Raw genomic sequence first — 144,179 nt, 5'->3', positions numbered from 1 at the left:
AAATTGATTCTTCACTCCAAAGTAGGTCATTATAACAAAGGGTTTAAATCATTTGGTCCTCCCATTTGTGAAATATAGACTTCACTTTAATCTTCTGTGCATTAGTAGCAGCAAAAAAAAGAGGCCCATAATTTGTGAAAAATGAGATTTTTCCCCACCATCAGTCATCTGGACAGATATGTAAGTTATTCACTCCTTTTTCACCCTCTGACTCACACCTGGAAGTCAGAAGGACCAGCGTGCATCCGCAGACAGAGTTTCCTCATTCTGCTCACACTTCCAGGACCAAATTTAGAAACTTAATGAAACATTAGGTCCCCATAGCCAAATTGGGAGGACCCCCTGATTCCTTTCATTCCATTATTTCTCTCAGTCTCCAGTCCTCTTTCTTAGAGCTCTTTATATTTAAGTAACTCTTCTCATTTCTCAAAACTACTGCGTTTACTTTGAAAAGCTCAAACTAAGCTTGTTTTGTAGGTAAAATGTTAGACTGGTCAGAATTTATGTTCTGTTCCCATTTTTGCCCCTGGATTCTTTGGATTTGCTGCTTTACTTTAGAAGGTGAGCTGAACAGATATGGCGGACCTGCTTTAATCCAGGACTGATGTTAAGTGGGGTGGTGATAAAGACAAGACACTACTGTTGAACTCTAAGATCCTAGTCTAGTGGTTACATAATAAGGGCCTTTTGCAATGATCACATTACATTGTAACATCTGTTTCCTTCTCTATCTTCCTCCCTAGACAGGTGGAGGCATCATCTTTGGGCATGGGGGTCCATGGCACATGCTTTCTGTAAATTCCTGCCTCCCAGCACAGGGTGCTTGACACATAACTTCATGTAAACTTTAAGATCTGGTAAGGCCTGGGTTCGAATCCTGATTCTGCTACTTGCCTATTGTGTGCCCCTTGTCTAGTTGCTTCGTCCCTTTGATCTGGATTTGGTTCATCTGTAAATCGAGGTGTGGAAATCTACAGTGCTGTGGGGATTCAAAGAGACAATGAATTTAAAGCACTAGCAACATCTTAGTATTTCACATAGAGGTACACAATTAAAAAACATGGTGGTTAAAAATATGGAGCCATATTGCCTAGATTTGAATTCTAGTTCCCTCACTTCCTAAGAAAGTTACTTAATCTCAATGTATCTCAGTTTCTTCATCTACTGATATAATATGGGTATAATAATGGCACTTAACCTCAGAAGGTGGTGCCTAGATCAGGGTGCCTAGATCAGGGACTTGCACATAGTATGCACTGAATGTTATTTATTAGCAGTAATAAATAACACCTTATACCATTGCTCTGACATCCATCCCATTTTATTTTATTTGCTCTTCTTTTTGGACCTTACAATAATACTATGTGGAAGGGGAAAGACAGCTGTTTCTAAGGATTATTCCCAAATCCCTCCCTGCTCTTTAGAATGTTGTGACTTATGTGAGCAAAGACCCAAAGTCAATTCTCCATATTTTCTTGGGGTCCAAAGGGACGGAAACTGTAATTTTGAAAAACCATGTTCTAGAGCTAATGAAGTAAGACTTCCTATGGCAGAAAAAGTAATTTTTCCCCCTCCCTGGATTAGATCCAATGTTTGTAACAAATATAACTGCTGTAGGCTTTATACTTAAAACAGCAACAACAACTTCTTTGTTTGAAAAATTATATATACATATGTTTAGTTTTCTAAATAACAGCATCACAATATGGTGTGTCAGAAATTACAGTGAGCTCTTGATTTCTTTTCATTGCAAAGAAAAATCTTGCATCACTTAAAACTGCACTCATGTTGGAAACTGGGATTGTTAGATAGAATTTTAATTGTTGATTCTGTCTTCTTAATGTCCCTTATGGAGTTCTATCTTCTTTGTAATGCTCTGAGCAGTCTCTTTCATTAGGGGGCCACATTTGTGCTGGTAAAATAAAGCCTACCTTCAAGTCTACCCTTTCATATAGGAATCAAAATGAGGGTAACATCTGCCTTTCCTGCCAACTTCCTTTCCCCATCAATATATAGCACGTCTGGAGGTTTAAAACAAAGCGATGTTTGAGTTATACAATCACTAAGAGCATGTGAAAAATGTGTGCGCAAGTGAAAAACACTACCCTTTATATGCTCTGCTAACTCTGAAACGTCCAGATGAAATTTGAGCTGAGAACAAGCTGAAGAATTGCAGAACAAGTGGTAATTGTTTTCAGCAAGTCAGAAGGGCTTGAAATCAGTGTACCCTTGACCAACACAATGCCCTGATCCTTAATGGCCAGAGAACCAGGGTTTTCAAAGTGACTTTCCACTTGACTTAGAGTTCCTCATCTCAGGGCTCCCCAGGTGGGTGGGAGTCCTTCAGTGAACATGGGTGGAGTACAGAGAAGGCACTTCTCGAATGTGAACAAGCTACAAAATCAGGCTGATGAAGTTCAATGACTCAGTTTGTGATGGCTTCTCTACAGGCCAAGGCCATGGCAATATGGTTTTTGGACTTGAGCAGTAGTTTGACATGGCAGCTGAGCTCACTGTCTTATAGTTCATAGAGCATTGGAGTGAGAGGGGACTTACATTTCACACATAAGGTAAACTGAGGGCCTCAGGGATGTAACAGCAGGTCTCCCCCACTGTGTTTATTGTTCCTATTTATTGTTTACAGTTGGTCTCTGGCAGGAGCTCAAGGGTCCTCTCTCCTCCTCCCTCTCTGCTTTACTCCTCCTGAGGGTGAGTCAGGATCACCCAGGTTCAATCACTCTATCTCCAGGGAGAAAGAGATGGTAGTGGCCAAGTTCCTAGGACACTAAAGTGTCACAGTGCTAGGAGGGGGACTGCCCTTGCACTTCTCTCTCTTTCTTCTAGGAGCCTGGGGAAATAAAAGGGCCTGTTCCCCCAAAGCCTTCCAGAAATTGCTGTCCAACCTGGGAGAAACCAGACATGGTTGCTTATACCAATTTCCTCCTGTGCAATAAAACCCAGAGAACTCTTATTTATTTGTTGCCTCTGGAAGGGTGTGTGTGTGTGTGTATGCGTGTGTGTATGTGTGTGTGTGTGTGTGTGTGTGTGTGTAGGGGAGGGGAATTGGCACTGTTCCCGGCCTCTCCCCAGCCAGGGCTATATCCAAAGTTTAAGTTTTGGTTCTGGGGAAAGGAGCCATAGCATGCCCTTGATACAGTTTGCTTCTAGACCACCTACAGTGACAGCGGCTAGGCCAAAAGTGTCATCTGTGTATTTGAATCTAGTTCTGAAGAGCTCCACGTTAGGGTCAGGGACCTTAGCCTGTGACCCAACCCCAAGCCAGACCAGCCTCAGCCTCAATGTGAACTCCAGTCCTGGCCGGTGATAAAAATGATAACGTGCTTTGCCTTTGTGCAGGTTTTTTTTTTTTTTTTTCTGTGACCTTGTGGGGAAGGGTGACTGATTGAAGGAGGGTGATAGTAGGTTTGGCCTGTGCAATTATGAGCCTTGTTCTACGTTCTAATTCTCCATCTCGATTCATTAGCATCCCATTTTGGCAATACCTACACTAATCATGCTGCTCAGTCCTTTTGAATTACAACATTAGCAAAATCATATAATACTTGTTATGTGGCAGGTACCATTTTGAAGGGTCATATAATAATTCATTTAATCATCATAACCAACCACTAATGTAGGTGTTGTTATAATTACCATCTTATAATGGAGGACATTAGGGCACAGAGAGGTTGAGTGATTTTTTTTTTTTTTTAAATCACACAGCTGGTAGGTAGTGGAGTTGGGATGAAAACCCAGCTCAATTTTGACTATTAAAAATGCTTTATTAATTGTCAATTTAAAAAGTCCAGAGAATACACATAAACTACATATTTTCAGATTATCTTGAAAGATGGAAAGATCTGGCAATGCTGGGCATCCCTTCTTACTTGTCAACAATTGCCTTCACTGGGTTGTGGTTCCTCTCTTTGGATGTCAGACCCATTTTGCACACACCCTGCCATTACTTGTTGCCTCTCGCACGTGTGATCTTCCTGTCCCTGCCAGCACTTGGATGGGCAACCACTACCTCACTTTATAAATGCGTAAGTAGAGGACTTGAGTGGTGAAATGAAAGCTAATCTGGCTCTTACTTCTGAGTTGCTGTGTGAATATCTTCCCAATCATTTTGACCTTTTGATACGTGATTCCTTGTGTCATAAAGTAGCTACATGTGGCTATAACTTGGACCATCTCCGCCTTAGGTAGTATGGCTTGTTGATGTTACATTGACTCCCTGAGATTGTAATCAGACTGGTAAGATTAGTTCATAGCGAAAGCACGAGATATCAGAGATTTTTGAACCTCTTTATCCTTCATGAAGCCATTTTGTTGCTGTAGCTGATGCCTCGAACCTTGAGCCATCAGGGTGGGCAGGAATGCAGGGGGATCTCCAGAGGGAAAGAGTCCCATCCTCGAGAACGGTGTTGCCACAGTGTCTGTCACTGTTCCCAGCACCCTTCCCGAGATCATCCAGCTTTGGTGATCAATTGGATCCTTACCAGATGATCCCCAGGAAATCCTTTGATTCTTTTGCTGAAACCCATCGCCACTATTCCTAAAGCCCTTGCAAACTTGCATTCCATTTCATCTTTCCCATGTTCTTGCCCATTTCTAAACCCTACATCTTTTCTTTGTGCCCTGCTGGCCTCTGCTACACCACTGAGAGTGGTTTCAATAAGCATATGCTATAAACGCATTACTTATTCATGGCATAATCTGAATTTCCTGATCCCCACTCCCAATTTTTTGTTTTTATTTTGGAATGTTACAGGGAACAAACATTTTGATTACATGATTTGCTTTAGTGCAGTTTGAGTCAAAGTTCTAAGTGTGCCCATCCCCAAGGTAGCATGCATTGTACCCTTTAGGTGTAAATTTACCCATCCCCTCCTCCCCCATCCCACCTACTTGGTTTCTATTGAGTTTTTTATAAAGGGATGGGCATTTTTCTTTGGACCAATTACAAAAATTAACTTGTTTTCTGTGGGAGCTTTTTAGAGTCAGACAGATCTGAGTTTGCTCTCCACTCTCTGCCGCCTTTATAAACGTGTCAAGTTAGTGAAACTTTGTAATTCTGATTTGTAAGGTCTGTAAGATGGGAACAATGGCTATCTTATCGAGTAGCCCTGAGGAATATACAGGGTGTCCCAAAAGTCTCTGTACAAAGGGAAAATTTTGTAATGAATATTTTGTAAATAAAGGTCCATTTAGCTACGATTTCCCATTTTCCCTATGTATGGCGACTTTTGGGACACCATGTGTAAGGAATATAAAGCATCTGCCGCAGTTCCTGGCGCATCAGTGGGGTTCACAGATTTTAGTTCACTGTCTCTATTATGACCTTTTGGAGCTGATGGAGTGTTGTAGCTTATTATAGACTGACAATTTATAGGTTCTGGCAAGAGTTCTCTGGGAAACCAGGAGAGTGGGTGCCTAAGAGGGACAACACATTAGGGCCAGTGTTCCTCCAGCAGTTGGACGCAGGTGCCAGGGTGGGAGAATTCCAAGCAGAGGAAAACAGAGAACAAGATAGAACTTTTACTAGTGGTGAAGAAAAGCAGAAAAAAAACCAACCTTTTTTTTTTTTTTTTTTTTTTTTTACTTGATCTCTCTTCTGAAGGGCACCAACTTACTTTTCAGAGTGGACACTCAATAAATGTTGTTGACTGACAGACCACAGAATGTTACAGAAGGTTTACAGGGCAGGGAATATAATATTAATATCCATGCAGTGTTTTTACGTTTTAATTTTGGTAGAGGAAGGCTGAAGCCTGGGGCAAAAGCTAGTATTTTCATTTGCTTCACCTGAAGTTATATTGGCAGGGGCCCTCAGGGTAAAGAGGAAAGGATTAGGTTTGGGAACGGGAAAGGGTATGAAGGAGTTGTAATAAAATATCTAAGTGCAAGAGCTTGAGGAATAAACACAGATGAATTTCAGTCACAGAAGAGAAGAATACAGCATAAAGATGTTTTGAGGGGAAAAAATACACCCATAGGGTAGGCTTTGCTGAATAAAAGAGAGAATGTGAGAAAAGTAATGAAAAACTTTTAATATCACGGAGCTCCCTAAGAGGTGCACAGATATTGTTGTTTTACGTTGATTGAGGGCCCACCACGTACAGGGCTAGTGTCTGCTTGAAAACCTAATGTATGAAAATATGTTTGAGGGGAAGGGTAAGCCCAGCCTGTGGAGGGAAAGGCGAGTTTTGCTATGGCATGTGGACATGTGCAGAAAATGAGTAAGTGAATGATTATTTGGTTGGTAAGGTCTTAATAAAAAATCACTTGTACATCAGCCAAAGCAAAGTCTGGTATTTACAGCATCGTAATCACGACCTCATCGAAAGCAAACAAGGGAGCAGAGCTCTCAGGAAATGAATTTGCATTTTCCATGGTGGGAATTTAGACTAATTTGTAGTATTAACATACACTGAAAATATCCTCATCTCTTGTTTATCGGAAATTTGTCAAGAAGAACCCCAGTGAAGTTACACATTGACTCTTACAAAATGAATTTATTTGGGGATCCTTTGGCACCGTCTGAACCCTCTTAATGACCTTATCTCTGACATAATTATTAAGGCTAAACTGATAAATACCTGAGGTCAGAAACCACAAGTATATATTTTTTTCTGGTGTCAAACGATACCTGATGATGACAACTGTGAGTTAAACAGGCTGCTGAAATGAAAAAAAAACCCACCAACCCTGCCACGCTGGGATGAATGTTGGTGGATTTTAGCCACACCACTGTCAAAGCCAAGAGATACTACACAACAAGGGATTGCTACAAGAAGAATAAAAGGGCTACTTCAGGAATTCCGAAACTTACACACTCCGCCCCCCACTGCTGGTGCTGACGTTCCTTCTGCATCTCTGATTGGACCCTCTTTTCCCAAGTGGGTATTGGGCTGCTCTAATTGTTACAAAGTTTATATATTTATTTAATTTTGGAAAGATTTGAAATCTACCTATCAGTCCTGTATCTGAGAATATTTCAGAATATGTCTACTTTATAATTTACATATAGTTGAAGATAATTTCATTTTTTTTTTTTTTACTTATAAAAGAAATCCTATTTTCTTCAACTATTTGTTTAATTCTTGTCACCCTTGTATGAGTCAGGGTAGGCTGGGTTTTGCTGTGGTAACGCATAACGCTGTTACCAGCGTTACTCAGGAATCTTGTTGCTTTTACGTAATTCGTAATTCGGGTAGTTTTGCTGCATTTTCAAGGGCTGAGATGTGCAAGGGGAGGCAAAAGTGCTACGGAGTGAAAGAATGAGGTTATGTGTTCCACTGGTGTTAAACTGTATTCTTTTTCTGTTTTCTCTGGATTGAAAGGTTTTGCTGAATATTGATTTTTACATTACTCTCTGATAGCACTATTAGTTTGCGTGTGCATAGTGTGTTGCACTTTTCACGGCCACTGGAGTTTTTTTGCCTTTGCCATTTCCTTTGCCTGAGAGGTTCTTTCCCTAGATAGCCGCAGGGCTCCCTCCCTCACAGTGACTTCCAGTTGGGTCCTCAGATGTCACCTTCTCCGTCAGGCCTACCTCTAGCACTTCATGTGACATGGCAAAACAAACATACAATGCTCTTCAAAATAACTTCTGTTGAACATTTCCCATTCCTGTGCCCATCAGGACTTACTCTGTGTTGTTTTCTATATCTTGCTTATTCTCTGTCCCTTTCCATTTAGAATAGTAAGTTCCAGGAGGGATGGGTTTTTATTTCTTATTTGCTGTTGTATTCTCAGTCCCTGGAACGGTGCCTGGCACGTATAGGTCCTCCACAAAGGTTGAATAAATTCATGTGATTGACTGATGTTCTTGTGGTCTAGTAAGTTGACAAGTGGCAGAAGGGGCCCTTTGCTGAAGTGTTCTTGTTTATTGTGGCCTTAGGAAGGGAGAGGTCCAACCGAGGGCGAGATTCACTTCATGGAGATGTTTGGTCCTAGGTAAGGAGACTCAGCTCCCATGTTTAGCCTGTGGCTGGGACACCTGTGTGGGCTCAGGTCTGGGCATGAGCCATCCCGACAAACCCACCTCCTGTGTCTCCACTGTGTGGATATTACACTCTATCTGTCACCCTTCTTGCCACAGAGACACCTTCATCTTCCCCTACTCTCATTCTTCAGGAAATGTCTAGGCATGGATGTTTTGTAAACTACACTTTACTGAAGACTTCTTAGCTATCCAAGTTGAAAAACAGTGAGATGCCACCACCCATGCAGACAGAGGTGCTGGGGCTTGTCTTAGGTTGCCCAGCTGATGAGACTTGATGCACACAGGTAGAGCTTGAGGCAGGAGTGCACATGGTGAAGATTCTGGTGTCCTCAAAGAAACAATGAGAAACACAACATGGTGGGCATTTTGCCCTACTTGGAAGAGTGGGGGTTGATTTTGTGATGATCATCATTGACCAGGATGTTCAGGCTGACACTCTGAGGAACCATGCTTGTATCATGGGAGTCATTTAATTGGGGAGTGGGCAAGATGAGAGTAGAGAGCTAGGTGGACAGCAAGAGGTAGCACAAGATATTAGTTTCTGGGGCTGCCGTACCACAAATTGGATGGCTTGAAACAGCAGACATTTATTGTCTCACGGTTCTGGAGACAGGAAGGGTGAGGTCAAGATGTCAGCAGGGTTGGTTCCTCCCGAGGCTGTGCAGAGTCTGTTCCCTGCCTCTCCTCTCCCCCGGCCTCTGGTTGTGTGCTGGGATCTTTGCGCCCCTTGGCTTCCGCTGCATCATCCCAATCTTTCTTCACCTTCACTCGGCGTCCTCCCTGTGTGCTTATCTGTGTCCATAGTTCCCCTTTTTATAAGTATACTAGTTATCTTGGATCGGGGCCCACCTGATGCAAGTGTGACCTCATTTTAACTAATTACATCTGCAATGACCTTATTTCCAAATAAGGTCACATTTCTGAGGTCCTAGGGTTAGAACGTCAACATATGGATTTTTTTTGGACACATTTCAAGCTATAACATAAAATCTAGGTAGTTGGTGACATCAGGGTGCTTTAGATGTGGATGAAAGGATTCTCAGCTTCCTTCAGTTCTCAGGCAAAACACACTTAATACACTGATTTATGTGATACTAAATTCCATAGTCTACCACATCCTAAAATATAGTTGTAGAAATTGGTTATTATTTATGCCTCTGAAAATACTTACATAATAATCCATTGCCAAAGCACACAGTTGTCTTTCTCATTGCCATGTTGCATGGCTCAAACCTCTTGATGAAGCTCATATGTCCTTATTAGAGTGAATCCTGCCAACTTTCCGTGTTGCAATTGGCATATTTTGAAGAATAACTTTAAATTGGTGAACATCTTTGTTTTTTCTGCCAGCATCAGAAGCAATAGTCATTCATTTTTTTTTTCATTTATTTATTCATCATTTATATACTCAACAAACATTTACTGAATCCCTGCTATTAAGGGAAGACAAATCAGACCTCACTCCATTGGAGCATCAGGCGGGAGAAGTGAGACACACATGGAAACATTTCAGTAAAGTGCTAGACACTAAGAGAAAAGTCTGGGCAGTTTTCAAGAGGCAAAACTGCTCCCAGTTGCTCTGAAATCTCACTCTACCCTGAATTGGGGGACTCAAAAGTTTTCATAGGAAGTCAGCTGCTGTCTACGCTCTCCTCCCCTCTAGGAATTCCAGAAAACCACAGAGTGAGGATTAGGACTCTTGGTACTACATGGATTTAGAGCTCTCCACATAAGCCTTTGAGCGCTCCTGGGAAATTCTGGTCCAATGAGCAAGAGACTATGATTTCACATATCTGAAAAATTCCTAAATAGAAGACACAATGACAGCTAAGTGAAAATCATGATTCTAACAATGTACATTTAACAAATCCAGGCACAGGGCATCATGAGGCATCATAAGGCCAGATTCACTGACGGCCAAGGATGGCCCTGTAGGGAGTGGAATGTCTAGCTTTTACCCACCCTACTCCTTACTGGGGGCAAATGAAAGAAGGGTGAGGCCTGCTCACAGGGCAGCCCCTGAAGGCAGTGGAAACACAAGGGAGGCAGCACTTTTTTTAAGAGTCATTTTTACAAATGCTAATATTTCCAGGTATGTTCATCTGAAGTCATTACCATCAGTTGGTACTTTAGCTAGCAGTTAATATTTTAGCAGGAATTAACAGAGAGGGCAAGAAAGGGGAACGAGGAGCAAGGAAGGTTCTGACGGTGCTGGTGCTGCTGGGAGAGGTGTCGGAAGGAGAAAAGGGAAGAGGCTGGGGAGAAGGAGATCTCGCTAGATGACATGGAAGGGTTCTGTTTTTTTTTTTTTTTTTTAAATAATCCTGCTTCTCAAAATGTATGTCTTGTCATGGGCTTGCTGAACTTTGGTCTTATGTCTCTCTTTCAGGAAATAGAACAGAAGGACTTTACATAAACTTGAGGGTGGCAATGTAATTTTCCCAACTATTAATATTACCAGAGCACCTGCCTGTTTTATCACTAGGAACTCCAGCATCGTCCTCTCCTGTGAGTTTGTACAAGAGCCACGGAGGCTTGCTCAGTTCAAGGCGTGGGGGTGGAGGACGTGGTGGGTCCTCATCTGACGCCCTCACCTCCTGGTGTGGGAGGAACTGGAGTCTGTTTGGCAAGTCTGTTGTCACCATTGTTTCTTGCTGCCACGTGGTGTCACTGTTAGGGTTGAGTCCTGCACAATCCCACCTGCTAGTCCACCATACCCTGGAGATGTTTCCCTCTCAAAGGCCTGTCTCATTCCTCTGTCTAACAATTATTGTGAAGGAGGTTGGAATATGGGTTATGGGGTTACACTTTTTATTAAGTAAAAGGGAAGAAAGAGCTGAGGGGGTTAGGCCATAATGTATGGTTTCATGGTTAGTACATTTGACACAGAGCAGGCTGCAGGAGGAACAAGTGCTAACAACAGGAGAAACTGCCCCTAATTATCCATGGGGTCAGGTCGGGGCGTGTCTCTGAATTATTCAGCAGGATCACACAGGTGGCTTATATATAAGTGAACCCAAACTCCTGTTGTCCTGTGCAACTGGAATCGTCTATGGGTGGCGTAAGGTGTGGTTGATAACGGGAGCAAGGAGGGAGATTATCTGGGACATAATACCGGTGGAGACAGGGAGTTTGGCCACCCTGTGTATCATCCTATCGTCTGCCCCCTTGGTTTTGATGCACTAAATGACCATTAAAATATGCCCTAAGCACTATTAAGATGTCTCAATCTCTATGTTAGTACCATAACCCAAGGAATAACATGGTACTCTTAGAGGGGGAAACCTGTTTCACTATGAAATGTGCACCCTTGTCTTCACTACCAGCAACCTACTGATCACACCTACTCTCTTTCCTCCTGTTAGTGCTCCTTCTTAGAAAAGGACCTATTAAACAAATTCATAGCAAGGTGTAGATAACTGATAGAACTCAGTATCTTGCCTAATTTAGGGACATCAATTAAAAGCAGTTAGGCCTTTAAGCAAAATAAATCATCTGATTAATTTTGGAATTTTAGGTGGTCATGAGATCACTGTGTTGTGTAAGTTCTTCTCAAGGGAGTTTGGAGAATTGGGCCTTTCTGTAACAGTGTCCTTCAATTTCTCTCCGCTGAGAACCCACAACCAAATCTGCAGCCTAATTTTTCAGGACTGATATTATGAAGATTGGCTGCAAGTCTTTAAAACAATTAAAAAAAAAAAATCTACCATTCAGCACTCATGTTCATTTTGTATAAATCCTGCTCTCACTGTTTCTATTCTTTCCCAAATAATACTTTCAGCATTTGAGGCTCAAATTAAGCAAGTAGAAATGGTTTGGCAGACAAGTTCACTTTGCGTGTAGGTTAAGACTTTGTCTTTCAGATAGAAACACTACTTTCAGGTATGAGCAAGGAAATAGGTTATCACAAAAGGTTATGATCTGCTTTCCACAGGACCTGTACCTATTTTTAGCAGAAACCATACCTAAGACTCTGCATATATATATTTTTACCCCTTACAACAGTTATTTATTTTATATAAATCTTTTTCCATCTTATCTGGCTTCATTTTCTCCTAACTGCTTCTATCCTACTTTTTTTTTTTTTTTTTTTTTTTTTTTTTTCTTGTATTCTCTTTTAAGAGCCTTGACTTTAGGCACTGACCCCAAGGGAATGTCCCGATATGCTGTTCTCTGTGGCTCATATCACTATATTGCAATGAGTTCACAAAGGGCATAAGATGCTCTTTAATGATGCATTTGTGACAACTGTAGTTTCCAGTAGCTGGAAAGTATCAATAAATAGACTGCTTCAGCCATCTGTCAGTGGAATTTTAAAAGAATTATTATGACAATAGTATAGCCAGAGGGGTGATGCTTTATCAGGAGATAAGTGCGAGCCACAAGGCGTGAGGGGAGTCCTGGGCTCCAGGCTGGGTGCTGCCCACGCGCTCGAGGACGAGCATCCTCCGCGGCAGCTGAGTGTTGACCCGGCTGCAGATTCATCGCTGCAATCAGCTGTGCTTTTGTGCTCTGCCTGAGAGTCACTTTGGCCTGTCTGAAGGAGGCAGCTGCTGTAAATTATAAGTGCAGATCCAGGGGATAATTCTTGGCTTTCAGCATGCTGTGAAGGCTTCGGCAATTAATTTCTCCCGTTCTTCTCGCAGCCAAGGATTCTCCACATTATTCATCTCTTTGGGCAAAAGCCATTGGTGGCTTCTGAGTTATTTTCTCATTAGGTTTATGATAGGAATTACCTGATTGTGGATGGCTCGCTCTTGTAGTTCATTTTGCAGATGGATTCTGACTAGGTAAGTTCTCAGCAGTAACTTAATCTGTCTTAAGCTCCCAAGGCATAGAGTTCAGCGCGGTATTTCCATTTGACCTGAAAGTACCAGCTTGGCATTTTCAAATCCAGAGGCACAACGTGCTGATGCTTTAACCTCTCGAAGTGGCTGCTTTCCCCGTGTGCACTTGGCAGGACCCAAGTCGCTTCACTGGAAGGCCAGACCTGGGCTTTTGTTTCCAACCTCTTTCTGATACTTGAATAGGAAGCCAAGAACAAAATAAACAAACAAACAAAAACACCAGTCCTTCCCAGTTGGGAGATTTAACATTTGAACAAAACAGAGTCTAAAAGAGCCCTGGGTCCAGCAAGCCTCAGGGAGAGGATGTGAGAGCTGAGGCTGGGATTCGGTCCCCCTGGGGGCCTAAGTCTCAGGTGCCCACAGAGAATTGGAGGACTGAGCTGGACTCTCTGCAGGCTGCACTTAGCACGGTCCTCCTGATGGTTTATTTGTTTTCGTTTTCGTGTGTAGGGAGGGTTGATAAATTCACGGCACAGATAGTGATTTAGCTCTCGAATTTTCCCTGATTAGGAGTGTTCCCTCTTCCGTTCTTTGCCAGGCCCACACAGCTGCCGCATCCGTAGGCAAAAGAACAGGGAAACCACAGCCTCACGGAAACAGCTGGAGTGCGGTGGGCGTGGTGGGGAAGAGGCTCTGCACTCGGAGGGTCAGTGTTGCCCGAGTCTCGCGAGGCCAGCTTGGAGGTCCTGCGCCCCCTGCACACGGGGGCCAGGGCTTGCCAGCCCCCAGAGAGGAATGCTCAAGAAGTGCTGGCTTGAGGGGCCCCCTGTGAAGTGGGCCAAGTCGATCTTGAGTGTCCTTAGTGGTCTTTGTGGTTAGAAAGTTATGTTACAGTGTATCAGCCACCCTTGGCACACGCCACGGCACAGAGTAGGCACTTCATAAATATAAACGGCTGGTGCTGAGAATCCTTCATTCTGGTGTCCCGGTTTTGCAATTCTACTCACTCCGATTTTCTCCCTTCTTCGGCCTCTGCAGCGAAGTTTCCCTGCTTGCTGCTCCGCTGCTGCTGAAGTCGCCGGCTCATTGGAATGGAATCCGAACTCGTGCTCTCTGAGGTCTAATAGTAGATAATGAATAATTTAATGTGCTCCCCTGGAAAGGTTGTGCTCATTTTAGTAGGTGGCAGGTAACCGGAGACAGAGTAAATAAGGCGGAACTTCCCGTCCATCGCAGGACCCTGTTTTCAGTCAGGAGGGGACGTTTCTGTGATTTTCCCCAGACCACATCCTCTAGTTACCTTCCACTTCCTCTTTGGCATAGTTTCGTTCCTGGATAGAATCACGGACGATCTGAAAAAGGCTGTGAATCCGTGACATGCTGAGGGAGTATCTTTGCATCACAGCACAGGACAAGAGCTGAGGTCTTCCAAATCCCAGCCTGGTCTCAGGCTGTGTTTGGACCCAGAGGGAGAAGGCTCTGGCATTGGGGAACATAGACCGGTTCCCTACATATTTTTCAGAATTTCTTCTGATCAAACAAAATGGGCCTAATGAGTCCTGAAAACAATTTACAGCTCTGACAGCTTCTTTTTTTATGGAAGGGTGGTGTTGAACAGGGAGTCGTAACTGTCGGTTCTTCAGTGGGGGGCAGTGAAGAGGCTGAGCTGCTGGCTAAGGCGACTTGCCCAGGGTCACTCAGCAAGTAGCCAAGCTGCCTCCCCACTCCCGGCCCAGCTTACCATTGTCCTGCAGCCTGTTATCCCAGTGCAAAAGCAGAGCTGCCTTTGAGTCCGTCTCCTTGTTAGGGCTGTGGGGAATGCAGGTGTCAGCAGTCTGGGTTTGCAGAGGCTCGGAAACAATACCAGGTATTTTGTAGCAGGTATGTGCTGAGTGTTCTTCTCTCACTGTCTGCATTTGGGGCATTCAGCATATAATCCTACAATTAGTTCATTAAAAAAAATAAAAACTACTCGCAGGTCACCTTTAAAACAAAGGGAGAAGCAATTTTGAATTTAGCAATTTTTCATTTTTGACATCTAGTACCACCTCAAGCTCTGCAGTTACAAATAATGCTGGTGGGGAACGGGTCCTTTTATGCACACTGGAAGACAGAAGGGTTATACATTATGAATAGAAGAAGGATAAAGGAATTGGCTGTGTAGTGCAAGATATTTTGAGTACATTAATCAGCCCATCTCTTTTAGAGTGCGAATCATTTTTTAAAATAGGTATTAAACAGAATGCAAACAGTTTGTGCAAAGCAAGTCTGCTTGATATTCGATGGACGTGCGAGGGCAAAGGGAAGATGAGAAAACACAGGGAGCAAAGCATTCAAGAGGAAGTTCCTGAGGGTAAAATAAGGCAAAGGAAACAAACAGCGCTTGGAAGAAGCAGCAGGATGGTATTGAGTCCTACTTATATGTCCGCAGTGCTTGGTGTACTGATTCATTTCCTCACTCCACAAGCAGCAATTAGGGCCTACCCTGTGTCAGCCCTGACCTCACAGAGCTCACATTCTAGAGGAGACGACAGACACCTACTCAGTTTCAATAGGACTTGCCGTATGGAAGCAAACACAACGAGGCCACCTCAGGAATGCTTTCCTCTGCAGGTAATAGAAACACTTAATGTGGCATAAATCAATAGAGGTTTATATTTTTCACACAACAAATAGTCTGGCAGCAGGCGGCTGCCCGTGTGGGCTGAATGCCTCGACAGCATGAGGCTGGTGTCTCTGCATTTTCTTGGACCTTCCCCCAATGTCTCAAGATGGCAGCCCTAGCTCCAGGGAGCACGTCCCCTCTTGGGCTGGAGTAGAGGGGGCCCCAGGGGGGACCAACTTGGCTTGTCCATCAAAAGAATCAAAGCTTTTCCACTGACGTCTCATAAACCCCAACTGTGTCAAATGCTGCCCCCTTTCCCCCAGCCTCCTCAGCCGCAAGGGGAACAGAGAAAATGAGAGTGTCGTGCTTCTCAAAGTCCCTCTCCTTCCTTCTGAGACTAGCTCTCTGAACCAGGAGGCTGACAGATAAACGCCATCAATAGGACCCCTTGCTCTTGGGTTTGGTCAATGGGTGGCAGTGGACAGAGGAGGGTGGGAGGGGAACAAGGGTGGATTTGGGGCTGGGGTGTCTGTTCCCCTGACTCCCTCCCTCTGTGGTGGCAGCGGGCTGCACTGGAAGCTTGTCAGGTGTCCTCTCCTCACCCCTTTGAGCCTGGAGATACCCTGCTGTCTCTAGTCCCCACGCTGCAGCATCCATGAGGCTTTCTCCACGGACATTCCTGTGTAAATAGTCTCTTTACAAAGCTCTTACATAACCCTATCTGAATGTACCATCTACTTCCCGTGGGGATCCTGACTGATAAAACAGTGGGGTTGGGAGTAGGAATTCTTTCAGCCAACCAACATTGTCTGCCAGAGGTGCATAATTCCCTGGGTGGGGAGTTGCGGGGTGGGCAAGGGGAGGGTCGAGGGTGTCAGAAAAGGAGCTGATGTTTGAGGTAGATGTCAAAGAATAAGTAGGATTTCACTAGGCAGAAAAGGGGTGGGGGATGGAAGGGGTGTAGAACCTTTTGGCAAGAGGAATTGACGTGTGCAAGACCATGGAGATGTGTGGGAGCCTGGGACAGTTTAGCAATAGTTCTTGGAGAGTGGAGAGAGGCCGTGAAGTGTGGCTAGAGGAACATGTGTCGGAGGGCTAGCCCTCAGAGTTTTATCCTGAGGGAGACGGGGTGCCCATAAATGATTTTAAGAAGGGTGTGTGTGGCTTAAATTGTGCCTTACAAAGATGATTCTGGTGGCACCATGGAGGATTTTCAGGGTGGTTTGAGAAAACATCTGGGAGAAACTTTAGGAAGTTTTGACAATTTTTCTCCCTCAGATAATAAAATCTTGAACTAAGGACAGCTCTCCAGCATGAGTTTCCCTAGCAAAATTACCCACCCAAAGCAGTCACTACACACCCTATTATATCCTGCCACCACAGAGCATTGTAGTATTGTACTATTATATTATTATAACATCATAGAGTAGTTCAATACATTATTGACTTTTCCACTTCTCTGTAAAACTCCATGGGGATAGGGATCATGTCTCAAATATCTTTGTATTCCCAGCGCATAGCATGGGGCCCAACACACAATGAACACTCAATAATTGTTTATTGGGTAGAGTGTAGGGATTAGGATTGTCATCTACTGGTAAAAAGCCATTTTCCATGTGAGATGATTATCCATGATGATGACAGTATAGCTTGATTCTCACATCCTATAGCTGTTCTCTTTCTGATTGAAAGACAGAAAGGAAAAAATGAGGGAAGCAGGGAGGGAAGGAAAGCAGTAAGGCAAGAAGGCAAGGTGTGTAAGTCTGGTTTTCTGAATGATGTGGATGAGAGAGAAGAGCAGTGAGGGGAGCTGAACATGCCAGTGTGTAGAGCTTTGCTGCACACGATACCAAATGTCCCAAACGAAAAGGAGCAGAAGTCAAATTCTGCTTTGGTTCAGTGAAACTAAAGGAGCAAACAGCCAGGTAACAACAATGTGTACCTTAATTGTTTGCACACAGGCTGTGCTATTCCTAATTGCTGCCTAGAAGTCCTTTCTGAAACCACAGGGAAGGAACAAGGCTGCATCTGGCCTTGAGTTGTGTCCAGAAGTCATTTGTACGAATTGCCGTTGCCATCAATTCATGAGTGGATTAATAGAATGTGGTATATGTACACCATGGAGTACTACTCAGCCATGAAAAAGATGAATTAATACCCTTTGCAACGATCTGGATGGAACTGGAGACCATTTTCCTAAGTGAAGTATCACAAGAATGGAAAAACAAACACCACGTGTACTCACTATTAAATTGGAACCAACAGATGAGCACACAAGTGCACAGAGGGAAGTAAGACTCAGTGGAAAGCAGCCAGAGGGGCGGGGGGAGGAATAAACCAACACAATGTGTACTATGAACACTATTTGGGTGATGGGCACACCTATAGCCAAGACTCAAGCATTACAAAAATGATTCATGTAACCTAAAACATTTGTACCCCCTTAATATTTTGAAATTAATAAAAAAAAAAGAGTTGCTGTTGGATAACAACAACCATATGCTTTCCCTCAGTTATCTGGTAGGAGATGAAAAGCCGTCTTCTAACTCATTACCTTGGTAAAGTTGAAAAAGAAAATCTGATCAAATGAATCCCTAGGAAAATATTGGGTAGGGGAGGAAATAAAATAAATTTTGGAGAATGACTTGAAAATGGTTTTTGATAGTTTTAAAAAATGTGGTCACAGATCAGAAAACTCAGCATGTCAGTAAAAGCTTGACTGATTTGAGAACCTAGCAGAAGGGATCAGAGAACAGTTAAACTGTCTTTAAACCATGTCTTTAATACCTGCAAAGTTGTGCTGGCTGCAATATGGTCTTGGGATTTTGAAAGAGGGTTTTCAATAATTTTAGTATCTACTGCAAGCCAGGCACTTGCCATAGTATCTCATCTAATTCTTACAAAACACAGAGGTAGATATTATTATACTAATCTTACAGAAAAGGAAACTGAGGCTTACAAAGTTTAAGTAACCTGCTCTAGGTCCCACAGAAAGTAGTGGAGCTGGGATTTAGACCCAGATTTCAATGACCATGAACTTTGCCCAGCACTTTGATTCAGCTTTCATGATATTTGGGTCAGTTTTTTTGTATTTTCCCCCATTTGCCCATATTCCGTTATTTAGCATGATTCCAGGTGTTTGATTCTGTGAGAGGTTAAGTCTCACTCCCAATAAGAGCTTTGGTTGTGACCTTGCATCCTGGGTCTTCACCCTTCCTTAAAGAGGAAAACTGAGATCATTAAAACCCTTGAATTACTCTTTGAAATAACACATGATTTCTCCTTTTCTCAGCCTTTTTGTATAGTTTAGATGATCTATTGTGCATTTGTCCTTGGAAGTATTTGTTTCAGGATTAGAGAGTGACCCTTGTTGCCTGGCCTGTGGTTTTGCTCACTTCGTTTTGCTTTGCACTGAAAGCATGTGACTCATCTTGGGTTGTATTGGGATTAGAGGGTAAGCAAAACCCCACTAGGTCCTGGTAAGAGTAGCTGGCTCTTCGCTGTTTATCAGAAGTGGACTTGGAGCCCAGAGAAGTGTACATGTGTTTATCAGCAATCAGATAGGAGTTTCTTATTTCTTTTGGGTGCTGAAATGCAGGATTCCTTGCTGATGTTAAAAAATCTGGAGTCCACTGTCTCAGGGAGCCAGCCACTATGGCCAGCAGCGCTGGCCCAAAGCCCCCTGGAAGAATGAGATCCTCTGGCCCAAGGAAATAAATGGGCTTCTGTGCTTTTCCTTGGAAAACTTTCTCTCTGTGTTATGGTCTATAGACAGTTTCTGGTCTATTGGTGGAGGTAACATCTTACATACCATTCCTTTCCCTGTCCTTTGGCACTGGCTCTTGTATCCTCTATGCAACTGAGCTCTAAGGTGGAATTGAGGTTATCATGAATCTTAAACCGAAGGCTTACAAGAATTTCTTCAAAAGGCTGGGAGTCTAGTCCTTGCAGTATTAATTTCGCTGGGAAATTTATTCCTTAGTACTTGGTACATTCTCTGGTTATGGGGCTTATTGTATTACTTTAACATTACTTGTGCAAGACCCTGGGTGTAGTGTGGTACTTAGTAGTTAGAATGTAGCAAGAAGTCCATAAATGTATGCTGAAAATGGCCTTCTGTGCAAGTCATTCTTCTTTTCCTTCCTTTGTCTCCTTTCTGTTAAGTGTAGTAGAGGAGATCTTGTATGTCACCCCTACAGCCAGCTCAGGCATGAAGCATGTTGAAGACACATACTATCCAACACAGCTGATTACTGTTTCTGAGCTCTGTTGTAGGCATCGAATGCTTTCGATAGTCCTACATGGTAGGTTTTTATTATCCTCTTCTATTGTTCCCAAAATTTGGAAAAAGGTTTGTTGCCCACTGCCTTGTGTCAGAAGGACCTTGGGGATGAGTGCTAGCAGGGCAATATGGTACTACAGGGGGCCAACAGGAATAGTCAGCTATCTGTGAAATGGGGCTCAGAATTTGGTGGGAGGGGAAACTGGGTAGGCCTGTGGAGTGTGAGCCTCCACTCCATCCCCAAACTCCCAGAGCTGACATGAGATGGTGGGTTTCACATATTATATAAATGGGGATTTAAGCCAATCTTTCTAAACTCTTAAAAGATAAAAATGACTCCTAAAAGCTCCAGCAAATTCAGGAAGCTAACATTTGGGTTGCAACTAATGTTGATCAGATAGTAAGGCATTACTTTGACTTCAAAGGCATTTTCTTTCAGGAACAGACAAAGAAACTGAGCAACCAGGCATGCACAGGTGTGACTGTGACACACTCTGCACTATTTTCTTAGGTGGCTCATGAAAATCTTTTCCAATACTCTCTTGTCACGTCTGATACAATTGTTGTCTTTGGCAAGCCCTAGGGTTTTTTTTTTTTTTTTTTTTTTTTTTACTATTTAGTTTCTTTTGGTCTAGTGGAGAAGAAAAAATTCAGAGAAGGACTAAAATGGTGTGCAAGTGCCTGAACCAAAAAGAAAACAAACATCATATGTAAGTAAGTGGTGGTTTAAAGAATTGGAAAACTAGAAACTTAATAAATAGAAGGAATGCCCCTACCACAAGCTCTGGTTTAGCAAAAAACAGTTGCCTTAAAAGAAAAAAAAATTCAATCACTTCCCTAATTATCCTAAATCTTTATGAGTCAAACATACTATTCACATCAGGGGGCCTGTTATTTAACCTTGATCCTCCCTTCTTCCCCCTGCTTCCTAATCCTGGATTAAATTTCAAATTGATAAAATGCTTTTGCTAGCCACATTAGTGCAGTAAACACAGAACTGTCTGCTGTCAGGACATACTTATATTCTTTTAGAAAAACAAGCAGAAAATGATGATGAAAACCATTTGGAAACTGAAGGGAAAAAAAGAAATAAATAAAAATAATAAAAATGTATTACTGCAGGCGATCCATGAACTGGGGGTGGGGGGAACAAAAGATTTCTGGCTTTGATTCATACCTTCAGAGAGGTTTCCTTAATGACTGCTCTTTTGTGTCTCCAAAGCCGTGCTCATTTATCAGTCTGTGGTTTAATCCAAACCTATCAGGATGAAAATTCAAGGAGGATGAAGGTTAAGTGACAGACATCCCGACTTGGAAACTACACAGTTGATAAATGTCTACAAAACTTGACTGGAAAGGACTGAGAGGGAAAAATCTCTCTCTCTCTGGAGCCACTGGAAACAAAGAGGTGGTTTGGGTAGGGGTCTGGGGAGGTAGGGTGAATCTGATTGAAACACAAAGAGCATGTTTTATTTTAACAATGCATTTAATTAATTGTGAGTCAGAGGGAAATTCTGAACCGTGTCTCTCCTATATATCACTCCTGATAAATTTGAGGTGATAAGTTTATTGTGGCAAAAGGAAAAGGCATTAATCATGGAAAAGCAGGTTTTAACAAAATAGTTACTAAGCTGTCTCTAGCAGTGTCATTTTGCCAGTGCTCTCGTTCTCATTTGTACCTCCTTTCTGACGCCCAGCACGCTCTGTGGACTCACCATCTCCTCCCTTTCTCAAACATATTTTTCTCTCCTCTCCAAAGTGCCCCTTGTCTAGTTAATCTGGCTGATCTTGCCACATAGTACAATGTCTGGCATCTAGTAGGTGCTCAATAAATGTTTGCTTAATTGAGCCAAATTGTACTTGGAGCTGCTCTTGTGAACTGGCTGCCTTTGGTGTGTCGCATATTGGTGGAACTTCTTTTTGATGGACACAGCTGCCCCTGGCTACTGAACTTGGTATAGTGGTTAAGAGCTCAACTCTGGAACCAAACTGAGAGTGGTCTTGGGTAAGTTAATTAGCCCTTCTGGCTCCATTTTCTCTATTTGTAAAGCAGGTTATAATAGTGCCTACCTCATGGGGTTGCTATGAAGAATAACTGAGTTCATATTTGTAAATGCTTAGAAAGAAGAAAAAATTATTTTTCTGAAAGAAATGGCATGTGTGGATGAACATTTTTAGTACTGTAAAAGAATCAAAATCTGTAAATCCCTGAAAAGGTGAAAGTTAGAAGTGTCTATTGAAATGAGAAAAATGAAGAATTTGGCATGAGTGGCAATTACCCTCCATGTCCTCTTTTCTAGAATAAAAGCAATCTCAGAAAATACACTGCAACCATACTGAAAAGTAATTCGTATTTAATATTCAAAGATTATGTCCAGAAAGTACTTCCGTGGGGTCCAGCACATCGCCCATGCATGGTGACTGCGCCCTCAGCGATGCACATGTGAAGAAAGGGACCTCCTGCTTGTAAATGAATGAATGGTAATAAAGATAAATCAGGAGAAGGTTTTCATGACTAGTTCCTTTTTAGGGCCAATACTGACATTTCCTTTTTACTTAATTCATGGTTGACTTCTGGATTGGCTCGTATTATCTAGCAGATTCTCTCATTTTTCCCTTCTCTTAATTCGAGAGTATCTGACCCAAGGCAAAGACCAGATCTGGACTCAGAATGGCATTCCTGTGGCATAGCAAGCATGAAAACCAAGCTTTCCATTGCTAATATGTTTCATTTTTTACTTGGTGGGTAACTGTTTGGGTTCATCATTACTCTCTGTCTTACAATGGCAACTTGAAAAACAAAGAGAGGACACGTGTGGATATGGTTGAGCAAGATGCGGTGGTAACAGTTTGGTGGAAGCAGTGGCCGGTGAGAAAGAGCTGGAAGACTGTGGCTCGTGTCTCTCTCCAGACTCTCAGAGCCAAGCCTCAGCCATGGGCTGGGCTGTCTCCAGGGCATGGTCCTGTCATCCAAGACAGGCACCATGGGATCTCGTTCATCCTGAGCAAAGGATTGTTGGCAGAGACACCAGGACATCCCCACTCACTCGTTTCTCCTGCGATCCCTGAAGGTGGGGCCACCCTGCAACTTCATCTTGACAGAGTGGGAGCGCCTTCCTGCACACTGGCAGGAATCCTGTCCTTCTACCTTCAGTGTCCTCCCTAACATGGACCTGCTAGTTTCCACCCAAGGAAGTGTGTCTTTTGAATACAACCTCTTTTCTTTCAACTCCTTCATGAGAATCTGTTCCTGTAAGTAGTTTGTCAGGAACAAAATCTCCTGCAGTGGTTTTCCAATACCCTCTTTTCATTTCCTTCAGAAGCTTTATATTACTGTGTTGTATGCGCTTCAGAATCTTAGTATTTAGCTTATTTAGAGAGATAAACAAATATTATGATAATGACAACAGCCGATAAACAAATGGTAATAACAGCAAAGGCCTAAATACAAGAATTAATTAACAAGAAACAGGCAACAGGCCCAGCTGTCTTGAGCAATTTTGAAGGCATAACTTGAAACATGGAAGATGTTCAAAGGAAGACTTTAGCGCAGGAGAAAAGAACAGGTGCCATTCACAGGTACGCTACAGATGTGAGCTTTGTCAGTGCCCCTCTCTCTCTCTTTACGGTAAATCTGACATTGGCATTACAAGATCACGTCAATAATGTCCAATTTAAAAATGCCACGTGACACAAAAGAGCTAGAGGGAGAAATTCCACTGGTAAAGGCTTTGAGGATAATTTTATTAGCTTCATCTCAGTATCATGGCATGCATTGTTCTGCTGTCCAGTTGTGACGCTAAACCTATTTATGTTTTTGTGTAACATATGGTATTACATTGAGACTTTTCTTATATGCATAGATGCTCATTTCACCTTCCCAATAAGAAGGAACAAAGCATGTATATTCAGTGGAAACCATTTATAAGTAGCATGACCATGAACTGTCCAAGCTGGGTCACTTTTGGAAAATGAAAGAGGATGCTATTAATAATTATGCCGGGTATCCCAAGAATGGAAAAATAAGCACCGCATGTGCTCACCGTCAAATTGGTTTCACTGATCATCACCTAAGAGCATATATAGGAATAACATTAATCGGGTGTCAGGCAGATGTGGGGGGGGAGGGGATGAGTATATACATATATAATGAGTGCGATGCGCACCGTCTAGGGGATGGACATGCTTGAAGCTCTGATTCGGGGGGCGGGGGACAAGGGCAATATACATAACCTAAACTTTTGTACCCCCATAATATGCTGAAATAAAAAAAAATTATTATGCCGGGACAAGAGGTGGAAACTACAGCTGTCCTAGACCAGTCAGTATATGTGGTTCCCTGAATTATAAGGCCAGAGTACAGAGCATAGATTTTTATTGGTCCCTGAGAGATAACTAAAAAGTTATGAAGCTTCAACTTTATATTAGTAATTCACTGGATTTTGGGAGATAAGACAATTTATAGTAGAGGCAATTTTAAGAGTAATGTGATAATGAACTTTTCTTTGGTTCTTAACAAAAATAGTTTTAAAAATTATTTTATTTTTAAATGACAAATAATCTTTTTTTTAACCAAATTTTTAAGATTTTACTTTTATTCAATAATTTGTCCTTCTAATGGAGAGTACAGGAATATCAGACTCTCTAGCATACCTGATGATATCCGGGGATCTCACCATCACAGGCATGGGGTATGCACTCAGAACCGCTGGACTAATATTCTTTGGCTTCCTAAAATTACAGCAGCTGATTTCTTTGGAGGTGAAAACCTATAGTGCTCTTTTCTGTTCAACCATCCATCCAGTTGTTCACAGATAAATGGGGTCAGGAAATTTCTCTCTTGGGCCCCTGAGAGCAACACATGTGGCCACAAAGATTTGGCTTCTTCCTCACCTCACTGAGAATGCTGAATCCAGACCATCAGCACACAATGACCTTCCAGAGTTCAGGAAAACGTCACTTGGTTCAGCAGAGACCCAGTCTGTGCAATTCACTTAATAAAGAAGTAGCAATCTTCTCTAGATGCTGAATGGGTTCAGTTTGACCTCTCTATCTTGAACTTTGGTTTCTTTCATTATTTTGAACGGAGAAAGTGTGGTTGACTGCACACAATTGCTGACCGTCTTACAAATTAAGAGACATACGGCCTCTGAAAAATCATGGAAAGACTTCTCAGGATGGCAGATAATTTTCTGTTGGCTACTCTTGTCTCAGAGCAATTTGATAGCACTGACTTTTTGGTGCACCTGGAAATACTTCTTCTCTAAGCTTTCACCCCAACTAACACTGAGCTCTATGCTGTACCTTAAGACTTCTAGGTCTTCATCTCCAAGGGCCACTTTTTCAAAGAAACTCTTTTTTTGGCTGGAGGGAGAAAATCCTATGACTTTCTTTTTAGACTTCTTGACAGCTAAAAACAGCAAGGGAACATTCAAACTTAGACATAAATAATTCAGCAGTGATTTTCCTTGAGTTTCATAACCAATATTAGTTTCTTTCTCTTTCTTGTCACTGCTCCCATGTCCTTTACTGGGAGGAATAACCTTCCCCTTATACCTGCCATCAGCTTGAACTGGTAGCATATTTGGGGCAGCAGGAAGGAAAAATTGATGATAACCTCACCTTACGTGGCTCCCAGAATGCTTATAAGATTCTCCTTTGGTTTTTGTGTTACATGTCATAGGGTTTGCTTTTTTTCCTACTTCAAAAAATTTTAATGCTTTATTACAGTGTGTTACTGGGGCCATTTCCCTCCCAAAGAGGAAGCATGATTGTAATAAAGAAGGTCTGACACATTTTTTTATGAAAGCTCTTCTGTAGTAGGACTGGGCCTCAGCTATTATAATAGACGTCTGCCAATTCTTTCTTTGTGGCATTAGTAACGTGGGTAACCAAATATATTTCCTTTCACCTCTTGAATTGCTTTTTATAGTTAACAGATTAATGAAATATAAATAATTATGAAAATGGGGAGATGGGAGCTAAGAGGAAGAAAAGAATCTGCCTCCATTTCATCAATCTGCAATGAACTCTTTCCTTTTATAGATTACCTGTCAACTAAAAAAAAAAAATCATTTAAAAATTCTGCATGACTCAGTGAGAAAGATTTTGAACTAATTCTTTAAAAGGAAAGTACACTTTTCTTGGAAGGGGAGACTATAATTAATTCCAGGCATTTTCTATTTGATAGACGTCAAAGTTGCCTAATTTTTCCTTTGCCTTTCTCTTTCCTTCCCTTTTTCCAACAGATTCCTTTTCCCCTCTGTTTTTTTTCTTCTTCCTCCTTCTTTCCCTGCTTGATTTTCATGATTAAGAATAGCCCGCTATGTGCCAGAAATTCTACTAAGTATAGAGCAAAGTAGAGACCAGGTGTGGATGTGAGGATAGGTCCCCAGCGCTGCCCTTAAGGAGCTGTCAAGAGAATGAATAGAAAGCAGCAATGCAGTTGTGGCAAATGGGACCATCAAAGTCACACAGGGTACCACGGGAGCACTGAGCAGGGGTCGGGTGGGAAGAGGAACATTGCCTCAGTTTACTGAGAAGGTGACATTCCTGCTGGATTTTTATTGAAGAGGAGAAGCTATGCAGAGTTGAATGACAGTTCAGAAGAGAGAGACAACATTATGGTCAATTGATGCAGCAAGAGAAATTATTGCTGAGTAAGAACTCAACATGTCAGAAGAGGCAAATTGGAAGGCTGAGAGAATTTCGAATGAGGGGAGGAGTGGGTCAAAGGAATGCTTTTCAGGGTGAGGGGGACACTGACAGTTATTATAAATCATTGCTGATGCTTGTAACCATCAGGAAAAATTTGCTGTACTTACAGATATTTCAAGCAAGAGGAAATTGAGATTTAAAGAAACCAAGTGATTTGCTCAAAGTTACAGACAGTCAGGACTCAAATTTTCACGTGCCTGACTCCCTAGCTAATCCTCCCTTTACACACAGGTGCAACAGGAAGTAGGGACCTGAAAGGGAAAGAACAAACCTTTAAAAGTCATTTATTGCATTAGGTGGCAAACCAACTCCAAATCATTGTGTCACAGAGCTCTAGGAACTCACTATTGCCAAAGAAACCCAGAGTTAATAGATTATTCACTTTGCAGCGGTGTCTCCCTGGATTGCATAAAATACCTCTAACTTTATCTGGTACATGCAAGACAAGGAAGGCAGGTAGAATTTTCTGAGGCCAGTTGAATGCTATCTGAAGGGATCTTGTCAGGGCTGACTAGCTAATGCGGGGGTGAAAAATAACCTCCAATCACCAGTTCTTTGAGATCAAAAGTATTGACCCATCACTCATGCACATGTCCAGCAGGGGCTGGAGGAGTGCCTTCCTCTGTATGGTTGTCAGTCAAAAGCTGAGCGCAAAGAGCTCATAGCATCATCTTATGGCACTGACTTTTCAACACAGCCTGTTGGGATTTGCCTCAGCAGGACAAGGGTGCACTGGGGAGGTGAGCATGACATGTAAATGCCTTGCCTGGAAGTGATACATATCACTTCTGCTTACATTTTGTTGTATAAAGCCAGTTATATGGCCACACTTGACTTCAAAGGTGTGAGGGATCATAATCCTCAATGTGCTTGAAAGGAGAAGATTGGTACGCATGAGAAACGTCTACCACAGGGGCATAGAAATGCCAGCACACTCCAATACATCTCCACCAAGACTCTAAGGTATAATCAAAAGTCAATTCTAGATGGCTCTAGAGCTGTCATGTTTCCTGTTTCTATTTATTTATTTTTTGTGCTGTCTAATACGGCAGTCAGTAGCTACATGTAGCTTTTAAAATAAAAATTAAATAAAACAAAATTTTAAGTTCCTCAGTTGTACTAATTACATTTCAAGTCCTTCATAGCTACATGTGGCTAGTAGCTACCATTATGGAAAGTACAGCTATAGCACATTTCCATCATTGCAAAAAATTTTATTGGACAGTGATATCAAGATCTGGGGTTAGCAAACTTTTTCTGTTACAGGCCAAATAGCAGATATTTTAGGCTTTGCAGGACATAAGGTCTCTGTTACAGCTACTCAACTCTTGTTGTAGTGTCAAAGCAACGATAGGCGATATGTAAGCAAATAGGCATAGTTGTGTTCTAATAAAACTTTATTAAAAAAAAAAAGCAGGCAACAGATGGGATTTGGTCCCTAGTCTAGAACAATGGTCTCCAAAGGGATGGCACTCACTTTTACAAGACCATTCAGTTAAGTGTGGTAAGAAAACATTAGAACTTCAATTTATATTTATATTAAGAATAAAATTCATAAATCTTTACTTATATTCATGGCCATGATTGGCATTGACTTCTGTCTTGGCTCATTTGTTGGACAGTCACATGTGTATACATTAGGTGGGAGTTCCACAACTCAGGGGTGTATGCTCACGGGCATGTTTTATTTCTTCTTTAAAAAACACATTGAGACATAATACAGTCTACAGAGCCTACTTATGTGATTTTATGAATTATGTTTCCTGTAATTATAGGTATCTATTGAGCAAACTAACCCTCCCAAAATGAACACATGATTTAAAATATTTCTGCAAAGACACTACTGAGTACTATGCTATTGTCTCTTGCCTCACTCTGCGCTCTGACCTGGGGGCTGTGATTCCACCATATTTCTGCTTTATCAGTTGGTAGAAGGGGGAAGCAAGAACTTTCTCCTTCCTACTTGCCTGCTGATTTTGCTATTGTCACCCACATTGTTTCCAACAGCAGTTGGTTCTAGTTCTCAGCTTCTTTCCACACTCAGAAACTCACAGGTAGCAGCACCGGCTAGGCCCAGGCAGTGCCCCCTCCTCAGAGGTCTAAGTCCTACTCCATGGGCCCCTCCTCTGAGCACCTGGGGAGCCAGCACTGGCATCCCTTCAGGGACCTGAGTTCCAGGTCCCCCAGCTTCCCTCAGACTTCTAGGTCTGTTAACCCCTTCTTCTTCCCTTTGATCTCTGCCCCAGGAGTGGAAGCTGCCTTCTAAAGTTACCGTTTCTGTGACCACAGTGTTCCCCCCCCCCTTTTTTTTAAGTCCTAAATACCTTTTGAACCAATTTCCTTTATTAAATTCTCTGTTAAAATAACTAGAGTGGTTTATTGGTAGCTTGGGCCCTATTTTATGGAGATGCTGTAGATTAAAGCACAGGGTAATAATGCAAGCATCGATTAACAATAAAATGGTAGTGGTGACAATATGGAGTAAAAACCATGATGATCTAATCAGACAAGTAATAAGTCAAAAAAAGAACTATTGAAAAATGGATTTTCATTCAGTACTGTTAAGGAAGACAAAACCATTATCAAGACAATTAAAAACAAAGTAACCAAACGTGAAGAAAAACCTTTAGAATTTTCAGTGACATTTAAAATCATGAGTTAATCTTTTACTAAAATTTACTCAACTTCATGATACATTTTTAGAAGCAGATTTTGAGATTTAAAGAATAGTTATCTGAGTGCAGGCATCATTTTTCAATTTGGTTTACCTCTGTACCCTAAGAGCTTAAAAAATATGTGGCATGCAATAGACAATCAGTGTATTTATTAAATGAATAAATACATGTAATTAAGAGAGAAAAAGAAAGATTTCACATGCTATTGGGAAATACCTTATTTTTGCAGTTATGGTAAATATAACTAACACTGTATTTGGCAAACAATTATGGCAATAAACTAAAATGCATTCCTTTGCCAGCAAATACTATTGGAAAGCCCAGAGAAAATACTGCTGATCATTTGAAAAACAAATACTGGAGCAAACATGGGACGTTTGCTGTATATCTGCCTCAAAATACAGATGGCTCTATCATGTCTCAGTTTATGGTATTTATTAGTCTCTGTTTCAATTAAAGAACATAAAAAAACCTCCTTTGTGACCCATGAAAAAGCAAGTATTAAATAAGATACTTTTTATAGATTAACTGACTTCTTTGAAACAATTCTTTTCTGGAAAATCTGGGTAAGTGTATCTGCTTTCACTGGAATTGATAAAAGGATTCTGGGGGAAAAACACAAAGAACCACAAGTGAAATTTATTTCCTAAAGCATTCATAAGTAGAAATATTGCAGTGAAGAAGTTGAAGCTAGATATGACCACAGTGCTACGTGGTGTCATTGATGTGGTTAAATTTTTCTTTTTAAAGTAAGATTTTTAAATATTGCATCTTTACAGTGTTTGTAATGAAATGAAGAGTGACCATGAAAATAATTTTAACCACATGGAAGTTTGTTCTTGGTGCTGTGGCAATTTACTGAAAAGAGATGTAAAGCTAAAAGATAAGTTATACTTTATTCTTTTACAAACATTCAAATGCTGCAAATTTGATGACCTTTTATATTGATAACAAGTGGCTCTCTTCAGTAAATCCCTTAAAAGATATTTTAAAAATGTACACTCTTAATAGGTCCCTTCAACATAAAGGTGATATTTTAATTGTGAATGAGAAAGTAACTGATTTTCAAAAGATACTCATGTTATGAAAAGAGCATTTTCAAAAATGGCATTTGGAAAGGTTATAATTGTTATGTAATTTTGTTGCTAAAAAAGGTCTAAACATTCTATCAGCATACTTAACATTGGAAAAAATATTCTGACAAATTGAAGCATATTACACATATTCAAAACAATTTTTTAAAAATGAGAATGTAACACTTTCCAACTAATTTATAGAAACAAATACTTGAATTTGCAGAATATAAGAATTTACTAGCTAAATATCCACAGAAACTTTGTCTAACTGAAGGGTGAGATTGAAAGACGTGTCATATTTTGGTAAGAGTGGGAGCTTTTCTATTTACATCTATGTACTTTTCTGAGGTAGGTTTTTTATGTGACACAGCCAAATACTGACATAAGCTTGAGATTAAAATCAGATATTCTAATTGTATCTCAGACTTTTAAGTATGAATTTTCATAGATAATGAAGCATTGTAATCACATTGCTTTTACTAAAAAGTTATATATGTTGTATTTTAGTGAGGTTAAATGTAGTTTTGTATCACTAAAGTAAAATATTAACACATTAATAAAATATTACAACACTAATTTATATAAGACTTCAATAAATTGAACATATATGTTGTTACTTCTGGGGAAAACTCTGAAATGTTAGAATAAGAATATATATTTAACAAGCTATATACATTGAGGGGAAAATATAGAATGATATAAAATATATAATCAACTTGAAATAAGGCAAGAAGGAGAGAAAGAGTGTTGTAAAACAAGTGGAACAAATAGAAATCAAACAAGATGGGTAGATTTAAACCCATATATATCAATAATTTTATTAAATGTGTATGGATGAATACCCCCATGTTGACTGGCTGGATAAAAAGCAAAATACAAATATGCTACTTTGTAAGAGATAGACTTAAAATATAAGAATATAGAAAGAAGGGACACAAAAATGGGACAATTCTAAATTTGTATGTATCATGCAAATTTCTAAGCAGAGTATTGTCTCTGTGTCTCACTCTTTTGGTCTCTTCTTTTATTTATATATCTCTATCTCTCTATATCATTTATCTATTTATCTATAAAAGACAAATTTTCAAACATAGTAGGAAATTTTAACACATATCTCTCAGTAACTGAATAGGTGAAAAGGCAATAGTAAGAATATAGAAGATTTGAACAACATGTATGACCTAATACTCATACATAGAATCCTATGCCTACAAACAACAGAATATACATTCTACTCATGTGCACATAAACCACTTACAGGGCTACAAATCAAGTCTTAGCAAATTTCAAAGGATTTAAAACATTTAAATTCCACAGTAGAATTTAACTAGAAATTAATAATAAAAAGATAAGATACCCATATGTTAAACAAACACTTCTAATAATTATCCATGGATCAAAAAGGAAATCACAGTGTAAACTAGAAAATATTTTAAAATGAAGGATAATGAAAATGATGTATCAGAACTTGTGGAATGCAGACAAAGCCGTGTGTAGAGAGAATGTATAGTCTTAAATGCCTGTATTAGAAAAGAAGAATGGCTAAATATGAATTATCTAAGAGTATTTTCTCAAGAAGTCATCAAAAGAATGGCAAATTAAACTAAAATTTACTGAGGGGAAAAATAATAAAGGCAAATTCAGAAACAAATGAAATAGGAAATTAATAAATAGAGCAGATCACAAAGCCAATTTATTTTTGTAGAAACTAATAAAATTCATAAGCCCCTGCCAAGTTTTCCAACTATCAAGAGACAGGACAATATTAGTTATGAAAAATGGTGTATCATCATACAACTTAACACAGTAAATTTAGAAATCATGATATAATGGACAAATCTGTTAAAACCACAACTGACTAAAACTGACACTAGAGGACATAGAAAATTCTGCATAGTGTTTTATTTATTCAAAAAACATTGAAGAATATGGAAGACCCCAATAAATGGAGGAATATACTGTGTTCATGGATTGGGAGACTCATTATGATAAACATGTCAGTTTCTCAAGAGAGTTGATCTATAGACTGAACACTGTATCTGTCAAAACCCAGCATTTTTTTCTTTTTGATGTGTGCTTCTATGTCATTTAATTAATTAATTGAATTAATTAACCGAATTCTAAAATTTTAGTGGAAATGCAAAGGACCAAAAACAGCAAGGACAATCTTGAGTAGAGTGGTATGATTTTGCCTTATGCAAAGACTATAATAAAGCTGTGGTAATCAAGACAGTGTGATATTGGCACACAGATATATAATATTCTAATGGATTTCAGTGGCGTCCAGAATCAGACCCATGAATACAAGTAGACTTAATTTATTACAATTTACACTTAAGGTCTGTAGGGAAAGAACAGTTTCATATTCAATAAATGGTACTTTGTCAATTGTATATCCATATGAAAAATAGAAATACTAACTTCTACCTCATACCAATACAAAATCTAGGTGGATAGTAGATAAATGGTAAAATAATAGAGCTCCTAGAATGTAATTTAGGGCAATATCTTCATAACCTGGAGGTAGGCAAGGATTTTTAAACAGGGCATGAAAAGTACTGACTATAAAGGAAAACACTGTTAAATTTGTCCACATCAATGGTAAGAATTTCTTTGTCTAAAAAGGCCTCATTTAGAGACTGCAAAACACAAGCTGCAATTTGGGAGGAGATATTTGGAAACCAAAAAAGGGCTTGTGTTATAAATTTCTATAAATCCATAAGAAAAATAGCCCACTGAATAAACAAGTGGGAGAACGGTAGCAGCCCTTTACAAAAGATGATGTTCAAATGGGAGATAAAGATACAGAAAGGTGCTAAATCTTAGTATTAATAATTAAGAAAACACAATTTAATATTACAATATTGTGAATATTTTAAAATCACAATTCATAAGGAAAGCTAAGTTTAGAGATTAATATTAGCGAGACTTGGGGAGAACATAGAGCAGTTAGAACTCTTACAATTGCTGGCAAGAATGGAAATTAGTAAACCACTCTGGAAATTGCCAATATCAATTACATATGCCTACCCTCTGACCTAGCAATTTCACTCCTAGGGATATAGCCAAGAAAAAATGTGTGCATATTTTCATAACAAGATATATGAAATAAATGTTCATAGCAACACTTTTTTGGAGTAGAAACTGGAATGGACCCAAATGTTCATCAATGGGATAAATACATTGTGATATATTCATTTGATGGAATTCTATGCAATAATGAAAATGAATGAAGTACTGCTACCTATGGATTAATCACATAAACATAAAGTTTTGCAAAAACTCAACTTAAAGAATATGTATTACATGCTCAAAAACAATTAAAATGAATCTGTGATATTAGATGTCAAAATATGTATTATCTTGGAAAAAAGAGAGATTATACACAGGTTCAGAGGGACAGGAGCAGGGTTTCTGGTGGTCAGGTATTGTTCTATTTTTTGATCTGGGTGGTAGCTATATGGATATGTCTGATTTATGATAATTATGCTGTGCATCAGTGATGGTAGTGATGGGTGTCCTTCAGGACCTGATGAATCCTTGGCTCCTGGTGGGAATTCTTCTGAGAGATCGGGGGCCAGGAGTATCTCCAGAAGGGAGCAAAGCTTTACTTGAGGCTGGTCTTTGAGAAGCTGCACAGGGTTTTGGAAGATGCTGCAGTTTGAATATTTGTCCCCTTTTAAACTCATGTTGAAATTTAATGCCATTGTAGCAAGGTTAAGACGTAGGACCTTCAAGAGATGATTAGGCTGTGAGGGCTCAACCCTCATGGGTGGGACTGGTGCCTTTATAAAAGGATGAGTTCGGCCCTTTCTAGCTCTCTCTGGCCTTCTTGCCTTGTGCCACGTGATGATGCAGCAAGAAGGCCCTTAGCAGTTGCTGGTGCCTGGATATTGTACTTCCCAACCTCCAGAACGGTTGAGCCAATAAATTTATGATTGTTATAAATTACACAGTCTCAGGTATTGTGTTTTAGCAGCACAAAGCAGTCTAAGACAGTAGGGTTGCCTAAAGACATCACAATAGGCTCTGGTAGGAGGTGGGTAGATGCAGCAATCATCATACTTTTTATAGTTCTCTTGTTCTTGTTCAGAAGTTTTTAATCAGTTAAACATAGGGTGTTATTTAAGAAGGGAAAACAGCTTGCCTATAAAACTTGCTGAACAAATCGAAGAAAGATGTAAATTTCTTGACAAGCTTAGCCTTATTTAAAAAAGAGTATAAAAGACCAGAATAATCTTTAACTGATGCCAGCCTTGAAAGAGTGTCATCAAAAGCTCCAAGTCTGGAGGAAACTTATGAAAACCTGGATATAATCAACTTTGTACTTAAGCATGAAATAACCTCCCTTGACAAATAACTGAAAAAAGAGAAATCCAAATACTCAGAGAAAGATGAGCTGATGGATGCCATTATAAGCATGAAGAGGACATAAAAACCATCCTTCCATGAGTGGGTTTCCCAAATATAGCATTTGCCATCAAGCATTTCACGGATGGTCCCTCATCAGTGAATAAGCTGGTCTTCCAAAAGGAGGGTTTCTCTCTCCTCCATTCAGGCTCTCACTTTTGCCCCCAGGATATGTTCACTCACCTCTCACTCCAGCATGAGATCCAGTGGTACCAATAGATCCAAGGAAACTGTTTGTGGGAAAGGACTTGTTTTGAAGTCACTCTTCCTGAAATACATACGGATCCTGAGTTTCCTATTCTGCAAAGGTATAATACTTTCCAGCAATGGGTTTCTTGGCACAGCCTCCCCAGCCCGAGCAATGAGAGATGACTATCTGGCAAGTTTTCGCAATATTCTTCCCCATTGCCTAGATTTCTTTCTACCACCGTAATCTAAATTTAGAAAGGAATCACCAGCAGGGTTAATCTAATCTTCAAATGAACCAACTACCGAACACCATAACTACAGCAAGATACTTAAGACCTACATTAATTGAAGCATAACATGAGCAACTCAACAGGTATTTCAAACTGTAAACGCCATTTTTGTACACCAAGAGCTATATTTAATAGAATTCAAATATGAATGTGAAAGGAAATTATTACTATTGTTTTTTAATATTTATTTTTTAGAGACAGGATCTCTATCACCCAGGCTGGAGTGCAGTGGTGCAATCATAGCTCATTGTAACCTTGAACTCCTAGGTTCAAGTGATCCTCTTGCCTCAGCCTCCTGAGGAGTTGGGACTATAGGCACATGACTTAACACCTGGCTAATTTTTTTATTTTTTAATTTTTGTAGAGTAAGGGTCTCGCAATGTTGCTCAGGCTGGTCTCAAACTCCTGGCCTCAAGCAATCCTCCCGCCTCGGCCTCCCATAGTGCTGAGATTACAAGGGTTAGTCACCATGTCTGGCCTATTATTTTTTTATAAATTGCATATATATATCTCTTAGAGGTACACATGTAAATATATGTATTTTTAATGTTAAGTGTGAAAGACAAAGAGGTCTGGGGATTACATGTCTTGTGAGGGCTTCCTTAGAGATTAAAGGGTTTCCTAGTCACATGAGTGGTGTGCTAGATCTAGTTCACACTAGATAACAAACGCTGGTTGTTAAATGTTCAAGCATTTAGTGAGCAGGTTATTATACACAGTTGTCATTAAATATTCAGTTCTATAAATTTACAATTAAATTATATCAAATATGAAGGTAATACATTTTCAAAACGGTTTCTTCCAATTTTACTAAATTTCATAGTTATTTATGCCCTGAGGTTATTTACATTGATTGTATCTAAGTGGTGGAAATAGCAGTGTGTAATGTCATGCTTTTTTGCACATCTTCCCAGCTCCGCATTCAGTGACGTCAGGTTGATTGTCTGAAATTGAGTATGGTGAGAATATTTACATCACAGAAATCAGAAGACATTATAAATTGGGGCTTGGATTTATTGTTTTGATGAGTGTCCAGAATGAAGAAAGTGATAAAGAAAATGTTAATAATGCAATTAAACTTAAAAATTTGTTGTCTTTGTAGCCATTACATTGTACAAAGCACAAAAAATCCAGGAAATAGTCTTCTAGCGTTCAAAACTATTGTCTGAGTCAACAAAGAAGTTGCTCCAAAATATTCTGGCATAACTCTTTGGTGTTTCACTTTTGTCTTACTCATTAAAATAAACAACAGTGTCAACCAATATTCATGTTGAAGCTGTGCCCACTCATTAATTGCAACCAGAGATTGGCTACAGATATAAGAGTTAAGCAAAAATCAAGTAAAGCATTCTGTGAGAATTAATTGGCCATATGAAATTTATAATAAAGTGTGTTACATATTTTATAATATTTGTTAATTGTGTGCTGACATCATTTATGTGAATAACATTTATGAAAAACTTATGTATATATGTGCATACATGCATATATTTCCCACAGAACTGGTTGTAAAAAGTTTACCAGGCCAGCAGTTGTTATACATGATTTCTGATTATTTACAAACCATAATTGGAACTGCATTCTATTCTCTACTTTCTGACAGTTTCTTAAAAGTATAACTGTTGTGTCTTGAGGTGCCTTGTTCTGAACATAGACTATATTTCCTACATTGCATAGACTTTCCTGGAGATTCACAGGAAACATTAAAACTCTGAGAAGTCCTTCAGTGGGGAAGCCAGTTTAGCACCATATTAGCACAGTGATTCAAAAACTTATTGACTACCAATTCTTTTTCCTCTCTGTGTGAATATTGATTTCACAGTTTGGAAAATGCTGCTTTAGAGATTCATTGATCAGCTTCAATTGTTGGATTATGACCAGATCCCATGGCTTCAAATATAGTCCACTATTGACCTTGATCCTATGATCAGTCAGGGTTAAAAGGTTATCTTTTTGAGTAAGTGCTCCAAATCTTTTTTTCTTAAGCTGAAAGCAAATATATTATGATGGGTTACAAATAAATCAATTCAATGACTGAATTCATTGGAATGGCTCAGACTCTTTTTGTGAATTCTGTTGATGACATCTGTACTTGACTTATTTAGTGGTTTCAATGCTTTGGACCCTGGATCTTCATAGTATAAACCAGTTCTCTCCCAGGAGTTATTACGCTTATGATGAGGAATGGAAACATCTCTATGAGAGGCAAGGATCATACTCATTGCCTGGTTTCCAGCAACATCAGCTGTGTGCCTTTCATCATTGTGGAGGACTTTAAACAATTTCTCAAAGGGGAAATAATACGTATGGTACATTCACTGATTATTTTTGCAGCATATCTGGAATTGCCTTTCAATCTCTACCTTCTGCTATAAATATTTAGCAAGTATTGTAGTGTCTTGAGGACCTCGTTCTTAATACATATCACTATCCTGTTAACAACTATGCTCTAACAGTATGTGTAAAATCTCAAGATGGAAAAGGACCTGAAGTAATATTTGATGTCATCCTAACCTTGACAAAATCCTCAGCTCTGGATGTCTGGTTTCAGTTTGAATGATTCCTGTGACAGATAACTACCTATGGACTGAGGAAGCCAGTCTATTTTATAACATATCTAATTGTTAGAAAGTTTTCACTTATATTGATTCAAAACCATCTTCTTGTAACTTTCACCCATGGGTTCTAGGACTCCCATCCAAGGTTGCATAAAAAGAATTTTTATTCCTCATTTTATTTACCCCTACATGGGAATTCTGCAGCATTTGAAAAGAAGAATACTGTTTGATTCTCCTTACTTTGTTTTCCTTTCCAGCCCAATGGCATCAATTGTCCTTTGTATTTCCTCATATGACTTTTTTACTAAGCTATAAATCTTGTCTGCATGTTCAGTTTGTGATCATCACACTTTAGTCCTCAGGACCAAATTAAATACTCCAGGGAAGATCCAGTTGGTGCACTGCAGAAAGAGATCACTGGCTTCCTTATCTGAGACACTGAAATATTTCTGCTAACTTTATGTTAAGATTGTTTTGAACCACTGGGCTTACAGCTGAAATCTCTAGTATTTAGGTTTGTATAGTGGCTGCTGACTGAGACACGTCTTCCCTGTCCTACCCTTTTATGGTCTTACTCATTTCTGCCTGATGATAGTTGGCCCATCATTCTTGTCTATTGCTAAGATTTGAGAAGTTGCTTCTTTCATCCAACTTTGTACTTATTTTTCAGCTTTCTTTCATCTACAGATTGGATCAGCCTGACATCAGTGCCTTCCTGCAAGTCATTAATCAAAATGTTGAAACTGAAAAGCTGTAATGGCATTGTTTTTTTTTCTTTTGTATTAATGTTAAATATAACAATATGATCACAGCTAGGATTTTTGCAGTCATTAGTTTTTATTCTATTTTTATGAGATTATAGTAGAATTGTGTTAATAATTTTAGTGGTTTATGTATTTTGGATTCAGTGTAATACTTCAAAATGCTAATTGTTCATTAGGTGTTATAATTTAAATATTGAACCTACAAAAACTAAATGGAAATGAGTTAAGTCTAATATTAATTAACAAGGATTTCAAGGGGCATAATAGTTTGGAATTCAAATTTTTCAAACACTGAAAGAATACTGAAGAATACTGAGTGAAATTTATGCTATGTTTAATAGACTGTTGATCTTTTTTGTTAAAATTTGCATTTTAGACAATCCTGATGGCTCTCATGATGAACAAACTCATAATTCATAATTCCTTCAGTTTATCAAATAATTTGGGTGAAGAGGGCTTGGTGCAAGACCTAATGAAAACTATCCTGTACAGGATGGATCCAATGAATGGTGAGAAACACAGAATGTGATTGTTCACAGTTTTCACGTATCTTCCAAATGGAATGAAAACTCTTAGCATATGAAGCATATGAATCAGATTTATTATGAGTCTAAGTATGTTTTGTCTCACCATTTTACAACATAGGATCTGCTTGAGTTTTAAGATGGAGGTAAAGTTTGTTGTATATCAGTTAATTAGTGAATAAGATTACATCGCTTCCCTACTTAACTACTCCTCTGACTCCCTATTTTATAAGCAAGAAATATACACTCCTTGTCTTGACTTTCAAGACAGCATCTGCCCTTTCTTTCCTCCCCAGCTTCATTTTTTACCTCCTGCCTCAACCACACTGTCTTCTTTCTGTACCTTAAACAAGTTGAGTCCTTCTTGCTTGAAGACTTCACGCCAGCTTTCAGCAGAGATCTCCCTGTAGACTCTAAAGTCTAGATCTTTGAATGGCCCTTTTTTTCTTACATTTCATGTGTCAGCTCAAAAATCACCTTCTCAAGAGGTCTTTCTTGACCCCTCTCTCAAAGTAATCCCTCTTTCTCCCTCACATGCTCTTTATCATAATAACTTATTTTCTTCATGGCTCTTACTGCTGCTGGACACCATCTTGTTTTATTTATTTATGTGATTATTGTCTGGCTTCCAACTATAGAATATAAGCTCTGTGAGGGCACAGACATCTTATTTATTAGTACTTATGCCTGGAACAGTGCCTGGCACAGAGTAGACACACAACAAATATTTGTTAAATGAATGGATGATTTAATTCTTATAGTGCTATGAAACCAACGTCTACACCTTGCTATTATCCTAGTCCTCTTTTTTTTTCAGAAGCTTAAGTAGGGTAACAATAAATAGGAGAAAAACAGATCTTCAGTAACATTCCTTTGCTGATGAGAATCTTCTTCCTGAGTGACCACAGGACAAACATAGCGACACTCAAAGGCAAGAGAAGGCTGACACCGAGGGGCTGCTTTTGATAGGTCACATTATGCTATTTCATTTCTTGTGTCTTCTGGATTGATCTAGACAAACCGGATGCTATAGGGTAAAGGTTCAGACTGGAGCAACAAGAAGAAAAAGAACTGGAGTCAGAAATAATATTCTTACAGAGGCTTTGAATGTGGATGTAATCAGCAGTTTTACAGAAACAAACTTTGTGCTATGGTCTAAATGTATCTCCCCAAATTCTTAATCCTCAATGCAACAGTGTTGGGATGTGGGGCCCCTTAGAAGATTTTAGGTGATGAGGGCTCTGCCCTCATGAATGGATTAATGCTGTTATAAAAAGGGCTTGCCGGAGTGACTTGACTCTCTCTTGCACCTTCTGTCTTGTGAGCATGCAGCAAGAGGAGCCTCACCAGACGCTAGCACCTTGATCCTGGACTTCTCAGCCTCCAGACTTTGAGAAATAAATTTCTGTCCTTTATAAATATTCAGTCTCAGGTGTTCTGTTATAGCAGCACAAAACAAACTAAGACAGAAATTGCTATCAGAGGAGTGGATTGTTGCTATAACAAATACCTAAAAATGTGGAAGCAGCTTTGGGACTGGGTGATGGGTTAGGTTAGCACAGTTTTGAAGTAAATGCTGAAAAAAATAAACATTGCCATGAATGAAGCATTCATGGTGATTCTGATGAGGGCTCAGAAGAAGAGGAGAACTGTAGGAAAAGTCTGAAACTTCTCAGAGATTATTTAAATGGTGATGAACAAAATGCTGGTAGAAATATGGGTAGTAAAGGCTATTCTCATGAAGTCTCGGATGGAAATAAGGAATAAGGCATTGGGACTAGGGGAAAGACCATTCTTTTATGCATTGGCCAAGAACTTGGCTGAATTATGTTTATGTCCTGGGACTTTATGGAAGGCAGAACTCATGAACAATGAATTGGGATATTTGGCAGAAGATAGCCCTAGGCAGCAAAGCATTCAGGATGCTGCATGGCTTCTCTTAATCACTTCTAGAAAAGTGTGAAAAGAGAGAATCAATTTAAAGATGAAATTTATAATTAAAAGAAAAGGAGAACATAAGCCCTTTTTACAGCAGCATTATAGATTTGGAAAACTCTCAGCCTGGCCCTATAAAGAATAAAAAGGCATGTTTGGGAGGGAATACCAAGAGGGTGGCCAAGCAGCCACTAAGGAGATTAGTATGGATGGAAGGAAGGCAGGTGCTGTTCATCAAAATAATGAAAGTATGACCTCAAAAGCATTTTGGATATCTCAGGGGACTGCCATGCCCATCACAGGCCCAGAGTGCCAGGGGCCTTGAGGGCAAGACAGTTTAAAGGAAGGGACCCAGGGCTTATGCGGTACCTCAGGACTCATTGCCCAGGGCTACCTCAGGTCTCTGCTCCCCAAATTCCAGTGCAGTGCTCCTCAGCATACCTAGCTGTGGCTCAAGTGAGCCCAAGTATGGCTTGGACCACTACTTCAGAAGCTCCAAGAAGTGAGCCATGGTGGAATCCATGTGGTGCTAATTCTGCAGGCATGCAGAGTGTACAATAAATGGAAAAGTAATACTCCAAAAAAAAAAAAAAAAAGAAAACAAAAAACAAACTCAGGACTTGGGAGAGACAGAAATGATGGTTTGTCCAAGAATCTAAGAGCTAGGAACCAGTGTATTGTCTCTTTAAGGCTCTGCCATTGGAAGAACTCCAGCCATTTTTTGATCTGATATTGCTCTACTCTTAATATTTCTGGGAGAAAACATCTTATAACTGTACAATTGGCCTAGCTTTGGTCATGGATTCACTCCATGAGCAGAGAGGGATGCCCTCAACAGTTAATGGAAGAATTCTTCAACTGCAGTGAAAGAAGAGAGTTTCCAAAGAGACATTTGGTGCTGTTGCCACCCAACCGGGTTCATTTGCCCAGTGCCCAAGAGGAAAGAATACCCTGAGACAGCAGGATTTATGGCAGAGAAAGAGTTTATTCTGCATAGCGCTAAGCGGGGAGATGGGAGAAATTTCTCAAATCTGCCTCCTTGAAATTTTGGGAGACAGGGTTTTTAAAGACAGTTTGGCATAGGCAATTGAGTCTGCTAACTGGCTATGTTTGGGGCCAAACCATAGGGTTGTAGAAATTGTCTTCTTTGCTGACCAGGTTCTTGGGTGGGGGTCACAAGACCAGTTGAGTCAGTTCCTCAGTTTGGGCCACTGGTCTGGGTGGGTCAGACGATCCACCGGAATGTGGGACCTGGAAGATATCTCAGAAACTACCCCTAGGTTTCAAAACAGTGATGTTATCTATGGAGAAAGATAAGAGTCTTTATGACCACCAGGTATGTGGCTCCAGAGTGGCAATTACAGAGAAGCCAACAGGACAGTGGCAAATTATTGTCATTATTTTTAGCTAGGCCTGTGCCTTATTTTTAGCTAGACTCTTACCACAGTTCTTGCCTTGCACCCTGTTATTGGTTTGTGTAAAGGGTGGTTTCCGTGCAGTTCGGTTCAAAAAGATGCAGAAGGAGGATGAGCAGGCAAAGGCAGCAGACGACTGCCATAGCAGCAATTCCAGACCCCTCAGATTTGAGTTAAGAGAAGTTTCCATGCACTCCTGTAACTGTCATCTGTTTTTCCCTTTTCATAGCACTCAGTGGGATTCTTGTTTGTAACTCCACTAGAAGGTTAGCTTTGTTAGCACGGTGACTGGCACTTGGCAGAGAATTCATAAACATTTATTTAAATAATTAGACTTAAGCAGATGTATAGATGCAGATGTAGCAGATGTATAGAACATGCTCTGAAAGGCTTTTGAAGCTGGTTGGTTTGTTACGTAATTGAAAAAATGAAATTGGAAGTTTTTACAAGATCATCAGTGCCAAGTAAGTACAAATCCATATGAACCTAATATTGTGTAGAATCTAAACTTCTTGAGGGTAGAAGAAATATTTTCTATTTTTTATATTTTTATATCTCATATAATGCTCAGTACAGAATTTACACAAAGAAGTCTCTGAATAGGCATTTATTGAATTAAGGCTTTTCATGGAAATTTCTTTTGTATTCCAGTAGTAATATGTTAATCTTAATAATACACTAATGCTTCCTTTCTCTTTTTCTTTTTCCTTTGTGTGTATGCGGCTGTTGCAGTTTTTAATGCTACTAATGACTTTGAAATGGGACATTGACTCAGAATTAGTGACAATCAAGTGTTAATGGTCCTTGCCTCGTGGCCTATCAGCAACTCATCTCAGCTGATCATTAGTTCCCAGAAAATAAGCTGGATCAGGCTTTCCCAGGATGTGGCCATTTAGAAAAGATTCCTGATTATCATCGGAACCTCTCACTCATCTTTCATTGTTTTTTCTATTTTTATGTCTTCTTGGCTTGTGCTTTTGATCAAAAGGAATGATCTATGCAGATAAAGAGGGAAGGTAAATGAGAAGAATAAAAAACAAAAGGAAGAGAAATAGAATAAAATATTTAAACTGAATTCACACACACCATAATAAAATCACGGAACACAATTGCCAGAAACGACCTTTGAGATCTAATTAAATCCCTTCATTTCTCATGTTATAAACGAAGAAACTGAGACCCAGGGAGCCCAAGTGACTTTCCCAAGGACTGTAAAAGAAAAAAACAAACCATATGCAAATAATACTCTTTGCTTCTGTAAGCATTTCTGAATTCTTTCTGTCATCAGGCTTCCCACCATAGACTCATCTTGATGAATCAGTTTGCAAAAAAAAAAAAAAAAAAAATGTGATAGTGAGAGAAATCAATCAAAATTTCATTAGCACAAAAATCACTGGTACGCTTTCCATTTCTTGATCTGTGATGCTCTGGAAATTGCCATCTTCAAAAGACAGTAGTAAATAAAGAAAAAAAAAAAACAGACAAAGAATTGGAAATGACATCATTGGGATCAATTGATAGACATTTTCTCCCGGCAAGTATTCTGTGAACCTAATTCCGATCCCTCTAACCAGGGTTTAGCAAGAAGTCAGTTATAGAGATGCTAAATTCCTGCCTGTTGGATAGATGCTAGTAATCTTTAATCTGCGTGCCCTGTGTTGATTTATGATGTATCCTTTCTGGATCTGTTTGCCTCAGCTTTATTCCTTGCTCTTCCCCTGCTCTGTTCAGCCACTTTTAGGATGGTTTTTCCAGATTTCCTTGTTCGCTGGACAGGGTCTGCTGGAGCTGGCTCATATGAATGTGTGAGAGCTGATTGTTAGATATTCAAAAATCCTGTGAACTAGTTATTAACATCAGTTAATAGCATCATTAAAACTTAAGTTATCTAACCTCGTAACTAAATAAATTACTGTATATTTAAAAGCAAAGATAATATATACCCCAAACTCATTTCCTAATTATTTTACTACCCTTTTCAGACTACCTCTGCTCTTGAGGTTGTTTATGGTTTTATATCTGTGTGTGGGGAAACACCACCTATTGGTGTGTTGTTGTGCATTTCTTCTCAGCTTCACATTCAGTGACTGTACAAGTGGTAGATTGAGATTGGCCAACTGAGAGTGAGTGTATTTACACTATGGAAATCAGCAAATGCTACCGATCAGGGCTTTTTTCTTTTCTTTGGAAAGTTGGTTGTTAACTTCCTGTTTTCCAGCTGTGTTTAGAGAGCTTGGACCAGGGTGGAAGGAAGAAGTCATGGTTTTTCACCTTTCATTCTGTGGGCTGTGGGGCGTCTTTCCCATTGCCTCCTCCAGTTGTGGCTCTAGTGAGGGGTGTTACTGGCTTCCTGTTGTTGCTAATCTCTGGGTTGCGTTACTGTCTGACAATTGCCATTGAATTTCTCAGCTCTTCTATCACCAGTGTAACCAATTCCCTGCATTAAATTCTTTCTGCTTTAAATGTTAATACTTGAATGATTTCCTTTTTCCTGTTTAGACCTTGTCTGATACATACAGCAGATTTATTTAAACAAGTGTCCTTTGTTTTCAGTAGCAATTTTATGTCTGAGCTTACACAATTTAAAACAGTATGCTGTATTAGAGATAGAAGGCCCTCTCCTCTTTCAGAAGAATGAAAACCCCAGAAAAGGTAAGCAATTTGTTCACAGTAAGCTGGTGAAAAGAAACAATACGTCCCTGCATATACTGAGATTTTTGAGCCACACACATTAATATTTTGAACTAGAGATGATATAAAATTTATTGGAATTGTTGAATTCCTCCAGTACTTTTTTTGTGATCTGAGTTTTGACTTGATAGCTCATATACTGTCTTTGTTCAGTTTTCTTTTTTTGTTTGTTTTGTTTTGTGCCTATGGTGCCAGAATGATATCCAGAATGAGAAATTTGGTAAAATCTACATGATTTTAAAATATTGAATTGATTTTTTAAAATTGAACTGACAGCTAGCTGTTTTACTGTAATATAAAAATAGTCTGTTGGGGATATAGTTGCTGTGTCTGGGTTCTCTATTTATGAAGGTCCATTAGATTATCATTTCATGTATTGATCAAAATCACATGATTCTGTGAGACACAGAAGAGACAGATGCCAGGGAAGGGCAGTTTCTTCCTTTCTTTATGATTTGTATAATGTTGAGAAAGTGAATTTTATTTAGGAAATCACTGAACGATTTCATATTTCACCTCATAGGGAAGCACTAATTATTTCCATTTTTTTTTATTTTCAAATTTTGCTGAAAGGGCTTAGATTATAAACACTGCTCACGTAACTTTATATCTTGCAAATTTCCTTTAGTGCTCTGTTATTAAAATATTATGAAAGAGAAAGAGTGCTGATTAAATGTTCCTACATGGATACATTTACATTAATGCATGATGATTAATTGTAATTTAATGCACTCATTCACAAAAATATTTTAAGGTGGCATAATGATAAGGCTGCATTGATAACCTTGCACAGCCTCTTATTAACGTTATCAAAAGCCAGATACGAGGTGACGACACATTTTGGAGTGGCGTGCTGGCCAGACAAGCTGGCTTTCTGCAGGTGTCATACTCACTTTTGACCACAAGATGCCGCTCAATAATCCATTATGATTTAGCTCTTTTGTTACAAGCCAAATGACATTTCCATTTATTTTACATGCTCTCCAATTACATATTAAAACTCATAGTGGGTGGGTTGGGGGGAGGAGACCCTGACTCTCAAGGCACTTTTTAACTTGTGTGTGGGAAATCGATGAATAATTTTTTAAAGGTATACAAATTCAGGCTGAGAATTGTGACACCGTAGAATTGTGGCATCCTCTGTGCTTGTGTGTGTGTACACGTCCACCCCGCCCTGCCATCCACCCAACCTTTTATGTATATGTATAGTCACCAGCACCATCTGCCCCTGGATGAAATAATTTCCTGCTGGTCCCTGCTAGCAACACACAAAACAACCTATTTATTTAACTATTCAAAATGTCAAAGGATTACCTTAAAACGAAAACACATAATCAGCTTTCTGTTTTTCAGGCAGCAATTAAGTAGTCACAACATGGCAGTCTATAGATGAAAGCTCCAGAAATGATCATTTGCAAAGGTAATCACTGGAGGAAGAACATTTTATTTCCTAAGTCCTTGTCTTAAACTAGAAAGAAAAAAAAAAAAATCATGGTATGAGGATTCTCTTTGATAGAGATGGCTGTGGTCTTTCACGTTGCCATCAAATTTGCCCTTACATTTAAATTTACAATTTTTATTTTTTGAGATAAGATGGAGGCAAGGCTTCTCCACAAATACTTTTTTTTTTTTTTTTTAATGACCAGGGTCCAGATAAAGACCTGTAACCACAGACAGCATGGCCACATTATTGAAACACGTTCTCTGGGAAGCTGAAGGGCCAGCCCAAGACAAGAAGCAGCTACATAAGGAAATTTCTTCCACGAACATTTTGTAAGAAGGTTGCTTTGCCCTTTCCTGGAATCAATTTGGCAATGATAGAGCTGGTTTGGCCCCTGGATAAAACAGACTGCCTAGGCGGTATGCTTCCTGGGTTGTCAAGAAATAACCCGCAACATATTAAGTCTTTAGCAGTCACTTCTATGTTAGTATGTGTTGGTTTTCAGATACTTTGGTCAGAACCAGCTGAGCACGGGGTTTTAGAAGATGGACAGTGATGATCAGTGGAAACAAACATGAGACCCTGGATGATAGTGACAGAAGAGAGACTAAGCAGCAGAGCTGGGGGGATGATGACCAGAAGTAGAAATAAAGAGATGCTCTAGGAAAAGCCTCAACTTCTGCATCATTTTATCTGTGATCCATCTTAGGACTGGATCCACTTGGTGGCGTAATCATTTAGTTAAGGCAATTAAACATGAATGGACCCTCAAAAAACTAACAATAGAACTATCATATGATCCAGCAATCCCACTGCTGGGTATATGTTCAAAAGAAAGGAGATTAGTATATCCAAGAGTTACCTGCACTCCCATGTTTATTATAGCACCATTCACATTAGCCAAATACGGAATCAACCTAGGTGTCCATCAATGGATGGATAGATAAAGAAAATGTGGTATATACACACCAGGGAATACTATTTAGCCATAAAAAGAATAAAGTCCTTTCATTTGCAGCAATGTGGATGGAACTGGAGGTCATTATGTTAAGTGAAATCAACCAGACACAGAAAGACAAATATGGTATGTTCTCACTTATATGTGGGAGCTAAAAACATGGGTCTCATGGAGGTAGAGAGTAGAGTGGTAGCTACCACCGGTTGGGAAGGAAAGGGGGATGGGATATGAAGAGAAGCTGGTTAATGGGTACAAACATACAGTTAGATGGAATAAGTTCTATTATTTGATAGCACAGTAAGGAGAATATAGTTAACTATGATTTAGTGTATATTTCAAAATAGCTAGAAGAATTGTAATGTTCCCAGCACAAAGACAAGATAAAAGTTGGAGGTGATAGGTATCTCAATGAACCAAATCTGATCATTTTAAATTGTATACGAGTATCAAAATATCACAAGTGCCCCCCAAATATGTACAACTATTATATACCAATAAAAAGAATGAATGGAGAGGCTTATTCCATGCTAGGTCCTCTGAGCAGGTTTCTATTATCAGTCCCGGCTCCTGATATCACTGACAGACACATCACATTTCTTTCCTCATTCTCTTTCATTTGTTCATTCTTGTAAATTCACGCGTTCAACAACTATTCATCTTGTACTTACTATACGCCAGGTACTGGGTTAGGTACTGTAGCTATGAAGATGAAAAATGTTCAATTGTCAGATCCACAAGGAGAAAATCACTGGAACTATTATGCAGAGAAACTCATTTTTTTTTCTTAAAAATATCCTAACGTGTAGTGGAAATGTTAAATTTTGCTTTATTTAGTATAAAATAAAGTGAAAAGAAATATAGCTTCTTTAGACCAGTGATTCTCAAACATTCATGTGCAGAGAAATTGCCTGAGGGTTTGGTTAGAATACAGGTTGTGATTCAATAGGTCTAAGGCAAGCACTGAAACTGAGCATTTCTAGCAAGCTCTCTGGTGATGCTGGTGCTGGGGAGCCACGCTTTGAGTATCAGGGCTTTAGCCAGAACCACTTCCGGGTGATTAGTTATCCAGAATGAAAGTGTCTTGCACTGTCATGAACCTTTCCTAGGTCAGAGAGGGAGGAGAGAAAAGGTCGTAAGGCAAACCTCTGGAGAGCAGGACAGAGAGGATCTGATTAAGATGGATTGTTTCCTGCTACCTGACTCTGTTCGGGCTTTCGGGATCAGACACAATGTACCATACACCAGGGTCCAGGTTTTCTCCTAAGAGGGGCGCCGATCATTGCCTGCGTCACTGTTTTGAAACATCACAGCTGAAATGGCTTTTATGTTCCTAAAAGGGGAAGAAGAAGAAGAAAAGGGCTTCACTTTTGAAGGGAAAAAATAGTTTTCCGATAACCCCCATTAACTACAGGGGTCATTGTGGCAAAATGAATGGGATTAGAAATCTGCTAAAAGCTGCAGTATATGGTACGCCGTGACTGACAAGCCTTTCGCTGAGTAGTTACAAATGGGACTAATGGTTTAAACTTGTTAGTCATTGTCAGAGCCTCTGATCCTTGAGTCAGCCATGGAAGCTATGGCAGAAATCGATAAGGCACCACTTTCCGCAGCGAACTGCTAGACCATATAGATTGCCCGGAGGGAAATGCTGAGAGTTCCCTCCCAGGCTGCCAGATGAAAGCAGGCAGCTAAATCTCCAGGAAGATTGACCACACTGCTCGGGGCAATTAGGCCTTTCACCACTTTGAACGATGATTATAAACGGGGAGAAGGTTGGGAGAGTGAGGGGAGATGGCTCTGCATGACAAACTGAAAGCCAGAAGCCATTTGGGGGAGACTTGTCAGTTTCATGGGCACTGAGGGCATTTTTTTTTTTTTTTTTTTTTGCCTTTCCCTTGCTCAGATCGTTATACAGTGAATGTTCTGGGGCTGTTGCCTTTCTTTTCCTTTTTTCTTCCCCTTTATTTTTCTTTAGAAGCTGGAGAAGGGAGGACAGGCAGCCAGAGCAACCCTTGGTTGATGATAAACTGTAAACTACAGCTGAACTCCATTAATCCATTCAATCACTAAAGCCTGGGGCCTGAGCATGTCGGAGGAGGGCTTCCTGTTGGGCACATTTCAAAACAATCACATCCCATTGTTCAGTGCCTTTTTGGGTAGAGCCCTGCCAGGGTGCCAAAATCATCAGCGAAAGAAAGTGCATGTTCCCGCAACAATTACAGACAAGCTGCAGTTATCAGCAGGCTGCAAGGGTGAGGAGCCGGGGCCTGGTTGGCAGAGGGCTGTCTTTGGAGAGGAGCCCCATATCTGATGCACACAAGGCTGCACCCGCATTATTATTAAGAGCATCCAAGTGCTCCATGGCTGCTCAGGCTGTGGGAAGCCCAGATGTGCAAGAAAAGGAATTACAGGAGATGTGCAAGGCTTTGTTTCGGTTCTCGGTGGAAAGGCAGGACAGCTCAGCCTCTCGTTGAAGAGTTTCTGGCCTCTTTCTGCTTCATCAGCTTTGTATTTCTGCTCACATTTCAACTGGGGATGCATCTCCTTTCTATTGTTTCTTTTGTTGAGTTCCATTCCCTTTCTAATACTAGCTTCATGATTGACTCGTTTAATTTTTTTTTTTCTTTTCTTATCAGGCCCTGGCTCCTAGTTTACTGTTGACTTAAAGTTGCACTGTAAACCATGTTGTGCTAAGTATTGTTTAACTGTCAAGTGGTTGGGGAGGCAGGATGTTGTGGAATGATCCCCAAGTGCTACTCTGTGGGAGGGCCATCAGTCAGAGGTTCTTGGACCATGTTGTCACCCTCGTGAACACAGTCCTCGGTGGAGGATGTTGAAAAGTCTATTTTTTAAAGTTTGCTTGGTGTCTGGTAACTGGAAAATGGTTTTCATTTTAAAGATGTGTATACCAAGAATTGAGATGCTGAAGTTTATTAGGAAACAAGAGGGTACTTTGGCATGAGAGCTGCACGTCCTTAATAATGGTGGTCTCTTCCATGTAGGGGTGATTCGGGGGATTGTTTGTCAGCATTTTCTGTTGCATCGAAAGAGGAGCTCAGGCTCAAAGCGGGTAGCCAATGGGGCATTTCTGTGCTCTTCTTCAATTTACTAAACATCCATGGGACATCACCCACTGTCAGAGACCTCTGCCTGATGGCTCCCTGACAGATAGGAAGCTGCACGTCATCTACTCGTGATCTCACAAGGATGAGTTGGGCACTTATGAAAACAAAGGGACCCACAGAAAGTACAATACCAAGAATAAACCCTCACGTAAACTGTGGACTTTGGGGGATGATGACGTAGCGATGTAAATTCATCAGTTATTACAAATGTATCACTCTCGAGGGGATATTTATAATGGGGAGGATAGAAATATGCAGGAACTGGGGGTATATGGGAACTCTCTGTACCTTCCTCCTAGTTTTGCTGTGAATGTAAAATGGCTCTAAAAAATAAAGTCCATTAAAAAACAATCAAACAAAAAAACAAAGAGGGAATTATAACCACTATCTAAATATTAATCTCAATGATAAGTAAAACAAAATGAAGCAATTTATTTGATTTGGAACATTCTTTCATAAAGAAAGTGAATATGACCTTCTTCAACTTTCTTTATGGCATGAAATGAGAATTCTTTCTGCAATTCAAGTCAATTTAAAAGGAGATATTAACTCTTTTAGGAAACCAGGGAATTACCTTAAAGAATATTTAATCATCAAAAAAACTGTTAGATCATAGAAGAATTTATAGAATGCAGAAAAACGTTCAGTCTTAGGAAGATAGTTGCTTTAATAATGCTCTTTTTTTTTTTTTTTTTTTTAGCTACGGTTCTTCTTAAGTTATAATTCTACCGAGGGTGACAGTGGGGTATTCTAGAGCACTGGGCTAGAAGGTGGGCAACGTGAATTGTAGTTCTAATTTTACCGCAGGGCATTTTGGTGATCAAGTACTTCCACCTCCTTGCCCCTCTTTCTTCACCTGTGAGATCTCACTAATCAACCCTAAGGTCCACTGGTCTGCAGAATAATGGTCTCCCAAAGAGTCCACATCTTAATCCCTGCAGCCTGTGAATATGTTATGTTCTATAGCAAAAGGGACTTTGCAGAAGTGATTAGGATAAGGATCTTAAAATAGGAAAATTATCCTAGATTATTTGTGGGAGCCCAATGTAAGCACTGAGGCCTTATATAAGATGGAAGAGTCAGAGAAGGAGATGTGGCCATGGAAGCCGAGTTGAAGGATGCAATGTGAGAAAGACTCAACCTGCCATTTGTGGCTTCAGGGATGGAGGGTGCCATGAGCCCAGGAATGTGGGCAGCCTCTGGAAGCTGGAAAAGGCAAGGGAGTGACTTCTCCCCCAGAGCCTCCAGAAGAAATGCAGCCCTGCTGATGCCTTGATTTTAGCCCGGTGAGACCCATTTTGAACTTCTGACTTCCAGAGCTGCAAGATAATAAATTTGTGTTGGTTTTGAGCTACTAAAGGATTGGCAATTTGTTACAGCCATGACAGGAAACTAGTACAGATCCCTTTCAGCAATAACTCTGGATGGAACTATGAACATGTAATGTGTGGAAGGTCACTAGAAAATGCCTAAATTAGATCGTGATATACACAAAAAGATGATGACTAACAATGATTTGAGTGAGAAATTTAGGGCTCACACAAGTTAAGGCTGCTAAAAGCAGAAACCAGTGAGGAGAGAAGACAGGACACCAGAACCCATGAAGGAAAATAAGGATGGAAAAGATGTTGTGGAGGAAGAAATGTACTTTAGCATTTGCTTATGCTTGAGGTATTTGAAACAGCTCTCAGTTTTTTTTTTTTCTTTTTCCTTTTTCTTTGACTGACAGAATGGAGAATGTTAACAGATACGCTTTAGAAGAGACAGAATCTTAGAATTAGAAGGGGCCATTGTGATTGATCTTCGTGTAAGGAATGTCAGAATTCATTCCACAGCATTCCTGAAAAGTGCTCATCACGACTCTGGTGGAAGACTAGTGATGAGGCCCTGGCCACTTCACAGAGTAGCCCCTTTGGTTATTGGGCAGCCCTAATTCTTAACTTTTCTTACACAAAATCAAATTCTATCTTCTCACAGCGTCCACTCTTTGGTCTTCGTTTCTTTTTTATGCAAATTTTTGATGTTCAGAAGAGCCCAAGATAAACACATCTGTTAGTGAAAGGAATATGGGCATGGACTTTGGGTTCAGAGCCAAAGAGATATGGGTCAAAACTCCAAATCATCTGCCTAGATACACAGGCATTCCAGATTTTGGGGGGACATTTAAATGTACTGAAAAGACTAAAATAGGGGTAAGTATTCCAACAGAATTTTTTACTGCTCTATCGTTTGTGTCCCCTGAACAGTGCCTAGCTCATAGTAGGTGCTCAATAAATATTTCTTGAATCAATGAATGTATTCCATTAATGACAATAAAGGATATCAGTAAATTAGAAATTATGAAAAAACAACTTGAATAATCAATTCAGAGTCATTAAATTGGGAACAAGGCATACTTTGAATATAGTGATAGCTTTCACTTTTTTTCTCCGATTTGAAAGTCTATAGGTTGTATGCTGTTAATATCTTCAAAGAGACTCTGTCTTCCAGTGGAACTATAGGTGATATGTATAAGTATTTACATGCTATCCTTTAAGAAACCTGTGAACTCACTGAGAAACCAGAAGGTCATTGCCTGTTGTTAAAGGGTATCTAGCACTGTATTCCTCCTGGGAAAACTAATGAAGCCATGTGGGTAGCTGTAACCTCCCAGTAACAAAGGATGTAGAGGTTACATTGGACCTCCAACAATTAATCAACATTATGGCATAACAGCTCAAATATGGAAATTCTAAAGGTCCTACATGTTGATGAATGGCCAATTTATGCTAAGATCCATCAAGTGTGTTGGGGCATTTGGAACTATCACTGCACAATCATGACATGGTCATTATCAGGCCGCAGATCGTCCAAAGAAATGACATGCTTCAGGAAGCAAGATTTGCTGGTGGAGCCTGCCTCTTTCTAAACTCAGTGTGAGAGCAGCTTGCTGTAAACGAGGCAATACAGCATGTAGATTAGCTCATGTGCAGCAGCTGCATGGCGGAAAGCAATTATAACACAGAGGCAACTCCACACGCAGGAACTAGCACCTCCTGAAATATGATCACCTCCGCTTCACTAAGGAGGGAGATGCCAAACTGAAATACACACAGAGGCGTAATGGAAGAGAGAGACCAGAATATATTACACTGAGGAGAGGAGCTGGGGTTGTTCTTGCGCAGCCTCAGCTGAAACTAAGCAGTTGGCAGAGGCCATTGTTGAAAACTCTTTAGCTCCTCTGAACTCTGAAATAAGATTCTTCCAGGGATATCACTATTTCCTTTGTTAAATGCAGAGGGAATTACCATCAGGGCATTATGGATTTCCTTTTAATTGATTATATTAGACATGATGAGGGCCTCCATATTCCTAGGGAACCCTTTCTCAGAAATGGGTGGGCATGTCTAGTGAGTGGGATGGTTGATGGGCAGCAGGCTGGACCAGCCTGGCTCTGCCCTCCTCATAGTTTGAAGCATTGCTTGGCATTTAGGTCTATAGTGACATAAAGCTGGGCTTGGGCTGGTAAGTTCTGCCCTGTGCTCAGTGAAGCAGAAGTGGCCAGTCTGCAGAGTGGGAAGGGGACAGGTAGATACACAGAAATGTGGATGAGAGACACCGTGGTCTAAAAGAGAACATTCAGTGAGTTCAGCTTCTGACTTTCCACTTTCTAGTTTCAGTCTTTTGGCCCCGCTATAGTTTCTTCTCTTGGTTTCTATGAGATAGTCATCTGTCCTTTCATAAATGCCCCTTTTCATTTATCCTACTTGGAGCAGCTTTCTGTTTCTGAGACTTGATTAAATGATTCCTTCCACTCTGCCCCTGCCTGCCGCCCCCCTCCGTCCCCCCGCCAGCTTTGGCTGAGCACTTACCATGGAACAGAATTTGTTTTGGTGCTTTAGATATATCATTTTATTCAATACTCTCACCAACATTCAAAGGTAGATATGGTTATTTCATTTTTTCACGAGGAAATAGACTTGGAAAGGTTAGATAATATCTCCAAAGTCACACAGTTGATAAGTGGGGGAAGTGGTGATTTCTATTGAAGTTACATTTGCATCGAAATTGATTTTACATTTTCTGTGAAATCATTAAACCACCTACTATATAGTAAATGATTTATGCTATAATTTGAGAGCAGAATCTATGTTGAATTACTGAATCAACTTGGGAATATGACTAGAAACCAAATCATCTTTATTTAAAAAGCTAACACTATCTATGTTTACTTGAGGGTTGAGAACTTGCAGAAGCCTTAAAGAAAATAGGCTATGTATAAGAGTTTTTCTGGGGCAGAGAGAGAAAGTACAAGTTTTAGAAAGTGTTACCTATACCGTTTATAACCTATTCTTGTTTATAGCCTCCTGATGCGTCCGTTCTGTGATGCCAAAGGAGTCCACTGGATACCTCATGAATTTCTCATCTTGGGTTCTTATACTGAGATGATAATAAGAGACAATTATATTAACATTATTTTATGTAAATCAAAGTGTTTGGATACTCCTCTCTCCTTGTTTCATCTTTCTTTTGATCATTAAAAAGAATATATTCTCTAACTTGTAACATTTGGGATCCTTGTCCTCTTTAATTTTCACTTGCCTTTTGTGCTTTCCTTGCCACAAGCTTTCCTTACCATGCTGTGTAAGACCATTGATGACCTGGCCACCATCATTGTTTCCTGTGTGGCCATTACTTCTCTCCACACCTTCAGTATTCCAGCCAAACTGCATGACTTGGAGCTCCACATACAGCCCTGCTTAGTCCACCATGTCTTTCAATCCATGTCCCCACCCAGTCTAAACAAATAAGTATTGCCCACCCTTCAGGGCTCAGTGCAAATGTTACAGTGCTCCTTCGTAACTTTCCCTGATTGCCTCAGACTACAAGCAATACTGACTTCATGTAAATTCCCATAATATTCTGTCTATACCACTCTTACGATTCCTAATAATCAAAACCTAGGTATTATAGTGATTTCTGCATGTGACTTCTCATTACTGCTCTTTAAGCAACTTGAAGTCAGGATGAATGGGATCTAATCTGTTTATCCTCCCTAACATCCATAGAGTACCTTTTATGAAATAAATATTTGATAAATATCTGTTAAATTAATAAACAAACGAATAAACAAACCCTTTTATATGGGGGTAACTTTAATGTAGTTCTGATCTGATGTTTACCTTTTCTTGATCTCCTGGAATACTAAGATTTAGTGTACAAATTTGTCATACCTAGTGCAGTTTATTTTTGGCACAACAATACATGTTTATTTAGTGAATGAGGGAGGAAACAAGTAGTCACTGGAAATGTTTTTTTCTATGATTCATTGAGGAATAAGAAACACTGAATTGCCTATTTTTGGTATTATCTGTTCCTTTCAACTATATAGAAACCATCTTAGGCAAATAGGCCCTACAGGCTGGAGCCTGTGTGACATGTGGAGTGTATTAGACAGAATGCTTAGCTCTAATTAATATGAAACTCTGACTGGCTGGCTTAAATAAAAGGGCATATTATTAATATACTTTGCAAGAAGTCTGGAGGTGGGGTAACTCCAGGATCAATTAAATTCATGTCTCCATGACATCAGAGACCTAGGTTCTTTGCTCTTAGCTTGTTGCCTTTGTTCTCACGCTGGCTAAAATCTTTGTGATTTTAGCAGTTCCAGTAATCATATGCAGGCATGATAATATCCAGTAGAAAAAGAGATATTCCTGTGTGCATTTTGACAGTCATAAAACCTGTCACAGAAGCCCTGCAGCAGTCTCTTCTTTATTTCTTCTTAGCCAGAGTTGAGTCACATGACTGTTCCTAAACCACTTCCGGTGAAGGCATTGGGTTTACCACATTTGGATTTGACTTTGAGGATTTACCTCTGATTTTGGGATAGGCTCACCCTTATCTCTGGAAGGTGTGTACCCCAATGAAATCAGGATTCTGTTATTATGGACAAAATATGCAATGGCTTTTGGAAGGCAACTCCAGCATTTGCCATAAAGAGAAGGAAAGTATTCCTTTATTAATATATGTATCAGTGATTCTCAACTGTGGGCATGGGGAGTTGGGGGCAATTCTGCCTCCCCGTCACTAGGGACATTTGCAATGTCTGGAGACATTGTCACATGGTCACAATTTGGGGAGAAGAGGGTTAGGGAATGCTTCTAACTGGCTTTCGGTGTGTAGAGGCCAGGAATGCATCCAAAATGCACAGGACAGCCCCCATCCCCCCAAACAAAGAATTATTTGGCCCCAGATGTCAATAGTGCTGAGGTGGAGAATCCGTGACAGGGATATAATTGCCCTCCGGGGCTGACACATTGTCAAAAAATCTTACTATTTATTCATAACATTGACTTGAGGCAGTGGGGACTACTGTTCATATATATTTTACTTTGGAGGAATAATATACCAATGAATTATCATCCATTAAAACAATAGCAAAAATATTTCATCAAATTACCTTGCCAGCCACTTGGTAAGCCACTAGGGACCTGAATGTGACCTGTAATAGAGTAGGTTCTGACAGTGAGATCGAAGTCAAAGAATAAGTTCAGGTGACCAACCTATGGCAGGTACAACTGCTATTTCCTTTATTGAATGCAGTAAAAAATGACCAAGGGTCAAGGAAAGGAAGAGAAAAACTGTCTGTTTGAGTACCTACATAGTAGACATCACCCAAGGAAATATATAGTGTGTATTATAATAATTTTCCAGACAAAAAACTGAGTTTCAATAATATTAAGAGAATGAAAAAAATCATTAAGTTCAAGAGAAAAAAAATTTTTGTCTCCAAATTTTCTAAGAAAACAATCATTTTCTCTCTTTAGACATTTTTTCCCCATTCTGAATAAATGAAGAAAGTTAATTGACCTCAACACTTAGGAGAAATTTGAAATGTATCAGTTGGAATTTTGAAACAGGCTAGTTCCATAAACAACACTTGTCATGCTTCCTCTCCATTGTTTTACTTCCTTGAAATTATAGATGATTCTGTAGATCAATACCTCAGACCTCTAGAATATAATTTTCATTCAGAGCTGAAGTCATGCACTACTTATATCCTATATAACTTCTAGCACAATGAGCTTCACATATTGGATATAATGGTCATTTCATAATATTTTTGGCTGTAGAGCTTTCAATCCCCCTTTGTTTTGAGGAAGAATCCACTATTATCTTGAGCAGCAGAACTCTGCCTCCTATCAAGCAAATTGAAAGAGTCATACTCCTGCTTTTCTCTGCCCTCTGGTCAACAGGGCAAGAGCCATGTGACCTAAGTATTGCCACTGTGATGCTCTCCTCTTGGATTCTGGTAGATGGCGATTCTAGATGGTCTAGTTACAAGACGAAAACAGTATGGGTTCCTGAGTCACTACTTGGAGAAGAGCTTCCTGGAAGAACTGCATGCCCCACACTTGATTATGTGAAATGTCAAGCTAGTAAGATTTAAGGTACTGTTTGTTACTGTAACCTAGCCAAGCCTACCCTGACTAATGCATCAGTGAAAAATATTTGTCAATAAAAGTGCTTAAAAAACAGTTACTTGGTGAAATAGGGTAGTGAAGGTAAAGAACAAAAGTTTTGTAGTCCAACAGGACTATTTGGAATTCTGATTCTACCACCTACTAATTGTGTGACTTTAGGCATTAGACAAAAGAAACCTGGTGATAAGTACTGGGCAATGTTTTTTCATTTATGCTAGAAAGAGGGATGATATGGGTCCAGGGAAACTTAAGTGAGATAAATCCCATTAAAGCTTTCCCAGCTTCAAGACAATATATTCACCAAGAAACTTTCTCATCACATTTTAGTTTCCAAAAATGGCTTCTGTATTTTTCTCTGAAGAGTATTCCATTGTGTTTTTCACACAAACTAATCTCTTGTGAATTTGGATGACACGAGCCTTTTTTTTTTTTTTTTTAAAAAAGGCCTTATTCATGCCTTGGTGAGCTGAAATGCCACGCTTCAAGTGTGGCAGCTAGAAGTTAAAATTCCGTAGCTCATAGAATGAGCTCGAGCCTTCTCCTGCCCATCTACCTCTCCCCTTCCTCGATGCAGAATCCTCAGCTAGTTGCCCAGTTGGTTCAGATCTAAGCATCACTGCCTGTTGTCCCTTCATTTTGCCTCTTCAAAGGAGCATGATGAAAATTCAGTGTTATGTGGCTGAAACTATCATTTCACAGACATTATTCTTTTGTGCCAAAGAGCTCACTCTCATATAATGTCCAATCTTCCCACAATTATCACATTTCCTTTCCCTGCTGAGCACTCTGAAGCATTTCTTGCTAAGTAGTTATAGAACCGCAGTGGAAATAGTCCTGGTCTCTGGTGGCCAGATTTGCAAATTTATCCCATACCACTGAAAACCCTGTACATGTGCTTCACATACGCAGAAAGCCCACTGTTATTCCAAACAGGTAAGTGGGTTATTCTGGGGTGCCCTTTTTGCCATTAGTCTTACTGCAGTGGGATTGTGGTGCACTGGACTAGAACTCCCAACAGCTCTGATTGCTGCCTGCTGCCTCAATGAATTTTATATTAGCAGGCAAATGAAACACTCAACCAAGTGAAAGGAATTCATAATGCTGAGGCTTCTTAGGTTCAGAATGTGCTGCACATTTTGCAAAAAGGATTGTGGCTATCAATGTGCGATGACTAATCTAGATAAATCGCCACTTTACAACACATCTGGCCTCAAGTCGTTTAAATTAGTGGAGTTCAGCAGTAGAACACCAGCTGAACTGGAGCCTACAAATTCATATGCTTCCTACACATGCATAAATGCTAAATGATGAGCTTGGTAATGATTGGGAACCTCTCATTTCTGAGAGACTGATAAGCCAGCACAGTGTTTCTTTGCTGAGCATTAATTAGGACAGTGTAATAAAGCTTCAGAAGTGGTCTTCCAAACAAGATAGTTTGAAATTAATGTTTATGAAAGCTCTTTATTAACCTGAAAATGCTCTTCAAAGGTAATATGGGAAAAGCTTCTTTCTCCTTAATTTGGCATTTTAGTAAATATTACAAATCTTTCCATTTTATACCTAGTCTCATAACCATGGCCAAGGCCTTAAAAAAACATAACATACTCAATACATCTTTACCATTATCTTCTTCCCTGTCTCCTTTAAACAACGAGAAAGCCCTGGAATTTGTTGGTGAGGTTATCACCTTAATTTAGTATCCTTTTTAATAGATTTATAGTGTTAAGAGTTGGAAGAAACTCAGAGGTGTTCTTTTCCAACAATCTTATTCTGCAAAATAGAAAACTGAGGCCCTATTTAATATAAATCAAACTGGCACCATGATGTGGTTGCTAAGAAAGCTAGTGCAATATCGGGCTGATATTGGATCAGGACATGAGTGGCGCAAGTAGTGATGATTTTACCACATCCTGAACATCGCAGGTCACTCCTATAGCATTGGGTTTATTTCTGAGGCCAACCCATTACAAGGAACATTGGAAAGAAAGCCTGATTCATAGAAACAGGCCCATGGTAGTAAGAGATCTTGAAATCATGCCAAAAAACAGTTGATGGATCTCTGCACAAAGGAAGACTCAGGAGGAACTTGACTGCTGCCTTCACATAAAGAAAGGGAGGCTGTGGGGAGGCTTGGTCACCAGGAGTTAAAGGAGACCTGAGAATTCTCTGAGCTTATGTGCAGGGTTTGTGTGCATGGGAACATTTATACTTTTGGGTGGAGTAGATCCATAGAATTAACCAGATTGTCAAAGACTAAAGACCAATGTGCTAAACTATTTCTGTGTGGCAAAAGTGGGCAGAGCAATGACCAATAGCTCTGAGTTGCAAGGAGGCAACATCTGACTATATAAGTAATAAGATTTTTAAAATTGGAGTTGTCTTTGTATGAATAGGTCTGCCTTCAGGAGGAGTGAGTTTCTCATCACTTGACATTTCTGAGTCCCAGACTTATCAAGAATGGGCTAGAGAAGATTGATGTGTCAGAGCAGGGTTTGATTAAACTACTTCTGTGATTCATACCAATTTTGAATTTCAGGGATCCTGTAACTCACAGAGATCACACAACTCTTGCAAGTCATGAACTTAATTTGTGGGGTAGATCCTAGGCATCTGTGTTTCTTTCCCATTGTCTTCCTGTTACTGATTTCTCCAGGCTTACAATAAGCACATTTAGATCAAAGACCCCTCCAAAAAACCACTCAAGTACTCAAGGGATTCTCTATTTACATTTTAGTAAGGGATAATTTTTATTTTACTATTAGTATATCTTATATGAAAACTCTGAATATATGGGGACACCAAGTTAGGAGACCTCCTAGATTGTTGTTCTTCATGAAACATGGTAAGAAGTCTACTTGGCTGAGAAAATGCACCTTCAATTAATCTGATCATTGCATAATTTATTGCAAAATTAGGAAGTATTAATAAAAGCTATTAGCTTTATTACTATTACTCATAATTATATATATGTTACTTTATATTGCATATAAATATCACTGAATATTTATTGCACTAGACATAAAACCTCATGATTCACAGGTATTATCTCACTTAATTGTTACAGAACTCAGTGAAGACAGTGTTATTATTATCTCTATTTTACAAATAAGGAAATTAAAGTCTATGAAAGTCATCCAGCAAATAACTCTTGGGGCTAGGAGTTGAACTCAGATTTGTTTGGTTCCAGAGTTTGTGCCCATGGCATTCTACTTTTCTGCCTCCTATATTTACTGAGTGGTAAAGTTGGTTAGATAGTGAGATTATTACACAAAGACCATGGTACAGAGCAGTTTCAGTGAAGCCATATGATGAACTCCCTTCTGGGTACACAGCCAGATAGGCTGGGGGGTAGGAGATGTCCTTGCAGGAGATTTGGAGGGTAGAGTGAAGCAGCAGCCATGTTGCAGCTCCCCTGAGGGGTCACTTTCCTGCTGGCTCACCTCGTTGGTGTGAGGCCGTGGCTGGGCCTGTATCTGCTCACTTTCCCCTACCTCCTCCCTCAGCTCCTTCAACTCCTGTGCCAAGCATGTGTGTGTCTGGCTTTATGACCAGTGCTGTGCCCTCTGCCCACCCAGCTCCTGCAGGATACTCATACCATCAAGGTCAATGTCAGAGTCAGTAAGAACTTTCACAGACTTTATACCATCCTTGTGAGGTTCCAGGCTTTCCTGCTTTCAGGAAATTCTGAAATTTCAGAGTTCTTATTAATTTTGCTTTCAGGCTTCGGCAGTACTCCTGGGGACAGCAGCCTTACAGAGATGACTTAACCAGCCCCCACAATTGTGCAAGTGAAATCCCCACAACAAATTCATCCTAACTCACCCCAAGCTACTTCTACAGTCAGTCAGGGGTCAATCTTACTCTTACTTTCTTCTGCTTCTCTGCATGAGCCCTGACCAACCGATACGGGAACGCTGGGGAATGACCTTGATTTGTGGAGCTGGCGTGGTTCCTGTCTTCTTTTGTTATGGTCCTCATTTCTGGACCCTGGGAACATTCAGTGAAATCTATGAAACAATAAATCTGTCTCTCCATATTTCAGCCCCAAGAGAAGAGAAATATGGGCTGGCAACAGAGAGTGGGAGGACAGTGTGAACAGAAATGAACACTTCCCACCCACAGAAGGCAGCCTAGAGACAGCAGAGCTAGGCTGCTGGGTTTGAGTGGTTCTTCAGGCTCTTCTGCAACATATATGCTCTGTGAGGCTGGGCAGCTTATCTACCCTCTCTGGGCCTGCCTTCTCTTCTGCTAAAAGGGATAATAAGAGTATCTACCTCACAGGGTGTATGAAGAATATATGGGTTAACATATACAAAATGCTTATGACAGCGTAAGCTTTGTATTTGTGTTTGCTATTATTGTCATTATTGTTATGTTATTATGAGAGAGGGGGAGTGGTCTGTCTCTTTTAGGACAGTTTCAATTTCCTCCACCCTCTTAGGGAGTGAAAACCTGGGCTACAAGTCCTCTAGAGACTTTCTTCAGGGCTTTCCTCTCCCCTCACCACCCACTCCTCTTGTCTTTGACTCTATCTTGCCTCTCTTTAAGTCTTTTTTTTGGGGAGGGTCAAGAAAGAGAAAGTAGTGAGTGGGAAAGACAGCAGAGTTACTGAGGTAAGAGACAGGGAAGAAATTAAGGAAAAGAGCTTCGACGATTAATAATTTCTTTCCTCACAGCAATCTAAAGAGAACAGGGGATCTGACATACAAGAAGAAAACAATGGTCTCCGCTGAAAGGGACTCAGGTCAGTGTCAGGCCACACAATGACCATGGCCTGGGCAGCCTCTGCAGATTCTACCCATGTGCTCTGTACCCAGACACCCTGCAAAGGGGGCCGAATGGTGGTGGAGAGAAAGTACCGTTCTTATCCTACAATAGAGCTCTTTCGTTCTCCTTTAAAAAATAAGTGGTTCCCCCTACCACACACATTCTAGTACATTTTTCTCTGGCCTTCTCTGGAACAGCTTACCTTTTCTGGCTCTACCAGATAGGAAAAACCTTTTGAACACAGCTGCTTGTTTGGACTGATACAGGAGCCCGAGCAGACATTTATTCATTCCGTTTAGAAGACAGCCTCTTCCCATCCCTCTGGAGTGACTTCTTGCCAAAGTGGCTGCTGTCTGGCAACCAGGCGGTCTAGGGTGGTCAAGTTTCAAATGTCACCACGGAAATGGCACTTCAGTCAAGGATTTAAATGCCAAACCTTAAATGTCCCTCAAATACGTGTTTTCCCAACTAGCGACTTGCCACAGAAAATAAACAGCAATTATGCAAAAAGTCAGCCTCTCCGTGCGTCTCCAATTCCCTTCCAGTGTTCCAAAGCCATTACATGCAGTACCTTGTGATAAAAAGATGTCTCCGTGTGGCCCACTTAGTATTTTGAAGTATAGAAATGAAAGATGGTAGGGCACATACGCCGCGGAACCACTAAATGACAGAATCATCACTGGCCTAGTTTTTTGAGTCACTGTGACAGACACAAGGGGATTGCTTTTAAAGCTGCTGATGACACATCAAGAAGAGGGAAGAGGATGTCGCTGCCTTAGAAAAGACGTAAAGAATCTTACTTTCTGACTTGGAAATAAGTTTTGAGATCAGACTTTTTTCAAGACGGTGCACAGAACGTGAAGTGCTAATGACAGGATACTTACCTGAAGACCTGCGATAGAGACGCCTCCTCCAGTAGCCTGTGAATGCACCAGCAGAGAGAATGGGCCACACTTCTCGCAATTTAGGGTGCTGGGGATGGTGTCAGTGACTGTAGGGGAAATTTCACTGCAGAGCAATGAGCCAAGGAAAACATTACTATTTAGCTATTATAGGCTGCTGTAATTCAGTCTCCTCACCATGAACAGCAAATGAGTCAAGCTAACTAATGTGGAAGGTTGGACTCGTTTCCTTTTGAGGAGCCCCAGGAGAACTTCCATAGTGTCTTTTTGCTCACATAACCCAATTCTTCTTTTCTTGCTTTCGCAGTTACTCATCCATCTCTGGATCCGGAAGGGATCAGGAGAAAGGAGGAGATGAACTCTCAAGAAGAACAGGGCCAGTTTCATTGATTCTTAGAGAGAAGAGGGAATGTCTCACAGACCTCTGATGTCTTTACTATCTGCCCCTTGGAGAAAGCTGGTAGCTCAAATAGGATGAGACACACACAACTCCCAAATAAAAGGGAGGAAAAAAAAAACCCACCGCAATTCACTTTTTCATTGAACTAAACAAATAAGTAAACAAACTGAAAATAAATCCATATCCTATGCCCTCATCAAGTCATTGCATTGGTAAAAGTCTCTAGGCTAATCCCCTTTCAGGATTTTTACTTCATCTCAAAATTTTTTTCTTTAGTGACTAGACTGTCTACTTCCGTGAAGCCTGCAGACCTTAAAAAGTAAAAAGCAGGCTGATTAAATGCAACAGTTTTGAATTTTTGATGCCATATAAACTTGGCAGATGCAGGAAATAAAAACACAGGATTCCCTGTAAAATTTGAATTTCAGATAAACAGCGAAAATACTTTAGTATAATTATAAATGCGTGGCCATATTTATACTAAACTAGTCATTGTTCAAATAAATATTTATACTAAGAATATTTGTTGTTCACCTGAAATTCAATTTTAACTGGGAGTCCAGTATTTTATTTGGCAACTCTAGAGCCACACTGACTTTAAATTATAAGAGTGCATCTAGCTCCTAGATAAATATTTTAAAGGGGTTCGGTGTGGGGGATATGGGGAGTGTTTACTTGTGCCTGGGCAACCTGGCTTCTGAGTGCCAGGCCTTCCCCTTAAGAGAGAAGATGACACTCCATTGTCCTGGTGATAGAGTGGCCTGTGGCCAGCCCTCCAGGGAAGCCTGGGACCTGGCGTGCTGCTATTGCCCCTAAGGAGATCTGCGGGGGAGGTTCTGCTTTCCGCTAGACTCTGTGGGGACCTACAGACTGTGACACAATGCCACCTGTCCCACCACCATGCAGCTGAGCTCTGTAGGGGGTGATAACTTAGAATGCGGTACTCTCCTCTTTGATTAGGAATCTTCTCTTTTCCCACTGAGACTAGAGAAAGAAGGAGCTGCATTAGGACTTACTTTTAGATGTACTCACAGTCTATGTTTTCCATGTGTGGCCAGCCAACCACTTCAACCTGAAAATTCATCTTTAACTAGACTCATGCAGACACTCAATCATAGCAGAAAGATATAAGTCCACCAGCGAAGTGGGAAGTTGAGCCACAAATAAATTGCTTGATAATGACTTCTGTTGACTTCAGGGACATTGTTTAGTAAAACTTGAATGAATTAATTTGTTTTAGAACACAACTTGGGAAAGAGGACATTTGAGGTAGGTCTTAAAGTGAGAAAAAGAACCTGGAAGCTGGAATGTTTTTGACTATCCAGTATGTTCTTCATTCGCTAATTCCTTTAAAAGAGTTTTCTGAGCACCTGCTGTGAACTAAGCGGGATCCTGGATATTCAGTGGTGAATATGACAAGGTTCTGGCCTGCAGTTGGCTGCTGGAAGTGGCTGAATGCCTGGCAGAAGAGACATATTAATAGTTGAAGACAATGCAGGATGACAAGTGTGCTGAGATAGGTAAATTTGGATTGTTTTGGAGTTATCAAGGAGGGGCTGCTAACAGACTGAGTGCCAAGGGGAGAGTTAGAAGATTTCTTGGGGGTGATGATGGCTGAACTGAGACCTGAAGGGTAGAGAGATTTACCTAGACGAAAAGTTAGGGGAAGACTGTTCCAGATAGGGTAGCTTAAACAAAGGCCCAAGGGGAGGACCCCTTGTGTTAGAGGTGCTGGTGGTAGTGGGGAGATATGCTAACATGTAGTGAGGGCCAGGTAGAGGAAAATGAGGCTGGCAAAATGAGACAAGGGCCAGATCTTTAAGGGCTGCTGGTAATAGGGAGGAATTTGGATTTTAACATGAGAACAAAGAGAGGCCAACAGAGGCTTCCCATTGTGGAGTCAGGCTGGTTGCAGATTGGAGAATAAAGGAAAGGAAGGCAAGACCTGAGGCAGGTAACCAGTTTTAGAGACAATTTCTTTCATCTAAAATGGTCACGGGGGTGGTCAGAATAAGGTGTTACAAGTGGGAAGAGAGATGCAGGGGGGACTTTGGTTTTGGAGATTTAGAACAGATTGGCCATTGGTGGCAGTGTGGATCTGAAGTGTGGGGGTACAGGAAGTTGTGACCTGGGAGAGAGGAGTGCTGATCACAGAGATGGAAGGAAGGCCAGGCTGAAACTATGCTGAGAAATGAAGAAGCTGAGAGGTCATTGAGTTTTTTCAGGACCTACTCATGGTAAGTGGGATTGCTTCATACCTCGATTCAATCAAATCCAGCAGCCTTGTTTTTGGACAACTTAACGTGGGCTAGAGGCTGGGGATATGAAGATGATGTTAGGGCTTTCTCCTACATGGTGGGCACTCATGCTCATGGAAGACCATGAAGTTCATGGTCTTCTGAGGGAGAGGGATATACATATACAATCTTAATCATAAGAGCGTATGGTAGAGGTACTTACATGAGGTAGAGTGGTTTTTCATTGCTTGTAAGAGAAAACCCAACTACAATAGACTTAAACAATAATTTTTTTTGGCTTTTATATGACATGTCTATCTAGCTTGATTGGATTCATATTTGATTTGATTTAGGATCAAGGATGTCCATAAGGATCCTGTTTCACTCTTTCGTGGTCATCTTCCATAGTATCAGTATCACTCAAAAACTGACTTTTCATGTTTGCAAGAAGCTTTATTCTTCTTTTTTCTTTTTCTTTTTCTTTTTCTTTTTCTTTTTCTAGGAGCTCTCTTAAAAAGAACAGGAAAGCTTCTTTTTCCAAAGTGAGCAGTAAACTTCTTTTCTTGCATCTTTGGCTCAATTTGGGAATGTGTCCATCTATGAATCATTCCTTGCAGTGAGGAATTAGGATGATTGGTATAAACCTGAGTCTCTCATCTTCAACAACATGGGCTGCACAGGGGGTATGTTGGTGCTGAAATAAAAATCTGAGAAGTTACCAAGAGAAAGGAAAATGCTTGTTGGAGAGGGAGGAACAGATTCTGTAAGAGCTGTATCTCTACTGGTTTGCACAAGGTGCTGAGGGAGCACTGAGTAGGGAATGACTGACTGTCTGGTAGAAAGCAATGGAAGCATTTACAGAGGCAGGGGATTTCACTAGAGCATGTGGTAGTCTGCTTTGTGTGCCATAACAAAGTGCCATAGACTGGGTGGCTTCAACAACAGAAATTCATTTTCCCACAGGCTTGGAAGTCCAAGATCAAGGTGCTGGCTGATTCAGTTCCTGGTGAGAGCTCTCTTCCTGGCTTGCAGACAGCAATCTTCTTGATGTATCTTCACGTGACCTTTCCTTGGTGCAAGAGTATAGAGAGAGATTGATCTTCCTCTTTTTAGAGGCTACCAATCCTAGAGAATTAGGAGTCCAGCTTTATGACCTCATTTAATCTTAATGACCTCCTTAAAGTGCTATCTCCAAACACAGTAACATTGGGGGTCAGGGCTTTAACATATAATTTTTTTTGGAGTTGGGGGCACAATTCAGTCTGTAGCAGAGCTGGACTCTGAAGAATGAAAAGCCATTTTCCAGGTGGAGAATGAGGAATCCAGAGCAGGGTAGAGACTGCTACAGGGGGAGTGAAGGCAGAATATGTTGGCTCAGAGATAGTGGCTGCAGTGCATATAGCTGGTTATGTATGTAGAGATGATGGGAGATGAAGCTGAAATTTAAAGCCTGTGTTAGATCTGAAGGAACCTGAATGCCTTGCTAAGAAAAATTAAGTCTCATATGGTAAAGAATAAGGAATATACCACAGTACTTCTACTACCATGAAGAAAATGTCACAGATATTATACAAGTAAGTCTGGATGTGCAGCCAGAAAACACATCTTGAATAAGACTTAGCATGGTATTTGCAGTTACTCAGCCATTTCATTACCTATTGGCTTGCATTAATTCAGCACTCGAAGTGAGGAGGGGTAAACCCATCCTAGCAAATAAAAAAATTCCCCCCAAAGCTAATTGTGGGTTTTTTTAGCTGTATTTTCACTTTCCCGATAGGGCATTTCTAGATTGATTTCTGTAGCCTTATAGGAAGGTCTTGTGGGCTAGAATCCAGTGAAAGAGAGCTTGATCTCCAACTTTGTAACCTTTGTATATTACAACCTTTGTATGAGATTGCGCAACCATGACGTGGTCATTGGGAAGGTTGGTAGAAGAGACAATTTGAGGTGTTTAATTAATGAATTAACTGGCTGATTAATTAAGTAATTATAGGGTTCCTGGTTGGGAGTGGGAGGAATATTTAAAACTGTTAAATGGAAGAAATCAGACAACTCCAAGCAACTGTCACTCCTTGATTTTAGAAAACTAACTGGTTTAGAATTCTGAGAAACTCATATGACAGCAAGATACTTAGAAAAGTGAGTGCTCGAATTACTATGTATGGAGATAATAAATGAGAACAACTAGACATTAAAGAGGCAATTCTCTAATGTACAGTGTCAGCTGTGATGGGTAGAGTGGTAGGGAGTGGTGGTGCAGTGGCCGTAAATAAGCCTTGTGCTTACTTCAGTCTTTCTTAGATCCTGGTGTCTTTGTTCCTTTGGAGGCTAATCATCTCTGGGAAACTGAGGGAGCATATTGCATTCAGTTGTCATTGCCCTGAGCTTTGTCCGTGAGATCTTAATGGACATTTGCCAGCCTTATGCTTGTAGCTTTCTTGTAAACACTTTTCATTGACTGTGAACCTGTCCAAGCTCTGTGAACCCATTTTGGCTTTCTCTTCCTTCCCTTCTGTGTCTTTCGCAATAGGTTCTTCCTGAAATATTTCTTCATTTGTTCTACTCTGAAAATATATCCTGGTTTCTCTGTAATCCAGGATGTTCTTGCTGCTCCCCTTTCCTTCTCCCACCTCTTTTGCCAGCATCACATGTGTCTTGTTTTACTGTTCTTTTTTTCCCCACCTTTACCACTTACTTCCTGTACAGCAGAGATCTATATTCTATCCAAGGACCCACATGACATGTTTTTGTATTAATGAGAGCTATCTTCTTGCCTCGGTGTGCTTCTTGTCCTCCTGTATGGATTTTAGAGTAAAAAGAACACCAACCTTTCAGTTCAGCACATATTTTTTTCCCTGGGGTTGGGGAGTCATGTTTTATTTTCAATCTTTTCAGGGGGCTTGTGGGAGTGGCCTTCATAATGCCTCCTCTGTCTGTCATTCAGGTGTAGAGCAATGCCGGTGCTTGAGGACAGCGCTAGCACTCACTGCTTGATCTGCCTAAGTCTTCACAATACGCAACATACCATTTATTTCCCTGATGACTTCCAGACTTGTACTCATCTTTCCATACTGCGCCCTGACAGGGCTGGGAGTTGGAATCTGCAAACTATACTTCCCAGGCTCCCTGGCTAGGTGGCTGCCCTAGCCAGGTTGGCATCTACCATTAGGAGGCATTGAAAAGGGATCAACAGACGGGAAGAAGACAGGAGTTTGTGGCTTTGGGCTCACGCAGTGTGGTGATTGCTGGCGTGTGGTGATTCTCAACTCCAGGTAGAACAGCACTGTCTCAGTGTTCCTTAACTGAAGAGATGCCTCTTCTATAAATCTGAAGTTTACTGCAATGGTGTCTCCAAATTGTGTAGCAACAATTCAGCTCATGGGCTTCATTCAAGTAAGTGCCATTAGCAGGATCCGGGTCGTACTGCCCTGCTACTTTTTTTTTTTTTTTTTTCAATTTAAAGCCCTCTCCCTATTCTGAATGCTTCATATTAATTCCCTGAATTAAATTCCCTCTGTTTGAAATACCTAGACTGGTTCCTGTTTTTTTAACTGAATATGTCAAAATACAGCATGGCGAGTTAAAAGCAAAAATAGTGCAGCTTTATTTTTCCCTTTTGTTTATGGTAGGTGTTATTATCAACTGAAGGAAACTATTATTATAACCCTTCTGTCAAACTCCATACCATGGGACAACTTTATAGGTGTCACAAACATACAATCAGCACCACCTTGGGGATCAGAAAACAAAATATCTTGGCTGAAGGTCAGGGGCAAACCATCTTATAACAAAAATCTGAAAGATTAGAGGAGAAACATGGGCACAGAGGAAACAGCACTACACTTAAAGTCAAAATTACTGAGTTCAAGTCTGCCTTCTTTATTTACTAGCCATATAATGATGGGCAAATCTTATATTCTCTTTGAGACTCCATTTCTTCACTTGCAAAATAGTGGCATCAACATCCTAAGGTCATAATGATAGTCAAAGGAGAAATGTGGAAATATTGTGCAAACCTCCTGTTGCTATAAAGATATTATTATGGGGAATGTTAAAGAGAGTTAGGTTCCTGCCCTCAGGTTGGTGCAGGTTGATGATTTTATAATCAACTATACAATTATAGATATTTAAATGTTTGAGAGCTCAGTGCATAAAAAGTGACTTAACCAAGATTAAGGTAGCAAGCAATTTCTGTTACCACTCTTGTTTGGGTAAATTGGCTGGAAATACTTTGTCCTTTTGGGACCTCAGTTTCTTTATCTGTAACTGGGGACCAGAATGCTGACCTTATGCTGGCCTCCTGAATGTGTCGAATGTGTTAATTAACTGCATGTGATTGACTAGCATCCTCAAGGAGAGCATGTAAATGCCAAGTGTTCTCACTGATAATAAAGCAGATAGTTTCTTGATGGAGTTGTCATGAGGATTAATGATTTAATTGCGACAGAGTGCTCTGATATTCTTAGATGAAAAGTGCCATATAACTTTGAAGAGGGAATATTATTAAATAGCTTCTGCTTTGTTTCCTGAAAGAGCAACTCCAAATAAGGCAATGCTTATCTGTACATGCCTATTTAAATGTTTCCACCTCATTTTAGAATAGCAGGAATTGAGACAGCAGGAATTTAGAAATGGGGTTCCGAAAGAGGCCCGTAACAGAGTAATTAGGAATTTCTAATTTTTTTCTGTAGTTGGCTATGGGGTCACTTCAACATGATTCCCTCAACATGGTCAGCAAATAATATAACTAGGAATTAACCAGTACAAACACTTTTATATTGATGAGGACAAAATCTGGTGTTTATGATTTTGCAAATCTAACTATCCATGTGCCTGTCATTTCCTATACGCCAACCACACTGACTTCCTTTCTTTTCCTTCTGCTCTCCAAGTTCTTTTATTTTGCCTTGTGACTTTTGCATTGTTATTTCTAACTTTTCAAAGGGCTGAGCATGGTCACTTTTTTCCTTCCAAATATCAGGTCATCCCCTCTCTTCAAAGAGGCCATTCTCCCAGGACTCCCATTTTCCCTCCAAACCCATCCCTCCACCAACCTTATGATTGTCATCAACACTTGCTGCTAAATCAATTTATCTTTTTATTATTTAATTATACATTGTCTCTCATCACTAAAATGTAAATGTGTGGTGATGTGGATTTTTCTATTTTATTTTCTGCTTTTCAGCTATACCTAGCACACAGTGGTTGTTCAGTGGAGTCTGTTGAATGTATGAATTATTTATGCTATTTCTATCTTGATCAAAATTGTCCAACTGGTCAGTAAATTAGGTTAACTTTGCAGTATCTATAATAGAGGTTTGGGTGAAAAGCTGAAACTTCTTTTTGGCAAATTTCTATACAATTGTGAATATCAAAACAGGTAGATATTAGAATAATAGAATATATAGAATCCAGTAATCTGATTCTTAAAATTCCTTCGCCCAACCTAAAGGGTTATATTGTTGACATTTCCTTTTTTTTCTGTATTTGACTTTGTGATCATACACTGTGGACTTTTGGTTTTTGAGAAATACAAAAATTAAGGTATATTAATGTCCTAGATCAGTTGCAAATGGAGCCAACTGCCTGATTTTGTGAATAAAGTTTTATTGGAACATAGCCTTGTTCATTCATTTTGCATTTTTGGTTTTTTTTGAGACTGTCTTTCTCCATCACAAAGTGGCTGGAGTGCAGTGGCACAATTGTAGCTCACTGTAGCCTTGAACTCCTTGGCTCAAGCCATCCTCTTGCCTCAGCCTTCTGAGTATCTGGGACTGTACATACACACCACCACGCTGGCTAGTTTTTTAATTTTTTTAAGAGATGAGTGAGGTCTCACTATGGTCTTGAATTCCTGGCCTCAAGCGATCCTCCTGCTGCGGCCTCCCAAAATGCTGGGATTACAGGCCTGAGCCACGACATCCGGGCTCATTCTTTTTTTTCTATAGTTGTTTTGGAGTAACAACGGCAGAAGTGAGCCAGCAAAGCCAAAAGTATTTACTGTCTGGCCCTTTAGAGGAAAATTTCCTCACCTCTGTCCTAGAGCGTTGTTTTTCCAACTGTGAGAGCTAGGAAAATTTGCAAGGAATTTCAAGTTGTACATTTGATGTAAGGAATTGTTAGTGGCATGTTCTGTTTAGAGTCTTGTGCTATTATTTTCTACTCTTTTAAGAACAAAAATGTAAATAAAGTAACTGAACTAGCAAGATGGAAATAACTCTTCATTTTTTTTTATTTTTATTTTTTTTAGTAGAGACGGGGTCTCGCTCTTGCTCAGGCTGGTCTCGAACTCCTGACCTTGAGCGATCCACCCGCCTCGGCGTCCCAGAGTGCTAGGATTACAGGCGTGAGCCACCGCGCCCAGCCGGAAATAACTCTTTAAAACATCCTGAGGCTAAACTCAGTTCCACTCCAAAATGAGCTTTGAGTAAAGGAAATACTGTAATTATTTGTGCTTTTATGATGACTTTTATATATAGGATGGACATTATCAGCATACAGATTGGAGTTTGGTTTTAGATTGGAGAATCTGAAGGAGAGAGGGGGGAAAAGCTTGGCCCACTTTTAATACCAAAGCAATTTTTAATTATAGCAAAAATAATTGTTATTGTGTGTCTACTGTGTAAGCCATGGATTGGGCTAGGTGCCTCCATGATCTATGTCTTATTCTTGCAGCAAACTTCAAGGAAGAAACTGTTATCTCAGCTTTACAGATAAATACTCTTGTGCTCGAAGGACTACAATGACTTGCTTGGAGTCCCATAGGTGATAAGAGGTGGCCTAGAATTATTATTAGAATCCATGTCGATCTGCTTTTCCTTAGGAGACCAGGAGTTAGAGAAATGAGGACTGAACTTTAAATACAATAAAGGCAGTGTTTCCCTGGCAAGGAAAATGTGAATTCTCACATCCTTCTCTGTGAGTGACCCCAAGCTAGGGGCTTCCAGCAATGTGCAGTGGCCAATAGCTACTGAACTGCTTTGACTTAAAGTGAGAAAGGCAAACTACCTTTCCCACATTGAGTCCCAAATCTTTCATTTGGAGTAAGGTACTGCTCTGCTAGAAAAGAGAAAGAACCAGAGTAGAGAAGTGCTCTCTCTAGCCCTTACCTGTTAATTTGAAATGCCTTTAGCAAAGTAGGTTACCTGCAAGTTTTTAAGGTGAAACATTCCTTTGCATTTTCTTTGCAAAGACAGCTTTTGAGAAAAGTCTCCTTTCAAACATTCCATGACTTTGGTCAAAGAGCCAGGAACCTGGTATTAAAGATTTCAGCACTGTCAGAAGCTTCAGCCAATGAGAGGGCTCCTGTCATTCACACTGGGGCTTGCTCAATATTTCTTGTGTTCCTCGCTTTCACTCTGACAGCTTTTAAGTCTCAGGGGACAGGGGGATTTTTCTTTATCTTTTTATTTCTTCTCCAAAGTGTATATATTTATGGGGAGACTACTGAGTGGGAGGGGGTGGGGAGGAGGTTGGGGGGAATAGACAAAAGAAAAGAACAAAGGTTGAACAATTTTTGTGCCTTTTTTGTTACTCTTCATGAAATCTTAAACAAAAATATTGCCAATTTGTTCAGCCTTTCCCCCTTTTTGCTAATATTTAAAAGCATCCAATTAAGATTTTCAAATGTGTCCAATGAGTTAAACTGTCCTATGATATTAGAAAAATATTACACATATAAATAAAATACGTCAAAGCATTAAAAAGCTATTACACACACTGAACATAAAATGGCAGAATAATGATGGATCCCGCCATGCAGGAAACATATTCAAAAATATTATCTTCCTGGTAATGAAATGCCATCCGTTTCATTTTAAGCTAAATACGTTAGACATATCAGTGGAGTCTGTGCTGACACAGCAGTGAGTTGAAATTGAAAATCTGAAATTATATATATGATTGGACACAGTGTTAAAGTAATTTATAGGAAAAACCACGAATGTGCTGGGTCTGCACCTTCTGGTGAACTCATTTTATAGAATCAGATAGAGGAAAACTGTACCATTTCTAATGTGCAGTTAGAATGGCAGCCTGCCAGGGCCCCAATATATTCAGTATGAAAAGGGAGAAGGACAGACGGAGACGGGGAGGTGGAGGGGCTGGGAAGGGGGCGGCAACAAGGGAAGGGGTGGAGGTGCCAGGGGTGGGGGATGGAGACAGGGTGGCCCGAGAGGCTTGCCTCAAATTACAGCAATTCTGCATAAGCCATCAAGAAGATGGCATTCATTTCCATTGCTGCGACCTAATGGGATAGAGCGACCGTAGGAGCTGTATTAACTATCAAGACAAGTGGGAGATAACAGGGAAACGTGTGTAGGGGCAGGTTCCGGCCAGACTGTGGCGGGTGCTCTGTGATGCCACTTGCTGCTGTGATAGTCAAGCTCTGGTGGAGAGAGATCATCTGTCCCCAGAAGTTCAGGTGGATCGTAGAGTCTGACAGGAAAGGAGGCGATGGATGTCACTCACAGACCCACTCAAATCACCTGTCTGTCTGGTTGTCTGACTAGCTCTCTGCCCTATTTTTTTTCTTTATCTTTTTCAACATTGTGCCTGTTTGGCCACAAAGTGCAGTGGGAAGTAGGGTAAGCCGGGGATGCGGAGAAAAACAAGGCTGTGCTTTTGTGTGGAGATGTGTGACGAATTGGTACCCTGATGTGCTTTTCGTCTTTCATTTATATCCATAATCCTGCTTGAAATGTGGATTATTTATTCATACCGGGCCGGGCTCCTCCTGGAATGCCAGGGAGCTACTGCTGTGAATTTTCATTTGGTGGCTGCACCGGCTGAGGCAGACGTGGTCTCCTTTCTCCAGAAGTGTCCTTTCTCACCTTCTCTGATGTTTGAAGAGAAGGAAGAAAGAGTAGGACATGAAAGAAAGAAGGATGTTTTTTATCCTATGGTAGACAACTAACTCTAAGGAAGGAAGTGCGGAGCACAGGGTGAGATGGAGATAAACATCACCACACCTTCTGGCTATCTTATTCTCCCTCTTTCTCAGCAGCCTGCAGAGTTTAGAAGAGTAAAAGTAACAACATCAAAAATGTGTGGAGCACTTTTCTTTCTAAACACCCTGGGTGGTTGCTATTTATTTGAATAACACCAGTTGCCAGCTAGTGAGGATTTGCTCTATGGCAGCCACTGGGCTTTGCCGAGATGGTGCACACACAGCATCACGACCTAAGTGCTATGAGACTGCCCATTTTGGTGATGAGGAAACTGGGGCTTACAGAGGTCAGATGACCTTCTCCAAGATTACAAAGACAAGGAGGGCCCCAGGTACAAACTCTAAATTCATCAAAGTCATGGTGAGGCGAGAAGTAGCAACCATTGCGGATGAATGGGAGGGTTAATGGCGTACCCTAGTTCTTAGCTCAAGTGTCAAGGCAGGCTTCACTAAACCCTCCAACCAGTGCCGTTGGCTCTTGTATTATCCCATGCCTTTCTTCATAGCACTTACCTTGGGTTGTAATTTCTGTTTAGGTGTGTTCTTATTATTGTCTGCCCCAGGCACTATGTTCATGAACACAGCCACTATGTCTGTTTTGCTCACTACCATATCTCTAGGGCTTTGGACAATACCTGGCACTCAGCAGACACTCAATAATTGTTGGTTGGTTGGATAAATGAATGAATGGATGGGTGGATGCATTTCCATTGATAGACTATAACAGATCTGGGGCTGGAGACTGTCAGGTCATCTCCTAGAACACCTATCATTTTCAATTGTGCCCATGGTTCTGGTGGTCCTCTCCAGAAAAGGAATCAATATTGATAAAGTCAGAGAATTTTAAAATTGCAGGTAGCCTAATGAGGCATCTGGTTTGGTCTACTGTTCTATCCAGTGCTGAATAACTCTTAGCCATTAAGGTTCTGCTTTGATTCATCCTGAGATTGGGGGCGAGACATACAGGATATCACAAGACAATCTGTTCCATTGCTTCTTAGCTGCAGTTTGTAAAGGTATTTTGTATAGAGGATCATGTCTACTCCTGTCATTGCACTGGTCTTGGCTTCTCTGGAGCTCCACACGCAGGCCTTTTTACACCTACATAGGCAGTCTTTCAAATGTGTGAAGACAACTATCGTGTTTTACACTTGCTTCTCTTTTGCAGGCTGTATCTACCAGTTCTTTCAGCTTTTCCGTATATGAAAAGATTTCTGAGCCTAACACCGTCCTGGTCATCCTGGACAATCACTGTCCCCTTTAAAATATTTAACACAATTAAAATATTGAATATCATATTCCAAATGTGATCGATTCTTTCTATGATGATTGCTTTCCATCCTCTGAACATCCTAATATGATGCGGTCTTATGTGAGTTTTCATAGAGGCCAGACCAGAGTGTTGAACCATATTAAATTTATGGCCAGCTAAAAACTTATTTACTCATTCACTCAACAAACGTTTCTTGGCCGGGCGCGGTGGCTCACGCCTGTAATCCTGGCATTCTGGGAGGCCGAGGCGGGTGGATCGCTCGAGGTCAGGAGTTCGAGACCAGCCTGAGCAAGAGTGAGACCCCGTCTCTACTGAAAATTGAAGGAAATTATATGGACAACTAAAATATATATATACAAAAAAATTAGCCGGGCATGGTGGCTCATGCCTGTAGTCCCAGCTACTCGGGAGGCTGAGGCAGTAGGATCGCTTAAGCCCAGGAGTTTGAGGTTGCTGTGAGCTAGGCTGACGCCACGGCACTCACTCTAGCCCGGGCAACAGAGTGAGACTCTGTCTCAAAAAAAAAAAAAAAAAACAAAAAAAAAAAAAAAAAAAAAACAAACGTTTCTTAAGCCAATATTATATACTAGTCACTGGGCGAACACTGGTAATAGGATGAATGAGACACAATTCCTGCTGCCTGCTGAGGACCTGACAAATCTGTTGGAGAATGCATATGAGTTAACAATTATTATATTCTTCAATCATAGGATGCTTATTTTAAAATATTTGATCACTTTTAGAGCCATTGTGTGTTTTACAACTGATATGCAATGTTAATACAGCATTTAATTTTGTACCCTATATATAAATCATTGGTATTTTAAAAACATAGTTTTCTAATTGAGAGAACGTGGCAATTTCAATTTTACAAATCTGTTTAATAGTAGCATGTGCCAGGGAAAGTTGTGATACAAAGGAGTGTTGATCATCTCTGCTTGGGATGGGTAGAAAAAGCTTCCTCTAAGAGAAAACAAATGTTTTTACCTTGAGGAATGAGCTTTGGCTTGCCACCACCATGGTAAGAAGCTTACAGAGTAAGAGAGAAACATGATTGCCAGGGTAGGCAGAGAAGCGGGGTGGTCATTTCCTGTGTGAGCAACAGGAAGAAAACTGGGCCTGGCTGCTTAGAACGCCTCCTGACAAAGACACCTCCCCATACATAAAAAGAACATGATAAATGTCATAAGTATGTATTTGCTGTAAAGGTTCACAAATTCAAAAGAAAACAGGCATTGACTTAGGGTTATAAAAAGTGAAATCTAGAAAGATGTCAGGAATCTATATCCAAAGGCAGCATTTGTAATGTACCTTGAAATAAGGGTAGGTATTCAGAGAAGCTTGGAGGAGGGTGTTCCAAGGAGAGGGATGAGCATGAGAGAGGCCAGAATGTGAGCAGTCTCGAGCAGCCCAGTTTGAATGGAGCTTGGTATTCAAGCAGAGAGGAAGTGTGACCTGGAACACATGGAAAAGACTTGAGTATTCACGGTCCCTTCCAAGTCTAAGCATGTGAGAATCCAGAATGTCTGGGCTCTGAAACCCTAGGTTTCACTCTGGAATATGTGGTGCTGAGGGACTGGTTGACCCTCTCTTTAATCTCAGTGTTGGTTTGCCATGGATAAATGGGATTATTGATATTCCTCTTTATCAAAAGCTAAAGAACAGTGGGAGGAGGAAATCGTTGTGTAAAGAATTTTGATTCTAGCTCCAATAAGCTCTTGCCTTGCACCATTTTCTTGTCCAATGGCTTCAGTTTAGGGTCCTGCCTTCGGCATGTGTCTCTTTCCGTGATTCCTAATTTCAACAGATTTTTCTTCCTGCTGTTAAGTGGGGTTTTCTCAATGTTGTTCACACATAGTTGCCTTCCTCCAGCCCAGAACGTCTCATTTACTGTGGTTGAATTTAGTTATGTTAGTTTTGTCCAAACTTTCCATCCTGTCAAGGTATCTTTGGATCTTGAACTTTTCATTTAGCATAACACTTATTCCTCCTAATGTTTTTTTTTTTTTTTTTTTTTTGTTGAGACAGAGTCTCACTTTGTTGCCCAGGCTAGAGTGAGTGCCGTGGCGTCAGCTTAGCTCACAGCAACCTCAGACTCCTCGGCTTAAGCGATCCTACTGCCTCAGCCTCCCGAGTAGCTGGGACTACAGGCATGCGCCACTATGCCCGGCTAATTTTTTCTATATAGATTTTTAGTTGTCCATATAATGTCGTTCTATTTTTAGTAGAGACGGGGTCTCGCTCAGGCTGGTCTCGAACTCCTGACCTTGAGCAATCCACCCGCCTCGGCCTCCCAGAGTGCTAGGATTACAGGCGTGAGCCACCGCGCCCGGCCCCTCCTAATGTTTTGATATTGAAAATTTTCTGAGTGTGTTTTGCATCTTTACCTAAATCATTGACACCAAATTTCATCAAGGACAGAACCAAGGAAAGAATTCTGTAGCCCTCAACTAGAGATGCGGCCGGGGCATGACTCCATCCACGAATACGAGTGTTTGAGTGTTTTCATCTACCACTAGGTTCCCATCGTGGAGTCCTTCTAAAGTGTTTTGCTGACATCAAGACAAGCTATATTTAGGACAAGTTTCTGAGCACCTTCACAATTCTATCAAGAGGGAAACAGGGTTAGCGTGGCTTAGAGATATGGCTGAAAATTGTTCTGTAAGATAAACCCTTTGCCCCTAGAAAACCTCTTCTTTCTGACCTCATGCTGCCTCCCTTATCAATTCCCTTCTGCTCAGTCCCAACAACCTCAGTCACCCATTCTTTTTATGGCTAAACTTTGATGAAATGTGCCCATTGACCCTTCGTTGGCTGTCCGGAAAGCCATCTAGCACTCCAGGAGACAAGAGGGGAAGGTCTATCATGGAAAGGCAAAATCCAATTTCCATTTTAGCTCTGCTTTTTCCTTACTCAAATCACTAGTTTCATTTCTTCATATTTTATGGACTGAATTGTGTCTCCCCCATCCCCAATTCCTATGTTGAATCCCCAACCCTCAATGTGACCGTATTTGGGAATAGGGCCTTTCAGGAAGTAATTAAAGTTAAATGAGGTCATAGGGTGTGGCCCTAATCCACTATGACTAGTGTCCTTATAAGAAGAGGGAGAGACACCAAGGATACACATGCACAGAAGAAAGGCCGTGTGAGAACACAGCAAGAAGACGGTCACCTGCAAGCCGGGAACAGCCTCAGGAGAAACAAACATGTAAACACCTTGATCTTGGACTTCCAGCTGCCAGAATTGTGAGAAAATAAATGTCTTTTGTTTAAGCCACCCAGGCAGTGGTACTTTATTGTGGCAGTCCTAGCAGATAAGTTACCATTTAGATGCTAACTACTATATCTCTTCCCTGTATAGAGCTAATCTTGCTTTAAAAATAGCTTTTTTTGGGGGGGGGGAAGAAAAGTCACCATTACTGTACACTATTTTAAGGGCATATCTTAGGCCGGGGGGCTGTGGTTCACGCCTGTAATCCTGTCACTCTGGGAGCCCAAGGCGAGAGGATTGCTTGAGGCCAAGACTTTGATATCAGCCTGAGCAAGAGCAAATCATCATCTCTACAAAAAATAGAAAAGTTATCTGGGTGGGGTGGTGCATGCCTGTAGTCCCAGCTACTTGGGAGGCTGAGGCAAGAAAATCACTTGATTCCAGGACTTTGAGGTCACATTGAGTTATGACGATGCCACTACATTCTAGCCTGGGTGACAGAGTGAGACACTGTCTTTAAAAAAAAAAAAAAAAGATATATCTTAACTGCAAAATATTTAAATCTGAAAAAGACCACTTAGTGCGTCTGCATTTGTGCACGCTCACAACCATACTTCATATTGGGGATAGTTTGATTCAGAGAAATGGAGTGTTAAGAGGTCTCTCATTTTTTCTAACATCTGATATTTAGTGTAGCATTAATTAGAATGGGTCTCTCCCTAGTTTGCAATCACCAACCAGGCAGGAAGACCATTAAAAGTTGCTGAGTGTCTCAATAGATTTACATCTTGTATACCACCTCAGAATAATCACCTCTTTCTACCCTAAATGACAAAAGTCTATGAGAAGACATATAGGTAGAAGGAAATAGTATTCATTCCTGGTTTCCAGAAACATGTTTTCTCCTGAAGTTAAAGGATTGTAGCGAGCACGGTAGCTTTACTTGCTGCAGAAATCTCCTTGGGCCTCTTTCTCTTTTAGACATCTCACCAAGGGCAAGGTTTGGGGTTAGATGGTACAGTTTTCCATTACTTCCATAACAAATTGCCACAAACTTAGCAGGTTAAAACAAAACCCACTTATTATCTCATAGCTTTGCTAACTCACAGCATGGCGTGGGTCTTCTGCTTAGAGTCTAACAAGGCCAACCTCAAGGTGTTGGCAGGGCTGCTGTCCTTTCTTGGAAGCTTTGGAAATGAGTACACTTCCAAGCTCATTCAAGTGGTTGGCTGAATTTATTTCCTTGTAGCTTTAGGACTCAGGTCACTGTTTCCTGGCTGGCTGTCATCCATGCTTTGACTGTAGAGATTGCCTGCTTGCCATGTGGCCTTCTAGCAACAGAGGATTGAGTCCCTTCCATGCTTTGAATCTCTCTTGCTTCTTGCCCCTTCTGCTGCTGCTTTGGGCTTCCTTTAATGCAACCAGCTGAAGAACATTCTTGGCTTCTAAGGGCTCACTTGATTAGGTTGGGCCCACCTGAATAATCTAGGCTATTCTTTCTATTGCTAAGGTCAGTTACTTACATGTGCAATGTCCTTTTTGCCATGTAAAGTAACATATTCACAGGTTTCAGGGATTAGGGCATGAACAGTTTTTCTTGGGGGGGGGAGGTTCCATTATTCTGTCTGCCACAGTAGATTTCTAACTTATCATTTTTTCCCAATTTGTCCTTTATCTAGACTAGTTTTAGAAAGGCTATAGAATGGGTAGTATAGTAAGATCATATAGCTGGATGGGAGACATTGATTTAAAAACTATACATTGGGTCCCTACAATGTGTCAGACACTGGTAAACCATAGCAAACAAATCAGAGTACCTATTATTTGAGCTTTCATTCCAGTGGGAGGAGACACATTAAAAAGCCAAGTAAGCACAATTACAACTATTTTGAGTGCTAGGAAAGAAAAAAATCATTCAAGTGTGAGAAAGAATCAGAGTGGACTTTATTTTTTTATTTTTTTAATTTTTAATTTTTTATTTCAGCATATTTTGGGGGTACAAATGTTTAGGTTACATATATTGCCCTTGCCTCACCTGAGTCAGAGCTTCAAGCATGTCCATCCCCCAGAGTGGACTTTAGGTAACATAAAGTCTTCTTCAAGGAGGGGACATTACAGCTGAGGTGAAAAGTAAGAGAAGGAGCTAGCCCTGTTTGAGTGTGGACTAGAGCTTGCCAGGAAGTAACACATGCTTCACATATATTAGCTCACTTAATCCTTTCAACAGTTGTATGTGATAGGCACCATTATTATTCCTATTTCTGAAAGCAGTTCAAAAATTTTAGGCCTAAATAATTTACATTTAACCTTTGAAAAATGTGGAGATTAGGGGAACTGACTCCTTGCACAGTTGAAAATTCAGGTATAACTTTTGACTCCTCCAAAACTTAAGTATTAATACTGATAGTCTACTATTGACCGGAAGCCTTACCGATAGCATAAACCATTGATTAACGCATACTTTGTGTGCTATATGTATTTTATACTGTATTCTTATAATGAAGTAAGCTAGAGAAAAGAAAATGTTATTAAGAAAATTATAAGGAAAATACACTGACTATTCATTAAGCAGTAGGTCATCATTAAGGTTTTCATCCTCGTCCTCTTCACATTGAGTAGGCTGAAGAGGAGGAGGAAGAGGAGAGGTTGGTCTTGCTGTCTTAAGGGTGGCAGAGGCAGAAGATAATCTGTGTCTAAGTGGACCCACACAATTCAAAGGGTTAACTATATTTGGGAGGTGATTCCAGGAGGCACTATAAGGAAGTGGCGACATGAGACAGGAAGGGAAGAAGACAAATTGGGAGTACCTTGGTGAGAGATGACCGCTGTGGGAAGCCCCCAGCCCCAGAGATGCTGACTGGTTTAAGTGAAACCTAAGCATTAAAATTGTGTGTTTTTGTGTATGATGAAAATAAACCTTTATTTGTTTAAGCTATAGTGAATCAGGTGATCTTGCTTCTTGAAATGGAACATGTTTCTACCTGAAATAATTCTACGTATAAGTGGCCACACAAATAAGCAATTAGTGTTGAATATATAAAGTGATAGAGTGATGTGCCCACCTCTTGCCAAGATCGTCCTGTCAATGCTTTCTCTGCTGTCCAGACCTGTAGTCTTTTCCTTTCCAGTTGATGTCACAGGCAGACCCCAGAGGGATCTTTTTTTTTTTTTTTTTTTTTTTTTGAGACAGAGTGTCGCTTTGTTGCCCAGGCTAGAGTGAGTGCCATGGCGTCAGCCTAGCTCACAGCAACCTCAAACGCCTGGGCTTAAGCAATCCTACTGCCTCAGCCTCCCGAGTAGCTGGGACTACAGGTATGCGCCACCATGCCCGGCTAATTTTTTTTTCTATATATATTTTAGTTGGCCAGATAATTTCTTTCTATTTTTAGTAGAGACGAGGTCTCGCTCATTGCTCAGGCTGGTCTCGAACTCCTGACCTTGAGCGATCCACCCGCCTCGGCCTCCCAGAGTGCTAGGATTACAGGCGTCAGCCACCGCGCCCGGCCTTTTTTTTTTTTTTTTAACTCACAGACCTGACTCTGTTCTTGCCTTGCTCTGGGAAAGCTCATCTGACATGATCCCTACCTGGGATACCCTCCCTCTTTATTTGGTAAACTCCTACTCATCTTCAGGACCTGTCTCCTGTGGCAGTTCCTTGCAAAGCCTTTTCTAAGACTCCCCCCACATCCTAGGGCAGACATCCGAGGTCCCTCTTCTGGGGCCCAGAACGTCATCCATTTTTAAAAGTTGACCAGGTGATTCTAACATGTAGCCACAAATAAGAACTGATAGACTTTAAGAAGATAGAAAAAGATGGTTAACGAAGGGAAGGAGGAGTCCATGAAGTGTCAAATCCTGTTAGAGAATAAGAAAGTAGAAGAGACCAAAGAGAAGGCGAGGCAGAACTCAGTTAAGGATGACATCCTCACAGGGAAAGGAAAAGAGAAGGGTAAGGAGAGCTGCTTCTCTGAGATTGTGCTGATTGGGATGCTTCTGAAAAGATCCTGGACTATACAGACCACTAGAGCAACAAAGAAGACAGAAAATGTTTCTGAAAGGAAAAGGAGGAATGAATGAGGCAAGTTCATTGTTTAGGCAAGACATGAAGCATAAAAAAGAAAACAGATTAAAATAGGTTGTTTCTGGGTGAAAGTTTGCTTAATTGAGGATTGAGAGTTGAATAGCATGAACTGGTAATTTGGATTTTTTTTTTTAACATTTAGAACTCATTTGGGAACAATTGCAAAGACAAATGGCACACACTATGACCAAGATTTTATGGTAAAACTGCCATGCAGAATTAGGATGAACGGTGTTTCTTCTTATGAAGGACATGGTTACTGCTCACTGAATACCCATGTGCTGCTCATTTTCCAGTCTCTTTGCATTAGGTGAAGTCATGAGCAAGTTTGGGCCATTAGCTGTGAGTTCAAGAGAACTGTTTATTTCTGGGCATGAGAACCTCCAGCTTCCTCTTTTCCTGCACAGTGAGAAATGGAGCCTCCCTTTCTTAAGACACTAGAGCAGAGCCAGCCCCTTCCTTCAACCCATATAGGCATAGCATCAGTGAGAAATAAACATTTGTTGTGTCAAGCCACTGAGGTTTAGAGGTTATTAATAGGATTTATTAATATAGGTAACTTAGCTTATGCTGAAGAACTCAGTTCTTGTTCTGTGTAAGAGAAAAAAATCACGATGGAGGAAGACAATATGGTTTGATAAAATGGGATTGAACTTCACAGATTTCTAAATAAGATCTTGGCAAGAATCAAATAATTTTAGACCTGGAGCACAGTTGTTAAGGGGAATTATGATAAAGGAGACTGGACACTTGGCTGAGTTTCTTTAACACCCATTTCCATCTTTCTACAATGAGGAAGGAGATATTAAAGTCTATCATGTAAGAATTCATGTCTATTACAAAGTCAAGTATTTGTAGGATCCTTGAACCAATCACTAAATACATTCATTAAGTGCTTACTGTGTGCAGATCGATGAAGTAGGTATTAAGGAAAGATGTAAAAACATTACGAGGCATGATATTATTCCTAATCTTGAGTGTTTTTCAATTCAGAAAGGCAGAATTGACACCTGCAAATGGAGTCAGGATGGGGGTGGTGGGATGTAACTGAAAAGATTCATCAGAAGATGTGAATTTTAAAGTCAGATTTGCAATGTCTAAAGGACATAAAAGCCCAGGGGGAAATGACATATGTAAAGAAAGTCCAGAATTAAGAATAAATGACACTGGGGACTTTTAAAAAGTTTTACAAGTCAAGACACATAAATAAGTGTTTAACGTGATCACATTTTATAACAACATTGATCACCAGGTTTTCAAGATGGAAAAAAGTACGTTTATTACTTCTTTATGAAGTTAATACAAACCTGATATTAAGGAATATACACTAATCTTTAATTCAGTATGTGAGAGTAGAATTCATATGTTGAAACAATGCCTTCCCAGACATCATAATAGAATTATAAAGTACTTGCTGTATTTATTTCCCACTTTTTGATTTATGGTTTTTGATAGACACAATAGAATTATTAAAATTCAATAATTAATATATAGGATAATTTTTTCTCCATAATATCATGAAACACTAAAAAAATTATGTTTTATTTTTCTCCCCAAAATGTGACTATGAAATGAGAAAGTTTAATGCAGCACTTCTAAATTAAATCTTATCCTGCTCATGACCACAAAGTGAAGTACACCTTAATTCCTTATAGTACATGTTTTACAAGAGTACTATTAGTAGGTGGTTTAGGCTAAGAACTATATTATTAGAAGCGTGCATTCTTAGTGGTAGCAACATATTATTATTATTATATTTAACATCATTATTTCTTTAAGAGCTTATTGTTCAAGATTCTGGCATTGTTTTTAAGGGACTTCAAATATATTATTGGTCAAAAGAATATTCTTTAAAATTTACATTTGGGGTATATGCAAGTATCTACTAATGTCAGGCTAATTAAACCCCCAAAATAAATATACATATAAACAGTAACAGTAAGTGTATAGATATTATTCAGAACCCTCATTTTAATTGCTGTATTGTTTGATTTTATGAATCTACCATCATTTAAATTCCTCCCGCTATAAAAACCAGCATAGTAAAGAATATACTGCCACAATCTCTTCTGAAATATATATGTACATGTATATGTATATTTATTTTTATATGCTACACACATGCAAGCACACAAACACATATATAAATAGAAAAACATCAGAATGCTAACAATGGTTATTTTTTTGGGGGGGTAACTATTCTTTATATATTTTTTCTTTTCTCTATTAGGATTTTACAACCTCTCTATGAACAGGAATGTGTATATGTACATATAAAAGTTTATTTATCATTTTTCATTCCTTCTGTTTTCTTACTATAAATATATAAAACATTAAAGACCATTTTAAAAAGTAAAACCCCATAATCTTAGCACCGTAACATCATTATTATAATTTTTATAGTATTGCTTTCCATTTACCATCCTACTGCATGTATATTTGACAGCAATGTTATAAAATTGCATTTGTAAGTTTTTGAATAAGTAATATATCTATACAGTACAAAATTCAAAAAGATATAAAGTATTTACAATAAGAAGTATGTGTATATAACATGATTTTTAAAAACATACTTGTTACATTCTTCTGCATCTCAGTATAAGGCTGCCACATTCTTTTTAATGGCAGCTTTGTTTTATCAAATTCCCTCTTGGGTGTTTGAGTTGTTTCTAACTTTTGTTAATAATGTAGCAAATATTCTAGTACATTTGTCGTCTTGCACATTTGTGACTATAACTGTAGCATAATTTCTTGGATGTGGACTCTCTAAGTCTCAGTATGTGTTTCAAAAGTTCTGGTAGCTATTGCTAAATTGTCCTTCATGGAGGTTGTGCCATCTTACACTCTCATAAAGCGATTGTGAGGGATTCTGTTTCTCCACACTCTTGTAAATACTACGTGTTATCAAACTCTGATCCTTCAATTTTGAGAGATTAAAGGTTATATCTATTTTTTATGTGCACTAATATGATTATGTGTATATGTTTTCATGTATATTTGTATTATTATGAATGAAGTTTAGCATCTTGTCCTCCTTTTAAAAGGGACTTTTATTTCCTTTTCTGTGAGAACTGTTGTTAATTTTCACCATTTTTCTATTGATTTGTCTTTATCTTATTGATTGTAGGAACTCTATTCATATTAAGCCTAGTTACATACCTCTGTTTCTTTCTCTCTCTATTCTCTCTATAATTAGAGATGACAGATATCGATATCCTTTTTCTGAAATATTTTCAGAAATAGATTAATATTTCTGTAAAAGTATTTATAACTGATGAGTTGTAAATATTTTTTTCCAAGTTTGTGGTTTATCTTTTAACATTGTAAAATGACTTCTTTTATCATATAGAAATATTCTGTTTTATATTTTCAAATGTATCAATATTATCTTTTATGGATTTTAGGTTTTGTGTTATGCTTAAAAAGGTTTGTTCCAACTCTAAGATTAAAAAATATTTAGTGCATTTTCATTTAGCTTTAAAAATTTTCAATGTTGATAATTCTAAAATTTATTTTAGAGTAAGATATGAGGAATAAATCTAACTTACTTTATTTTTCCAGATGGCTACTTAATTCTCAAATACCATTGATTATTAGTCTTTTGTCTATTGGTTCATAATTCTACTTTCAATGCCAGGCAAAGTGTTCACAATAACAAAAAGTGAGATCAAAATGTTGAGAAAATTTGAAGTAACTGTGTTTTAATCCCTGGAAGAATAGCTCAATAATTAATTCTAAGATAATTTTTAAAACAATGGACATGATTTTAAGATAAAATTTTAACTGATTTAAAAATTTAAAGTGAATATAAAGTATAATCAAGGAGTATTTTTATCTGTATTTTCCAAGTGCTAGTCTGCTGACTTATGCTGGGCTAGTTACACAAGAATCACTTGGAGAATGTCTGCCCTAGTCTCTAGGATAGGCTCCAGGCATTTACATTTTTTAAAATGTTCCCCAGATGATTTTGATAGTACATCCATATTTAGAAGCTATTAGTTCACACAGTCATAGACTTTTGTTTATTCTATTTCTATTCAGCTACTGTACATAAAATCCAGGATATTCCTTAGGAAAAAGGTGTCAGATTTATGTAATTTACAACTCAAGTTTGTATACATGTCTAGTGTCCATTCCTCAAAAGCACAGGAATTTCCATTTCTCCCATCCTCTGAAAAGCATAGCTGGCAATATGCCTTTGCAGGTGTTTTTATTCCCTTCTGTCTCATGCCCTGTTCACTCTGCTGGGGCTGGGCTGATGTCCAGCCTTCTCCAACAACCTCCATCCTCCTCTCCAGCCCCTTCCTTGGACGGTGGCCAAGAGAAAAATCCTGCTCAGCTGCTCCCTTTCCCCCTAAGAACCTAAAGATGAATAAGTACTAAATAAGAAATTGCCAATTTTTACTACAAAAGCCTATGAACTATATATTGCCCCATGTTTGAAATGATTTAGTAAATAAAAAAGCAGAATTTATATATGTCATTACTTCATATTTACATTATTTTTACCTAAAATAAGATATATAATCTTCTAATCAGAACTTCATCCCCTCTGTGTTGATAAGAGGCTTTCATAAAATCACTATAGCAGATTGGTCCACCCAGTTGATCACCCCATTACACATCACGTCTTTTGTTTTTCAACTTTCTAGCACTCTTCCCTGTTTCTATAAAATTCCAGGATTGTACACCTTTGTGCCTTTGAACTTGCTCTTTTCCCTTCCCAATATACTCTGCTTAACCCTACTTTGATCATGATGAAATAGCTATTTGGAAACAAATAATTCTGTAATAATACTGACTGTTTTATGCTGTTTATTTGTTTTATATATCTTTTCATTCCTAGAATACCAGCAAGAAATAAATGGAAACACTTTCGGAGGGTATTTTCATAACTCAGGCCACAGGAAAAAAAATCCCCATTTAAGACAAACATCAAGAATAATCCATCATGAATTAGAATCAGCAGAAAAAAATAGTTTAGCATGCCAAATCCTGAGATAAAATAATAATAAAAAGCTATAGATTTAGTATCTTTTAAATGTTTAACAAAGCAAAAAGAAGGACCAAGAAATACAAGAAAAAATGAGCAAAATGATGCCAAGGCAGGTTTGAAAAAAAGAAATTAAATTGAACTTCTGGAAATGAAAAAAATGAGAATTTGAAATTTAAATTCAACAGAAAAGTTAAATATCCATTTAGACTCAGCAGAAGAGAAAATCTGTGCCTTAGAAGACACATATAAAGAAAATACCCAGGTTTCAGCACAATGAGATAAAGAGAAGTGAGAGATGTGAGAGTAGAATTATATATTCTATATACTCTTAAATGAGTTTGAGAAGACCACAGACAGAAGAAGCGGATGCAGATTAGAGTTTTTGTAACCTGCTAGGCTAACTAAATCTTCGTTTCTAAAGCGTCTGAATGCTCAGTGGTACTGACTTAAATTTTTTTTTCTAGTTGCTGTTCTGTTGGACATAGATGTATTCAGAGGCTTCCTAGAGGAGTCCTGGGTTACAGACATGTACCCTGTTGCCCCATTGTGTAGAGGCAACCCAATTTGCCCTTGATTGTTAGAATGTCATTCTAGCCAATACAGAAACCCCATTCTGTAACAGGCTTCTTTCTAGAACCACTGCTGATACCAAGTATTCACTCAATAGTAGTGGAAGGAGGAAAGACAAATGAATAAAACTTGATTATTTGATGCAAGGCATGAAAGGATAAAACATGTGAAGAAGCACGACAAATTAAAAGTACAAAATAATCCAGATATATCTTAAATACCTAATGTATAAATTTTACCAGTTTAAAGTAGAGATTTTTTGATTGGGAAAAGCACAACTTACTGATGTGTTATTTCAAAGAGAAACACCTAAAACCCAATGACACAGATTGCAAGTAGAGGAAAGGAAATAATATGTGTCGAATATTAACTAGAAAAAAATGGATGTAGCTATATGTATCATCCTTACTAAGTACAGAATCATTACATAATGAAACAATTCATCAGGAAACTATCACAGTCCACATTCTGTAAGTACCTCAGAACATAGCCTCAGTATATAATGCAAAAATTGACAGAGTTTCACAAGGGTATTATCAAATCTTAAGTCATAGAATGAGATTTAACACACTCCTCTCAGTTATCGATAGATTAAGCACACAGAAATTAATAAGGAGGGGTAGAACAAAGTAATTGCTAGATCAATCAGACATATGTGGAATTATGTTCCTAAAATTAGATAAGTACATAATATTAAGAAACTCTGACAGAACAAAGATGAATATTAAAAAATAGAAGAGATAATAAATTAGAAGAGAGTACAACATCCAAATGATGGTGGTCTACAAAGGAGAGAGAAAAGTGGATAAATATTATCAACCAAAAGATTAAACAATTTGCTCAAACTGAAGGTCATGAGTTTCAAAGTACAAAAGAAACCAGTAAGTGTAATAGATAAAAAGAGACCCACAGCAACACATATCACTGTGAAATTTCAGTACAGTCAGGCCAGACTGATGATTGTCAAGGTTCTAGGAAAAAAAAAATTAATGTACAAAAGATGAGGAATAATTGGCTTTTTATTTGTCAACATCAACACCAAAAGGTAGAAAACAATGGAATAACAGTTCAAAATTCTGAAGAAAAATAATTTTCTTCCCAGAATCCTATGCTCAGCTATACTATTTTATTTTTACACATTCTTTCTTTAAAATCTCCTACAGAAGAAACTTAAAAGAATGAAGAATAAACCAGGAATGAAAGCAGAGGATAAAACTGAAAGAATAAAGACATAGGATATAGGATATAGAAGATTCATTGCAGGAGAAATGTGAAGAGAATATCTGGAATGATGGTGAAGATGGAGTCTAAGATAATCGCTGTGCATCAGGTATGCTGGGCAGCTATCCAGGTTGGAGCAGGTCGGAGAATCTGGGAGAGACTTCTTCAGGAAGGTAAAGTTAATAGAATACTGGATATAGCTGATAATCTTGAAAGGAGTTTTAGACAGTTAGTGAAGAGTTTGGTCTTAATTGTAAATTCATAGAAAACTTAGCAAATAAAAACAAGACAATATATGCTTTGAAAATTAAATTGTTAGCTAAGGAAAAATAATCATAGTTTACTAGATGGTTCAGCTATGAATAGCATTTGCATAGTTATAATAATATAAAAAGGATATTTATCTAAGTAAAATAAGTATATAGTTCTATTACGATGATAGAAAGAAAGAAGAAAATATGCGTGTGGTGGGAGCTGGGAGCAAAAGCTGATCATTCAGTGAAAAGTCAATGGAAAATTAAAACTGAAAAATCAAAAGGTAGCAATGCAGGCAAGTTATTTAGAAACACAGAAATAGGTACTGAAAGAATCCGTTAAAAGATATAAAAGTCACTGCCTTTGTGGATGAAGAAATGGTAAGGAGCATACTGTGTTTCACAAGTATATAGAGTCATTTGATTCTTTAAAACATATTCATCCTGGCCAGGCGTGGTGGCTCACGCCTGTAATCCTAGCACTCTGGGAGGCTGAGGCAGGTGGATCACTCGAGGTCAGGAGTTTGAGACCAGCCTGAGCAAGAGCGAGACCCCGTCTCTACTAAAAAAAAATAGAAAGAAATTAGTGGGCCATCTAAAAATATATATAGAAAAAATTAGCCGGGCATGGTGGCACATGCCTGTAGTCCCAGCTACTTGGGTGGCTGAGGCAGAAGGATTGCTTGAGCCCAGGAGTTTGAGGTTGCTGTGAGCTAGGCTGACACCATGGAGCTCTAGCCCGAGCAACAGAGTGAGACTCTGTCTCAAAAAAAAAAAAATAAATAAATAAATAAAAAATTAAATTCATCTATAACTTCAATAGAAATAATACCTATCTTAAAATGAAAATCAGTGCGAGTTATCTCAACAACAACTTAAAGGAAAAAAAATCAACCAATAAATACAAGACATACATGTAATTAATTTCAACATTTACCCATGAAAACATCTCTTAGCAAACTTTCTTAATCTGGTAAAAGGTAATTTAAAAGGCTGTAGCAAATTTTACATTTCATAATGATAGGACAAAAGCAATATTTTCAAAGCCAGGAACAAGACAGAGATTCTAACTGTCGAAAGCTCTTCTCAGTATAGCACTGGAGATCATAGCAGGATAAGACAAAGTATGAGAATGGGAAAGGAAGAAACATATATATCATTATTTGCAGACAATATCATCTATCTAGAAAAATCCATGCAAATCTAGAGACTTTTCAACTAATCAGGGAGTTCAGCAAGGCTGCTGGGTGTACTATCCATGTATAGACATGAAGAGCTTTCCTACAGAAAAGGAACAATTAGAACATATAATGAAAATATCATTAAGAATAGCATGATATTTTAAGATACCCAGGAACAAATATGCAAACAAGATACTGGAGACATTTATGGAAATGCTTTTTAAGCTTTATTAAAGAACATACAAGAAGGCTTAAATAAGTGGACAGATTTATCATGCTACTGGCTGGAAGACTTCTATAATTTCCACATAGAAATCTATAATTTCTATGCAAAAACTATAACAATTTTATAGATTATTTTCATAGAATTTGAACTGATCTTAAAATTTATATTACAGAATAAAGAGAAGAACCATAGCATTTTTGAGCAAAAATGCAGGAATATTTAACCTAACATTTATAAAGACTTACTATAAACCTATAATAATTAAAACAGTAGGATTTGAGCATAGAAATACTCAATAGTATAGAATAGGAAGCTGAAAATACACATATGGGTATGTATGGCACAGCACATATTACAAATTTATGAGTCTAAGCACTCTATAAATGGGGGTGAGTCAACCAGCTATTCATAGAGAATAAAATAGCTCCCTGCTGCACATCATGCACAAAATAAATTTTGGATGGATTAAAGACCACAAATATGAAAAGCAAAATGAAAAGAAAATTAAAAAGAAATATCTTTGTGATGTTGGGCCAGAGAAAGATTTTGAAGACCAAAAATAAAAAAAATAAGAAAAAAGATTGATGAATTTTTTTTTTTAAAGATTTAAGTTTTTATTCTTTAATCTTACTATTATTATTTTTTTAATTTCAGCATATTATGGGGGTACAAATGTTTATGTTACATATATTGCCTTTTTTTTTTTGCAAGTTAAAAACAATAGTTTCATATTTTTCCCCACCCCCCCCTTTCCCGAGTCAGCACCTTCAAGTGTTACCACTCCCCAAACGGTGCGCAATGCACTCATTGTGTAGGCATACCCCCATCCCCTCCCCCACCCCCCACCTCAGTCTGATGTCCAATTGGTGTCGTTTCCAGATTTGTATTTAGGTGATGATCAGGGAAACCAATTTAAGATTGATGAATTTGACTACATTAAAATAATAATCTTTTTATTGAAAGAAGCTACAAGAAAATTCAAAAAACAAGATACATACTAGGAAAAGATATTTGCAGTGTGTACAAGTGACAAAAATTCGGTATCTGGAGTATAAAACAAATTGCTATAAATAACTCATAAGAAAAACAGGCAAAAAATAAGAACAGGAAATATATGGAATAGGAAACCCAAATGGCTACTAATTTTATAAAAATAAATACATGTGACTTCTTTAGTACTGTGAGAAATACAAAATAATAAACTAGGTATTGCCACTCTGATCCCTCACTTTTTCAAAAAATTACAGTCTCTCTCATCAATTCTTGGTCAGGTCATAGGGAAATATTAATTCATTACATGTGAGGGGGAGTAAAATTGCCATAACCACTGTGGTAGCAATTTGGCAATACCTAGTAAATCATACTTGCAATCAAACTTCGGGGTATATATTACAGAGCAGTGGCTCTCAAAAAGCGGTTCCCAAACCAGCAACTGCAGCATCACCTGAGAACTTATTAAAAATTCAGAAATTTGAACTCCACTTCAGACTTACTGAATCATAAACTCTAGCTGTATTGCCCAACAATCTGTGTTTCAAGGAGTTCTCCAGGTGATTCTGACCATGTTAAAGTTTGAGAACCATTGCACTAGCATAGAGAAACTCTTTGCACATGCTTTAGGAAACATGTTCATATGCTTTATGTAGCATTGTTTGTTATGGAGAAAAAATTGGGAAAAAAGCTTTTATTCATACAATAGGACATTACGGAGCTCTTAAAGTTAATGAACTAGGTCTTAATGTATCAACATGGATAATTCCCAAATGCAATATAGTGTGAAATATACCAGTGGCAAACATACATATAGAACAGTAGTTCTCAACTGGAGATAATTTTGGCCCCCAGGAGAAATTTGGAAATGTCTGGAAGCATTTTTGATTGTCAAAATTGGGGGATGGGTGCTCTTGGCATCTAGTGAATAGAAGCCAGAAATGCAGCTGAATATTCTATAATATAAAGGACAGTCTCCTACAAAGCAAGGAATTATCTAGCCTGGGAGAGGCTCAATAATACCCCTCCAAAAAATGTCACATGCTAATCTCCAGAAACTGTGAATGTTACTGTCTATTAAATTAAATAAGCAAGAGGCCATTAGCCTAAGGCTGTCTCTTACTTTGAGTTGCTATGTAACAACCTGCAACCTAACAGTATGCAAACAAATGAAAACCTAATTTAGGAGTATGTGTTTTTGCAACAAATAGCCAAGCTACAGCCAATCACAGGCAGCCAACTGATCAGACTATGCCCAAAGAAGGCAAATGCCCCATAGCATAATGTGCAAATAGGGCAGATGCCTACCTGTAACCAATCAGCTAAGTGATTTCTCTACTTTGCTTCCATGTTTGGTCTGTAAAAGCTCACTGCCCACACTGTTGGATGGAGCTCTCTGAACCTCTTCTCATTCTGAATGCTGCCTGATTCATGAATAGTTCTTTGCTCAAATAAACTATGTTAAATTTATTGTATCTAAAGTTTATTTTTAAATATAATTCTATGGCAAAAGGGACTTTGAAGATATGATTAAGTTAAGGATCTTGACATGGGCAGATTATCCTGGATCATAGTGGTGGGCTCTAAGTAAATGTAATCTCAAGGCCCTTATGAGAGGGCAATAAGAAATTCAAAGAAGGAAGAAGGAGACTTTACAATGGAACAGGGGGAGAAAAGGCCATAAGATGAGGGGCCACAAGTCAAGGAATGCGGACAGCCTTTACAACCTAGAAGAGGTTGGAAATGAATTCTCTTCTAGAGCCTGGAGAGAAAACCAGCTCTGCTGACACATTGATTTCAATCCTGTAAGACTCATTTCAAACTTCTAAAATACAGAACTGAAGACAATAAATTGTATTGTTTCAAGCCACTATGTCTGTGGTAATTTGTTATAGCGGAAATAGGAAACAATAATATATAGCCCAAAATATCCATAGTGCCAAGGTTGAGAAATCCTGGTACAGAATATCATTTCTGTAGGTTAAAAATTATATAAACCATATTATTTTTAAATTTTAATTATTTTTAATTGGCAAAATTGTACATTTTGATCCTGTACAACATCATGTTTTGAAATATGTATACATTGTGAAATGGCTAAATTTAGCTAAATAACATACACATTACCTACATATTTATCCATTTTGTGTGGTAAGAACACTTAAAATCTACTTTTGGCAATCTTCAAGAATACAGTTGTTATTTACTATAGTCACCATGTTATAAATAGATCTTTTGAACTTATTCTTATCTAATTGAAATGTTGTATTCTTTGGCCATCATCTCTCCAACTGCCCCCTTCACCCCTACACAGTCCCTGGTAACCAACATTCTGCTCTCTGCTTCTGTGAGTGCAACTTTTCTAGATCCCACATTTAAGTGAGATCATGCAGTATTTGTCTTCCTGTGCCTGCCTTATTTCACTTAACATAATGTCCTCCAGGTTCATCCATGTTGTTGCAAATGACAAGATTTCCTTCTTTTTTTAAAGATGAATATTATTCTATCATGTATATATACCACATGATATTTGTTGATGTATACTTAGGTTGATGTATACTTAGGTATTCTTTATTCATTTATTGATGTATACTTAGGTTAATTCCAAATCTTGGCCATTTGTGAATAATGCTGCAATGAACTTAGGAGTACAGACATCTCTTCAACACACTGATTTCAAATCTTTGGGATTATACCCAGAAGTGGGATTGCTCCTGCCAACACTTGTTATCTTTCATCTTTATGACAATAGTCATTCTGACAGATGTGAGGTGATATCTCATTGTGGTTTTAATTTGAATTTCCCCAATGATTAGTGATGGTGAGCATTTTTTCATATTATATATTTGTTGGTCACTTGCATGGTGTTTTAAAAAAATGTCTATTCAGGTCCTTTGCCCACTTTTTAACCAGGTTGTTTTTTTGCCATAGAGTTGTTTGAGTTCTTTATATAATTGAATATTAACTTCTTATTAGATGTACAATTTGCAAATATTTTCTCCCATTCAATAGATTTTCACTTCATTCTGTTGATTGTTTTCTTGGCTATGCAGAAGCTTTTTAGTTTGATATAATCCCATTTGTGTATTTTTACTTTTATTGCCTGAGCTTTTGGGGTCAAATCCAAAAAATCATTGGCCAGATCAATGTCATGTAGCTTTCCCTGTTTTCTTCTGGTAGTTTTGCAGTTTTACAGTTTCAGGTCTTATATTCAAGCTTTTAATCCATTTTGGGTTGACTTTTGTTTATGGCATAAGGATCCAATTTTATTCTTTTCGATATGAATATCCAATTTTCTTAATACCATTTGTTGAAGAGACTGTCCTTTCCCCATTGGGTGTTCTTGGAACCATTGTCAAAACTCAATTGACTATAAATGAATCAATTTATTTCCAGGCTTTCTGCATTATTTCGCTGGTCTATATGTCTGTTTTATTTTGCCAGTACCATGCTAATTTGGTTAATATAGCTTTGTAATATAGTTTGAAATCAGGTAGTGTTATCCCCCCAGCTTTGCTTTTTCTCTCAGGATTACTTTGGCTATTTGAGTGCTTTTATGCTTCTATATGAATTTTAGAATTGTTTTTTTCCTATTTCTATGGAAACGATCATTGGAATTTTGATAGGGATTACATTGAATCTGTAGATTGCTTTGGATAGTATGGACATTTTAACAATATTAATTTTTCCAATCCACAAACAAGGGGTGTCATTCCATTTATTTGTGTCTTCTTCAATTTCTTTCATCAATGTTTTATCATTTTCATTATACAGGGCTATCACCTCCTTGGTTAAATTTATTCCTAAGTATTTTATTTTTTTTGTAGCTATTGTAAATGGGATTGCTTTTTAATTTCTTTTTTAGATAATTCATTTTAGCATACACAAATATTATTGATATTTGTATGTTAATTTTGTATCTTACAAAACACCATATTATATTTTTTTAATGAAGTCCTACATATATATTTACCTAAAATTGAACATTATGCATTAGAGTGATACATACTAACTTGCAGACCACAGTTAACTTTTGAGGAGTAGAAGGAGAGGATTTTGGAAAGGGAATAAGATAGAGAAATTATTGTATTTTAACTGTCTGTAAAGAAAAGAAAAAAGAAGCTGCAGCAAATATGGTAAAATATTAAAAATATGTTAACTCTAGTGGTGGATACAGGTGTTTGTTATATTTTCAATATTATTTCCGTATGTTTGAAATACTTTATAATTAGAAATAATTTTTTAAAACATTGATTTTTTTTTAATCATTTCAGCTTGCCCTAGCCTCCTAGTAACTAAGTTTGATGATAAAACTTGCCTGGAGTGGGGCAGTAGGTGCTGTCTTTTATATTCTGTTTTCTTTTCAGCTGATTCACAATTGTTCACATTACTGACACAATTTTCTTGTGTTATATGGTAAAGGAGACAAAAGCCTATCTTGGGGGTCTTTCATGACTGGCCTCTTCTCAGTGACTAAACACTTCCCTCCTTTCTAGAACCATAGGATATTATATATTCTGTTCTTCCCCTAAGAGGCTATACCTGGCAGAATCTTTGAAAGTGGCTTCTCTTTTTAAGTATCCTACAATCTGTCTGTGTTCATACCTCGGTGTCCATGAAGTCATCTGGGCCAGGCCTAGGGTAAGAACTTGGGTTTCATGGATCCTTTTATTTGTGTCTTTCCCAAGTGGTAGAGACTGACTTTGACTTTAAGATGATCTAGTCCTAAGGACAGTCAGATAGCTTTTACAATTGACTCCTAGGAGCCTCAAGTTTCACATTTTTTATAACTACCTATTGAAGGAAGAAAAATCAAATGCCATTTCAATCCTATTAATTCAATCCTGGTTAATGTCTGTTTACATTTTAAAATTCCTAGTGGGATGTTCTGAAGTTTTAATGGCCATGTCTTCCAAGTCAGGAGACACAAATCCATTCCAATTGCACTGAAATCTCTAGAAGGCAAAAATGAATGGACACACGGTCTCACAGAGACCTCTGAGCTTTGGGGGTTTATTCTTAATTTGAATTCCTCAGGAGAATTCTTACTCGTGTAAACTCTTTCATTGTTGTAAAAGAAAATGTTCATTATTGAAAAATAATAGATTTGGGTACCAGTAATAACTTCTTACATCTCCTTAAAATGATAAGACTTGTATTTTTGTTATTTAAGTTCACTGGTGAAATAAGATAATTGATTTTTTTCCTGGACACATTTTCAGGTATTTTTATATTGGCAGATGAAGCATGGTCCAATTTTTAAGCAGCTAGTCTTTCAAAGTTTTTTTTTCCAGGCAAAATTTTAACCTCAATGTGGTGCAAATTATTAGAACCCCATGGAAATAGTTAGTGCTTCTATAAGATTTTGGAGAGATCCCAAAAAGAGATCTGTAGCTTTAAATTCCAAAATTCCCATAGATTAATCCTTTAGATGTAATAAGGGAAAATGAGGTAATCTTGGTTAGCAAGCTACTCTTCACCTCATACAAATGATTTCCATTTCTGTTCAGTCTCATCCTTAGAAAATAAATACTTTCCTTTAAAAACTGAGAATGAATCAGAATGACTTATTGATTCCTGCAGAAGCCCACTACAGATAAATTCATTCGAATGCTGCTCCAGGTTTAAGTTTGCTGGAAACTATTAGCAGAATTATTGGAAGGTATTTTCCTAATAGTACTTCCAGTTGAAGTGTTGGGAAAGACTTGAATTAACGCCAGAAAGGGCCCTTGCAGCACCCAAATAGGGAAATAGAGTTATTTTACCTTGGGCCAAAGGATACCATAGAGATAGTCCCACACACATAAACAAATCTTAAGTACTAATTCGGGTTCATGAGATGATCCATGGTGTTTCTTAGACCCTTACATCATTGTCTTATGCAGGTGGACCTAAGCTTACTCTCATCTGGAGTGTGGCATGGCAGAAAGCCACAGAGTTTAGGCAAAAGCTTCTAATCAAGGGACTTTGTTCAACTTGTGCAATCACTTCTCTGAGATTTCCCTCATATATAATTGGGCTCAATGATTTTTAATTTCCTTTCCATCTCTCAAATTCTATTTCCTGAGCAATTGTATGTTCTCAGCTATGAGTCCAGAGATTTCTTCTGAGCATAATCCCTGCTGAAAAGAGCACTTAGTAAACTCCTAAACCTTACAGATCAGCTCTAAAGAGTATTAGGGGTGGCAGCACAGCATTTAACTGTTGGAACTCTCTTATCACATTCCCAGGGTTTGAATCTCAGCTTCAACACTCACTAGGAGCATGGCATGGGGCAGGTGCTTGGTCTTGGTGAGCCTAGTTTCTTCATCTGTAATGGGGATGATAATAGTATATGCTCCATAGTTCCTATGAGGATTAAATAAGATCATTGTATAAAGCCCTTAACAATATGCATTTTTTCCATAGAGAGAATGCAGCGTGTTTGTATAACTCTCAGAGTTTGATAGTAGAAATAGAACTTTAGAAATAAGAATATAGGGTTTATTAAAGGGGATTGACCTTATGCAATTTGTAGAATCTGCTATCTCTGTGTCTGATGTTGGACCTATATCACATTGATCAGTGAGGAAAGAATGAATGTGAAGTGGGGGAGAGCAAGGACAAAGGGGAACACAAGGGTGAGCTAGAACTCAGATTGGTGTCCCCCTGCCTCCAAGTCTTCCACTTCAACAATGTGAGTGTCATGTAGGAGAAGCTGGCACCCTCATTTCAGAGCCAAACATGAACTTGAAGCAAGAGTTGGAGAAATGGAAGAGCTGAGAGCTGAAGGAATCGCATGCCTCATGCCAACAAAGGGAGGCAGCAGATCAGTAACAAAGTGTGTGGGCTGCAACAGTGCCTGTTGTCCTGCACTACCCTTCTGAGCATAAAGAGAGTGTGATTGCTTCACTTCCACCTTCCAAATCTGTGTACCCTATCTCTTGTGTCCCATGTTCCTCTGGACTATGCAAGGAAGGGAATTCTGGAAAATGTAGAGTCCAGCTTAGCTAAGCACAACATTAGCTATTAACATTGTTTTTCATCTTCAGAAAAACTTCTCTAAAACTTTTATCTAAAATTGACAGACCAAACTATAGACCAATATCCCTTATGAACATTGATGCAAAAATCCTCAAAAAAATACTAGCAAACCAAATTCAGCAGCATATCAAAAAGGTAATCCACCACGATCAAGTGGATTTCATCTCAGGGATGCAAGGATGGTTCAACATACATGAATCAATAAATGTGACTCAACACATACACAGAAGCAAACACAAAGAACATATTATTATCTCAGTAGATGTGGAAGCAGCATTCAATAAAATTTAGCACCCTTTCATGTTGAAAACCCTCAATAAATGAGGAATAGAAGGAACATGCATCAAAATTATAGAAGACATACATGACAAATCCAGAGTTAACATCATACTGAATGAGGAAATGTTGAAAACATTCCCACTAAGAACTGGAACAAGACAAGGGTGCTCACTGTCACCACTTCCAATCAACATAGTACTGGAAGTCCTAGCCAGAGCAATCAGTCAAAAGAAAGAAATAAAGGGCATCCTAATTGAGAAAGGGGAGGTTAAACTATCCCTATTTGCCGAAAATATGATTCTCCTTTCCAATTACTAACTGGGCCTGACTCTGCTTAGCTTCTGAGATCAGACAAGATCAGGCATGTTCAGGGTGGTATGGCTGTAGACAGATTCTATATCTAGAAAACTCTAAAGGCTCCACCAAAATAGTCCTAGAATTGATAAATAAATTCAGCAAAGTCTTACATTACAAAATCAATGTACACAAATCAGTCACATTTCTATATAATAACAATCAAGCTGAGAGTCAAATCAAGGACTCAATACCATTTAAAATAGCTATGGAGAAAATACAATACTTAGGAACATACTTAACCAGGGAGGTAAAAGATCTCTACATGGAGAACTACAAAACACTGATGAAAGAAATCATAGATGACACAAACAAATGGAAAAACAGCCCATACTCATGGATTGGTCGAATCAACATCATTAAAATGTCCATTCTGCCCAAAGTGATTTACAGATTCAACACAATTTCCATCAAAATACCAACATCTTACTTCACTGATGTAGAGGAAACAATCCTAACCTTCATTTGGAACCAAAAAAGAGCTTGAATAGCTAAAGCAATCTTAAGCAAAAAGAACAAATCTGGAGGCATCACATTACCTGACTTCAAATTGTACTACAAGCCTGTAGTAACCAAAACAACATGGTACTAGTATAAAAGTAGAGACATAGACCAATGGAACAGAATAGAGAACCCAGAAATAAAACCATACAGCTATGGCCAACTGATCTTTGACAAATCAGGCAAAAACATATGCTGGGGAAAGGACACCCTATTCAATAAATGGTGCTGGGAAAATTGGATAGCCACATGCAGAAGAATGAAACAGGACCAATATCTCTTGCCGTATACAAAAATTAATTTAAGATGGATTAAAGACTCAAATGTAAAGACTTAAAAACAGTGTATAAGCATATATTTTTGCCTGCAACCATGCCAGCATCTGTTGTTTGTTTGACTTTTTATAATGGCCATTCTGACAAGGGTAAGTTAGTAACTCATTATGGTGAATAGGGTGTCCTTTCCCCAGCATATGTTTTGCTCAAGGTCACACTATTAAGAATTACAATTTTGAACTTGAGAATCAAATCTTCACTCTTAACCCCATAATACTTCTTTTTGACTCACAAGAAAGTTCTAACACAACTTGTTGATGGACTGAATTCTTTGAAAATTTCAACTTGAGTTCCATAGATAAAACCTATTAGAGATTAGAGATTGCCTGTGGTCTACAGTAAGCAGTAGGTCAAATTCTAAAAATAAAAATAAGGCAACTTTTACATTGTTATTCATAGTCTCACATCATGATGTGGCTATTATTTCTGAAGGTTGATCTATTAATGTTGCCTCAAACATAGGAAAGAAGTTAAATGAGTTTGCATTTCTTAAAATGGATACTTGAATAGAGATATTTGAACCACAAAAGAATTTGGGTTGCTTCTCATAAAAAAGATCAATAAGTTTGCATTCGCACTATACATTTTGGAGAGTTGAGAGGTGGAATGGAAACCTGTGGCCTATCCAGTTCCCATGAGCCATATCCACAGCGCGTAGGCACATGAACATTTCTTGAGGAATTGCCATGTGTTTGTATTGATGGAAACTAGAACTGAACAATGCAGGTGAGTCCCAAAGCTACCAAGCCAGTGGTTTAAAATCAAACCCAAACTTGGTTGGTATTACATAACTTTAGCTTCTTTCAGACAAGAATATATAATATATGTATATATATGAATATATAATGTATGCCAAGAGATGCTTCAAAATCTAAGTGCAATATACAGATTCATAAACTTAACAGGTGCTTTAGAAACTGTAAATCAAGACCTGTGGTTCAAGAAAATGCAGATTTTTAGAAATTCTTTTATGTTTCCTACTTCAGAAACCAAAATGATAACATATGTGAAATTTCAGTGAACATCAGAATAAATATGTATAGTCTTCGAATATGCACATTCATTGATCATTCATCTAACATGAATTCAAACTGCAGTAAACAGCAAATACGAGAACTTTAATTATTTAGTATTACATGCTTGGCTTATCAGGTGCAGCTTCTGTGACCTTAGAAATGAGCAAGTTTGAGAAGGAAAGTGAAGTCCAGAGTCAAAAGATTTTCATTCTCTATTGAAAGAATTTAATGCTTTGTATAGCAAATGACAGTGAAATAGAAAAGGATAAATGAGTTAGAAGAAGAAATGGCTACACTAATGAGTTATAAAAACCATCCAGGAGAAGCCAAATGTGGGATACTTGTTAAAATTATTTGAGGATCTTTTATCCTTTTGAAGTTTATTGTCTAACTAATAATAATGTTAATTTAGCAGAAAAATTGATTCTTACAATACACTGTGTGACATTGTGGTAGAAACCATGCAATTCATGGTGAGACTAGATCTTTCTTCAGATTCTAGTTCTGCTTCTTACTACATCCATCCTTGAGGAAGTAGTTTAGCTTCTCTAAAAATTAGGTTACTCACCTATAAATGGTTGAAATGATCAAATGATCATTTAAACCTGTCAGTGCAGTGCTTGGCAATACTAAATCCTCAATAAATGATAATTGTTGATTTAATTATTTTCTTTTTAGTCAAATATTACATGAAAAATGTTTTAAGTAATGTCAAACCAGTCTCCATAAAAGCTCCTTGCTTTCTAGAGTATTTACCATTGTCTGGAAAATAAGCTCTTGATGCAGCTTGTTCATCAAAATTTGAATCCCATACACAGGACTCTTAGCTTCCTTCAGGGTCTCTTCATATCTTGTCATTCTCCACTATTTGTTTTACATGACACTAGAAACCTCCATGGTGGGGATGAGGGAGGGAGGGGTGGTTCTGGAAGAGTTGCCTCTGTGTGTAGGAAGAGCTAAGCATCCTCTCCTAGTGTCTTGGGTCAGGATATTGAGGATGACGTAGAAGTTAGTAGGATGTGACATACAGAAGGTTATGAAAAATACAATTCATTGATTTTATTTCAGCCTCATTGTTCAAATGAATCTTCTGTGTTGTGAGCCAAAAGGGTTTCTTACTATGAATGTTCTCCTCTCATAAATTTACTCATAGGAGGGGTTGACAAAAAAGGTTGTGATTACCAAGTATCATAATACTCATCAAATTTGTCATGCTTCCTGGATCTCTCCCATTTTTGCATGTCTAGCCATCAGGCTCCTATTCTTTTATTTTAAAGCTAACACATCACCACTGAATTAAAATGCAGCAATTATTTATGACCTTTCAGTGCATTTATTTTTTCTTTAAAGGCTTGTCTATGCCTGATAATACAACTTTTGATAGCTAGGCAGTTAAATGAGAAAGACAATCTTCTGTATCATGATTTAGACTGAGGCAACTTACATTCCTAATGATGTAAGCACTTTTGTCTGGTACTAGTAGAATGGATACATATGAGGGCTGTTAATTTAGCTCTAATGTGGGCTGCATGGGAAAAGCTATAGGGGTTCTATTTAGTTGGTAGTAAACAACTTCGGAATCAATGTGTTTTTCTTTACTGAAGACTTGCTTAGTGCATCGGAAAAAAATTCTATTAGTTTGCCTCATTTAGTAGTCACCACGCAGCCTGATGCACGAGCCAGTGGCACCCATTAAGGCTGGCATGACTGTTTGTAGCAAAATGAACCGAGCCATCTGAATTCAACCCCAGTGTCATCATTCAGCAGGCCAGACAGAGCCATGATTTAGGATTTTCCCAACATTTTATGGCAATTTGTTTCATTTGCCGCGGGCCCATAACGATGCAAATTGCCATAAAGTGGGATAATCAGGCAGTAGAAGTGTCATAAAACTGCAGGAGAAACAAATTTCCATCTTGGAACTTTGCATGCGGATGGATGTGGAGGAGAGTAAATGTGGGTTTTTTTCTTCTTTTTTTTTTTTAACCAGTGTCATCTGGTTGCCAAGCCCTTTGCCAAGCAGAAATGATTCCATTTTGTCAATTTGTACTGATTTGGAAGCCAAAGAATGGAAATGAAAGAGGACCTGAAAATATGAGGAAGCACTGGGCCAAAGTCTTTCCTCAGATGCCTGGGCTCTGATACTGGGAGGAGTGGTCCAAGGGAGAGGAGGCCAAGTGTATGCTATTAGATGGATGGAGGACAAACTGGAGAGCTGTTAGGGACTGCAGTGCTTTGGCCTTCTGCAATGTCATGGTACTTCTCCTGGTACGTTTGTGGGATCCCTGCCCTGCCGTTAAAAGCCCTGCCTCTTAACTGCCCTGCCTCTCTTTTGCCATGAAAGCCTGTCTCATGGTGAGAACCAATAGGCTAGGAACAGCATTGTTAGACCACGGCTCTTCAGGCCCTGCTGAGAACTGGGACATGGTTGAGATCAAAGAGTCCATTCTCACATATCTATTGCTTGCCCTTGGAAACAAAAACGGATTTTATTTGTGTGTGCCTGAGAAGCGGATTCTCTTTGTCTCTCTGCTTTTCTTATTTTTATTTTTTTTCCTGGGAGTATTCCTATCTCATGGATCATTTATGTATTTCAGGTATCACGAGTCATCCCTTGAAGATGTGGTTCCCAATCCCCAGGCTGGGGACCGGTACCAGTCTGTAGCCTGTTAGGAACTGGGCTGCACAGCAGGAGGTGAGTGGCAGGTGAGCAAGCAAAGCTTCATCTGTATTTATAACCACCTGCCATCCCTGGCATCAGCGCCTGACCTCCGCCTCCTGTCAGATCAGTGGTGGCCTTAGATTCTCATAGAAGTGCAAACCCTACTGGAAACTGAGCATGCGAGGGATCTAGGCTATGTCTCCCTTAGGAGAATCTAATGCCTGATGATCTGAGGTGGAGCTGATGCAGTGATGTTAGCATTGGGGAGTGGCTGCAAATACAGATTATCATTAGCAGAGAGGTTTGACTACATAGAGACCATTAAGAAATCAACTGCTTGCAGACTCATATCAAAACCCTATCAGTGAGTGGCAAGTGACAGTGCAATAATAATAGAAATAAAGTGCACAATAAATGTAATGTGCTTGAATCATCCTGAAACCATCCCCCATCCTGCGTCTGCGGAAAAATTGTCTTTCACGAAACTGGTCCCTGGTACCAAAAAGGTTGGAGACTGCTGCCTTCAAGAATCATACAGCCTGAAATTTCCAGGTCTCACTCTATAGCTAATAATGGGGTTGTGTTGTCTATTTTGTTTCCTGTTTTGTAATATTACATTAATGGCATTGGTTCAAAAGTTCCCTGAGGACACATTCCACAACTCCGCTCCTGCTAACTGAACTGTTTTTGACAGATATCTTAATAACATACTAGCTCATTGTCAAGATGCTGGGGTGAGAGCTAAAATCATTACTTCCTTTTAAAAAAATGAAATATATCCCAGGAAGAACTTCTCTAGAATTCTTTCGATTTTATTTTATAAACTGAATTTATCATGAACTTCCCAGTGAGGAAGTCTGTGTCCAATTTTGATGCTGTAGTGTCCTAAAAGTCAGGCAGTGTGGAAAATGGTGAAAAGATGGTCTCCTTCTTGGCTTTCAGAATGGTGATATTTTATCTAGCTTTCACATATAATCATTTTCATGTTCTTATGTTTCTTATCTAATTGAGTATATGTTCTGTGATATTCTTTTTAAATTTAATGTATATAGGACATGCTATATATAGCTCAGGTTGATTGTAAACATTTATTGAGGGCACACAATATACCCTACTTTGCAGTATCCCTTTCTATGCATTATCTCATTTAATTACAAAAACAAACCAATGGAGTGATTTCTTCTCAAAACATTCCTTTTTGGGGGGTGTTGGTTTTTTTAAAAAATATTTTATAAAATATTAAAAAAATGGAAATGATTGTTGTGTGCACCATCTGGGGGATGGACATGCTTGGAGCTCTAAGTCAGGCAGGGCAAAGGCAATATATGTAACCTAAACATTTGTACCCCCATAATATGCTGAAATAAAAAAAAAATAAAAAAAATAAAAAAGTGAGCAGGATTATGTGGAATATTGAGTGTATTGATTCCGTTTCTGGCAGAGGGCAAGCTTTGTTGGGTTCTGCTTTCTAAAGATTGTATCTTACAGGATATACAGTGATGGTCAGAGGTGAAACACTTGATAATTGTGCATTTAAATACAATGTAGAAATTGGCATTTAGAAACTGGAAAAAGTCTGAGCAAATAAAAACTATATTTGGGATGCCTAGAAAAATTAATTCTCTAGAAATTCACATGGTATTAGTGAAATGACTGAACCTGATATTTGGCAGCACTCTGATGCAGGATCTTTCTTGAATGATGTGGTCCATGGGCCCCACGAAAGTTAAAATGCAAAGAACAAACCATAGCATTTAGTAACTCATCATGCTTCCTTCAAAATCTACTTCTTCTGTGATATTCTTCTTCTCTAAAAGTTTGCACTATTCTCTGGGCCCCTAACAGCTTGATTTCTCTAGGGCTTGCTCTGTGAATGGGACTCCCCCGCCCCAGGCTCTTCTGTCCATAAACTCCTATTTGATTCATGATCCTGTTAAATGTCAACTAATTAGATAAACTCAAGGGATTTAAGTGGAAAAAGAAATTGTAGAACAACATATTGGTACAGTCCAATAATAAGGAGGTTTGTTTCAAGTATAGACATAAAGAAAACATCATAAGGGGACATTCCTGTTATGCACAGGAGAAAACAACTGGAAAATTGGTTTATAATATTAATTTGTAATTCAGTTGTTTATCAGTGGGGAGATGATTTTGAGATTTCAACACCAAGTGGTAAATATAATTTTGTAGGTATCATGAGGTTGATAGGATGTGTTGTAGATGCCATGCCAATATGGTAGAAAGGATCTAGCAGAAGGGAGATTCACATTTACCAGTAACCCATAAGTCCAAGGATCAAACCTCACTATGGAGTGTCTCAGTGAAGGTAAAAGGAGAGAGGAAAGGAAATGATATTTCTGTTGGGCATACCATAGGTTCTTTGGCCAAACATTTCAGATTTAATTACAGAACTATCACAGAGATGGGCTATAAGAGTGATGGGAGACTGCAATGGTTGGTATATTGTTTGGAAGTCTCATTCAGTCACAAACAGAACATCCGACCATTTTTTAAAAATTTACCTTATTCAGTAAAATGATCTTTCTAAAAAACTGATGATGAGCTCACTATTCTCAATCTAATTCTGATCAAATGAGAGGAATAGTTTGAAAACAATTTATTTATTAAGTTCCTCCCTGCTATGTATTAAAAATTGTGTGTGATTAGAAACATTAGAAACATGCTGACAGGTTTATAGGACATGGGGGCAGAGGATCCTAGGTTTAGGAAAGGTAGATTTTAGAAATTAGAGACAAATCTCCAGCAAGATGAAGCTCTTAAAATTGGATTCCTATCATTGGATGCAGGAATTTTGCAACAAATCATGTATGTTTTGATCAATGCAACTTTGAAAAAGAAGTAAAATAGATAACATTTTGATGTAAAATATGTATTTAAGGTAAATGGAGCTCCAAGATAACTTGGTGCTGACCAACACTGAGCAGCCATAAAAACATTTTGATTTCTAGTGTTTGATTAACTTTGTCTCCCTAAATAAGCCGAAGCAGATGCAGCAGCCATTATCGAGCTGCTACTGCTCTGAGTTCACTTGAGGAATAAATGAGCCAATATTTGTCTCCTCCCATTTCTCAGACAACAGCCCTGGGGGAAACGTTCTGGTGGGATCTGGGCTGCTCTAATGCACAGGATCAGGATGAGGCAGGGAACACTGAAAGAATATTATTAATATGTAGTTATGAGCAGGGCTGTATTCAGATTCTATATCCATCATGTTTGGATAATATGTTGATGTCCAAAGCAATCTTTCTAACTTGTTTTAAAATAGAACTAGCAGCTCTCTAGAGGGACAAAATGCTCATTCTGTAGGAACTTTTTGTTTTGGAGTGAGAGGTGGGGAAAGGGGAGGACAAGAATCAGTGTCACATCCTCCACTGTCCTCATATAGTCATCAATAAATTAGTCCCTCATCCTTCTTTATAGGAGCCTGATATTAAGTGGGCTCAACCTGGTTGATTCATATGGGTTAAATGAACTATTTTAAATTACTCGTAAACTATACAAGCCATAAAATGGCATGAGGGAGGGAAAGGGTGACTTGGTGGTGAAAGGAATGCCACAGAGCCAATGCTGGCCCAGAGGAGCAGCAGGAATCTATGAGAGTGATTTCAGCAGAGAAAAGCCCAGAATCAGTTGAGACTGACAGAAAAATGGAAAGGCCCTTAACAGAGAAAATATTTTAAGTTGTATTTGATGCATAGACTATTTCTGTAAAGATGGGAGAAACTGGTTGTCTCTGGGTAGAGGAGCTGGGAAACTAGAGGACAGTGGCTAAAGAGAGACTTGCTTTGCACTGTAGACTCTTGCACTTTTTGGAATTTTTATCATATGCATTTGCTAGCTTTCAAATAATTGAAACAGGATTTGAAAAACAATAAGCATGTGGTGGATACTGCTCATTGCTGTCCAATCTCCACTTCTCACATAGTCATCTGGTCTTGGCAGTGATATGGGAGCAGAAGGGAGTTGTATTTCCAGGTCCCATCTTTCAAGGGAGGGAGCACGCCCTCCCCTCCACCTCTTCCTCTTTCTGCTGGCTGCAGCATGAGTTGCTTGGACTTTCTTGCATAATTGCTTGTGGGTTGGGGGAGCATAAAACACTAAGTGCCTGGGCTGCTCTTGGCTTTGTAAAGGAGTGCTTTCATACCACCTAGGACTTTTGTCTAACAGCAAGATACATTCTCTATCTTATTTCATCTGCTATTATTATATGAGGTGTCTGTCATGACTGGCAGGGGTATATTTTAACTAATGCGCTGAATGCTTTTGATTTTTGTACCAAAAACTAAGACATTTTCTGCTCTGTTTTAAAAGATAAGGAAGAAAGAATAAATAGAAGGTATAGGGGAAAAATAATGTCAAGGAATATTTTCTTAGGGAACCCAGTGGTCAGGAAGTACAAAGCACAGTGGTGTCCTGGTGTTGCCGAAAGCTCGGAACTTGTCCTCAATTTTCATTAGGTAGATTATTCCTAAGGGGGCCAATTTTAAGCTACCAACAAGATGTCATTGAATGTAGAGTTGGGAAGAGATGCTCATAGACTGCGTCCTAGAACTGGTATGAGCCAACCCGAGCACATTCCTTTGCATCAACTAGCAAAGCAAGAACTCCAGTTGACATGAACTCAGGGCAAAGTTGACAATGGCTGGCAAGACACTTTGGATAGATAAAGTGCCTATGCTATCTGTTCTGGAAAAAAGAAGCTTTATTCAAATCATAAAAACATTTAAAAAATTATGTAGTTAACTGAAAAATGTCAAAACCTATGAGGACAGTTTAAGCTTAAGTGGTTAAATTTTTAAAAGGTCTTTAACATTTTAAAGGATAAAATTAATTTTATAAATGTTACAGATTCTTCAGCAGGTGATATTTATATTTTTGATTTAACAAAACATTAATATTATCATGGGAAAAATAAGGCACTAAGGAAAAATCAGGCCCATATATAGCCACAGGTTGTATTAGACATTATTGTGTTAATAAATGAGTTGTGTGCTTTGAAGTGCAATGACAATTTTCTTTCCATTTCTACCAAATAGAATGAACTTCATACCTAAAGGGGCTAAAGAAATGTTTGTGAGAGAGTACTGGTGTCAAAGTTAGGTGCAGCCTGTTACTTGCCTGGGCATGTCATGATAAGTACATGCACATCAATTATATGGCTAGTACAAAATATTAGTTAACAGTGAAAAAGTTAAAATGATTTAGATCTGGAATGATAGGGTGAATCTAACAAGACTGAACTTAATAGACAAAAGTGTTAAGCTATAAAATTTGGGCTCATATTCCAACTACTCTAATATGAGATAGGGGCTTAAAATTCATAGACAAAAAAGAGTTAGCAATTTCAAGTGACCATTAATACAAATCCAGTCTTCTGTGTTATATGGATACTTCAAATCAAGTATAACCCAAGGGTGCATTTATTGGAGGGAATTGTACTATTTGGAGGAAAGATAATAATAATTTCACTGTACTTTTAATCTATCCGTTAATTTATCTCATTCATCACACATGCCTGTCCAATAACTCTGATTCATTGAAACAGTTAATATTGATTGAGATTCCACAAAGTCAGGTAAGTGATGGATACATAGTCATGAGATAGATACTGCCCATGCCCACATGGAGCTTATGTTCAATCAGTTATTGTTCAGACCATATATAAAGTACAGTGGTTGGTTCTGGATATGACTTTAATGGAATTAACTAGAAAGTCAAATCTGGCCACAGATGAGTAATAAGATTGGTCTAGAGTAAACTCAGTATCATACAAAAGAATTTAAGTAACTGAAGAAGAGACTTTAACAGCATGTTGTAGTTTTTTTGCAAATATCTGAACCATTGTCATGGAGTTCTTCTCCATATATGAAAAATGAAAAGAAGTGAGCAGTTAAATCAGTCTGAGTTGAGTGAGGAGGAGGAAATCAGGGAAGGATTAGTTGAGGATGTGATTCTTAATCTGAGTATCGAATGATAAATGGGTATTCATCAGGAAGAAAAGAAGTAAAGGACATTTCTCTAGGTGGAGAAAACAGTGTATGCAAATGCTCAGAGCCGTGAAATGGAAGCGTCTTTGGTAACAATGTGCATTTTTGAGTGTTTGTAGTACAGAGAATGACAGTTGTAGGGAGAGGTGAAGGGGCATAGCAGAAGATGAATCTGGAGAGAAAGTCTTGGATCAAATCATGGAAGTCTTTTACACCAGGGAGTTTAAATTCTATTTGAAGGCACTGGGGGGGGGGGGTGGTTAGGCATCAAAGTATTACAGGAAAGAAAGTGACATGCTCAGATCTATGTTTCAGAAAGATCACACTGGTGTCAGTGTGGAGGGAGGATTTGGGGGAGGGCAGGATTCCTGACTGAGAGGGAAGAAATAGACTGACACTGAGACTGTGTATTTGAGGTTGAGTTTGTCTTGGAGAATCTGAAATACATGGTCTTTGAGGCCATGGTTCATTTTCACTGAGCTGGGTTGAGGGACAAAAAAAAGCGTGTCTTCATTCAGGCCACTTTTGTACCTTGAATACAGTGTGTAGACAGTTTTCTTTTGGTGTGTCTGGTGCATGTTGGCATTGTCATACATTCATTCATCAAATATTTATTAGATACCTCACATGTGATGGCCATGTTCTTGGTCATGGAGATAAAGCAGTGAATAACATAGTAAGTTCTCTGGAGGGTAGAGAAAGACAGTAAAAAAGAGAACCAATGGAAGGGAATTTAAGATGCTTTTAAGTTCTGTGAAGTTACCAAAACAGGGTAATGTGATTGGCCGTAGCTTGGGTGGAAGTGAGTTTGGTAGGTGAGAGGTCTGGAGGTGAGATTTGAAGTGAGACCTGAATGAAGAGAAATAGGCAGCTGTCTTTATAGCAGAGGCATCTGCTTTATATTCAAAGCAGATTGAGTTATAGGATCAGAAGAGATCAGGATTATTTTATCATGTTCAAGAAACAGAAAGGTCACTGTGGCATGCATATAGTCAATGAGGGAAAGGTGGTATTAAATGAGGTCAGAAAAGTAGGAAAAGGTCAAGCATAATACGATCTTATTGGCCTTGGTATGAGGTGGGAGTTTCACCTTATCTCTATTGTAAAGAAATCACTCTGGCTACTTCTAGTGGGATATAGACTGGAGGGAGGCAAGAAAGAGAGTAGGGAGAGCAGATGAAGGTTACCACAGATGTCCAGATAAAAAAAAAAAAATGTCACTTCTACTACAGTGATGCAATAGTGGTAAGAAAAATAAATGGTTTCTGGAGGTTGGGCCAACAGGACGTTCTGGTAAATTGGATATGGGGGATGGTGAGGGAAAAGAGAAATAATGAGGACTTGGTTTTGTGCTTGACCAAGTGTGGCATTTTTTTGGGGGGGAGGTTAGGAGAGCCTGAAGGAAGAAAATAATTGCATGGGAAAATCAAGAGTTCTGTTTTATCTATGTTAAGTTTCAGAAGCTTGTTACACTTTGAAGTGGAGATGTCAAGGAGGTGGCTGGATACTTGAGTCTGGAGCTCAGTGATGAGGTCAAGGCTGAAGATATGAATTCAGGAGTTTTTGGTATCAAATGAATAGCTGCTCACAAGGTGTTCACTTGGTCAAGTGATGGCAGTCTCACCCATCCCACTTCACCAGCATGATGCCTGGCATTTAGTAGATACTCAATGTAATTCTTTGCTTATTGTCTTGAACTTTACTGGAATGCTTCAAAGTACTAAGGATAAGTGCACAAGTCCCAGGTATTTTGGCTGCTTCCTACCAAAAATGTATTTTTTGTCTTCTGGATTAAATTCTGGAGGGGCATATAGAGAAGAGGAAAAGAATCATCATGTCCATTTGTGTTTAGTGAACATGCCTTCTTAGACACCTAGGGAGAAGTTTATAAGAGTGCTTCTTTTTCCCGCCTTCTATATTTAAAACTCATTGGCTCCTAAAGGGAATTCAAGCATTAGACTTGTGGTCTTACTAGATGGTTTTAAACTATTTCAAACTCTGAAACTATATGTCATATAAAAATTTTCCTTCTTTATAACAAAATATTCTCAGTATCCGTACCTAAGTCTATATCACAATGGAAGTTAGTATCATCAAACTTCAGTAACTTGAACTTGCATCCTGACCTCAAGGGGACAAGGATACAAAGATTGTATTCTGTTCTTTTCCTTCCAACCAAATGGCCCTAGAAATTTTGATTTCTGCTTTAATCAAGTAATGTCTATAGTTAAAAATACCGTTTAGTATTTGTTCTGTAATCTGAATTTTAGTTTATAATCTTGGAAATAAAATCACAAATAGTTTAAGTAAGGCTTAAGAAATTAATATTTTTCTTCTTTTTTGAACATCTTTTCAAATCATTGTTAATTCCTAGAAAAATCTTAGGTGCCAACTTTTACTGATTTTTCTTATTGTTGGCCCTCTGTAAAAAGACAGATTAATCATATACTCCTGAGTTATCTTTCTCCTTTTTATTTTCCAATCTTTTTTCCCTTTCACAGATGTTTTTGAAATCCAAGTAATTGAAGAGCTTCACAAGATTTGGATGGAACAAGAGTACGGTCCTGACTACACGGCTGGTCCCGAGGGAAGGTGAAAACATTGCTCTTAGTTGCCTTAATTTTGTTTCTATTATAGGGCCTTTTCTCATAGTTCTGTAGACAAAAATTCCAGCTGAGGTTTGCGCTCAAGGCAGCTTCGTATAAAATCTCATTGACTGGGCTGAGAAATATCTTTTTTAAATGCATTCTACTTGTTACCTTAGAAAAGCATTAATGCATCTTTTCAAAATACCTAATAGTGAATGTGAGGATGAAAGTTACTGAATTATGTAAAGTTTTATAACAGCAATCTAACTTTCATTTTAAATTAATGTCACAGATACATGAGACAATGATGTCTAGTTCATTTGTTTATATGTTAATTACATTTATTTTACTATGTGTAGTAACAGCTTTTACATCATGTATCACACATTTTAATTTATTCAGTTTGTTGCAATTGAGTTCTCCCTATAGATTTCATTATTTATGTTAAAAGAAAGCTTTATAAAAAGATGAATTCTTTGTTCCTACTGATTAAAAAAAAAGATTTATAGCTTTCAAATAATAGCCCCAGAAGTTAAAATTTTAATATTTTGATGTATTTTTAAATACTAATTCAATATTAAATCTTGCTTTTAACTTTTGTATTGTCCTATTTTCCATCATACCTTGTTAGTGTTTAGCAGTGACAAGCATGTGCATCAAATACCTTCTTACTTTCTCTTTAGAGTGATATGCATTAAAGTTGGAATATCTGGAAAGTTCATTTCATAGATGGGAATATGGAGGCTGAAGAGAATTCTCCTCTATATTCACATAGTTTTACCACAATGGTTTCATTCCTATAGATAGTGACATACTCAAAATCACCTATCTCAGAAGTAACAGACAAAAATCAAAACTGGCTGAGTTTTCAAGCATATAAATTCAAATCATAAATTCCCATGAAATGAGCATTCACTCAGAATGGATATAAAATGAATAAGAAATTACCTAAAGGGACATGGCCCTGTGGGTGGAAAGTTGAGGAAGTAGCCAACTGAATTTTGGGATGTAAGCTCTGGCTTCCTTGGCTAATGCCCTTTCTTCCTTGGGCTAATGCCCCAAATTCCCATACATCTTGCTTTGCTGTTCAGTTCTAGAAGTGTGGCCTTCACAAAGAAGCCATGGTCAGAAAGTTGTTTAAATATAGAATACAGGAAAGGCAATGGAAAGAAAAGATGGTTTCAATAATATGATTCAGAAAGGATGACAGATTTTATGACTTCTGAGCATTGGGGGAGATTTTTTTTCTCATTGTTCTCAGCCTTCACTACTCTCCTCAAATTAAAAAGCCAAGAATATCTTGGATAGAGACTTACAACCATGTAACTCAGAAAGCAGGTGGCAGACATGGCCCCCAGATCACAAGTGTCTCCATAGAAATGTTTTGCAGGGTGCACACCTAAATTTCTAGCATGTGCACAGGGCTATGCAGAGTGTAATAGGACTGTGGATGGCTACAATGGTAGAAATGTAGTTGTTGAAGACTCTGTCCTTAAAGTCTTTGAGAAATTGCAGAAAGCAATACTGAGATTTTTCTGATGTAAGAAAATGACATTACAGCTCAGCTCAGATTGCTTAGGAGAGGACAGGTGGACAGGTGTATCCTACCTGTCAATTGCACATAAGATTTTGGTGCTAAGAAGGAACATATCCTGTAAACAGCCCCTCATTATTATAAGATCTTGCCAAGATATGTTTTTTTCCTGATGGTGACTTATGTCACACCAACTTTAGAAAAAGTGTTAAGTAGCTGATATTTTTTATTGAAGACCCAGCCATTTATTAAGAAACTTCTTTTCCTTCTTCCTCAAGTTCTCTTCCCAAACCTATACTCAACAATGGTATTTTACCCTTATAACAGCTTAAAATATAAAAACTAGACAACAGGTACAATTCTTAGCCTTCTTAGAAAATTTATGTTTTATCAGAAATAGAAATCTTGAACCAAGGGAATGAAATGCCAGACATGCAATTTTTTAAATTAATGAGCTAATGAAGAATTTTTTAAAAAAGGATTTTCTTGTCCTTTTAAAATTATGTCACATTAAAAAATAAAGCAAAAATCAAATAAAACAATCCATGAATATTTCATGGGTAAATTTATATTCATTTTTTATTTTCACTTCAAACATGTCAACAATATTTTAACTTCCAGAAATGTTGCAAAAAGTATGCATAAGCTTCAGAAGTCTTAATGACATAGTTTTTGTTTTATAAACTTGCATCTTTTGAGTTTAATTGAAATCTGTTGTATTTATACTTCCTTCAGATCCTGCCCCTGGAAGTGAATGCAAATTCACTTTTACTTGTGTGTTATTTGAATTTGAATTATCTTTGTAATTCTAGTCTCAGAACTAGAGAATAATTGTGTGTCCTTAAATCTAGGTCTAATGCTGTCACTAACTTGATGCCTATGTTCTTGGAAGTCCTTAAACTTGTTGTGCCTCAGCTGCATCTTTTATAAAATGAGTATAGTATATTTTGTGAGGATACCCCAAAAAGGGGAGAACCCTGACAGGGAAGAAACAGAGTGTATTTACCAGGGTTGAGCTTAGAGCCAGGACTGGGTGAAGAGAAGGCGTTGCTGGGTGTGAGCCATGAGGAAGCAGAGAGTGACTTTGAACTCTGATTGACATAAGTTTAAAGTGTGGTTCTCCCATTTACTAGCTGTGAGACCTTGGGCAAGAAGTTTATCCTCTCTGAAGATTAGAATTTGGCATATATATTATATAAATAGGTGAATTAACACAGTGCATAAATTGAGAATCGTGATCACATGTAACCACAACACCAAGTTCAGTATCTAAGGTGAAACAGAAATGAAATAGGAGAGAAATGTGCAACTTCCAAGTTCAGGTTGTTGGATTTTGAATTAAGGGTAATTTTGTTGCTTTAGTAATATGACTATAGTAAAGATATAGTCCGTTGAAATAGAACCCAAATGCACTCTGAGTAAAGCAGCAATGATAATACTGACCATGTAGGATTACATAACTCACCTGACATGGTGGCTAATGTTGGGCACATCCATGGGCCTCCCTCAATTCCCTCGGTGCCATTGTTTCCCAGACCTTCAACAGCAGGCTCAGCCTCAGCCACTATGGGCAATGACTCTGTTTGGGTCCATACTGTTTAGCTGACTGGGGCTGACCACTTGCTCACTTGGACAAGTTGGGCCCTCCTGGGTTGTCACTGACAAGCTGGATGGAATAGTCACATGCTCCATGTTTCTGACTTCTTTTGCTACTTCTGGACTTGGATCCATAACAGAGGGTGTGGGTTGTGGACTGATGTCATCCAGAAATGTGGGGCAGTTGACTTCTTATGGCACACATTTTGACCAATGGGCAACAGGACATGGGGGGAATGTGGAAGATAAATTTCTCTCCTCCATACCTCCCTCCCATAGACTATTCCTTGGTCAAGTTTTTCTATATTTCTTGTTTGGAGAAATTCCATAGTGCTGAGCTGAACTCATGTGCAGAGCTGACTATCTTTCTTCATGGCTCATCATGACCTGTGACCAGCATGAAAATGCAATACCTTGCATCTTTCCCTATCCTTTTCTGTCTCTTTTAACTTTTTTCTCTCTTTCCCAACCCTAGAATTGCACCTCTTAAAAGCATCAACACTTAGTTCTTCCTTCAGACTCTTTTGTCTGAGGAAGCCAGACAAAGATATTGCTTAGCACATAAAAGTTGCTCATTAATATTAATTTTCCTTTCTTCCCTCTATGTTAATTTCTAAAATGTGACTTTGCCTAGTTCTAGGATAAACTTGAACTTTGGTCCCATTGTTGCCTACATCCCTTGTTTTTTTTTACTGAACTCCTATTCCATCTCAGGTACTAATTTTCATGTTTGTTTCTCATTTGATCATGGAAAGCATTTGATCCCTTTATCTGACGTTTTGTTTCTAGAAATCTTGACTTAGTCTAAATCCAAGTCTTTATTCTGGAGAATAGGAGAATTTGGACTCACACAAACTCCAGACATTTTCGTGTAAGAAAGTGTCAGTCTGGGGAATGGGAGGATTTCTGCACGCTAGAATTCCACCTCCTATAATCACAGATTTATAGCCACCCCTTCTCAGTAGATCCCATGCCTACTTCCCGATAGATGAACGTAGGTTTTGGGCATCCAACTTCAGGCCCCATCTTAGGAGTAACAGATACTTCCAATTTCAGACCAGGCAAATGACCAATGTGGTTTTTGATCTATTAGGTCTGTGAAGATTGGAATAGTTAGCACTGGCTTCAAGGAGAAGTTGAAGCTTAAGTTTCACTAAAAAGATTGTTTCTGGGTTTTCCTACAACATACACACTTTTATTCCTTCATCTCAACCAATCAAAACTCTAATCGTTAGAAATTCATTTCAAATGTCACATTCTTCATGAAACCCTCTTTCATCTTCCTGTCTGAAAATGATCTCAACCTCATTTGGATTTCCACCTACTTTATTTATGCCTCTGTACATACAGTCTAGTGTTTTTGTACTTGAACTACTATGAGCTCTTTGAGGACAAGGGCAAAATCTCAAGTATCTTTGTATCAGTCCTTAGCATAGTGTTTTAGCACATGAGGTACTTAAAAATATTTGTTGGATTGAATTTTTCCTGTCCTTCTACTTATGTCTTGAATATTTATTGTGTGCCAAGAACTATGCTAAGCATTATATAATTCAAATCAATTCTCCCTCCTTGGACCCAGCAAAGATCAATAAAAATATTTCCTAAGTTATAGTCCCTAGAAGAGAGCAATATTCACAATGTGGAGTTTTGCAAAGAATGCTTCAGCTATGGATCACTGATTGGTTTGAACAGGTCTATGTGGTTCTTTAATGTCTGTGCCAGAAATACTTTTCCAGCAACTTAGCTTTCTTCTCATCCTCGAGCTCTCCTCTACTGCTGTTGTCGGAGGTTTCTCTGATTTCAGGCCCTCCCAACTTTCTTCGGCTTTCTAATTTACTTAGATTTTATCCCCATAAGTGTTGTAATTCATGTTAATTTAGAATGAATATGGATATTGGATATTTGGTTATATTTCCCGTTCTCTTTTCTGTGGGGGAAAAATTTATTTTGAGAATGAGTATATGTTTTAGAACAATTTTTAGTTGAGAGGTAAAAAGCTGCATTTCAAACTTCAGCATAAAAGTCTACTTCTTATTTATAGCAGTGCTGCCCAATAAAACTTTCTGCACTGATGTAAGTGTCTATAGGTGCACTGTCCAATATAGCAGCCACCAGCCACTGTGGCTAACTGAGCACTTGCAACGGCTGTGGGACTGAGGAGCTAGGTTTTAATTTCACTTAATTTTAATTAATTTAAATTTAAATAGCCATATGTGATTTGTGGTTGCTATCCTGGACATTACAGATACAGAACACGGACAGAATTATCTCACATATTCCTGAAAATAAATAAAGTGCCCTGAGATAGATGCTTTTGAGGAAAAGCATTATATTATCATGTATGATATTATCCCCTTTTTGGAGATTCACAATACACACAGACATGTTAAAGACTGTAAGAATCTGAGTGCAAAAACAAAGAAATAACTGTTTATATTGATTTCACCCAGAATTTTCTGACTTCATTTGACCATGAAATTTCCACCTTCCTGTCAATAATTTCTATGAACAACTTGTGACCTCATTCTCAACCCTTTTGGAAAAAGTCTTCTTCAGATTATTTTTCCTATTCAAAGCCTATATTACACCTTTAGCCAGACTTCTTTCTTTCTTATGTTAGTGAAAATATAAGAAAGACTTAAGGAGAAATAAAGGGAAACCTTCTCTGAGATTTAAAAACTCTGTTCTCCTCCCAGGAGATGGGGCATGATGTTTGTCCCATGGACATGGAACTATTGAATCTCTGAAATTCCCCTTTTCAGAGACATTGTCTGTTTTCTCATTTAGTTATAGCTGAATCTGGATCAAATTTGGTCCCTGGAACCATGACATGTCCAACATTTGACCTAAGCCACAGGTAGGCCTCCCATTTGAGGGCTGATTAGAAACAATCAACTTTCCCCCACTGGAGTAGCTGTTGACATCAGTTTACACCACTAACAATAATGTGGGAAGGAATATGATAACGTTCGGTTGTCTTTTCCCCTTCCTCTTAATAGACCAGGTGGCAATGCTTTGGACAAAATTGGTCTGAAGGCTGAGAGCAGGTCCATTATTGGGAGCATTTGCTTTAAATTATGAAATTCAGGAAGGCTTGCGGTGGAGAGGCGGCCAGTTCTGCCGCAAAAGGCGCTTGCTTGTCTGTTTCTTGCATTCTGTTAAATATTTCTTATTTCCTCAGAATACACCACAAGGACCATTTGACTGTCCCCTCTGGCTTCTGTATCTTGCTTCCAGCATGAACAGACAGGTAATAACCATTCAGCAGGGCCATTACCTCTTCTAAAGACTATTATCAAAATGGTCATTATACATAATGGAGATTATTACAGGCAGCCTGAGAGATTTTTTAGATACATCTCTACAGTAATAGGTGGCCTTTTTTAGCCTTATATATCTGTGGGGATAATACCAGGGCACGGAATACATGACAAATGGTGATTTTTAGCAAAACTCTGTCAGCTTTTAATGCATTAATTGGATTGTGGATTTAAATGGCATTTATGCAGAAACTCTTAAATTTTAACTCTTGACAAATACACAGTACAGCAGAAACATTTGAAGACTAGGAGTTATAGTATATAGAATGCATTATCCATGTTTATACTATGCAATCACGTATGCAAGGATACTGGCATTAATGAATCTTTTGAGAACAAACTCTTTTATAATGAAGTAGCTGGTTTGCAGTCTGCCAATCAGGAAGTATTTATAGACCTTGGGCTTCATGCCAGGCACTAGAAATGTGTTGGTCAGAAAACATAGAGGGAAGCTTAAAAGCTTAGACTCCAGAGGCCTGTTTAAAAAAAATAGTCAAATTTCAAATTTTTCTATTCCCAAGACAATAATACTTCCTCTTATACTTTGCATTTGTCCCCACCCATTTGAAGGAAAATAGGTCCTGTCCCAGGTAAGAATGTGAATTCTGCCATGTGATACATATTTGGGTGCTTACAAAGCAGTCCTTCTCCTTTAAAGTCATAACTCCATTTCTGTTTGATTGGTAAGGTTATCAGTCCCCTGGAATAAATCTTTACTGGGCTAAGCCAATCGGGTATAATGGGATGTTATTAATAATATGGGATTCTTTGCATCTCAGTGTTGATTGAAGACCCAAGAATAAAAGCAATAGGTGGCTAACAATCTGTAATTCCAAAAGAGGGTGGTGGATGCTAGATCACCAATGCTTGATTTGCAAAGGTGGTATCAAAAAATCCAGTTTTCTACACTCTCACCCAACATCCCTCTTTGACTGTGAAAAGGCTGAGGTTAAAGTGAGGAGAGAGAGAGTACTTTCTGGAAGAGGCTTTTGGTAAGCAGTGGCATTTTGGTTTCTCATTGCAGCTGGGAATTTCTCTTCACTTTACACCAAGCAAGGGGTTTTATAAAGGAGCACAGAGATATTATTATTGGTACCTTGAGGCTAAAAGAGCACAAGGGACTGTTATTTGATCCTTGCCTTAGAAATTTAAAGACTAAGGACTTTGAAAATCTCCTTTATTTTATTTTATTTTTTTACTTTTTAAACTCCTCTTACTATCATTCCCAATAAAGGTTGAGAACTTTGGCTAGCAGGCTACCCTCATAGCCAGGCAAAGAGAGGTGGATTCATGGCAATGCGTGGATCTTCTGGTGCCAACCATGCATGAATGTTCTGTCTGGACCAGAAGGCGGCTATTCAGTAGAAAGAGCTGGTTTATAATTAAAGTACACAGACTTTGCCCAACGGGGCAATTGAACCCTGACAGAGAGTCTGTATGGAGTGGTTCCTTGAAAACCATGTGATGAGGGGCAGTTGTTTTGGCCAGGTAGAGTAGACATTGCCCACGCGGATGTCTCAAAGATCCCCAAGGATTAGGAACCTCCTTTGTAGCCCATTCTACTCAGAATTTCTATTTCTTGTAGTTGACAGCTTTCTTTTCTAAGATAATTTCCTGTTACAGTTCTCTTCCTGGGCCTCCTTCACTAGAGATGTCAATGCCTACTTCTAATCTCCTATTGAGCCCAGGTCTCTGACTGTCCATACCCCTGTCAAAGAGGGAAGAATCTGTGGGTAGTCATTATTGCGCTCATCTGTTTTTTTTTTTTTTCCTACCCATTTTCCCCACCCTACCCCTCTCTTTTAGGTGACAACAGCTAGATTTTCCTTCTAATAACCTTTGGATAATGATCCTTAATTACTTCATTCAATACAGTTGACTCCACCCACGATTCCAAGGGTAGGAGTATGTCTTAGAACTGGTTCATCTGTGTATTCAATTATGCTTTGCACAATGATTAGTCCAGAGATATGACCCAAGCTGATTTGAGGGACTTGTGCTGGGACTAGTTGGAAAAGGCATCTTCTTTTTGCTAGCACTGCAAAGCAGGTAGGTAGTAAAGGAGAGGTTACTGGTGGTTTCTATGGTCCTTTTAGGCTTATCTTAGGAGAAATCACAGCCAAGAGATGGGCCAGAAAGATTTGTGGTGACACCATTTAAGCATCTATATCCAAAACTATATATTAAATTATATGTATTCTATTTATGAGAAACAATAAATTGCTTCTGCCTGCCCGCCCCCCCCCCCCCCCACAAGTCATTTTGCAATGAGCTCTGGCATTTACAACAGATAAAGGCCTGACCAATAGATACTTATACTATTGGTTAAATTGCTTTGACCAGGGATTTTAAAAAATTATTTCTCTCTCCCACTTTTAAATTAGGGAAAGTTTCAAACATACAGAAAAAATTAAGAATAGCAAAATGGATTCCCATACATTCTCCATTCAAATTTCAACAATTAACTCTCTTTCTTTCTCCCTCTCTCTCTTTCTCTCTCTTACCTTCACTGCACCACTTGAAGGTACATTTTAGACATCATGACATATTACTCTAAACATTTTAGCATATATGTTTATTCCAAAAATAAAGAATTCTCCTACATAAACATAATTTCATTATTACACTTAAGAAAATTAATAATTCAATACATTTTAATATTCATTCTATGTTTAAACATTTCCAAATGTGCCTTTTATATATTGTTTTTACAGAATAAAGAACTAATTAAGATTTACACATTTACATGATGCATATGAGTGGGAACATGTGGTATTTATCTTTCTGTTCCTGGCTTATTTCACTTAGTGTGATGACATTGACTCTTTAAAGAGTCCAGACCAGTAGAAAAAAAAAAAAAATCCTTTATTTTGAATTTGTCTTGTTGTTTCTACATAGTCTCCTTTACCTTGTTGCTATAACTAGTGAAGTGTTAGTAAATTGGAAGGTAGATCTAGGGGCTTGATGGTTAATGATTTTTGCAAGAATGTTTTACAGGTGATGCAATCTTATTTGTAGTCTCTTATATAGATACAATTTCTTCTCTATCCTTAATGTGTGTGGTGGTGAGGTGATATTTTGGCATCATGAAAATCCTAAAACCCTTCCATATTTATTTTGTGGAATTCCTATGTAAAGAAGAGTTATTTCTCCACCTTCCTCCTTCCCTCCTTTCCTCCCTCCCCTTGTCTCTCTCTGTCTCTCTCTCCCCCTCCTTCTTTCTCTTTCCCCTTCCCCACTTTAGAGCTAGTATGTTGAAAAATTTACTTAGTTTTGTTTTTCTTAGAATGTCTTTATCTTTACCTTCACTTTGGAAGGACATTGTCACAAGTTTTTTGTTGTTGTTGTCATTAAATTTCAGAATATTACAGGGATACAAATGTTTTGGTTATGTAAATTGCTTTTGTACCATTTGAGTCAAAGTTATAATTGTGCCCATTCCCCAGATTGTGTGCATTGTACAAATTAGATGTGAATTTACCCATCTCCTCCTCCGCCCTCCCACTGGCTTGATATCTGATGAATGTTATTTCCATATGTGCACATAAGTGTTGATCGATTAATACCAATATAATGGTGAATACATGTTGTGTTCATTTTGTCATTCTTATGATACTTCACTTAGAAAAATGGTCTCCAGCTCCATCCAGGATAATATAAGAGGTATTAGTTCACCATTTTTTATGGCTGAGTAGTACTCCATGGCATACATATACCACATTTTATTAATTCACTCATGGATTGATGGGCATTTAGGTTGTTTCCACATCTTTGCAATTGTGAATTGTGCTGCTATAAACATTTGAGTGCAAGTGTCTTTTTTGTAGAATGTCTTTTGTTCCTTTGGGTAAATACTCAGTAGTAGGATTACTGGATCAAATGGTAGTTCTACTTTTAGTTCTTTGAGATATCTCCATATTACTTTCCATAGAGGTTGTACTAGTGTGCAGCTCCACCAGCAGTGTATAAGTGTTCCTATCCCTCTGCATCCATGCCAACATTTGTTATTTTGGGACTTTTTGACAAAAGCTGTTCTCACTGGAGTTAAGTGATATCTCATTGTGGTTTTGATTTGCATTTCCCTGATTATTAGAGATGTTGAGCATTTTTTCATATGTTTATTTACCATTAGTCTATTTTGTTTTGAAAAGTTTCTTTTCATGTCCTTTGCCCACTTTTTAATGAGGTTATTTGATTTTTCTTTGTGATTTGCTTGAGTTCTTTATAGATTCTAGTTAACAAAAGTTTATCAGATGTATAGAATGCAAATATTTTCTCCCATTCTGTAGGTTGTCTATTGGCTCTAATGATTGTTTCCTTGGCTGTGCAGAAGCTTTTTAGTTTGATCAGGTCCCATTTATTTGTTTTTGTTGTTGTTGTGATTCCCTTTGGGGTCTTTTCCACAAATTTCTTGCTTAGGCTGTCTATAAGAGTTTTAGGATGTCTATAAGAGTTTTTACAATATTTTCTTCTAGAATTCTTATGGTTTCATTTCTTAGGTTTAAGTTGGTTATCCCTTGTGAGTTGATTTTTGTGAGTGGTGAGAAGTATGGATCCTGTTTCGGTCTTCTACATGTGGCTATCCAATTTTCCCAGCACCATTTATTGACTATGGATTCTTTTCCCCAGTGTATGTTTTTGTCTGCTTTGTCAAAGATCAGATAGCAATATGAGGATGGTTTTATATCTGGATTCTCTGTTCTGATCCATTGGTCTATGTCTCTGTTCTTGTGCCAGTACCATGCTATTTTGGTGACTATAGTCTTGTAGTATAGGTTGAAGTCTGGTAAATTGATGCCTCCCAATTTGTTCATTTTGCCTAAAGTTGCTTTGGCTATATGGGGTCCTCTCTGGTTCCATACAAAGTGTAGAATTAGTTTTTCTAGACCTGTGAAAAATGATATTTATATTTTGATAGGGATTGCACTGAATCTGTAGAACACTTTGGGTAGTATAGACATTTTAACAATGTTGTTTCTACTGATCCATGAGCATGTCACAAGGTTTTGAATTCTAGATTGGCAGTTCTTTTTTTTTTTATTTCATCTTATCATTATGGGGGATACATAATTGCAGGTTACATACGTTGCCCATGTACCGCCTTTCCCCCCAAGTCAAAGCTCCAGGCGTGTCCGTTCCCCAGACAGTGCATGTTGCACCCATCATGTAGGTATATATCCCTCCCCTCCCCACCCCCCCTTCCCGAGTCAGCACCTTCAAGCATTACCATTCCCCAAAAGGTGCGCAATGCACTAATTATGTAGGCATACACACATCCCCTCCCCCTACCCCCCACCTCAGTCTGATATCCGATTGATGTTGTTCCCAGATGTGTATTTAGGTGATGTTCAGGGAAACCAATTTTCTGGTGAGTACATGTGATGCTTGTTTTTCCATTCTTGGGATACTTCACTTAATATAATGGGTTCCAACTCTCTCCAGGAGAACCATAGAGATGTCGTATCTTCATTATTCCTTACAGCTGAGTAATATTCCATGGTATACACATACCACAGCTTACTAATCCAATCATGTGTTGATGGGCATTTGGGTTGTTTCCACATCTTTGCTATTGTGAATTGTGCTGCTATAAACATTCGGGTACATGTGTCTTTGTTACAGAATGACCTTTTTTCCTTTGGGTATATGCCCAATAATGGGATTGCTGGATCAAATGGCAGGTCTACTTGAATCTGTTTAAGATACCTCCATAATGCTTTCCACAGGGGTTGCACTAGTTTGCAGTCCCACCAGCAGTGTATGAGTGTTCCTGTCTCTCCACATTCACGCCAACATGTGTTGTTTTGGGATTTTTTGATAAAGGCCATTCTCACTGGGGTTAAGTGATATCTCATTGTGGTTTTGATTTGCATTTCTCTGATGATTAGGGATGTTGAGCATTTTTTCATATGTTTGTTGGCCATTCTTATATCTTCTTTTGAGAAATTTCGATTCATGTCATTTGCCCACTTTTTGATAGGGTTGTTTGATTTTTTTCTTGCTGATTTTCCTGAGTTCTAAATAGATTCTTGTTATCAGTCCTTTATCTGATGTGTAGTATGCAAAAATTTTTTCCCATTCTGTAGGTGGTCTGTTTATTCTCTTGACTGTTTCTTTGGCTGTGCAGAAGCTTTTTAATTTAATCATGTCCCATTCATTTATTTTTGTTGCTGCTGTGATTGCCTTGGGGGTCTTCTTCATAAATTCTTTGCCTAGGCCAATGTCTGTAAGAGTCTTTCCTACATTTTCTTCTAGAATTCTGATTGTATCACGCCTAAGGTTTAAGTCTATTATCCACCGTGATTTGATTTTTGTGAGAGGTGAAAGCTGTGGGTCCTGTTTCAGTCTTCTACAAGTGGCTAACCAATTCTCCCAGCACCATTTATTGAATAGGGATTCTTGTCCCCAGAGTATATTCTTTTCTGCTTTGTCAAAAATTAGGTGACTATATGAGGATGGTTGTATATTTGGATTTTCTGTTGTGTTCCACTGGTCTGTGTCCCTGTACTTGTGCCAGTACCAGGCTACTACAAGGCTGTGGCAGTTCTTTTTGTTCAGAAATTTGAAAGTGTCACTCCATTACCTTCTGGCTTGCATTGTTTCTGTAAAGGAGTCGGCTGTCAGTCTTATTGTTGCTTGTTTGAGTGTAAAGTGTTTTATCTCTGGCTGCTTTTAAGATCCTTTTTTTTTTTTTTTTGTTCTTCTTTTTTAAAATTACTGTTAATTTCATGTGCAAAGGTCTGGTTTTCCTTGTATTATAAAGCATGATGAAAATTGTGGATGCCCACCCTGGGATTGATGAAACCCCACAACATCACTTTATGTTTTAACTCATCTGGTTCTACCATTTAACTCATTTTCTACCAATTTCTGTATTATTGGCACTCTCTAACTTAACACATTGACTGCCAGGTGAGTTGCATTTAACTCAGGCCAGTTTTGAGCCCAGGGCCATGTGAAGAAAAACCCTGCAGTTGGTTAGTGAAAATCTTACTTGCGATGTTCTTATTGTTACAATTAATATTGGCAATTAGTTCTAAAAACATGGATTGTGTTACAGATAACTGCACAGAAAGCATAAAAAATAGCACATTAGAAAAGAGAGTTTTGTTTTAATAAAACACCATGGCCCCAGGGAAAATTTTCTTTTTCTAGTGTGGCAGTCAATATGTTAAAAATATTAAAAGCTCATCAAAAATATCTTAAATAAAAAGTGAAAATAATTATAAAGATCTTTTCTTGGAATGCAGGCTGCATCTTGTTCTCAGGAACAAACTGGAACCAGAAGCCAAAATGCTAGAGAAAACTTACTTTTATCTTGCTTCTTCTTCATGAATTTGCTTTCCCTTCTCCTTTTCGTTCTTCTTTTTTCTTTTTAAACTGCAAACTTGTAATTATCCAATATACATAGTAGAAAAATAGCTACTAAGGCTCCTAAGTTTATATTTTCTCCATTCAAGAAACAAACCTAATCATGTCTATAACATTGTATGCCTAATTCCAATTTTCTGGTAATAAATTCATTGCCCTAGTGGAATGAAAGGTCCAACCCATGTCCAAACAAATTGGACCAGGAAAGCAAGGTCACATCTTAAGGACAAAGCTTCTGGGTTCCAATGCTATAATCATATGTGTTGAGGGGAAGAATTTGGGCACACAAACCAGGAAGTGTTGACTAAATTTTATATCCTCTTTGCAAGTTGATCTCTACATTGCTTTACTTTGTAGAGGATGTGATTGATTTCCAGAATATGAAAAAATTCCTGTATGTAGGCTAGCTAGAACTTATCTTAAAAACTACTGAAATATAGAAACTTAGATAATTCTAACTATAGTGTAGGATCTTGAAACTTATGAAAATATTCTTGTGGAAAGCCAACCATAAGTTGAATTTCCTCATATCAAACTATTGCCCTAGGCTATCTCTGTATCTTTCAACATTTGACAAAAAGACTATGCCCTGCTATCTTTCAGCCTCAAGATCCCTGAATATATATTTGATGGTTACTGTCACATTTGACAGTATTTTATGTACTGTTAAATAATCCTTTTATACCATTTTTGTTTTATCTGCTATTGCAGAAGGCAGCCCTTTGTTCTTTTGTTGCTTTGCTTTTGGTTATCTAGCTACTGACAAAGCATATCACAGGAATGAATCCTCTTCATTAAGAAAGGAATGATTCTACATAGATGTGATATTTCAAAGAAATTTATTTAGCATTGTTTATATAAAAAATGAAGTATGTGCTTAAAATCTGACAACTGTTTAGATGTTCTTGGAGATGAGCATTATAATTTACTTCAAGATATGGAAATACTGAAATATACCTAATTTTTATATACTTCACATATTTTCTCTTTTTTGTTTCTCTTTTCTTTTTCTGTATACCCTTTATACACATATAATACATATATATAATATACATGTATTTTTTTAGAAAGTCTGACATTTAAAAAAATGCCCCATCACTAAAATTTAAAAATTTAAGGGGATATGCAAATTTGTCCCCAGATAATTTAAGAAGCCAACAATAGCAACAACGTTAACAATAGCATCAAATAATTCTTTCAAAAGATTTTCTATTTTTTATTCCTAACACTGGGAAAGTCCTTATGGAGTCATAGTTAGTTTTCACTAGGAGAAATGCTTACATTTTTGAGACCAGGCTTTTGACAAACTTGTGAATTCATCACATTTCAAGAACAATGGCATACAAAGATGTGATTGTTATAATTGGAAAAGAGGGTCATCATAGTTCAGTTTTGTCCAAGGATAGTGGGTACAGTTAACAACATCTGTGAGAACCTATGTTACTGAACAGCCTGGTGATAATAACCTAGTCCCTAAAGCGAATGTTCTGGCTTATGATTTTCAGTTATAATAATGTGTGCTGGCATGTCCTAATGAACTTGGTGAGGCATGTTCACATGACCCAATCTTGCTGGCTTCCCAACAGCTGCTCAAAGTTGCTGAGGGGTTGGCCTGTTATTTTTTTTCCCCCCAAGCTCCATGAATCCCGTTCATCAAAACAGCATCCACCAAGCCTTATGAATGGTGCATTGCTGATCTGAGCATGTAAGAAACAAGATGGCTGGATCCAGCTCCTCCTGTACGTGCTGCCCCTCTGACAGCCTTCAAACCCATTGCAACAGGACACATATGGAGGGTAGAGCCTTATTTTAAAGGAGAGTTACTCATGTTGTGAAAATCCCAGCCTGCATGTTTCAATTTAACAATTTTTTAAAGTTAGTTTTTTTTTTATTTGTTAAGCACTTTGTAATATGGATCAAGTCCTCCCAAAAGAAAATCTGCCAAACAAAAAACAAACCACAATTGTTATACTAGATTCCTTGGGCTGTCATAAGAAATTTATCACTAACTTGGTGGATTAAGACAACAGCTATATATTCTTTCACCATTCTGGAGCCTAGAAGTTCAAAATCAAGGTGGCAGCAGGGTTAGTTACTTCTAGAGGCTCTGAAAGAGAATCCATTCCATGTCTTTCTCCTAGATTCTGATGGTTGCTGACAATCCTTGGCATTCTTTAGATTGTAGCTGTGTCACTCCAATCTCTGCCTCCATCATCACATGACCTTCTTTTATATATGGCTCTGTCCTCTTTTAAGAACATCAGTGATTGGACTTAGCGCTCACCATAATCTAGCATGACCTCATCTTAAATTGCATTTGCAAAGACCCTATTTTCAGATAAGATCACATTCACAGGACTTGAACGTATCTTTTTGGGGAGCACATTTTAACTCATTATAGTTGGTTTCTGCTCTACAAGCCTGTTTGTCTCACATGACTTCTTTCTTCCCCTGTTTCATCACTAACATCCAAATTCCACTTTCTCAGATTTCTTCAGTAGACTTGACTGTTGACTAGAACTTTTAAAAAAAATTATAAACAATCAACAAGAAATAGCTTTGTTAATAAAGTCAATAAAACCCCAATAATTAGTTTCCAGACTTCTACAAGGTAGCTGGATGAAGATATTAGGAAAAAAGTATCTAAGACAATTTAATGGATAACATTTGATATTTCCATTGTAAAGTGTTTTTAAGCCGCTTAATATATTGAAGTTTAATTCAAGAAAGAAGTCCACACTAAGGGCAAACAAGAGTATTAAAATCTGGGGGTAACTAAACAGAAAAGATATACATCTTGACTTCAATCTATTGCCAGTACAGCATTACAGGTAACTAATTATTTTCTAATTATCGTGAAATAGAAGTATAGTATCACAAACAAGATTAATCACACCATTTTCCAAACCAGTCCGTCTAAGAGAAAATTAGCTTGGTGGCCACTCTATTTATATAGTTAAGTATATAAATAGAGATATCCGAGACATCTCTGCTCTAAGCTTAGTTTGGAAATATTCAATGTGGATCCAGAGTTTTCAGGACCTCTTTTTTTTTTTGCAGCTATCTCAATCTTTTTTTCATCTTTTAGCATGACCTTCTCCTTGTTACCTTGGTAATTCCTTTCCTTTTAGATGGGCACCACATTCTCAGCCTAGTAAGTCTTTATTTTCCTTAGAAAAATGCCAGTTCAATGAAAGAGTGAGATCCCTTCTTCTCTTTTACGTATGTACTTGACTTTTATCTACTTTGCTCAGCCCAATGATATACTCTTGCCACTAGCAAAGTGGCTGCTGTCCTTAAACCTGAAAAATCTGGAGATTTTACTATGTGTGTAAAATGTATGTGTGCATGTGGGAGGGGGCAGTCATTGAAACCCTTTACCTTAAAATCCACATTATTGACCACATAGTATTTCATTCATGAATATGCCATAGTTTAAGTGATCTTTACCCTGTTGTTGGACCTGTATACTGTTTCCAATATTTCTCATTTTACTGCCTTCTTTTACTTTCATACATAGTATTAGTAAGATTTCTTGGTTGCAAACAAATAGAAAACCATGATAGATAATTTAAGAAGAAAAGTTATTGAATGTGTAGAAGACTATAGAATTGGTCCCAATGCATTATGGCCCTGTAGTAGCAATATATGTTCATACCCTTGCCATTGCCTCTGTTCTCAGCCTATGCAAAACCGACAACTTTTTGGGTCACTCCGTAAATGTAGCACAACATAGTATCCACTATTGGATACTTTGTCAGTTCAAACTATAAGCAATTTATCTTAGTTTTATTTAAAAAGATTCTCAAAGGACTAAGAGGATGAGTAGATGCCTGGAACCACATATTAGTATATATTAGTTAACTCTGTTTATGCCACCTCAGTGTCTTCCTGTTTTTCTTAGAATAAAATTCATGACCCCTATCAGAGACGATGTAGAGTGTGGTGGTTGCAAGTAGGCAGAGTGTCTGTGTTTGAATCTCAGCCCTGCCACTTACAAGCTAGTGTGACCTGGGGTGAGTTACTTTACCTTTCTGGCCTCAGCTTGCTCACTTACAGAATTAGGTTCATAATAGCACCTTATGAAGATGTTGATGATGAGCAAAATTTATATGCGTAAAGCAATTGGAGCAATGCCTAGCTCCAATTTTTTGAGTATTTTTTTTAAATAACTAAGTCATATTTATTTCCGTGACTTATAAGATCTGGCATGATCTGGTCTTTGTCTGTTTGTCTACCATTGTCAAATCAACCCAAGCTCCTCTTCATTCATCCCAGGTGTTTTTTCATCCCCAGGCAGTTGTCCTTGGGCTCTTTATTCTCCCTGGAATTCTCTTTCTCCTGCTCTTCATATGGTTGTTATGGCAGCCATGAGAATGAGCCTTATGGATTTTCTCCTGCAGGGACTGGGGCTGGCTGAGGGCCCCGGGTGCTGAGCGCTGAAGCCCGTGGTGGATTTTACACCCAGGCTGTGCCTTTCGGTGCTGCTCCCCTCCAACAATCAAGTGTGGTGGGGACACTAGGGCAGCCCCATTCCTCGGAGACATTGGGCTGCTTTGTCTGCTGACTCTGGCCTCAGGGATCCATGAAGGATTTGCTGAACCTTTCTTAGATTGCATAGAAGTTTAGGACTCTGCTCACCAACTTCTCTCTCTTTCTACCTTTTTTCCAGGCAGGCTTAGACTTGCATTGTGGTCTGATGACAATCTAAGCCTTCTGCTCCCTCCCTCTTTCCTTCCAACACAGGTATTTTCTCCAGTGAAATCCTTGTGCCTTTAATCCTGTCTTACAGTCTGCTTCTCAGAGGACCAGGACTAACCCAGCTGGTGTTACCTTCTTTACTGTCTGGTCAAATGTCCTCTCCTACATGGTCTTCTTTGACTAACTACATGAATGTAGCCACCTTTCCTGGTTATTGTTTAGCACATCACCCTGCTGTTTTATCTCCTTTAAAGCAATTATCATAACGCTTAGGTGCTCATTTGTTTATTTGGTCATTTATTTACTGCCAGTGTCCTTGGCTGGAATGCAGTTCTCCTTTGGGCAAAGACATGATCAGCTTCTGCACTTAGCTGCATTGTGGCAGGATCATATGTGCCTGATAAATATTGTTGAGTTAATAAATGGATTCTGATAGCTTTTCTAAAAAGGGGCTGGAAGTTTTGAGGAAGTAAGGAACTATTGGTAATATGGGAATCTGGCATATTTTGGAGGAAGGCAAGACTAAACTATTACAGATATCATCGAATAGCTGAAGGCAATATATGGGTCTTAGTCTCTTAACAAGGTAAAAGGGATAATATGTTGACTGTATGTCCCTGACTCTCTGGGACAGTTCCATTTTTGTCCTGCCCTTATCCTTATCAAGATATTTTTTCCAAAAGGTGATGGCCAAAGTGGTGAATGGGGACATCAATAGGGTTAAAGGCAAACTTTATTTTAATTTACCTCAGTGCTTCAGTCTGGCCCAGACCTGCCCACTCCCTCATGATGTGGGGGGAAAAGTTGGAGACTTGCTTTGCTCCATTGATAGGGGAGGGTCCAGAATTCAGTATGGGCAGTAAGCCATTGCTGCATCCTATTCACTAACTATTTTAGTGGCAGTAGTGTGCTCCACATTGAAAGATTCTCTAGCCTCATTTTAACCAAAGAGCTATTTTTATCTTTTTTAGTTTCTTCCTTGCCTTAAATGGTGATGCTCAATGCAACAAAAGAATTCAACATTTTGGGCTCAGAAAATGTGGGATTTAAGAATGAGGGTGGTGACTAATTAGTCCTGGAATTTAATTCTCATATCTTGCTGCACTGGAAGTTATATGATAACTGCCTGAAAAATGAAAAAAGCTCCCATTGAGTGCTCAAAACTTGTGCCAGTTTGGAGGGAAGTTGACCTAAACTTCATCAAAAGTTTTTCTCATGGTTTGATTTGAGGCTGCAAATCGCCTCAATTTGTGGCTCTCAGGACAAATGAACTTGTGTGCCGTGAATAACCAATAATGGATTCCATTTTTGTCTTAGGTTCTGCTGGTCTAATATTATTCTCCTCAGGCAGGTGCTCAAAGGCAATAAGCCTATCAGCTCCCCATTCTTTTGGTCAAAAATTACAACTTTAATGTGTGCATGTGTGTGTGCATGCAGACGTGGGTACAAATACACACAAAAATTACTACATTTGCTCTTATTTGACATTTCCATTTAAGCCCAAGCCTATAAAGTTTAATGACAATGTAAAAAAGACCCACATATACAAACCTAGATCCAGCTGTGCAAATCGGAGAAAAACTGGAAGCAGAGGAAGAAATGTGCTATTAGTCGAGTAATGGAATGGCGGAAAAAGTGTCTCTCCCCTTTGCAAGTGGTCCAGAACAGAGTGGTGAAAGTTTTAAGAGAAAGCAGCATTTGCCTGCCTTGACTGTAAGGGTACAGAGAAAAAGAAAAGAAACCTGCCAGGTATGTGGGAAATAAAAGTTCCCTTTCCTTTTGAAACACAATGGCTTGTGTAATTTTGTCACATGCATCTGTTGCTCTCACCTCTTACTCTGTGCTGATGTGCTCACCAGAGCATTCACAGGAGCAATCCTCCCTCCCACCCCTGACACCTGCCACGGAAAATGCTGCATTATTCATCGGGGAGCTAATGGCAGGTGATGAGATCTTTTCACGCTACATCCCTCTCAGTAGGTGTTTATCACTCTGTTCACCAGCAGCCCTGCTATTACTGAGGGGCCAGAAGAACCCTACACACTCGCTTGAAAGGTAATGGGAAACGTGCTCAGCTTTCTGGGCTCACAAGTGCAGATGAAGGTTATCACCAGGGCGGCTTCGAAGCCGGGGGCGGGAGGAGGGTGGTCACTCTAAGCGAACAGCTTAATTTTGGAAATCCATACAAATCATGTCAGAGCCATGATAATCCATCTTGTTTAGCTTCTAGCCTTTCAGCAGTCATTGCGCTGTAATAATTTCCCCCGATTCACCTGTGATCTCTATAAATAACCAGAGTGAGGGAGGAGAGGAGAGGAGGAAGGAGATGAGTTGGCTTCGTGTCTGATGAGCATGCCAGGGAGGCATTTATCTCTGTCTAGTAAGCAAGATGCTGTCTTCTGCGAAGGTGGCTGGGGGTGTGGCCACACACGAGAAGCAAGCAGGGGGACAGCCCTGTGACCCCAGTGCGGTGCTCTGGTATCATTTGAAACCAGCTTGACAAGAGAGGTAGTGGTTCTAATGATTTATCTGAAAGCCTGTGACAAAAAAATTATGGAGCAGTGCCCTGTCAGCGTGTGGGAGGAATTGAAGGGGGCCTATTTTATCTGCAAGCACTTAATTCCTTATGGGAGCACCCTTATCAGAGATTTCTTTGCCATACCGTATTTGCCACAAATACCACCAATTGATTCTAGCTTTTTATTCATTTCTTTCCTCTGGTTATTTATTTATTTATTTTTTGCTTGTTTGTTTTGTTTTGTTTTCTGTTAGAAGTAAGAGGACTTTTGGTTTATAATTCTGGGTTGTGAGGGTGTTAAGTAATAGAATCTGGTTTAGAAAAAGCCAGTGTAGTCAAGGTAAACTGGAAAGGAGATGATCATATTTTTGTTCTTCCAATTCGCTTGTGGCTGGTGTCACTGTTCTTCTGGGATGGGGGCTGCTTTTTAATCCATAGTGGCCTGTTGGTTTTCCTCTTTCACATCACAGGCAGTGTGTTGTAGTAGAGGCCAGAGGGTATGGATTTTAGGTGGAAAAGACTTGGATTTTCATCATAGAGCAACTACTTAGTAGCTGGGGGAATTTATTTAACCCTTTTGAACCTTGCTTTTATTAGTAGTAAAATGGGTGTAATCTCCAGTGTATGGCTACTTTGAAAACTAAATGACAGCCATTTAATAAGCACTTAACAATTGCTAACTCTCCTTCCATTCTCGCAAACGTAAAGTGAATTTATCTTTCCTTTTATATAGGCAAAGCAGATCTCTTTAGGAACGTTGACAAATCTTTTTTCATGAGGTGGGCAAGTTCAAACACTCTAATAAATGTTTTGAAACTAGCCCTTGGTCGATGGGTGAATGGTTAGATAAGCTGACACATATCTATACCGTGGAATACTATTCAAAAATATGAAGGGGCAAACTACTGATCACACGACAACTTAGATGGGTATCCAGGGGAATTGTGCTGAGTGAAAAAAACCAACTCCAAAAGCTTATGTAGTATATGATTCCATTTACATAACATCTTTAAAATGATAGAATTGTAGAAATGAAGAATAGCCCAGGGTGAATACGGTGAATGTGAAGTATGCTTTCTTGTATAAATGACCAGTTGATTGAAAAGACTCAGTTTAGTGGGTAAATACATACAACGGATTAACGTTTTGTTTATTAATGATTTGTCAAAGGTCCCTTTCCCTCCTTGAATGGAATCTCGGAGGGTCTATAACTTTCCAGTGAATTCTGGTTAAAAACTCTGTCTAGTCCACTCTCAGATCTCATCCTTTTCAGATATTGTCTCCTTCTCTTTCTCCAGCAAGACTTGGGTTTTTTTGTCCTGCTTGGCTCCTGATTGGACCCCAGCCCTTGAAGTTGGGGGTTGAGAGAGAGGGGTACTCTGGTCTGGTTCTGGGGTTAGTCCTCTTCCTCTTCCCTTTTTTGGGCCCAATCTTCTGGTTTCCTCCAATTTCTGTCAACTGAGTCAGATAAATTACAAGTGCTGAATGGCTACAGAAGGGGCTGGTGCTGACTGGGGGTGCATAACAGCATGCCGGCCACCTCAAAGCCCATCGCTGTGCAGCACAGAGACAACCACCCATCCATTTCCTGGTTCATCTGAGTCTTGGGAGCCTGAACCAGGTAGCAGAGAGTGGGGAACAAATAAAATCATCTTTAGGACTGGCAAGTCCTCTCCTCCCCGCAGTACAGTCTAGCTCAGCTCCCAGTTCATTTCTATGAGTATTAAGTGGAATTTACTCTAAGCAATAGTCTTGAGGCTCTGTTTTAATTTTGATGTGATTATGAGATCTTTATATTTTTCTACTTTTTAAAAAATTATCTTAGTGATAAGTTGGTAGAGAGACTTTTACAAACTGCTAACTGGATTCCATTATGAAATCAGAATACATGCATATTTGGGTATGGATTTGGATAAATAGAATTTCTCAGGTAATTGTACTTTACACAAGTCCATCAGTCCTAGCTTGTATAGCTAATTTGAAGTATAATATTATTTTAATCCCATTCCAATGCCTTCACTCTAGATATAGTAGAGTAATGATACCAACATTTTGTACTTTGTGGTTTGTTAAGTTTGTTTTTTGGAGTAAAGTTTGGCTAAACCATATTTCTTCATTAAATTTCTCAGCATGACTTGCTGGCATGTTTGGTTGTAGTGAATAATAGCTCTATTTTGCAAATTCAAAAGAAAGATGACAAGACATTTTGAAAAGATTAGATAAAAGGGGTTATGAATATAAGTCATTTTAAAAAATAGCAAAGAGTTTAAAACTTGTAATATATAGAAACTTCCCATATTATCAAGCATTCAGATTTCTAACAATCTCTGCTATCCAGAAGACAGTCCAACCTGGAAGTAAACAAAAGTGTTGTCATCAAAACCTTTAGTTCCATTACTACAACAATGGCTAAATTGTGTGAAAGAGCTGTTGCTTCAAAAAACAGGAATCTAAGAACAGTTTAGAAAAAATATCAAACTTTAGAATTTTTGGCTTTTGTTAATGTATTGGCAAAGTAGCAGGGAAGGCAGTAGGGGCTTTGGGATCAGACAGATGTGGTTTGGAATCCTGAGTTTTGCCTCTTCCTGATTGTCTAACTTTGGATAAGCTACTTATCCTTTCTGGGCCTTAGTGTCTTCCTGTGCATATTGGGAATTATAATACCCATCTTGTATGGGCTGCTTTGGTGATTAAATGAGAAAGTGTGTAAAGATTATGATTAACTGATTGGCTATGCAAGAATGATCATGAACACTTAATTTATACAAATATCTCATTCCTTAATAATATTTAATAAATGAGACTTACACAATAACTTTCTGAACTTGCTGAATGTGTCTGAAAATAGTGCTTTACATAGAATTGGCCAGGATATCAAAATCCATACTTGGAAGAAACTTCAGTAAAATTTCCAAATGCCCTACCAATGAGTTAGGGAAAGAGCTCATTAATTATTCTCTATGTTATGTTGAAAGGTGCATTCAGCCCTAGGGATTGGCTAAATTTTTAGGATTGTGTGCCACCAATTACATGGTGGTCCGTAACAGTTCTAGGACCATTTGCCTCTTTACATGCTTGAGCAAGTGCTTGCAAATTGAAACAGAAGAAGGAGTATTATAAACTCTAGTCATTTGTACACAATTTATGATGGTGTGATATCCTTCCATTTCCTTTTGGTCTAGGTAGCTACTCTCTTTTCTGCCTACTGTGCTGGAAGGTAATTATGGGAGTCTAAGCTCCAAAAACTAGTTCTATCCAATTTATATTTTAGCATTATAAAGTATGGCATTTATAGTATTAAAAAAAGTACCACTATTTCCAAAAACTATGGTGACCATGAAAGAAGCTGTACTTTCATATATGTAGGAAAGACAGTCATAAAAGCTAGTGAAGTAGGGACAAATGTGTGGTTGGAACGACTGTGACAGAAGACATCAAGCATATATGAGATGGAGAAGCAGCCGGGCAGAGCAGGTTGTGCAAAGGCTGGTGTAGATCTGATTTCTTTCCTGACATTTTCATTAACCATCTTGGTGAAGTCACAGGACCTCTGTAAGCCTCTGACTTCTCAGCTGTGCAATGTTGAAGGTGTGTGCTCTAGAGTCACAGAAACTGGGTTTGAATCCTGGTTCTTCTACTGAATTGTGTGGACAAGGTTTTGAGCTTCTGCTGCCTCAGATGTAAAATGAGGAAAACAATAGACATATTGCATAAGAGTTTATGGGGATTGAATGAAGTGATGCATTTAAATACAGGCATACCTCAGAGATATTGCAAGTTTGGTTCTAGACCATCACAATAAAGTGAATATCGCAATAAAGTAAGTCACATGATTTTTTTTGGTTTCTCAGTGCCTATAAAAGTTAGGCTTATACGATACTGTAGTCTATTAGGTGTGCACTAGCATTATGTCTAAAAAAAGTATATACCTTAATTAAAGAATGCTTTATTGCTGAAAATGACAACAAAGAGACACAAAGTGAGCACATGTTGTTGAAACAAATGGTACCGATAGACTTGGTCAACGCAGGGTTGCCACAAAACTTGGATTTGTAAAAAATGAAATATCTACAAAGTCCAATAAAGCAAAGTTCAATGAAACAAGAATGTATGCCCATATGAATCAAGGGCCACACATGTAATAATTCACATTAAATATTAGCTACTATTGGAAGCATCTGGTTGAATTAGAGAAAACAAAGAGCCTTGGACAGACCAATACTGTAGAGAAAATTGTTTCTATAGCACCAATCCCTTTCTGTTCCCGCCATATGTGGTAGGCAGAATAATGAACTCTCCAAAATGTCCATGTCTTAGTTCCTGGAACCTGTGAATACATTATGTTTGAAGGAAAAAAGGGACTTTGCAGTTGTAATTAAGGACTTTAAGAGAAGGGGATTATCCTTGCTTATTCTCACGGATGCAATCTAATTACATGAACCTTTAACAGCAGAGAACTTTCTCTAGCTGGAAGTAGGAGATTCAGCAGAAGTGGCGGTCAGAGTTTCTAAGCATGAGAAAGGTTTAACGTGCTGTCGCTCGCTCTAAGATACAGGACTCACGTGCCAGGAGTGGAGAGAGACCTCTAGGAGCTAAGGGCAGCTCCAGCTGGTAGGACCCTACTGCTAAAATCGCAAGAAACTAATCTGCCAACAACCTGAATGAGCCGGGAAGCAGTTTCTCGTCAGGAGTCCGGCTGACTGACACCTTGATTTCAGCCTTGTGAAACCTCTGTCAGAGAAACCAGCTAAGCCGACCTAAATTTCTGACCTACAGAACTGTGAGATAATGAATTTTTGTTGTTTTTAGTCACCATGTTTGTGGTAATTTGTTACGGCAGTGGTAGAAAACTAACACTCTTAGCATTTCGTTCGAGTCTTTGTGAAAGATAGCTGTCATTTCAAGGATGTTTCACTGGAATAACATCACTTAGAGTGAAAAGGTCTGTGTAGAGATTTAGCTAATACAGACAGAAAAATTTTAGCAGGGGAATGTGGGCAAAATTAGATGAACAGAATAAGATAGGAAGAAGAGTTTTGGAATATATATACACACACACATACATACATATACACATATGTCATGAAATTTTGGGAATTCAATAACTGAAAGCAACATTTATTGCTATTTACTTTTATCCTCTTGTTTTAAGATGAAGAAACAAAAAGTTAAAAGTGGTTAATTCAACTAACTGCTTCTCCCAGGCTGAGATTGGATTATCAAATTCTTGTGATACCCTCTTTTCACTCTGGTGGACCCAAATCATACGGTGCGGCATGGAATGTCAAAGTGCAGAGGGAGGTGAGCAGGATTGTAGACAGTGTTTTACTATTCTGCCAAGAATCTTGAAGATAGCTTCTTTAAAAACAATGCTTCAGGTGTGAATATGCAGAAGGCTTCATTCACTCTCTAGATAGGCTTATGCATGTGGAATCCTAGCCTGGTTATATTTCTTAAGTTCTGCTTTGTGTATAACCTAACGTGGCCATAGGTAGAAGGAAGTCACTGAAACATCAGATGAAGGATTGGGTTAGGTGACTGCCAGGATCATTTCCTGTCTCAGTATTGTTCAGAGCACTCAAGGTAGTGATTTATGTCCACTTAGAAAGATGCCATCCAGACCTTGACCAGTGTTTGAAAACAATTTCCCAGCCAGCAATGCAAAGAGATAATTCCACAAGCCAGCCATGTTTACGGTATATCGTCCATGAAATCACTGGGCAGACATGCCACTGCATCATAGAACCTTCACCCGGGTTCATATAGGCAAGGTGCTATTGCCTGAAGAGGAGTTTAGGAGATGTATGGCAGCAATGGACAAGAGAGGAGCTATTTTTCTCTCTGCAATGCTGAAATTCTGGCTTTCTTTTTGGATGATGTTAACCTCCCAGTAGATGCGTTTATAGCACAACAACAAATGAGAGTTTTTTTGTTTTTTTTTTCCCTATCACTCCGGAATCAGTGATAAGGGTTCAGAGTTGAAGAGGGTTCAAATATCCTTCATTTAAATGAAGCCACAAAAAACTGAGGGTAGACGTCTCTCCAGGGCTTAATAGCAGAGGCACAACTTTCCCTTCTCATTCAACCATCTCTCTACTCCAAGAGGATGGCAGCAAGTCTGGTGTATATTAGTTTGCTAGAACTGCCATAATTTGTTATGTGGTAATGTGGTAGCTTGCACAACAAAAGCTTATTTTCTCATTGCTCTGGAGGCCAGAAATCTGAGATCAAGAAGTCAGCAGGCTTGGTTTCCTGTGAGGTTTTCCTCCTTGAATTGTAGATAGCCACCTTTTCCCTGTGTCTTCACACGATCTTCCCTCTGTACTTGTCTGTATTCTAGTATCCTAATCTCCTCTTCTTATAAGGACATTAGTCATATTGGGTTAAGATCTACTCTAATGATGTCATTTTAACTTAACTACCTGCTTAAAGACCCTTTCTTTGAATACAGTAACATTCAAATTGTAACGTATTTTTTTTAGGACATAATTCAGCCCATAATGACTGGGAAATGGAGAAAACCACTGAGGTTTGCAGTCTTCTAAAAAATGTTATATTAAAGCTGATGGATATCCCAATTGTCATGATTTTATCTGTACACTTTGCATGCTTGTATCAAAATTTCACATATACCCCATAAATATGTATAATGACTATGTATCCATAATAATTAAAAATGAATTTTCAAAAATCTGAAAAGTGATGTTTTCTCTCCTCCTCATGGAGAGCAGAGGAGTGAATTTTTCCCCTAAAGTCAAAAAAGGGGGGGTTTGAGAGTCATTCATAAAGATTAGGATATAATTTTAGAAAGGGGGGGGAAGATGACATCTTTTTCTGTCCCTGAAAGCTTGCTGAGCTGTATAATGCATGGAGCAGGGCACGGAAGGGAGTTCTTAGGAGAGCTTGAAATGTATACCCTGGAGTTCTAGGGATACCTGCGAACATAGAGAATGGTACCTTCTTGTCTGGAATTTCTAAAGGCTGAATTTTTACTGAAACATCTCACATATTTCAGTATTGAAGGGATACTGATAAACATCTTTAATGACAAAGACAGAGATCACCCTCATTCTTATTTTCTACTGTTCTTGGAGAGTTCAAAAGAGAATTACAATAAAGGACTACAACGGTTAAAGGATAGGTCAGATATCCTTGGCCTACTTAGGTGACATCTAGACTAAGCGAGGAACCCTACCCTGTGAAGGGTTTGAAGGTACACACTGGTGAAGCCACTCAAGAAATATACAATTTGCAATTTGGGTTGTTATGATTGGAAAGAGAGTGCTGCTGCCCAAGGCCAGGGATGCTGCTAAACCTGCTACAATGCACGGGGCAGCTCCTGCAATATGGAATTATCTAGGTCAAAGTGTCACTGGTTGACAATATTGAGGTAGTTGAGAACACTGGTCTATGTGGAGGCCAGCACACTGGCACAGTCACCCTGCCACTTTTGTTGTGTGCATGAACACAGTATTTAAGAAAGGGAATTTCAGTAACTGCACACACAGGAGGGAAGTACATCAAACTTTTGCTCAGATTGATCAACATAACATTACATGCCTTTCCTGGGCAAGCGACTGGGGATACAGAGTTACTAAAACACAGTTCTTAACTTCAGGATCTTATACTCTGGAGAAAACAGACATGTTGGACAAATGAACATGCTGGGTAGTTTGTAACAAGTGACAGAATGGAGGCATGAACATGTAAATAAATGGATGGTGACTAACTTGAAAAATTATATGTTCTGTATAATCCAATTTTATGTAAAATATCATATATATCATAATCCCTCTTAAACAAAGTATTAAAATATGAGAAATATTTTAAAATATAAAAATCTAGAAATAGTTATATGGATATTTTATAATTGTCTGATTGTAAGATTAAGGATACATTTTAAAATTTAATTTTCAAGACTAAAACCTTTTTGTGTGTGTGTAAGATATGTGCTCATTGTAAAGAACAAATCAGGTCATATGTGAGGAAAGTGAAAATCACCGGTGATTCATTTGCTAAATGTAAAAACCACGAGTGATTTGGTATATATCCTTTAAAGCTTTTTCCTAAGCCTATGTCCACCCCAATAAATAGTTCAGATCATGCTACGCATTTTTCATGGAAGGGCTCCTTTTGTTCATGTTAATATATTTTATTTATGTCATTGTTTTAAAGGAAACACATAATGTATACTTGTTTACTTACTTTTCATAAGTAGAGAGGAGTTTGAAATGAAAAGCATAATTTTTTTCTGCTCATTCTTCCTCAACCTCAGTTTCACTCCCAAAGAGCAACCACATTTATGCACTGCTATTTTTAGTTTCTCTCGTGGTTACTGTCATAAAACTAAGTATTATGCTTGTATCCCTATTCTTCCTCCTATTTTCTCTCTTGCCCTTCCATTCCCCAATTTCCAGAGACTCTTCTTTTAATTTTACATAGTCATGGTAAAACATTTACCTTCCCTTCCAAAACTATAATTATTATGTGCTTTGTCTTTAGCTTTTACTGAAGGCTAAAGATCAATAAATATCATTTGTTTCTGTGGCCATGTACATACTGTTCTTCAAAAATTCAAATAAAGATGTTAAGTCCATTTTCTTCTTTTTATATCCAACATTATAAAATTTTTGCCATTGCAGAAATAAAGTTCCTCATATGTCTAAGTCCAATGGATTGGACTTTTATTACTTTTTTTTTTTTTATATTTTAGCATGATTCATTCAAACCATGGCTATTGTTTGGGTAGCTCTTCTGTTTTTTTTATTTTTATTGACTTTTCATTGGTGAATCTATTGTGTTTTATTTAATGTATTTTATTGCTGATGTTGTCAAGTTAATATTGAATTCTTACCATATTCTCAAAATTATTCAGCATCATCTATTCCATAGATCATACCTTTTTTCCAGAAAAACTCTTCTAGAACACATCAACTTTCTGCTGTAATGTGGACTGGTCACTCTTTTGACCCACTGATCCCTCCAGTGATAGTTAGCTCCTGAGTGCATCTTGCACTGCTAGGGTAGCTTTTCTCCTTTGGAAACTCATGTCTTCCCTGTTTTGGTTTCAGCTCTCTTTTTCTTAGTTTGGAGTACGTACACAAATGTCTTCCTCATGAATGGTCCTTGGGTTATCAACCTTGTGAGTCTGTGGATACTTTTATTTTATCATCAGGCTTGATTGGTGTTTTATATG

This window comes from Eulemur rufifrons, chromosome 7 (genome assembly GCF_041146395.1).
Source record: "Eulemur rufifrons isolate Redbay chromosome 7, OSU_ERuf_1, whole genome shotgun sequence".
Taxonomy (NCBI): Eukaryota; Metazoa; Chordata; class Mammalia; order Primates; family Lemuridae; genus Eulemur; species Eulemur rufifrons.
The sequence above is the reverse complement of the archived record's forward strand: the minus strand, read 5'-3'. Positions refer to the sequence as shown.